This window comes from Hylobates moloch, unplaced genomic scaffold, assembly GCF_009828535.3.
Source record: "Hylobates moloch isolate HMO894 unplaced genomic scaffold, HMol_V3 SCAFFOLD_11, whole genome shotgun sequence".
Lineage (NCBI taxonomy): Eukaryota > Metazoa > Chordata > Mammalia > Primates > Hylobatidae > Hylobates > Hylobates moloch.
This window is the reverse complement of record NW_026652286.1, coordinates 2,999,717-3,142,546: the sequence shown is the minus strand read 5'-3', so window position 1 is coordinate 3,142,546 and position 142,830 is coordinate 2,999,717. Positions and strand designations below refer to the sequence as shown.

Here is a 142,830-nt window from a genome sequence, read left to right as displayed (position 1 = left end):
GATCACACAGCTATCATCTCATTTTTCTAATCTTCTTAAGAAGACCACATTGATAAAGGAAGTCTTTGAGGTTGCCTATTTGTATTACATAATAATTCCCAGAAGGTTTCTTGGGTGATTTAAAAATAGGATTTGGGCTGGTCACAGTGGCTCATGCCTGTAATCCTAGCACTTTGGCAGGCTGAGGTGGGAGGATCGCTGGAGTCCAGGGGTTTGAGACCAGCCTGGACAACATAGTGAGACCCTATATTTACAAAAATGAACAAAATTACCTGGGCGTGGTGATGTGCGCCTGTAGTCCCAGCAACTTGGGAGGCTGAGGCGGGAAGATCACTGGACCCTGGGAGATCGAGGCTGTGGTGAGCTGAGATCGCACCACTGTACTCCTGCCTGGGACACAGAGTGAGACCCTGTCTCAAAAAATAATAATAAATCAATAAGAGTAGGATTTGATTTATAGAGTGTTGGTTTCAGACCTTCTCCCCATCCCAGGAACGTCACAGGTCAGAAGTTGCAGACACATTCAAACAGACCAAGAGCCTCCACTGAAATGATACTGGGTAGGGGAAGTGGAGTAGGGGTGGGGGCAGATAGCTGCTGCCCATCCTGCTCCCAAGCGGCAGCCTCAGATCAGGGGTTGGTGCTAGTGGTAGGGGGGTCCCTGCTTGCAAAGTGAGGCACCCCAGGCCTCTGGAGCCTTCAGTGCCTTCTAGAGCTTTCCCTTCCAGTCCTGTCTCCCCTACCTCATCTGATCCATAAGAGCGACCTGGACTCTCCTCCTCCCAACTGCACCTTCTCCCGATCCCCGATCACTAGCCCAGGCAGGTTGGCTCTTAAAACCCCCATTTTACAGCTCCGAAAACTGAGGCTCAGAGAGGGGAAGTGACTTAGAGCTCATGCAGTTTAGGAAGTAACCAAGCTAACATTCTAACCCTAAATCTAGCACCCCTTCCTCTGCACCCCAGTCCGTCTAGAATCAGAGCAGAATGGGGACACCAGAGAGTGTTGTTGCAGCCTCTGTACCCTGCTTCCCAAACAGAGAGACTGTCCAGCTACTGCAGGGAGTGTGGCTGGAAGGAGCTTGGGGTAGAAAGGGGCGTAGTGGCCAGTGGGCGCCTTCCCCCAGGCTTGTGTCAGAGTTGAGGGCGAGAGTGGGCCCAGCAGGCAGGAGGATCACTTTGACTAGGGCACTGAGCTGGGCTGGTATGGACGTCACTGAGCAAGTAAATATGGAACCGCCCCCACAATGTCAGCTTTCCCGGAGTGGTTTCTCCCACTATCTCTCACTTTCCCCAAGGGAAAGGGGTGAGGGCCAGGAAAGGATCTGGCTGCCCAATGCCAGGGGATGGAGATGGCAGGCTTGGGAGGCTCCAGGACGGCTGAGGGGCATGGGGAGGAGCCCACCAGACCCTCAGCCCCAGAAGGAAGTGAGCGTCTTGTGGGAGCTGCTGACTGGGACCCAGCCAAGGCGGACTCAGCACCGTCGTGGCCCAAGGTACAGAGAGGGCGGGCTCTGGGGGTTGCCGGGAGGTGGTTGGCTGGGGCTTGTCCCTGACCTCACAGCCCTTTACTGTTCCAACCCAAACAGAGTGGCATTTTCCCAGGGGCCAGGGGTGCCCCTCTTTAGGCCGGCTGTGTTCCAAGAGAAAGCAAGACCAGCCAGAGGGGGTTGGCATTTGGAGAGGGGGTGCAGTGGTGCCTCACGGAGGGGTGGAGGGGGAGGAAGGAAAAGCCCCATAGCCTGAGGGAGGCAGAGGGCAGGGAGGTGAAGTCCTCAAAGGAAATCAGCAAGCTTAGCAGCCAGGGAAACCAGCAGTCTCTCTTGACCCCAAAGAGGAGATATTGGGTCTCCAGGGAAGAGCGACCAGAAAAGGAGGATCCAGGGCAGAGTGTCTGGCTGCCAGACCCTGGGCCTTTTATAAACATCAGCGACAGCCGAGCCCGAATGAGTGTGGATGGGCATGTTCCATTCAACCCTCATAGCTGTCCCATGATGCTAGTGTTATTAGGTGCAGTTTACAGAGGTAACATTGAGGCCCAGAGAAGTGAGGTGACTCACTTAAGGTCACACAGCTATGAAAGGCTGAGTCAGGATATGAACCTAGGTCTGTCTGATTCCAGAGTCTGAGCTCTTTATCACAGCATGGGACTGGCTTGCTGGGACTGCAGTGGGAGATAAGGTCAGCCATCCATGCTAGGCAGTGGTTTGGACAGCTAACTTACAGATTCCAAGTTCCTTCCCCTGAGATGATGGGCAGTGTAAAGAAAGTACAGCATATGGGCCACTGTGGCTCGGGCAGGTCACCCTCTCTGTGCCTTTATGTGGCCACTTGAGGAATGGGGAGGCCTAGCATAAGGACCGGCCATGTTACAGCATTTTCAGACCTTCCCATCCATTGTCTGGGTCAGCAGATGTTCATGGAGCGGCCCCTTGTGCTCCGGGGTCCAGACATAGACACCTGACTCTTGATGGGCCCTGCACCAGGTTCCTCTTGGAACACTGGGAGCACAGTGGCTCTGCTAGGCAGTGGAGACCGTGGTCCGCAGACGTCTGCCCATCCTGAGCTGTGCTGGATGGGTCTGTGGTGAGAGACATGCAGACTTTGAGAGAAAGCCTTGAGAAACTTGTTTGGCAACTTGACATTGCCACATCATTTTTAATTTTATTTCACAAAAACATCGGTTGGCATCAGATTGGAAAACTGAAAAAGTCAAGAAGTCACTTCACCTCAAATTTCTTGAGCAGCTCTTGCCTGGGTCTTGGGATTGAAGGTAGGACGGGCCTGGCTTGCTCATGGATATGGGGCAGAGGAGAGGAAGTCATTTCACCCTGGAGGTCGAGAGGGAGGATCTGGTTAGGCCTCCCAGAGGAGGTGACAATGAGCTGGACCTTGAGGGAGGAGCGGGGGTTTGCCAGGCGGAGGGAGAGGGAAGGGCATTTTAGGCACTGGGAACAGTATGTGCAAAGGCAGCAACAGGAGGACCCCATGGCTCAGGAATGGCAAGTGGTCATGGGTGTGTAGAGAAGCAGTGGAGACAGCTGGGGAGAGGCAGGTGAGGGCCAGGCCGGGAGGGCCTTGAATGCCGTGTGAAGGAATTGAGACTTTGCCCTGGAGGCACTGGGGAGCTGTTGGTGGTTTGTAAGCAGGGGAGAGAAGTAGTTAGCTTTGCGCTATAGAAACTCTGTCCAGGTGGCAGTGGACCTGAGGTGATCATGGCTGAGTAGGTGGCTTAGAGCAGTGGTCTCCAACCTTTGGGGCACAAGGGACCATTTCGTGGAAGACAATTTTTCCATGGACGGGGTCGGGGAGGATGGTTTGGGGATGAAACTATTCCACTTCGGATCATCAGCTGTTCCACCTCGGATCATCAGGTATTCGTTCAGTTCTCACAAGGAGCACACTCCTAGAGCCCTCACATGCGCAGTTCACGGTAGGGTTCGCGCCCTGTGATAATCTAATGCTGCCTCTGATCTGACAGGAGGCAGAGCTTAGGCGGTAATGCCCGCTAGCTTGCCTGCCACTCGCCTCCTGCTGTGCAGCCTGGTTCCTAACAGGTTATGGATCCGTACCCGTCCGTGGTCCAGGGGTTGGGGACCTCTGCCTTAGAGGACCAAAGAGGCCATCCAGGTGTGTGCTTCCTTTCCACCGCCAACCTCCCGGAAGGCTGTTCTTTGATTGTGTCTTGCGGAGTAGGTTGCTGATGCACAGGCCTCTCTTTGTCCCCTGAGTTGGTCCTGGCTGACGGGCAGACAGCCCTTCGGTGTGAGCAGCGTGGCCTTTCCAGGCTGGGCTCGTTGGTGGGGTCACACCTGGGGTCACGGGCTGGCCATGGCAGAACTCTCTTGTCCTCACGCCTGTCCTAGAGCTGCAGGAACGTGGACTGGTGGGCTGTCAAATGGGTGCTGGGTGCAGTTTGGGGTACAGTCCAGAGCCGTGTTCAGGGATAGCTGTCAGGAGAAGGGAGGGCTGAAGTTTGAGCTGAGGTTGGGCCATTGCCCGGGCCCTGGGTACCTGGTCTCTGATGGCATATGGGGTCTGTGTAGCAGGTGAGCAGTGAGCAGCAGGCTGAAGTGGCTTCCTGCATGGATCCTCTGATGGGCCAGGGCTGAGACCTGCCTCTGTGGCCTGAGGAGCAAACATCTGGTTGAGGTAGTGAGGGAAAGTTAAAGTCAGTCCCAACCCAGCCCAGCCCAAAGCAGACAGTGCAGTGTCAGGGAATCGCTGGTCTTCAACTCGGTCACAGCCTCCTCTCCCTGGAGTAACTGACCTGCCCTGTCCCGGGGCTGCTGGGAACAGACCAAGGTGTGCCTGGGCCTGCATGTGGCCACAAGCCCGCGGAGAGCGGGGGCCTGCCTGGGAAGGAGCTGTTGGAAGCGCCTCTCCTGCCTGCCCCACCTCCACCCTCCTCTGGGGCCCCAGTTCAGGGTGGCCCAGCCCCTGCCTCCCTCCCTGCAGCTCCCAGACAGGCTGGGCCCCAGCAGCAGGCCGGGCTGTCTGGCTGCTGTTCAACAGGGAGTCCAGCTGCCTGGGGTCCTGCAGAACGGGGCTGGGCAGGCATTCTTCTCTGTCCAGGCTCTGGCTTCAGGGCCAGGAAGGCAGGAGCTGTTGAGGTGCCTTAGTTTTGACAGTGGCCTTGGTCGTGTGTGGAGGCTCGGGATTAGAGTCCTCACCCTGTCTGCTCTACCCGACTTGGTTGGTCCCACACTGAACTCACTACTTGCCACAGAGCGAGGGCCTCCCTGACGGGAGCTGGGGAGCAGGCCCTGGGACAGCTGAGCCTAACTCAGGCTTCGTCTTTTTGCTCCACCCTTCCCCAAAGCTGATCCTTTCACTGTGCAGGCCTGCTGAGACCTCCTTGCTTCTCGGTGCCCCCCCTTCTCTAAGGACAGACACCCTGAGCCTGTTGTGCATGGCTCCTGCTACTTCTCAGCAAGACCTCCCAATCAGACCCTCCAAGGTTGTCCGGGTCCGGGTCCAGGGGCACAGTCTGGCCCCTTTGCTCATCGCAGCCTGTCTTGGCTTCTCCCAGGGACTGCGCTCTGCCCTCCCTCTCCTTGAGCCCCCTTCCTAGTTCCGTGGCCTGCCCTGTCCCAGTTCCCTGGGCTACCAGTGAGGCAAGGACTCGCTGGCCCAGCTCCCAGGGGTCTGCTCCCCGGGCTTCGGTTAGAAACCAGGCTCCTCCCTGGCACCTGCCAGTGGCTCCCCTGCCCTCCCTGAGCACCCTGGCCCCAGGCCCAGGACAGTGGCCAAGAAAGTCTCCTCTGCCCTTTTAGACTCACTCTCGTTTCTTCCTGGACCCTTCCCTCCTGGAGAACCCCTCTGCCTCCTGCCTCCTGGGCCCAGCAGTGGCCTCCTTCCTGGCCACCCTGGGCTCCTGGCCTGGCAGCAGTCTGGCTGCTTCTGGAGCTCACTTGTTGCCACCCCCTTTTCTCAGAGCCCAGTGTCTGAGGCATGGGTGGGCCTCACATGTTGTGGGAGTCCCCGTGGTTCACAAAGAGGCTAAGTGGGCCTGGTCTCATCTGTGCAGCAAGCTTGGGAGTAGCTACTGTTCACCCAGTTTGCGGATGAAGGAGTTGAGGCCCCACAGGGTTCAGCGACTTTGTCAAGGTCTTGTGGGATATCAGGGACTTAGACCCACATGTCCTGACTCTCCTCGTGACCACATAGCTGTCTTGGAGGTAATAGCCTCATTGACCTCTGCTTGCTATATTGTCGGGGTCTGGCCGGGGCTCACAGGCTCAGTCTGTGTTTGGGGTCGGGGCTTATTTGCCTGCCTGGGCTTAGTACTAGTCAGCGTCAGTGGCAGTCAGCTCTGTGAGCATTTATAACCGCTTTCTTCTCCTCCTTCCTTCCTGAGCTGTTGACCCCAGTGTCAGGTCCTCTTAGGGACACAGCCTTTATCCCTGAAGCATCCCTGAAGCCGGTCACAATTGGCCAGGGCTGGGGGCTGCTGAAACAGAATGGGCCGGGAGTCACTGGGGGAAGATGGCTGGGGGAAGGTAGACCTGAAGAGTTGGCCCGTGCGCCTCTGACTGCCCAGCCCATTTCTTCTTGAGTCACATTGAAGATCCACAACTCCAGCCTCTCCCTCCTGCACGGTCTGATGCTCCGTGCTTCCTTATAGCAACTCTTGATGTGAGTAGAGAGAGTAAGGGCTTTTGCTCTGACTTCCCTGCTGGTGCTCCCGAGGTTCAGAATGGGTGTTCACCGCTTTAGATACCTTGTGGTGTTTAAATTTCCTCTAATTCCCTCCACCCCAAGAGAGCTGCTGGCATGCCTCCAGGGACTGGTAGCCCATGGTTCCCAAGGCAACTCACTGGATCTTTTAATTTTTGTTTTACTACATTTTGATTATATAAGGAATATACAAATACATTTTCACTTTAAAAAAAATCAAATATTAACAAATAAACTAAAGTCTTTCTTGATGATCACGACATTCCAGATTTCTCTGGAGCGTTGACCATCATGGTCATGACTCTGGTATATATCCTTCTAGATCTTTTTCTATATGTCAACACACATAATTTATAGGAATACGTACCACTGCAGAGTGTGTGGGTGTGTGTGTATGTGTTTAAACAAATGGTTTCATGTAGTACAGATTATTCTGCAAATTGCTTTTCTCACTTAACATTGTATCTGGGAAATCTAGCCACACAGTAGGTTTTAGAAAGGATCGTCATTTAACCATCCCCCCCAGCCACTGACATTTGGGTAAATTCTGATTTTATTCTAGTGCCTCCTTGCACATATCTAGAGCAGCTACTGCTGGGTCTGGGGAACCTTTTGCATTTTTTAAAGTTTATTGTACAATGTTTAAAATCTGTCTGTTGAGACTGCATAGAACCAAATGTTTCCCTGTGAGTCCTTCACTATTGCTGGTTCTCCGTTTTAGAGCCAGAAGGAAAGTCAGCTCTCCTGGCCCCTGCTAGCCCTCAGAGAGTTGAAAACAGTGGCTGTGGCCCCTGGAGCCTTCTTTCCTTCACATTCAGGGTTTTCTGCCCTCATTCAAAGGCATGGCTTTGGGTGACCCCTCTCTTGGGCACCTGTTGTAGGAAGTGAGCTCTGGAGTCATAATGCCTCAGTTCAAATCCTGGCTCAGCCCCTTACCAACTGGGTACTCTGGGAATGCCACATAACCTCTCTGTGCCTTAGTTCTATCCTCTATCCAATAGAGATAACAGCAGCACCTACATCCTGGCACTGCTGAGGACCGAGTGAGCTAACGCATGTGGAGTGTTTACCATGTGCCATGCAGACACACAGCAAATGCCCAGTAATGTTACTCTCCAGGGTGTCTTCTCTGGATGAGCCCTGGATCCCACCTCCATGGGCAGGGACTTGTGCTCCCAGAGGGCAGCCTGCATGGCTCCAGCCTTGATGACAGCTTCGTCCCGCTGTCCGCTAACGTCCTGGTGGAGGCTGCTGCCTGGGAATGCAGCGGGCGATCGGATTTCATCCCAGCTTGGCCCTGAAGGGTCTGGACCAGAGCCTACGGGGAGGGAAGAAGGTCACCCTGACCCCTTGCTCGGCACAGGTGGCCAGGAGCCTGGTACCGTAACCCCATCCTTCAGGCAGGTTTCCCGGCTGTCAATGAGGTTCGTTGTGGCTGCGGATTTGATCTCCCTTGGCCTGCAGGGTGGGCAGGAGAAGAAAGCAGTCTGGGGCCAGCCCTTCCCCTGAGAGTCCCGGGACGGCTCTGGGCCACACTGGCCGGTCCAGGTCAGGGTTTGCCTCGCAGCCTCGGGGGCAAGTCGGTGCAGCTGATGATGTATTTAGTGCTGGAAAGCATGGTCTGTTTGCTGTTTTCCTCACACCCCCCTTTCAGGCTCCAGACCACACTGATGCTGCAGCCTAAGCAGCTCCTCGCAGCCACGCTGGAAAAACGCAGCCTGGCCAAGGTCATCTCACAGATGCAGACACTGAGGCTCCAGGAGGTTATGCGACTCTCCCAAAGCCACATAGGTCACCACCGGCAGGGCTGGGAATGGTAGCCAGGCCATCTGGTTCCCTGTCCGGTTCTTTTTCATGAGGCGACCTAATGTTAATGTGACAGTCTTGGCAGAAGGTTCCCGGCCACACAGCTTGGCCTCCTGCCCTCTGGGCAGTGGTATACGTGTTCAGTGAGCACAGAGGTTTGGGATTATTTCCTAAGAGGCGAGAAGCACCATGACTTGCCCTGGGCCCTGCCCTTCCCCAGCACCAGCCCTGGACCCTCTGGGTACCTAGAGGGGGCCGGCAGCAGAGGGTGGCTGCTTCAGCTGAGGCCCGTCTACCCATCTGGAGTGAGGACTCGCTCTCTGCACCTGTCCTGTGGTGTGGGCAGGGGTTGCAGCAGCCCTGGGGCCTCCAGTGCTTCTCCCAGGGAGGCAGGTGAGCAGCCATCATTGGACCCATTTTTAGGCTGGAGAAAAAGAGAGGCCCAATGGGCCTCTCTGAGCTAGTGGATGCAGAAGGAAACCTCAAACCCACCTTCTAATTCTAGATGTAGGCCCTCACAGAGCCTGCTGCTGGGTCACACCAAAGAAACTGACCTGGTCTAGTTTTAAGATCATAGTGTCAGAGGGACACAGGCTTTGGGTTCTGGCTCAGCAATAACCACTCATATTTACTGAGCACTTATGTGGCAGGCACTATCTGTGACATTTCACTTAATCTTCAGGGTAGCATCACGAGGTAGATACAGCCGAGGAAACTGAGGCACAGGGAAGCTAAGTGACTTCCCAAGATCATATTGGAGGAAGCTGAGATTTGAATCCTGGCAGTATAGCTTCAGAGGATGTGTGGGAGCCACTATGCTGTACAGCCTCCGATGGCCGGGGGGTCACTAAGGTGGCAGTGCGCCTTTCTCACTCCTGGCACCATGCCTGACACATGGCAGGTGCTTGGTAAATGTGTCGAATAAATAATCTCTGAATGAATGGAAAGCTTTGGGCAAGCAGCTCAGGCTCTGTGCATGCCGGTTTCCTCGCCTTTCCTTCAGCACTGATGGGGAGAGTCCAGTGTGGTGATATTTGGAAGCGCTGAGCTCAGGGCTTGGGCCCTGGCAGTTGCAGTCACTCTGGGGAGATGGTGCCTGAACTGGGATGCTCTGAACTGTGTCCCAAGGAGTGGGTGGTACTGGTCCCAGCTGTCCACACTGGAGCTCAGCTGTGTGCCCCCGGGGGACAGAGGCAAATTCCCTCTCCATGGATAGCTGTGTGTGTCACCTGTGGCTGGTCTTGGTCTTCCTGTGGGCAAAACCAGGGGATCCAGAGGGTCTGAAGCCAGGCACTGGGCCAGCATGCGTGCTGACCCTTCAAGTTCCTATGGATCACTCCCTGCCTACTGGGTGATTTAAATGCACACATTTTTCATTTTGATTTCATTTCTTTTCGATAATGAGCCCATCTTTAACCAAAGTCTTGGCCAAGGTCCCGCAGGCGTGAAGCAGGATTCCAGTGTGCCTCACCTACTGCCTTCTGAGGAGCCCTCCTCTGCTGCTCAGGTGGCCCCTGTGTGTCCCAAAAGTGGGAGCAGGTGCTTGATACCCGCCGGTGGTCCCAGGAAGTAACTCCCACCTCAGCTGCTCCTGATCGTAGGGAATTCCCCCACCTCCACTCAGGTTTGCACTCTTCATCAATAGCTCTGACAGCAGGATCTCTGCAGGAGGACTCAGTTCTAGCCTAGGCTCAACCACATGTTTGCTGTGTGGCTTTGAGTAAGTCCCTTTCCCTCTCTGGGCCTTGGTGCACCAGCTTGTAAAGTGAGACCATGGAGCTTGCTCATACCTGTTATTCTGTCCCTCCCATAAGAAGGAGCTGCAGACCAATACTTCCTCAGCCCCTATTTAAGAGATTGGGATATTGAATACCTTGTCCATTGGGACAACTGGGTTTGGAGTTGAGGGTCAGGTTCAGGTATTGGATGATCCTGAGACTGTGAAAAGCACATGACAGGATGTAGTGGGGCTTGCCAGTATCCACTCCCCTCGCCCCGTGGAGAACCTGAGGTTTGGCAGCCAGCAGCCAGCATGCAGGGAAGGCGCAGCTCACGGAGCTCATGAGATCCAGGTTTGAATCCTGGCTTTGCCACTTACCCTTGGCTACCCACTTAACCCCTCTGAACCTCACTCCGTTTCTGCACCTGAAAGATGGGGGATCTGAAACTCCTCCTGAGATCGAGGTGAGGATAGAACAGGTGGATGTGTGTGACTCCTCAGCACCCCGCGGGTCCCCAGTGGAGTGTATCCAGCATCCTTTAGGTCTGGTGAGTGGGCAGGGTAAGGTCAGGGAAAGCGCCAGAAGCCTTGCCAACAGCCTGGGAAGCTGAGTCCAGAAATAGAAGACCCTGGAGACAGAGGCTCCAGATGGCCAGGCTGCGCTCTGCCAGCCCCTGGGAGGCCAGCCTGAGCCGGCAGTGCGGGCCTCCCCTCCCTCCTGGGGCTGTTGGCTGCATAAATTACTCGGCAGCCTTTGGGCTAATTTTACCTTCTTGATTTTCGTGAATCATTTCCCATCTGGGGGCGTGCGAGAGAAATGGAAACGGCTCTGCCAGCTGGCTGCCAGGGCGCCAGCCACCATGAGGGCTGTGGTGAGCCCCTCTTGCAGGTTCTTGGGAGGGCGCTCCTCAGGACAGCCACCAGGGCTGGCTCCTTCCAGCCATGTCCCTGTGCCTTTGGGTTATCATGATTTGGGGTAAATGAGCCACAGCAGATCCTGAGGCTGGAACTTGGGCTAAATCTAAAGGGATTTCGAATCAGTGGTTTCACCATGATGGTCCTTCGGGTCTGTTTTGACCTCGATGGTGGGAACAGCTTGGCAGAGAGACCCCGAGACCTGCTTGGATGCTTCTTGGGGGCCCAGCTTCTGGAGTTGCATGACCCTGAGTTTCACAGAATGCCAGAGCCAGCAGATCCTAAAAGAAAATCCCAATAGCCTCATTGTGCAGATGCGTAAACTGAGGCTCAGAGAGGGAAAGGGATTTATCCAAGGTCTATGCCTCCATGGACGAGGTTGGAGTGACAGTTATTTACCGGCTGCTTATAACTTCACTCACAACAACCTGATTTCATTCTCATCCCCATTTTATGTGGCGGGGGGCAGGGGTAACTAAAGGCACAGAAGGTGAAATAACTTCTCCAGATGGCATAGTTAGTAAGTCATAGAGCTGGGATTCTCATCCAGGGAGTCCTGCTCCAGAGCCCATGTTCCCAGCTTCTTCACCAAGCTGCCTCTTGCCAGTGGACTGCGGGGCTGCCCTTGTTCCTGCCCTCCTCGCCTCTCCCATGCCCCTTGGGAGTGGATTTACAGGGCTGCTAATGGGGTACTCCTGGAAATCTCCAACTGACACCCTCCCATTGTCTTCATCCATTCACCAAATATGTATTGAGTCCTGCCGGTGCCAGGAATCGTTCTGGGTGCTGGGGATTTGGAAGCAGCCAGAATGGGAGGGGCTGGGAGGCTGGTGAGTCCCCAGCCCAGCACCCTCATCTCCTCTGAGGCTGGGTTCTCAGGGGGTGGCGTCTGCACAGCACTGTGGTCTCTGCCACGCGGGCTGCACACTCAGATGCCCAGCCTAGGTGGGGGGCACATGTGAATGACACAGGCTGAGTGGAGACCTGGAGAGTGAGTGCCTTGCCCTTGCCCATCTGAGCAGGGCCACCACCCAGCTCCAGTGAATCGTTGCCATGTGGGACTGCCCGTGTGGTGTTGCCAGCCCTTTGGATTTCCCAGAAAAGCTGAACATCCACGTTTTTACATGGAATCTTCTGTTTCTTCGAAGTTGGCAAAAATAAAAATGGAAAAAAAGAACAGTCACCAGTTTGCAGCCTGCGCTTCCTTTCTGCCGTTGCCTCTCTGCAGGCCTGTCTAGGAGGCAGCAGGCTTTCCTTCTAGTTAATGGGCCCTTCACTCCCTGCCGTGGAAGACCCCCTCCCATTGCAGCCTGTCTCCCCGCCATGCTACACTGCCACCTGGGAGTAGAGAAAAGAGTGTGGGCTTTGCATTGCATAGACTCCAGACAGCTGCTGTGCAGCCTTGTTCAAGCCACTTAACCTCTCTGAGCCTCCATTCCTATCTAAAAAACAAAGTAAAACTGTGCTTACTAGGTTGTGGACAGGACTAAATACAAACTGACTGAAACTCAAGTCAAACAAGAGTAGTCAAAAAATGGAATTTACGGGCTCAGCAGAAGCTCTAGGAGTATCTTGAGAGCTTCAGGTACAGTTGGATCCAGGGGCTTAAACTGTCATCAGGACTTGTTCTGTCCATCCTGCTCTGCTTTCTTAGGTATGGCTCCATTCACGGGCAGGCTGTTGTATGAGGCGGCACAGTGGTTGGCTGTGCCCCTGCACACAGCAGATTTGCCCTTCTGTCCTTTCAGCAATCCCTGTAATGAAAGGGCCCTTCTCTTTCCAGCAGAGTCCCCTAGAGCCCCAGAATTGTAGCTCACAAATTGGCTAGACCCTGTATCCTCTCTTGCACCAATCACTGTGGCTGGCCTGCAGATACGAGTACTGGTTGATCAGTCCTCAGTGGCACTCTTACCCATGGAGTGGAGCATTGGAGATGGGGGCTCCCCAGGGACACCAGGGGGCCTGGATGCCAGGAGGCAAATGCATAAATATTCTAACTGGGCTGCAAGCCCCATGAGGGTGGCGACCTTGTTCACACATGGTTCCTAGCACCTACGACAGTGCCTGGCACTTGGTAGGATGTGAACACAGAAGACTCGTGAACAGATATGCTTCACAGAGTATGTAAAACACCCGACACAGAGCTGGGCATCAGCCACATCCATGCCCCTTCCACCTCCTTCCTGGAGGACTTCCGCCTTCTGAGCTGCACCTACCTTCCTGGTCGAGTGTCACGGCTCCACAGTGCCTCCTCCTCCACTTGACGGATCAGCCAGAGAAGCCCAAGTATGCCTGTTTGTTTTGGCAAACCTGACATACAGTAATTATAATCAGTAGTGATCACATCACTTTGAATTCACAATTATTCTCTGAAATCATCTCATTCTTTGTTTACTTCTTTATTGCTCAGCCCAGCTCGTTCATATTGTTTGTTACTCTTGTGAGACTGAGCTGCACTCAGCTTCAACTTCATCAAATGTAGGAAGGGGGTATAATTCACCCTGCAGGGTTATGGAGAGGATTAAGTGAGATCATACAAAAATGGAATTCACTTGCACAAAGCCTGGCACAAAGTAGGTGCTCAAGAAAGGTCAGGTTCCCTTTGAATTCTTTTAAGTCAAGGTCTTATTGGAGCTTACATGTATGAGCCTTTCCATGAATACATGAGAAGATTCTTAATTCTCAGTAATGACCACTAATGACACACACGTGCACACATACACACACACACACATACACACTATCACAATCACGGAAGAACTCTAGGTCACATAGTGTAGGTGCTAAAAGTGGCCAAGAGTCAATGGATCAGCAAGACAGTTTATTATCACAGCAAACATCAGGAGCATCGGTAGGGATTCCCCTACTCCCAGTTCCCATGGGTTGGCCCAGATGGTAACTGTTCACACAGTGAGCTGTGTTGCACCAGAAGAACTCAGGGCTGAGGGCTCAGCAGCATTTGTAGCAGCCATAAACAAATAAGTTTCCCTTCTCCAGGGAGTGAGCAGTTGCACAGTGTTCACACCAATGTCTCCTCGACCAACTTAATTACCTATATCACTAGCAGCAGAAATGACTCAGAGTCAGAGGATAGTGAGGGCTTCCAGGTGGATATACTCAGCAAGGATGTTTAGGGATGCTTGGGACCCAAGGAGGACTGGCTCTCTCATTTCACACCACACACACACACAGACACACACACACACACACACACACGCGCCATACTTGTCCATTGGAATGGTGAGCTGGCTGCCTGATAGTGAGTTCCCTGTTGCTGGAGGTACTCATGCATGCTTCGGGATGATGTATACTGTGGTTTCAAGCATCTTCTGATTTAGACTAGTGCATCTCCAACTTCAATGTGCGTACAGATCACCTGGGCAAATCACCTTAGGCCAACTGATTCAGGAGGACTGCGGTGCAGAACTGAGGATTCTGCATTTCAGACAAGTTTCAGGAGATGCCGAGGCTGCCAGTCCACAGACCATACCTTGAGAAGCAAGGATTTAGATGACTGTTGAGGTGTCTTTAATTCTGAGATTCTGGGCAAGATTGGGCAAATACACAGCCGGTGAGAACAGCAGGGCAGGATGGAACAGTGAGGGAAGGAGGAGAAGGGGATGGGGGAGAAGTAAAGGTTGATGGGGGCAGGGGCTGTGGGCCGTGGTCAGGTTCCCTGGACTCCTTATGCCCCTGCAGCCCCTCCATCTACAAGCCTTCTCCTCTGGGTCCTATGGTCCAGAGAGGGGGACCCCTTTCCTTGTAACCAAAACACTGAAAAAGAACCTCATGGTGTTTCCTCAGGTCCTACATCCCCAAATAGAGACCCCCAACTCCACGAATTGGGAGGAGTGTAGGTATGAGGGCCTTGCACAATGTCCAGGAGAAGGGTAGGGGCTGCCTGCGCCGAGTGGCTGGCAGTGGGTTCCTGTCTCCCTCTGCCTCCTCCGGTGGCCTTGAGGTTTCCTCCCCTCTGGGTCTCACTTTCCTTGTCTAGAAAGGTGGGGCTTGGGTCAGGGCATCTCTGGGCATCCTTTCAGCTCTACCCAGGTTGGAATCCCAGCCCTGACCACTAAGAGCCGCAGGTGTGGTGTGCGGGGAGATCACTTACACTCTCTGGCTTCCTCACTACATCATGGGGGTAAGGAGCTGACTAGACGAGGACACACTGGGTCTCCAGCACCTGGCAGGTGGTCAATGCAGGACAGCTCTGATTCTCCTTAGAGGAATCTACACATCCAGGCCTCTTTCAGTCGTGATCTTCCCAGCTGCCACTTTGCCATCTGAAAGTGTGGCTTCAGCCCAGAGACTGCACTCCTGGCAGCCTGACCCTGGCCCTCCACAGGTCACACCCCCTTCTCCCCAATTCTTATTTGGCTGTGGCTGATTGGGTGCTTGGAGCTGTGGAGCCAGGTTGGCCTCAGGGAACTGTTAGGACTTCAGGGCCCTCTTCCATAGGTACAACAGTGGTTGGGAGGAGCCCCCTCTGCCTGCCTCACCCCAAATCACTGACATGCTTGGGGTGAGGGTGGGGAAGAGGCAACGTGGGACTTGTATTTTAATTCTAGTAATACTGATAAGTATTTGTTACTTTTTATTGTGCAAAAAAAAGTAGATAGAAAAGTATAATAAACTTCCACATACCTATCACCGAACCTCAACAATTAATAGCCCTTAGGCATCACTAGTGTATTTTTAAAATCAGAAATGCACGCGTCTGGTATAAAATTCCGTAAGCAGTAAGTACCTCTCCTCCTCTATCCCTCAGTCTAGGAGCATCAAATGTCACAGCCTAGAGCTGTCTGAGAATATATGAGCACATCTAAATGTGTATGTCCTTTAACACTTTATGCAACCGGGGCTTGTTTGTTTTATATAACACACATATAGCTTACTGGCTTTGTGCCAGATACTGTTCCAAGTGTATTACACATGTTAGTTCATTTATTTCTCATAAGAACCTTACCAAGTAGGTGCTATTAACCCATTTATGCCTGATGCAAGTTTTTGAATTTTTGCAATCAGACCTTGGCGATGACCGTGAGCAGTAGGATGTGAATGACTCCCACGTGCTTAGCTTTCCAGTAGTGGAACACTAGGCATAAATGGGTTTTGATATCCCCAGGCCCAGAGAAGTTAAGGAACTCCCCCAGTGTCACACAGATGGTAAATAATGCAGCTGGAAGTTGAATCCAGGCAGCCCAGCACCAGAATCCATGCTCTTAACCACCATTTTCTGCTGCCTCTCCGATGACGTGTTTTCTTCCTAACTTTGGTTTTGTTTTACCAACAAATGAGTCATCCATTCGACAAATGTTTATCGTGTGCCTATCTTGCACCAGGCACTGTTCTAGTTGCAGGGGATACAGCAGTGAACAAAACAGAGAAATATCTCTGCCTTCCTGGAGTTGACATTGTATTTGGGGAGGCAGACAGAAGTGCTGCTTAAGTTTGATGGTCACACGCACTCTGGAGAAAAATAAAGCAAGGGGCCAGGCAGGGTGGCTCATGCCTATAATTCCAGCACTTTGGGAGGCTGAGGTGGGCAAATCACCTGAGATCAGGAGTTTGAGACTAACCTGGCCAACATGGCAAAACTCTGTCTCTACTAAAAATACAAAAATTAGCCAGGCGTGGTGATAGGCACCTGTAATCCCAGCTACTAGGAAGGCTGAGGCAGGAGAATCACTTGAACCCAGGAGGCAGAGGTTGCAGTGAGCTGAGATCACACCACTGCACTCCAGCCTGGGTGACAGAACAAGACGACTGTCTCAAAAAAAAAAAAAAAAAAAAAACATCCAGCAAAGAAGGAGTGGTACTAAGCATCAGGGAGTTGCAGTATCATATAGGGAAGCCAGAGAAAGTAACATTGAGTGAGTGCCTAGAGGGAGTAGGGGAGCAAGCTCCATAGGTATAAGGCAGAAGAGCATCCCAGGCAGAGGGAACAGCCAGCTAAGGCTCATGTTGAAGGCAGAGCGGAGCAGCCCCTGTGGCGGTGATGGGGTGTGGGGAGTGGGAAGGCAGGAAATCTCAGAGGGAGTGGAACAGACTGTGTCAGGCCAGCACACTGCTGAAGAGCTTTGGTGTTTGCATTGCATGAGATGAGGCACCATGGGGGTTTTGAGTGGAGGGCAGGGGGCACTTGACCTGCCTTATGTTATAACAGGTACACCCTGACTGTGGGTGGGGAATGGACAGTAGGGGTAGAGTGGAAGGAGGGACACAAGTCAGGCTGTCTCTGAAGCCATTCCAGGAAGAGGGAGTAGTGGCTTAGAGCAGGGTGGCAGCCATGGAGGAGGGGGTTAGGTTTCTTCCATGGCTTCCTTCTTTGAAACTGCTCACTCTCTGTTGTGTGGCTGTGCTTTGTGGTATTTAACCAACCATCCCATCCCCCTCCATGGGTACATTAGTTGTTTCCAGTCTCTTGCTATCCCAGACAGTGCTGCAAGGAATACTGTTGCACAGATGTCTTGGAGAAATTCCTAGAAGTTGCTGTAGGATTGAAGGTTATGGGCGCTTTTTTTTTTTTTTTTTTGAGATGGAGTCTTGCTCTGTCACCCAGGCTCAAGTGCAATGGTGCAATCTAGGCTCACTGCAACCTCCACCTCCTGGGTTCAAGCAATTCTCATGCCTCAGCCTCCTGAGTAGCTGGAATTACAGGCACCCACCACCACGCCCAGCTAATTGCTGTATTTTTAGTAGAGACAGGGTTTTGCCATGTTAGTCAGACTGGTCTTGAACTCCTGACCTCAGGTGATTAACCCACCTCAGCCTCCCAAAGTGCTGGGATTACAGGCGTGAGCCACCGCGCCCAGCCGGTTGTGTGGATTTTTTAAAGTTCCCCAGTGCCAAATTGCTCTCCCTGGTGCTACTAGTTTACACTCCCACCGTCAACGCTTTGGAGAGAATGCCCAGGATGTCACTTCAGTGCAGATCTTGGGCTTAAGGGAGAGGGGTGGCTGGTGGTGAGATGGTGTGGCCCCACCCTGTTTGCCCCTTTGGAGGCCGAGGCACCATCAAGGCGGATGCTTTGCAGAGGCACAAGCAGAGTGCTGGGCCCAGCTGGAATGGGCCTGGGGATAGATGGGATCTGCCCCTTTGATAGGGCAGTGTCCCATTGAGGATGGCTCATGGCTGCAGGTGACAGAAATCCTGTTGCAGACAGGCTGGGGCAATAAAGCAGTGTAAGAGGAAGTGCAGAGGTAGCGTGGATTTCAGGACCTGTTGGTTCAGCACCTCAACCATGTCAGTTACAGTTTCTGTCTCTGAGATGGTTCCCAATACCAGCCCCTTCTTGGATTCTCCAACCCAACTGGGGGTCCAACAATTCAATTCAATTCAATTCTGCAACTAACTGTCTAGAGCTGGTGCAGACCCCACAAGATAAGAGCTCAGTTACACAAGACTGCCCTCAATTCAGACACTGGTCATAAGTCCCAGGGGACTTGTACCTCTGACCAACGTAAATCCAGGGCTCCTACAAACCCCTTCCTCAGGTGTGATAATTCACTTGAATAACTCACAAAGCTCAGGAAAGTGCTTTACTTACTATTACTGGTTTACATAAAGGCTACAACTCAGGAACGGCCAGATGGAAGAGCTGCGAGGGGCCAGGTGTAGCGGAAGGGACCTGGAGCTTCCATGTTCTCTCGGGACCTGCACCCTTCCAGCACCTTGCTGTGTTCACTAATCCAGAAGTTTTCTAAATCTCCTTCAAGAGTCTTCACAGAGCTTCATCTCCAGCCCCTCTTCTCCTTGCCAGAGGCCAGTGGGTGGGACTGAAAGTTCCAACCTTCCAATCACGTGTTCTTTTTGGTGACTCAGCCTCATCCTGAAGCTATCTGGGGGGGGTCCCACCCATCTCATTAGCATAAACTCAGGTATGATCCGGTGGGGCTCCTTTTGAAGCACGAGAGACACTCCCATAACCCAGGAAATTCCAAGGGTTTTAGGAGCTGTGTTTTATTAGCCAGGAACCAGGGACAAAGATCAAACATAGTCAACCCCTCCTATCCATGGGCATCCATGGATTCAACCAGCCTTGGCTCAACAGATTTTCTCCTTGTCATTATTCCCTAAATGATACAGTATAGCAGTGATTTACGTAGCATTAACATTGTATAAGGCATTATAAGTGATCTAGAGATGATTTAAAGTATATGGGAGGATATCCAAAGGTTATGTGCATATACTATGATATTTTATATCCAGGACTTGAGCATCCTGGGACTTTGGTATCAGAGAGGGTCCTGGAACCAATTCCCCTCAGATACCAGGGTGCAAATGAATGTGTATTTCTTGTCGTACCACCCTGTCCCCCTGCTCTGAGGAGCTCGCTTCATGCTGAAGATGCTTCCTGCTGGGGTCCTCTGCAGGACACGGCTCCCATTTGCAACAATGGCTGTGTGCCTTCTCCTTCAAGTCATGAAATAAAAGCCCTTCCCTTCCCTTTGATTTGGCCAAAATAAGTCAAATGTCTGATGTTGGAGGGAAATGTCATGTGCTGATTAAAGGCCAGGTTCCTGATCCAGTCATTGAGGAGGGAGGTGACATTGCTAAAATTGGCTTAGATGAACCTGAGCCCAGCCCTGGTGCTGGGCAAAGGCTGGGCGTCTCTGAATCTCACTCAGTAGGTCCTGTAAGGGAGGTGTGGCACCTGAACAAAGTCCAACTTCCAGTGGGGAGTAATGAGGTAACGGATACCATAGAAGCCACCAGCAGTATCCACTGTGAGAAGCAAACACATAAAAAAGTTCTGGCTGGGCGCAGTAGCTCACGCCTGTAACTCCAGCACTTCAGGAGGCCAAGGCAGGTGAATCACCTGAGGTCAGGAGTTCAAGACCAACCTGGCCAACATGATGAAACCCTGTCTCTACTAAAAATCCAAAAATTAGCCGGGCGTGGTGGCGCATGGCTGTAATCCCAGCTACTCGGGAGGCTGAAGCAGGAGAATCGCTTGAACCCGGGAGGCGGAGGTTGCAGTGAGCCGAGATCACGCCACTGCACTCCATCCTGGGCAACAAGAGAGAAACACTGCGTCAAAAAAAAAAAAAAAAAAAAGTTCTGCAGGAGGGACCGCCTTGGGGGAATGTGTTCCACCAGCCCTGGCCAGCTATACCTGTGATGCTTAGTGGCAACTGCCCTGCGGGTAAAAGCTCAAAACCTCCTTTTCCATGACCCCAGTAGGAGCCTCCACTGGCTGGACCCCAGTTCCTGCTGCTGCAAAATCAGGGACTGGACAGGGTTAGAGGTCCCCATATGGGAGTTCCTTGCCCTTAGGGGGCTCCAGCAGATGGTTTTCCTTTATGTTTATTAACATATACACATTCAGAAAAGTGCACATATTGTAAAAGCTGGCCAAGTATATTTCCATTTCCACAAACTTATTATACTCATGGGATGAGCACCCAGATGAAGAAATAGAACATGGCCAGCATCTTAGAACTCTCTTTCCTGCCTTTTTCCAGTTATTCCCAAGAATAACCACAAACTTCACTGAACTCTGACACCATAGTTGTGGCTGATTGGTTTTTTTGGTAACTCTGTTTACATTGAATCATACAGCACGAGTCTGTACTCTTTGGGGGTCTCCTTTCTTAGCATTATCACTCATCCAGATTATAGCATGTAGAAGTAGTTTGTCTATTCTCATTTCTGCATAGTATTCCATCCACTGAATTTAGTGAATGTTGTACAGTATCCTATGATCAGGCAGGACAAGTGAACAAACATGTCAAATTTCTTTGCTTTTGCTTAGGATGACGGCCGCTAACCAGTGTGTTAACTCTGCTTATCATGTACCCTGTGCGTATACGAAGAACTAGGAAGATGAATTAATTATTACCTAATGCGTGCAGTCTTTTTAGTAGATATGATCTTCCAAAATGGGAATCCTAAACAAAAATAAAAACAGGTATGCTTCAGGTAGAGATATGGGGGTCCTTACTGAATGATTGATTCATTGAGTCATTGATTCATTCGTTCATCAAATATGCATCAAGCGCCACTTGTGTGCCTGATACTCAGTCTCTAATCTGGATTCCTCCTTTCTCCTAACCAGTTGGCAGGATCTCAGCATCTAATGACAAGTGGGTAAAGGTCATTGGAATTATCTTCTTTAGCAATTTCTAAACTAAATGATTATGAAGAGGTCCTCTAAAGAATATTTAAGTGACTATTTTTCAGAAGCAAAAAGAAGAAAACAGAAATACACAACCCTCCTCCTGAACTAACCACTAGTGATACCTTAAAATATATCCTCCCAGACCCATGTGTACAGATCTGCATCATTATGTATAGACTTTAAGTGGAATTATTTTGTACACCTGTGTAGTGTGGGAAATTAAAAGTGTTTTAATGGAATTATTTTGTATCTATCTTTTCATAGGCTTTCATTAACAAAATCCTTGTTTTTTAGAGCAGTTTTAGGTTCACAGCAAAACTGAGCAGAAACTAGAGTTCCCCATATACCCTGCCCCCACACACATCCAGCTTCCCGGGTTATTAACATCCCACACCAAAGTGGAACATTTGTTACAATTGATCAACCTCCATTGAAACATCGTTATCAGTCGGCGAAGTGGCTCACACCTGTAATCCCAGCACTTGAAACATCGTTATCAACCAAAGTCCATAGTTTACATTAGGGTTCACTCATGGTGTTGTACCTTCTGTGGGTTTTGACAAATGTACAATGACATGTGCCTTCCATTGTAGTATCATACAGAGTAATTTTACTGCCTAAAAATCCTCTATATTCCACCTATTTGTTCCTCTCTCCCCCTAACCCCTGCCAACCTCTGATCTTTTTACAGCCTTCATGATTTTGCCTTTTCCAGAATGTCATATAGTTGGAATCATACAGTATGTAGCCTTTTCAGGTTGGCGTCTTTCACATAATAACTTGCATTATCATTTAGCAACATGTTGAACATGTGTTTTCGTGTCAATAAATGTTCCTCTACAGCACTGTTAATTGCTGTCTAATATTTCACTGTATGCTAATATTTCATTGTGATATAGCATAGCAATTTCCCCCATTTTGGAGGTTTAAATTCTTTCTTATTTTTTGCTTTTAAAAATAATACTGCAGAAGACAGCTTTGTAGGTAAATCTTTGCACGCAATTTAAATGCATCCTTAGGATACATTCCTGGATGTGGGCTTGCTCCCACAAAGGGTTTACTCACTTTGAGGATTTTGATACATGTGCCAAATTACCCTCCAGAAAGGTTACACCAATTTACACTCCAACCAGTGGGATATGAAGTACTAATTTCCCCTACACTCTTGCCAACTCTGAATAACATCAAGATTTTTCATCTTTGCCAATTTATTAGAGGAGAAATGATGTTTATTTGTTTTAATTTATATTTATTTGAGTATTAATGTCTTCATGGTTTTCCTTAAAGCATATTAGCCATCTGTTGGTCTTTGCAGATGGCTTGTTCATGTTTTCTTTTTATCCTTTTTTTTTTCTATTGAGGTAAGCATCTTCAGAGCATATATTTATAAAAAGTGTTTATTAGGGGTATTCACTGCTTGTAAAGGCCCTCTTCTAATGTCAAAAAATTTTTGGCCGAGTGTGGTAGCTCATGCCTGTAATCCCAGCATGGATCCCAGGGCAGATCACCTGAGGTCAGGAGTTCGAGACCAGTCTGGCCAACATGGTGAAACCCTATCTCTACTAAAAGAAATACAAAAAATTAGGCAGGTGTGGTGGCAGGTACCTGTAATCCCAGTTATTCAGGAGGCTGAGACAGGAGAATCGCTTGAACCCAGGAGGCAGAAGTTGCAGTGAGCCGAGATCGCGCCATTGCACTCCAGCCTGATCGACAGAGTGAGACTCAATCTAAAAAAAAAGAAATTTCACCACCATGTGCACATCTGATGTCTGTTATACTTTTAAATATTAATAAAATGAATGATAATATTTATAGGGTACTTATGATAGGACAGGCATTATGCTGTGTTAAACAGCCCTATGAGATAGGTTCTGATACCAGTCCCACAGGACAGATGGGGAAAGCAGGTAGGCGTGGTTCATGCATTTTCTCAAGGTTACATAGTTTGTGAGTGGCTGTGCTGGTGTCAGTTGATTAACAAAATACATGGTGACATAAGGTTTCTATGAATTCAATAACACTTTTAAATACATTTATCTTTTGTGTTCATCACAAAAGTATTTATTTGCAAATCTGTCTTATACATATAAGTTTGAGGCATGTATTTATGTTCTCTATAGGCATGCTTGCTGAGAATATAAACTCAATAACTCCAATAATTCCAAGCCCTTGCCCACCTCCCACATGGTATACTGTTAAGGACTATGAGTTGGACCTTTCATTTTACAGGAAAGAGAAACTGAGGGCAAGGTAGGAACTTTATCAGGGTCACCTAAAAAATTGACAGCACAGCCAGAACTGAGACCCAGGGCTTGGGATTCCCAGCCCAAGTCAAGGTCAGCACGGGGCTTGGGCCAGCACCCTAACCTCATGTCTTTTTGGTATCGATGGGAACAACAGAGATGCTGTGGTAGGTACGAGAGTAAACCTTCTAGATTCTCATGGTGCCAGCCTCTAGGGAAACCAAGTGGGCACAGATCCCCAGTCCCCTGGCTACACTGGCTCCTGGGCATTCCAGGATCCTGGCACCCTGCCAAGGGTGAAAACAGAGCTGCAGGCTCCTGGGCTGCATTCTGCCCCCTTCTTTTGGGTTTGCAGCTCACTGCTGGGTTTGCAACATGCCTAATCTCTGCATGTGCAGACTTAGAGGAGCCAGCTGAGAGGGAGCATTGCCAGCAGCTTGGAATCCTCCATGAAGCCTGCCGACCACCCATCCCCCAAGCCTTTTGCTGGGCAGGTAGGACTAGAGCATTCTTCAGAAAAGGCAATGGGGGCTTTTCCTGGGCCAGGCCTTAGAGTGTCTGCTGAGATGGACTCAGTGAAGGACACCAGCCCATGTTCTCCCTCTCTCTCTCCCCAGTGGAAGTTCATTTGGTCCTGCCACATCCCATCTTCTCCCTCCCTGTCCCTATGGCTTTTATCACAAGCACAGAAAGTCTGTCTATGTCAAAGTAGAGATGTCTGTGGGCCACTTGAGAGTTAGAATGCACATTAGTCCTTTGAGGCTTGATCCTGGTTCTCCGAGCAGCCAGCTCCAATAGTAGAAAGAAATTATTTGTGCATATAGTCAGTAAATAGGTGTCAGATAATAAGGACTCGGTAACTCATTATATTTCCCTTTATGCTTTGGCTGCCAGGAGGCTCAGAATTGAATGAAGAACTCAATCACTAACCCTTTTACAACAGATTCCTGGCATAACCAACACCCCTTTTTCTCCATGAGGCTTCTAACACTGTCTCTGGTTGTTTCTTAACTGTCCTGTCCTGTTTAGTATGTGTTTGTTTTATAAAACATTGCAAATCTTTCATGTGGTGAAGGTGGGATGTGAGAGGTAGGACAAAAAAGCAAATGGCCCATGGCTGTCTCTACTTTGAGATACAAAGTAATGCTTTGCCCACAGGGGGTGGTTTGCTGGGAATGATTTAAGACAGGAAAACGTTTATATGCCTCAGTCCTTCTCTTTCAATCTCCCTTCCCCTCCCCATCTTCTCTTTTCTCTCTCCTCTCCTTCTCTCCCTGTCTTACTCTCTGTCCTTTATTCTCTTACTATTGCCTATCCTCCCTCCAAACCCCTCCCGCATCCCTCTGTGCCCTCCTCATTTATTCCTAATGGGGACCAGCTCCACCTGGCAAGTATCAGTATTTCCATTTTGCAAAAGAAGACACTAAGGCCCTAGAGAACGTAAGTGACGTGCCATGGCCACACAGATTATCCTCCCCAACTGATTGTCAGAATCAGGCTCTGAGTCTCATGAGTCTAATTCCATCCTACCCCCCAGTGCTCCATCCTACCCCCCAGTGCACCTCTGCACCCTTCAGTGCCTACCCTGCCAGCATCTCTCACTACCTGCTCCGCCTGGCGGAGATCACTGGAAGAGAGCTCCATAGGGAATCAAACCCCCACCCTGTTTTTCCTACTGAGATCTCTTTCAGAGTTGAGATTCCCAATGGGACCAGTGGGACACATCAGAGGGGCCAGTGAGATATGAAGAGGGACATTTGGTGAATATTTACTGAGAATATGCTGTGTGCTGGGCAAAGTGGAGAGTCAGCCAAGCAAGGTTCTCAGGGTGCAAAATTGGAAGAGGTTCTCACTCTCAGGTGCCAGTCCTGCAAGCGTATGACCCTCAGAGTGAAAGCCTCCTAGTGCCTGGCTTGTCTTTCCCTAGTCTTGGCCCTGGTGCCACGCACTGTTACAGGTGCTGGCAGTTCAATGCTGGCCTGCACCCTGCCCTCGGGGAGCTCACAGTCTATTAAGGGAAACAGATATTAATCAAGTAATCCTGCTAACAAAAGATGGTTATAGATGTCACACTGCCATGAAGTGTGACATGGGGCTAGGAGAGGGTGTTTTTGGTGGCAGTTGGAGAGGGGCAGTGAGGTCTGAAGTCTGGATAGGAGTTCCCCAGGTGTTCTGCAGGCTAGGACACAGCAAGTTCACAGGCCCCATGGCAGGATGGAGAATGGCATACAGGTGGGGCTTGTGGAGGGCAGAGGGGCCAGAGCAAGGGAGCCTCATGCAAAGCAGTCCTCAGCAGTCTGTTCCAATAAAGCGTCAGAGTTTCCAAATGACTGACTTAAAAAAAATAAATCCAAGCCAATGGAGAGAATTCAAAGCCACCCCTTAATGATGTCACTAGCACTCATCTTCCTGATCAGCATTCTTTAGTGGGATGTGCAGAGACTGGCCCCTCCACACTTGTCTGTGTCCACGGAATACAGCTACGTCTGTGATAGAATCTATTATTAGCCACATTTTCTAGATGAAGAAATGAGAACGCGGAGAAGTTAGATAACCTGCTGTATTAGTCATCTCAGGCTGCCATGACAAAATACCGTAGATGGGGGCGCTTAAACAACAGCCATTTATTTCTCACGGTTTTAGAGCCTCGGAAGTCCAAGATCAGAATGCCAGCCTATTGGTTCCTGGTGGTGGCACTTCGCCTTGTGGATGGCTGCCTTCTGGATGTGTCCTCATGGTGGAGAGGGCCCTGGTGTCTCTTCCTCTCCTTATAAGGGCACCTAACCCTTATGACCTCAATTAATCTTGATCACCTCCTCACAGCCCCATCTGCAAATAGATACTCTGGGGCTGAGGGCTTCAACAGATGAAGGGGAGTGGGGTCCCTAACTCCCAGGATGCCCAGGATCACACCGCCCATCAGTGGGATTTGAACTCAGGAAGTGCCTGTCCAGTGCCCAGGCACCTAACCACTGAGGCTCCACCCCAGGATGTATGGTGGGGGGTACTACCCATCCCAGTGAGAGTTCCTCAGGGCAGCAGGTGTTCAGGGATCCTTCACAAATCCACAGGGCCTTGCTCCCACCTGGCAGCTGGACTTCCGAGCTGGGACCTGAACCCACTTAAGGGTGATCCCAGCGATTGTTCGGTAGAGGACTGGACTGAGGATACTGCATGGTGAAGCCAACTTGAAACACTTGAATCTGGGGGTTCAGCCAGTTTCCAATTTACTGAGCAGCCATCGGGCGTGGTCTGCATGACCTTGGGCAAGTCGCTTGACATGTTCCAGGCCCCAATTCCTGCGCCCTCACAGGTGGCAGGGGGCCATCCCACAGGCTTTGAGGTCGGTCGAGCACCCGGCGGGGAGTCCCTGGCATAACGCAGCCAGGAGGCAGTAGAGTGGCAGGCGCCCCGGGCGGTGCAGGTGCGGCCGCGGCTGAGCGAGCGGGTGTTCGGTGTCCGCACCGGTGGCAGCGCAGGCCCTGTCGTCGCCGCCACACCAAGGCAGCTCGGAGGCTGGGGACACCCGCCTGGCCTCCGCGGCCCTGTCGCCCAGCCCTGGGCGCCCCCCGGGGCCGAGTGCGCGCCGGGCCCCGTGGGAGGCCCTGGAATGCGTCCACCGCCCGACCGGGAGCGACCCCCCGCGGCGCCCTCTCCCGCCGCCCCGCCCGGGCGCCCGCTTCCTCCCGCTCCCTGCGCGCCCCCCTCCCGGCCGCCAGCCAACTGCGTGCCCCCGGGGCCGGCAAGAAGCCACATGCCCCCGCAAGGAATGCCGGGGCCCGGCGGGCGGGGGGCGGGCGCTGGGCAGGGCCGGGCGGGTCGGGCCGGGCAGGGAGCTCCCCGCCGGGAAGGCTGGCGAGAGGGGGAGAGCCCACCCGCGCCCGCCCCGGCCGCAGCGCACACCGGCCTGAATCGGGGCGGCCACGGGGCACGGGGCGGCGCGCCCGGCCGGGGCAGCCCTCCCCTTCCCCACCGCGCGCCCCCGGCCCCTCTGGCTCGGAGGAGGGGGCAGGCCGTCACGTTTCCCCACACCCCTCCCAGTCGCCGCCGCCGGCTTTGGGGCCCCGGTGGGGAGCAGGGGGCTGATTAGCCGAGGAGCAGGGGTGTGGCCAGCGGGGCCCCGGGTAGTGAGTCACATACGCCGCTCGCCCAGTCCCGGGGCCCAGCGCGGTCCCAGCCCCAGCTGCGTGCCACCCTGGCCCCAAAGAGTGTCCCCGGGCTTGGCATGAGGACCCCGGGGTGCCGAGGGAGGGGCTGAAGCCCGGCGCGGTGGTGGAGGGCGGTAAGCGGCGGGCTGGGGAGTGTCCCCTTGAGGGAGTGGGGTGGGGCTGGAGCCCTGGCTGGCCCTCGCCAGCGCCCCCAGGCCCTGCCTGTACCTGCTCCGAGCTGGCAAAGGGGCCTGGCTGCGCTCCCAGCAGTCCCAGGGTGAGGGGATGCCCTGCCAGGCGCTGAGGGCCCATTCGGTCCGCCCACTACCCCTTGGCCCAAGTTGGGCTTGAGTTGGGAACCCTCCTTTCTCCCCTTTGCAGTTTTGCGCCCAGGCTCATGTGGGGTCCTCCTGCCCTTTGCCCTTTGGTCTGGGGGTCCAGGCTGTGCTTCCCAGCGCGGCCTCCTGGCCTGAGCTGCTCTAGGCCCCTGACCCCATGGGGCTGGTGGCTCCAGTCGTCCCCAGGACCAGCCCAGGATAGAAATGGCATTTCCTCTTGGCTGGGCTACAGCTGTTTTTGTTGTCTGTGTTCTCAAGTGCTTCCTCTGGGGATGGCAGGGAGGGTAACCAGACTCCGCGAGACCCCCACTTGCCCTCTCCGCCACTCACTCCTCTTCCCCTGTTTCTTTGATCTTCTTCCTGTGCTGGTCCCACCTCCTGCGTCCCAGGACAGAATGACCGAGAACATGAAGGAGTGCTTGGCCCAGACCAATGCAGCCGTGGGGGATATGGTGACGGTGGTGAAGACGGAGGTCTGCTCACCACTCCGAGACCAGGAGTATGGCCAGCCCTGGTGAGGCCCCTGTGTGGGAACTGGAGAGGGAGAAGTGGGAGTGGGAGGTGCCTGGGCTGGGTTGGTTGGGAACCCTGGGAAACGTTCTCACTCCTTGCCCACCTTCCCTAACCCTGCTCCCGGCAGCTCCTGGGCGCAGGCTCTAGAAAAATCCAAGCAGTGGCCTAGGGAGGTCTGTGCTCATATCTCAATCCTCCAGTTTTTCTACCACCTCCTGCACTAAACAGCAGGCTGGCTGGGACTCCTCTGCCCACCCCACATCTTCTCGGTCTCCTGGCCAGGTCCCCAGCTTTTGTCCCCGCTGGGCTGTCACTCTCTGATGACTTCTTTGCTTTCTTTGCGGGCCTCTGCCCCGGCCAGCTCTAGGAGACCAGACTCCTCGCCCATGGAAGTTGAGCCCAAGAAACTGAAGGGGAAGCGCGACCTCATCATGCCCAAAAGCTTCCAGCAAGTGGACTTCTGGTGTAAGTGGAGCTTGGGGCTCTAGGCTGCTCCTCCCTTCACCCCCATCACCCCATTCCTGGCTAGGGAATTCGCAGCAATGCTACTAAGATAGGTCCTCACCTGCAATATACCAGGCCCAGGTCCAGGCCTTGGTTCGTCATCATCATTAGCCATCCAAGTGGCTACTGTTGGCCCCATTTTCCAGATAGCACACTAAGTCTTGGTGAGGGTTAAGTATCCCGCGCCTCAGGTCCTCTGGCCCAAAGGAGTACAGTTGCACTTGGACTCCAAAGCCATGCACTTTCTTCCAGTTTTTTTAAACTTGAGACAAAGGGAGCTGCTGGCCTTGACGTAGGCAGGCCTGTTCTTGGAGCCCCCAGGGAGAGTATGGGTTATTGCTACTGATGACCCTGGGGCCTGCAGCTGGCTGTCCATGAGTGGGCCTCCTGTCAGCCCCTCTACCTCCCCCATGGGGGTCTTACCTCCCTGCAACAACTGAGGCCCTCCCTTCTCTTTCCATCCCTCCAGTCTGTGAGTCCTGCCAGGAGTACTTCGTGGATGAATGCCCAAACCATGGCGCCCCGGTGTTTGTGTCTGACACACCGGTGCCCGTGGGCATCCCAGACCGGGCGGCACTCACCATCCCACAGGGCATGGAGGTGGTCAAGGACACTAGTGGAGAGAGTGACGTGCGATGTGTAAACGAGGTCATCCCCAAGGGCCACATCTTCGGCCCCTATGAGGGGCAGATCTCCACCCAGGACAAATCAGCTGGCTTCTTCTCCTGGCTGGTGAGTGTGCCCTCGGCTATTCATGGGAGAGGTTGCCAAGGAACATGGAAGGAAACCACCAGGGGGAGCCATACTGGCCCAGCTTGGCCCCAGAGCTTTTCTACCATCGCTTCTGGACCTGTCGATGATGGATCTTGCTATCCCCTGGCTCCGGCTGAGTGGCTGCAACGCTTGGTGTCCAAGGGCAATGCTGAAAGCACCCACCTGGCAGTAGTCAGCAGATCAGGAAATCACCAAGCAGAACTCAGGGCAATTTCCCCATGAATCCTCATGTGTGTGTCTGGTGGACCATTAGGCGGTATTGAGCCAACCGATCTTCCAGAGTGGGTGACTCGGACCTGGCGTTTGGGGATGCAGAGCATGACTTCCCACTTCCAAACCAGTAATATCAGGCTCTGGGCTAGGTGCTGGGGGTAAACCCTTCAACAAGACAGACATGGTTCCTGCCCTCAGGGAGCAGACGATCTGGTAGGAAGACAGGCATTGAACAAGCAAGTACACGTGTGATATCAGTTGCAACACAGGATACTATCGATAGATGGGTTGCAAAGATGAGGAAGAGGGGTTTTCAAGGGTATGAAGAGGAAGGGTTACCAAAGCAACTTTAAGGAATCAAGCTTGAGCTACTAGACAGAGATAGGGGAGTGTGGGGTAATAGAGAAAAGCATTCTAGAGGGCAAGAAGATCCTCATTCACTACAAAAACACTTCTTGAGTATCTCCTTTGTGCCAGGCACTGGGCTGGCCCTGGAAATACAGTGGTGGGCCAGATAAGACAATCAGATAAATGCTGCCTTCATGGAGTTCTCTGTGGGAAAGATAGAATTAATCAAAGACTAAGACAAATCCATGTCAAATAATAACTCTGAGGGTGATGGAGAAACAGTGAGGCTGGGAAAAAGTGAACAACCAGGGGAGGTAATATGGGTGGAGGTCAGAGAAGGCTTCCTGCTAGTTGAGCTGTGATGGGAGGTGAATGCCTACCAGGTGAAGATTGGAGAGGTGCATCCAGATGCCTTGAACAGCAAGAGCAAAGGCCCTGTGGCAGGAGAGCATGGTACATCTGAGCTACTGGATGAAGGTCAGTGTGCCTGGAGTGCAGCACACACAGGGGCCTGGAGATGATGGAGGCTTGATTTTGTAGGGCCCAGTGGACCAAATTAGGACAGCTGTCCTTTTAAGAATGTAGGAGTTGGGAGAGTGACTTGGTCACATTTATGTTTTGAAAAGATGACTTTGGCTACAGCCTGGAGAACTGATTGAGCTCAGGGGTGCTGGTCAAGAATGGGTACCCACACCTCTTTCCCCATGTAGAGCATGTGGGACTTCTATAGTTGGCAATGGTGGAAGACTGGGCTAGGGTTGGGGCAAAGACATGGAGCCAAATGAACTGCTTTGTGAACTGTATCAGAGAGGAGAGCTCTGACTTAGACATAGACTAACTGGCCTAAGGAAGGGAGCAGGAGGTATCAAGGACATCTGCGGTCTCCCAACAGGTCGTTAATGGTGTCTTTCTCTGAGAAATGGAGGAGGCTGGAAGGGGACTGGGTTGAGGGGAAAATCATGATTTGGGTTTGGGACTTGTTGAGTTTGGAGTAACAACAAGATATCCAAGTGGTGATGTCAAGTAGGCAGTTGGATATATGGGTCTGAAGCTTGGAGAGGAGACCTGGAGATGTTGCTTAGTGAGCCAACTGTGCATGGGTGGCCAGTGGGGGAGTGGGGGTGGAGTGCAGAACCTAGGGAGAGTGTGCTGAGTGAAAGGTGGAAAGGCCTGTGACCAAGCTTTGAGGGACTTTAGCAGTTCACGGTCTAGAAGGGGAGCTTGATCCTGCAAAGGAGACAGAGAAGGTTTGCAGCCAGAGAGGTAGGAGGGAAACCAGGAGAGTGGGTGACCTGGAAGTCAGGGAAGAAGAGAGGTTCTCCAGGCCACAATGGCTGTCATTGCCGAGTGCTGCTGAGAAACCAACCAGAAAGACTGAAAAGTGTCCCGTGGATTTACTACCAGGGAAGCCATGGGTGACTTTAGCAAGAGCTATTGTAGAAAGCAGTGGGTCTTGACCTGAGGCAATTTTGCAGCCCTGCCTCCTGTCCCCGGACACTGGGCAATGTCTAGAGACCTTTTGGTTGTCACAGCTCAGCGTAGGGGTAAGCTGCTGGCATCTAGCAATTGGAGACCAGGATTACTGTAAACATTTTACAATGGACAGAATAGTCCCTCATAACAAAGAGTTATCTGCAGAAACCCTGCTGGAGAGTGATGGGGGTGGAACCTGATGAGCATCGAGGTGACCAGGCATAGTCATTTCCTAGAAGTTTGGTTACAGATAAGATCAGAAGTGGAGGAGAAAGATAAGAGTGAGGTGGGAGGGTGTGTGGTCAAGAGAGTTTGTTCATTAGAAAGACTTTAGCATCCTCAAAAAGCCAACGGGAGGGGTTCTGCTGAAGTGCTTGAGTGTAGAGTGGAGATAAGGCATGATTCCTAACCTTTTACATCACCTCACAGGGTTCACATGGAGACACTGGACAAAAAAAGGGGGTGGGTCAGCATCATTTCTGTCCCTACAGGGTTAGCCCAGAGGATTAGAGTAGATAGAGATATTAGGTATAGTGGGCCACATAATGGCGCCACAAAAATGTCCCTGTCCTAATCCCTAGAACTTGTAAATATACTATCTTCATGGCAGAAGGGATTTTTTTGCAGATGGGATTAAGTTAAGTATCTTGAGATGGGAGCGATGATCTTGGATTATCTGGGTGGGCCCAGTGTAATCTCAGGCATCTTAATAAGAGGGAGGTGGGAGGCTCAGAGTCAGAGAGAAAGAGATTGGAGGATGCTGCTCTGCTGGCCTTCAAGATAGAGTAAGGAGCCGGGAGTCAAGGGATGCAGGCAGCTCCTGGAAGCCAGAAAAGGCAAAGAAACACATTAATTCCCAGAGCTTCCCGAAAGAATTTGGCCTTGCCAACACCTTGATTTTAGAACTTCTGACCTCTAGAACTATAAGGTAATACGTGTATGTTGTTTTAAGCCACTGTGGTTTTGGCAGTTTATTGGCAGTTTATTACGGGAGCAACAGGAAACTCATATAGGAGGCTTTTGTGTTTGTGGGGGGACATCTACTAAAATGTGCAGGGAGGTGGAGTGAGGTGGCCTGAAATTGAGGAGATCAGAGAAGGTGAGTTCTGCTGGGGATGCGTAGAGTTCATGGTGCCCATGAGGTGCTCAGGGGAGCTGTCCAGAGCACTCTGGTGTTTGTGGCTCTGCAGTAGAGAGATGCTGGGATGACAGGGAAAACCAAGTATATAAATTAATGCAGCTGAAGCCCGGAGAAGGGAGGGCATTTCCTACAGAAAAGGTGCTTGAGGAGGAGAGAAGAGGCATTTCCTTTGGAATATGAGTTTAAGGAATCCTTGGAGGGAGAGGAGTTGAAGAGGCGTGGAGCGGTAGGAGGAGACAGTAGGAAGTCTCCTTGGCCCCCTTGGCAGGAGCAGTCTCATGGGCGGAAGCCAGATTGCCACGGATTAAGGTGTCAGTGGGAGGTGAGGAGAGGGAACTAGCAAGGGTGCATGGCTTGTTTTAAAAGTCTGGTTGCCCACTGAGCAATTATTATATGCCAGATGCATACTGGACACCTCTGGCATCTCATACTCGTCTTCAAAACAGTCCCTAGGGTGGGGGTTGCTGCCCCTCTTGTTCTGATGAGGAAACACAGGACTCCCATAGCTGGTCCACGGTAGACCTTGGGTTCCTTCAAAGATAGTGTCCCGCCACTATGTGAGGACTTCCCTTATTGGGAGACATTGCTAATGGGGTGGAGCAGTTAATAGCTACACTGAGCCAGTTTTGGTTATGTGTCCAGGTTCAACCCAACCTCACATACACAGAGCAACTCCGGAGCACTAGGTCCTGAGCAGGGAGCTCTAGGGATAACAGGGATGCATGAGGTTTGCTCTCTGTTCTTATGGAGCCTGTGGTTCAGTTATGAGGAGCAGGGGCCATGGTGGATAGGAGGGGAGGAAGCTTATTCCCAACCAAGTAATACAGAGGCAGAGTATTGCTTGGTGACCACAGTGCTGCAGAGGGCTGTAGCAGTAGGGAGAGGGGGATTGGTTTCAACAGGGCAGATTGGAGATGGATCTTGTCTTGAAGGATGGATAGAAGTTCAACAGAGGAAGCCTATGGCTCCACAGCCTATTGGAAAATTGCAGGAGAAAAAATCTAGGGCTGTGTCCAGGGAATGGCTATTAGGATCCCTTTCTGCAGCTGCTAGAGTCTGTACCTTGGGGCAGCCCGGCCATGGAAAGTTGAGAATCTTTAAAGCAGATGAACTTTCCAAGGTTGGCTGCCTGGCACAGGTCTATGGTGAGAGGAAGGGAGGAATAGAAGGCCCTGGTGTTTGCAACCTGGTTCTAGACTAGCTCCATCAGTCATGAGTAGGCGTGGCCCCAGTTTAGGTGGTGGGACTGGTGGCCTGGAGGTTATTCCCTCTGAGGTTTCTTCCTAGGGCCTTAGCTGCAGCCAGCAGCCAGCAGATGGGCACAGGAAGGCAGTGGTTAGAGGCTGCAAGGCCCTATGGGGGCTTTGACCTTTGGGAACCCAAGAGGTGAGAGACATTGAAGGCCTAGAGCCACCAGATGCTTAAAGTGGCTCAAGAAAAGTTCGTGTGTGTGTGTGTGTGTGTGTGTGTGTGTGTGTGTGTGTGTGTGTGGTGTGTGTGTGTGTGTGTGTGTGTGTGTGTGTGTGTGTGTGTGTGTGTTGGACATGGGATTTTGGCCTCCACTGGGGAAAAGCAGGCGTGAGGAACGGCTCTGCCTGCTCAGCTGATGGGTAGGCCGAATGGTGGGAGAGGACGGGGAAGGTGGGGTGAACAGTGGTGCTGATTTTTGGACCAAGATCTGGAAGCCCCATATCCTAAATAAACTGCCCTCATTTGTCAAGTCCTGTCCCAAAGCCATACTGGATATCATCTTCTTTGGACCTTCTGCCTGCCTGCAAAAGTTCTGGCCCCCATTCAGCACAACACGTTTCCTTCCACACTCCCTCAGTATGTGCACTCTACTCTGTAGAAATGATGGTGGTGGTCATGACAAGCATAGCTGTTAATGTTTATTGAGTACTTATTATGTGTCTGGGTCTGTGCTCAGTCCTTTATAGCATAATTTCATCTGATCCTAACAACGCTCCTGTGACATAGGTATTATTCCATCCATTGCACAGCTGAGAAAACTGAGGCCTGGAGAGGATGAGTCATTCTGCACAAAGCTAAACAGCTGGTGAGTCACTGAGCTGGGGTTCAAACTTGTGCAGTCTGACTCCAGAACCTGCCCTCTCATTCCACCTCTTGGCCCTCAAGCCTCCCTTACTTAGCACGCCTCTTCTTACCTCCTTGCCTGGGTAGACTCTATTCTACTCATTCTTCCTGCCCAGCACAAGTTCCCTCTTTGTCTTCGCTTAACCTCTAGGAAAGCTGGTCTGACTTTGGGCAGAGTGGTACAAGGCATGGGCCTGTGTCATGATGGACCAAATGGCCATTTCCACTCCACAGCTCTCCTTCATGGCCTGGCTGACTTGGCAGGAGTTGGACACTCACCTCTGCCTGTCTAGGAAAGACATGCCCCTTCCTCTGCTTTTTCATCCTATTGGAAATTATAAATGCTGTAATTCATTGCCAAGATCACCCAGGCTACCCTCAGACACTGCAGGCCAGGAACCATGCGGCTGGCATGAGGCATTTGGGGGTGCTGTGCAGCCATGTGGTTTGGTAAAGAGGCAGAAGACAGTGGAAGCCAACATAGGATTTTTTGTTTGTTTGTTTGTTTGTTTGAGATGGAGTTTTGCTCTCGTTGCCCAGGCTGGAGTGCAGTGGTACGATCTCATCTCACCGCAACCTCCGCCTCCTGGGTTCAAGCAATTCTTCTGCCTCAGCCTCCCAAGTAGCTGGGATTACAAGCATGCGCCATCACATCAGCTAATTTTGTACTTTTAGTAGAGACGGGGTTTCTCCATGTTGGTCAGGCTGGTCTTGAACTCCCGACCTCCAGTGATCCGCCCGCCTTGGCCTCCCAAAGTGCTGGGATTACAGGCTTGAGCCACCACACCTGGCCGCCAGCACAGGGTTTCTATGTGAGTTTTTCATTCAGACTTTGGCTTGTTCCAGAAGGGATTTAGGGTAGCCTAGCAGTGTACATAAAATATACCACAATAGCATATTAAAACTTGGAGAGAGAAAGAAGAAAGGAAAACAAGGGTGGACACCCTAAGTGGAGCCATGAATAAAGCTAAAAATGCATACTATAATGACCTCTATCTGCACTTTTAGCTATACAGGCTCCAAATCTGGCAGCCCCTGGGAGAGTAGCTGGTACATTCTGTCCATAATGTGAAAAGGACCAGGGAGCTCCTGAGGAGGTCCGCCCTTCTGGGGGCTGATACTAGATAGATATCCCAGGGGCCCTTATAAAAAGGACACTGTGTGATGGAATTGTCCACTCCATGCGAGGCAGCCTCCCCACCTGCCAGACTGCTACCGTTCTGGGGAGAAGCAGATGTGAAATGGTGTTTTAGTGTTTCCCATTTCAGCTTTTGTAGTAAATTGACGATTTCTTTTAAAACTTGAAATTGGACGTGCCAGAGCTCATGGGACATCCTCCAGAATAGCATCTGAGAGACCCTGAGTGCTTGGCTAGATGAAATAAGTAGACAGTTGCAGTGCCATGACGTGGTGGGGACAGGCAGGTGTTAGCAAGTTCGGGGATGCTCAGAGAAGTGAGGAGTAACAGGTTTGTTCAAGAAGAAAGAAAAGGGGCATTTGAGACAGGGTAGGCGTGCAGTGTGTGAGTATGCATGAGCAGGTGCTTTTCATGCTTGCTTGTTAATTTCTACTCTTTATTTCGAAAGTTGCAAACTCGGTTGAAAAGTTGCAAGAATAGTGTAATGAATACCCTCACACCTGCCTCTAGATTCACCTATTGCTAACACTTTATACCCATTGCTTTATCTCTGTCTCTACACTTACACCACCTACACATGTGCGCATGCACACACACACACACTTTTTTTTTTTTTCTTGAGATGGAGTCTCGCTCTATCACCCAGGCTGGAGTGCAGTGGCATGATCTCAGCTCACTGCAACCTCCATCTCACAGGTTCAAGCAATTTTACCACCCCAGCCTCCCAAGTAGCTGGGACTACAAGCGCACACCACCACGCCTGGTTAATTTTTTGTATTTTAGTAGAGATGGGGTTTCACCGTGTTGCCCAGGCTGGTCGCGAACTCCTGAGCTCAGGCAATCTGCCCACCTCGGCTTCCCAAAGTGCTGGGATTACAGGCATGAGCCACCGCGCCCAGCCACACATTGTTTTTTGTGTGTTTTGTTTTTGTTTTTTTTTTTCTGAACTGTTTGAGATATAGTTACAGAGACATCATGACACTTTACCTCTAAACACTTCAGCCAAATTCCTAAGAGCAAGGTGTTCTTCTATACTGGGGTGAGCAAACTTTTTTTTTTAAAGGCTACCTGGTAAATACTTTAGGCTTTATAGACTGTGCAGCCTCTGTCATAACTACTCCACTCTGCCATTGCACTGCAAAAGCAGTCATAGACGATATGTGAATGAATGAGTGTTGCTATGTTTCAATAAAACTTTATATGAACACTGAAATTTGAATTTCATATTATTTCAAATGAAATTTGAAAGTCATAGAAATAAAATTACATAAAAATAATTTTTTAGTCATAAAAAAATGCAACATCATTCTTAGCTTGCAGGCTGTATAAAAACAGATGGTGGGGGCTGGATTTGACCTACAGCCATAGTTGGCTGACCCCGGAGCTATCTCACCACCATATAATGATTACACCCAGGAAATTTAACATGGACACAATACTGTCTCAGCTATAGTTCATATTCAGATTTCCCCAATTGCCATTAGTAACATCCTTTGTGGTTTTTTCCCATCCAGGACCTGTGCAGGTATCACACATTGCATTTAGTTGTCACATCTCATTAGTCTCCTTTATTCTAGAAAAGTCTCCCCTATGTTGTTTTTTCTCTTTATGATATTGATACTTTTGAAAAGTTCAGGCTAGTTCTTTGCATAATATTCCACAGTTTAGATTTGTCTGATTTTTTCTTCATGGTGGATTCCGATTACAGCTTTTTGGCACAAGCAATGTTAGGTCTTTCTCATGGTGTGCCATCAGGAGGCACCTGGTGGCAGTTTGTCTTGTCTTTTACTCAATGGTTTTAACAACTATTGATGATTCTTGTCTGTATCAATTATTATTCATGGTTAAAATGATTTTTCTATTTTTTCTCTTCTACATTTATTATTTGACATTCTTCTGTTTAAAAAAAATAGTGCTCAACCTTCACCCCCACTCAATCCTCATTTAAAGCTATTTTTAGTATGCGTATGAACATGAATTCTTTTTTTATTCAATGTGTTGGAATCCATGTCTGTCATTATTCATTTTGATGTTTAAATTGGCCTATATTTGGCCAGTGGGAACGCTTTCAAACTGGCTCCTTGTTCTTTCCACACATCCCTGTCATTATTTTAGCACTTTTTCCTTACTTTCTGGCATGAAAAGATATTCCCACTGTCTCTCTTAGGAGCTGTGATTCCTTTCAGTGGGAAACGGTGTTTAGGAGCCAAAATCTCTGAATGGTAGGTGTACAATTGCTACTGGGATGTCCTTGCTTCTAAGCCGAACTAGGTTTTATTATTATTATTATTATTTTATTTTACTTTGAGTTCTGGGATACATGTGCAGAACCTGCTGGTTTATTACATAGGTATACATGTGCCATGGTGGTTTGCTGTACCTAACAACCCATCATCTAGGTTTTAAGCCTCCCATGCATTAGGTATTTGTCCTAATGCTCTCCCTCCCCTCACCTCCCACCCCCCAACAGGCCCCCGTGTGTGACGTTCCCCTCCTTGTGTCCATGTGTTCTCATTAGCCAAACTAGGTTTTGAGGGAGGGATGGATGAGTTGATGCAAATGTCCTACCATGTCAGAAGCTGAGGGAACGCAGCATAGCAGTGGTCATGGAATTTACAAAGGCCCTGGGGCACACACGTAACAGTCAGGTGGGGATGGTATTAATATTAGGGTATAACAGAGGTACCAAGTGTGCTTAGAAGGAAAAGTGGAAGATGAGACTAGAGTAAAAGTCACTTTTCTTGTGTTCTCAGATGCAATGGATCATAAAACACTATTGATTCAATATCAGCTTTTCCGGGAGTAAAAATGAATACCTCAATCCAAAGATTCTGAATATCAGAAGCATTAAATGGGCCCAGCTTGTGTAGCTGTTTTATAAGTGCTGGTAGTTTAGTTATTGAATCACAAGCCAAACCAAAGATTTTCCCGGGAAAATGTAATATGCTCGTGAACCAGTACTGGCTGGAGCCAAGTCTGTATATCTATTGTATCAGAGCAAAAGTAGAACATGAAAAATTATTCTGAATCTGTATAATATTTCCAGTACAGACCAGCTCTTAACCTGACCTCCTCTATTTCTTGGCTTTCCAGTCCATTCTACTGTAGCTGTGTTTCTCACACCTGAACAGTGTTAAGTTCAGGTGATTTTTAATGTTCCTGGAGTCTTCATGTTACGTTAATTTTATTTTAATGTTACTTAAAAAGGTATAAACATAAAGGTTGGTAAACACAAAGTGTCTTGTACTTATAACTTTTAAGCAACTGTAAAGCCAAAACAAGTTTACACATATAAAATTAACTACAAAAACCTCAACATAATACACATTAACAAAGTCATTCTAATGGGATAGTTGATGATGTGTCACTGAAACAAAATTGCTATTTATAAGGTGAATATCATAGTGACTACTGAGACACAGCAAGAGTCTTTGGAGTTTGGAATGCCTGTACTTTTGTGTGCAGTGCGATATCTTTACTTCCCTACTGTTTGTCTCTATTTGAAACACTGGGAAATATTTTATTTATGTATGTATTTATTTATTTAGAAATGGGAACTTACTCTATTGCCCAGGCTGAGTGCAATGGCAAGATCATAGCTCACTATAACCTCAAACTCCTGGACTTAAGCCATCCTCCTGCCTCAGCCTCCAGAGTAGCTGCGATCACAGGAGTATGCCATCACACCCATCTATCTTTGTTATTGCAACTGCCATGATGTGTCTTGGCCTTTTCTTTGCCGGAGGGCAACATTTACATATTAAGTTTATATCTGTTCTTTTTTTGTTGGCTCATAGCAAGTAGTCATAATTGGGGTTGTATGGTCAACTGTTGGGGTAAAACAAGCTACCTCAAAATCCAGTGGCATAGAACAAGGGTCAGCAAGTGTTCTCTGTAAAGGGCTAGGTAGTGAATATTTTAGGTTTTGCAGACTATACAGTGTCTGTCTCAATGACTCAATTCTGCCATCATGGTGCAAAAGCAGCCATCGGTGTGCCATGTTCCAATAAAAGTTTATTTCTGTATACTGAAGTTTGAATTCCATATAATTTTCACATCATGAAATATTATTTTTCTCTTGATTTATTTTCAACCATTTAAAAATCATTCTTAGCCTGGTGGGCCATGCAGAAACAGGTGGTGGGCTGGAATTAGCCCGCAGGCCGTAGTTTGCTGAGCCCTGACATAGAACGACAATCATTTACTCTTGCTTACGTATCTGCTGGTCAGCTGCCGTTCCTCACTTCTACTTGTGTATCTTCTGGTTGGCTGCAGTTTGGCTGACATAGTTGGGCTTGCTGGGCTGCCTGGCCTCCAGCTGCTGGGGGATCTTGGCTTCTCTCTCTGGAGCCAGGTCTGCTCCAGACACTTGGAGCATGTCTGTTCTGGGCCCCAGCTGAAGGAGGAAGGGCTCCCTGGGGAAGCTTTTCTACATTTCGAGACTTTGCTTATATCATGTTTGCTAATATCTCATTGGCTACATAAATTTCACAGTTGAATATAAGGTCAAGGAGCAAAGAAGTGCAGGCTGCCTGTTAAACAGTCTAGTTCAGAATCCTGTGGCAAAAGGTGGTACGGATGGCTGAAGAGCTGGGGCCAGGGATTCAATCTGACACGGATGCCACCTCAGCCATAAATGCAGTACTCTTGCGGGTGCAGAAATCTCATGAGGATTCCCGCATATTGATTTTTTAAAATGAAAACATGGAATTAAAAATTCTTAGAGAGAACATTCAGATCCTGAGAATATATCCAAAGACCCTAGTTTGAGAGACACTAATTTTTAGTAAACTTCCTGGCTTTGCCGCGGAGGATTTGGGGTTTCTTGGTGGTTGAAAATTCCCCAAGGAGAGCTCCTGTTGAACTAGGCTGTCTGAACCTGATTCAGCACTCCAAACCCCGGTGGATCCTCCGAAGATGCTAGTTAGGGTTGATGAACAACAAGAACAACAATAATAGTAGCAACAATAATAGCTGCTGTTCACTGCGTACTAAATGATTTGTGTATCTCACAACAGCACTGTGGGACAGTTATTATCTTCTTTTTAAAGATTGGGAAACTGGGGCTTAAAAGGCCATGTTACTTATCTAAGGTTATACAGGTCATTTATGGGGCCAGGACTTTTAACTAGGTCTCCATTTCATCATCTCCAGGCCTCAGATGTGAATATCTAGAATGCCTTCCTGGCATCCCATTGCTGGTCTTCCCACTCGCACGGAAACCTGTTTCTTTAGGGGTCACTGTTCAAGCATAGGATATGTAGGACATAAAATCATTCCCTTCTCCTTGTTTGATTGGTAACAATGAACGTTTGGCAGATTTTATTTTTTAACAGCTTTATTGAGATGTAATTCACATGCTATACAATTCACCCATTTAAAATGTATGATTCAGTGATTTTGACTATATTCACAGATATGTGCAACCATCATCACAGTCAGTTTCATCACATCCTGTATCCTCTGGCTGTCGTTTCCCTCTTCCAATCCCCTTAACCCACATCTTCAACCCCTCACCCCCACCCATCCCTAGGCAACCACTAATCTACTTTCTTACCCTATAGATTTTTCTATTCTGGCCTTTCATATAAATGAGATTATGTAGTATGTGGTCTTTGTGACAAGCTTCTTTCACTTTGCTTCATGTTTTCAAGGTTCATCTGTGTGGCAGCATGTATCATTCCCTTTTTCTTTCTCTCTTTCTTTCTTTCTTTCTTTCTTTCTTTCTTTCTTTCTTTCTTTCTTTCTTTCTTTCTTTCTTTTTTTTTTTCTCTGAGATAGCATCTCTCTCTGTCACCCAGGCTGGAATGCAATAGCTCGATCTTGGCTCACTGTAGCCTCTGTCTCCCGGGTTCAAGTGATCCTCCTGCCTCAGCCTCCCAAGTAGCTGGGATTACAGGTGTGCCCAGCTTTTTTTTTTTTTGTGCTTTAGTAGAGATGAGGTTTTGCATGTTGGCCAGGCTGGTCTTGAACTCCTAGCCTCAAGTGATCCACCCACCTTGGCCTCCCAAAGTGCTGGGGTTACAAGCATGAGACACCACACCTGGCCGTATCATTCCCTTTTATGGCCTAATAATGTTCCATATCTTGATCTCTTCATCCATTGATGGACAGTCTCTGCCTTTTGGCTGTTATGAATAATGCTGCTGTAAACATTTGTGTACAAGTTTCCATGCGGACACGTGTTTTTATTTCTTTCGGGCATAATACCTAGGAGTGGAATGGTAACTCAAGGTTTCATCATTTGGAGATCTGCCAGGCTGTTTTCCAAAGCAGCTGATCAATTTTGCTTTCCCACCAGTTGTATATGAGGGCTCTGATTTCTCCACATTCTTGTCAACTCTTGTTTTTCTCTGACTTTTTTATTCTAGCCATCCTAGTGGATGTGAAGTGATACCTCATTGTGAAGCATGAGGGTTTTGCTCTGCTTTTTTTCTATCTGTTGTTCATTTCAGCGGTTATTTGGGGAGAGCTACCCAGGATGGATGTGCGGATTGTGTACTTAACAGCTCCATGGGGTGCTTTTCATGTCAGCCCTGTTAACTACGTTCTTCTGCCAGGTTAACTTGGAAGACTCTTCCAGTCTGCAGCATGATAATTAAAGTGTATTTCTATCTAATTTCTCTCTGGCTCATTCCAGTTTACATTTTTGCTGCCCGCTAGATAGGCAGCAAACTCCTGATCCAGATACTCCTGGATCTCTCTCTCACCCTTGCCCAAGACCATTCATAAAGAGGCATAACTAAGAGATGGGATTCAGGCCAGTCTGCTTGACAGCTGCTTCTCTAGTTCTTCCCCAAGGGCCCAAACTAGTACTCAGAATGCTATTGCCTTTCACCAGGAGCCTGCCTCCTTACCAAGAAGAGCAAGGCTGTGTGTGGTCAGGGTAGCGGGTGGTTGGTCCTGAGGCTGGTCCATGGTCCTGGCACCTTTTACAGGCAGAAAAGAAGGACTTGTGAAGGGAAGAGCTGTCTGAGTTGCTTATAGGCTCTGTTCCTGGATTCCGATCCTGGCTCTACCACTTGCGAGAAATGTGTCTTTGGGCTGCTCACCTGTTCTCTCGCAGCTCCAGTGGTTTTATCCATAAAATGAGGATGCACAGTCTAATGGAACACACCCCTGTGAGTTGTTGTAAATACTAATGCTTGTTGCATGCCTAGTACTTAGCATGTGATGAGGAGATCACATGCTAAGCTTCCCATGTGGAAAATTCCTTTGTGGCCTCAGGCAAGTTACCAACAGCCCTCAGCCTCAGTTTTCCAATCTGTAAAAGGAGAATAATCATAGTAGCTGTGAGAATTAATAGTGTGTCAAAGCACTTGACATAGTGAAGGTACTCCATGAGTGGTAGCTGTTAATGAGGCTTTATTTTTTATTGTCTTTATTAATTATTACCATGGTCTAAAATAGCATGTGGATCCACCTGGACCATGCTTCGCCCAGGGGGCCAAACTCCATGCTTTTGTGTTGTTTTTATGAGCATCTCTCAATCTTCATTTTAGACAGAACTGTGAGGTCATTTAGGACAGATTTCCACTGAGTGAGGAAGTCCTTTTTTCAGCCTCCCTACTAGCAAATCATCCTCTGGTTGAACACTCCCAGTAACAGGAAGCTCACCACCTCACAAGGTTCTTGTCCTATCTTAGGACTCTTCTGCATGTTAGACCATCACTTTTTGTGCTGAGTTCAGGCCTGCATCCCTCTAGATGCATGTGGGTTCTAACCATCCTGTCCCCACGACATGGTCGTCCTTCCCACATCTGATGATGATGGCTCTGCCTTCTCAGGCCTCTTCTTCTACAGGCTAAGGGAGCCTCTCACCATGCGGGTTCCCCAGGTTATCACCCTGGTTCCGGGTTATCAAAGGCCTTGTATCACAATGCTCACAGCTTCTGGGCTGGTCCAAAGTACTGAGTTCAGAGGGACCAAGGAGTTGACCTTGAGGGATAAAGCAAGGGAAGACACTGGGAGACCAGTCTTCTGGGGGGCTGGTCCTGAGCATCTGGCCCTGCTGTCATTCCTGGACCCATGTCAGTCCCAGAATAGGAAGCCCACAGCCTGCTGTCTACTCAGGATGGCCTGGGCTCATCAGTGGCATGTAACGTGGTCCACAGGCCCTGCGAGATCCTGCCTGCCCTGCACCCACTGCCTAGGGCACCATCTCTCTCTTCTCTAAGATCTCAGCTTAGACTCCATGTCCCCAGAAAAGGTCCTCAATAGATTCCTAGGTCCAGGGCTCCAGCTCTAGACCTGAACCCAGCAGACAGTGGTCTCAGGCGGTTCCTACAGCCCTCACCCAGTCCTCTCTGTCCAGATGAAACTGCCAAGACTGATTACAACTCAGTGTTGACCCACAGGCCTCCCACCACCCCAAATTAGTAATAACTAATATTTGAACTCTTAATAATCCCGATTATGATCACAATGCTAACAGTGACTGTTCACTGAGTGTCTTCTACTCCCATTATGACAGCAGTGCTACAAGGTTGGTTTTTATCCAATTTTATAGATGAGGAAACTGAGGCATGGTCAGCAAAGATCTGCCCAAGGCCACTTAGCTCGTGTGCAGTGAAGCTGAAATTCTAGCCTATTCCTCTGGCTCCATGGCTCTTACTACCCTCCATGTGCTCCTACTACTGGCTGTAGGAACTAGAGATGCTTCTCTTTTCCCCCAGGAGACAGGGGAGCAATCAGAAATGATAATGTAGGGGGAGTAGTGTTATGATAAAATCCAGGGTTCTCTGAGACTCCAGGGGAGGGTCCTTGCAGACTGGAGCATCACTTGGGGAAACTGCCATGGAAGGGGAAGCTTGAGTTGCATGTTTTCTCTTTTTAGTTTTCTGAGATTTTTAAAACACAAAGGCAGTATAGTCTTATAGACAAATTAAGCAAAAGCATCCCTGCTTCCCTCTTTCCTCCCCTCCAGAGTAATGAGCGTTGAGATTTTGATATGTATCTCCTAGACTATGTATGCTCATGTAAACATGCATGGTGGTGTGCTGGTAGATGTTTACAACTGATGGTGATGGTGATGGTGATGGTGATGGTAATGGTGATGGTGAGGCTATGTGCCAATTTCCATGGTGTAAATGCTCCCCCCATGGCTGATTTCAAGCTACTAGCATGAAATCACTGAATGTGCAATTGGGAAGAAATATGCCATCACAACTATTGTGTGGTATTTCTACACTGCAGCTACCGTAGAGGCCAGTACCCTCAAGAGCATAGAAAATCGTCAGTCAAATGTAGTAAAATAATTGGGAGTGTTTAAGTTTTGAGTATTTATTGCCTTTTAAAAATATATCATTTATTGAATTGTAAGTTTATATCATTTAGTTTTTCAATAATGGCTGTGTTTAACAACTGGTTCACAAAATTCCTGAACATTTAACAGTTGGCTCTCAGTCAGTATGAGCTGGTTCCAGCATAGCACTCATTTCATTTTTACTAAAAATCTTAACATTTTATAATTTTTTCTTCTTTCTTCCTTCCCGCCTTCCTTTCTTGTTTCCTTCCTTCCTTCTTTCCTTCTTTCTTTCTTCTTTTCTTTTCGTTTAGAAACAGGATCTTGCTTTGTCACCCAGGCTTGAGTACAGTGGCACAATCATGGGTTACTGCAACCTCAAACTCTTGGGCTTAATAAATCCTCCTGCCTCAGCCTCCTGAGTATCTGGGACCACAGGCGTGCACTACCACACTTGGCTAATTTTTTAAAAAACTCTTTGTAGAGAGGCCGGGCGTGGTGGCTCATGCCTGTAATCCCAGCACTTTGGGAGGCCGAGGCGGGTGGATCATGAGGTCAGGAGATCGAGACCATCCTGGCTAACATGGTGAAACCCCGTCTCTACTAAAAAAACACACAAAAAATTAGCCGGGCGTGGTGGCAGGTGCCTATAGTCCCAGCTACTTGGGAGGCTGAGTCAGGAGAATAGCTTGAACCCAGGAGGTGGAGCTTGCAGTGAGCTGAGATGCGCCACTGCACTCCAGCCTGGGTGATGGAGCGAGACTCTGTCTCAAAAAAAAAATCTTTGTAGAGACAGGGTCTCACTATGTTGCCCAGGCTGGTCTCAAACTCCTGGCCTCAAGCAATTCTCTGGCCTCAGCCTCCCAAAGTGATGGGAGTACAGGTGTGAGCATCACACTTAGCCAATTTTTTTCCCTTTAACTTGCTTTTTACTTCAAAGGCTCTTTATCCCATCATTCTGTCATTCAACCAGTATTCCACCATGTGCCATGCCCTCCCTGTGTTAGGAACCAGGGCCACCATTGTGATCAGGGCAGCCACGTGCTTTGCACTCATTAGCTTACGGTCTAGCCAGGGAGGCAGTCAGTTACCAGATCGACAGATAGATGTCAACAAAATGCTCCCTGCAATTAGGGCTCTAAAGGGAAGTTACAGGATGATGTAACAGAGATAATGCCATGATAGGCCAGGGATGAGGTGTGGCCAGGAAGAACTTCCTTTAGGGTCAAGGCTAGGAAAGGCTTCTTCTGTCAAACTCACATAATCTGAGACCCAAAACTAAGAAGGGACCACATATTCAAAGCTTCGTGGGAAAAAATTGAAAAAGGATATGTTCACTTGGGTGCCATTTCTGTAAACTTTACACACGTGCAAACAGTCCTGTATGTTGCTCTTTGAAAAGTCCTTGTGTCACAAAAATGGGAAGACTTCCCACCATCTCCAGGATGGTGGTTACTCTTGGAGAGAGGAAAGGAAAGAGAAGAAGTTGGAGGCAGAGAGGGTCTTCCACTGCATCTCAGCATTTTCTTGAAGCAAAAGGAGAGAGAGGCCTGAGACAAATATAACTCGTGTTAATTTTTGTTGGCTTTAGCTGATGGGCACAGGGTTGTCAGCTGCATTCTTCTTTATAATTTCTGAATGCTTGAAATATTTCATGATTATTGTTATTTTTAAGGGTAGATAAAAGAGGCTCTAGGCTCACCCTCAGGGCATCAAGCCTGCAGAAAAGTGAAAAGGAAGTGAGAGGCCCAGGGTAAGTTGGGGGGCAGGCCTGTAGGGTATGAAGGCTGTGGCCATAAATATGAGTTTTATTGTAAGTGCAGTGGATGCCATTTTGAGCTGGTGTGGGACATGATCTGATTTACATTGATAAAGGGCTTCTCTGCTGCTTTGAAGAGAACGATGGAGGCTTATGAATGGCACTAGGTTAGGTAGGAGTCTAGGCATGGTGACTATCCATCTGTTTCCCATCTCCCAGCAGTTCTCCCAGGTTCTGCTTCACCAAGTCTTCAGGGAACCAACCCTGATCTAGCTCATGTGTCAAAACTTATCAAGTTGTACCTTAAATGTCAATGATGCCTCAATAAAGCTGTTAGAAAGGAAAAAGAAGGAACATGTCACTGTGAAACAGAAAGAGGCAGGATGTATAAAAGGGTGGACCTGAAAAAAAAACTAATTAAAAATTCTGGGAATGAAAAATATTCATCAAAATGAAGGTACTCATTAAAAAAGAAAACAAAGAAAGTTGGAAAAACCTCAGTAGATGGGAGAAACCCTGGATTAGACACAGCCAAAGAGATAATTAGTGGACTAGAAGAGAGTTCTGAGAAATTTTTCCAGAGAGTGCCCAGAATAATAAAGAGAAAAATATGGAAGAGTAGTTAAAAGACATGAAGGATATATTGAGCTACTCCCATAATTTTTTTTTTTTTTTTTCGAGATGGGGTCTTGCTCTGTCGCCCAGGCTGGAGTGTAGTGGCGCCATCTTGACTCACTGCAAGCTCCGCCTCCCAGGTTCACACCATTCTCCTGCCTCAGCCTCCCAAGTAGCTGGGACTACAGGGGCCCGCCACCACGCCCAGCTAATATTTTTTGCCATACGTGTTTAACAGAAATTTTACTGAAAGACAATGGAGAAAATGACTGAGAAGCTGTACTCAAAAGCCTAATGACTGAGAATTTTCCAGAATTGAAAAAGATATGAGTCTTGGAGTTGAAAGGTGTTCATCAAGTAGTAAGGAGAATTTCAGGAAAGTAAATCTTCACTTCAAAACCACATAGCAAAACTGCAGAAAATCAAGAGTAAAAGGAAAGTCTTAAAATTTACCACAGATTATCCACAAAAGAACAACATTAGACTGACAGCTGTTGCTTTTGCGCCGATGGCAGTCTTTTTAGCAGTCTTCAGAGTGCTGAAAGAAAATACAACTTAGCCTAGAATTTCATACCCAGCTGAACTCTGATTAAAGAGTGATGATGAAATAAAAGAGAAAGCAGCCCAGCTTCAAACCCTGAGGCTCTTGAACATTTAGAGGTTGGGGAGAGGAGGAACCCTCTCAAATCACATATGTTCAGTCATCCAGCAGTGGCCTCTGTCTCCCACAGAAACTGTAAGGAGAGAAGGATTGGTTTAGCCTTTGTAGTTGCAATGCGAGGCCAGTGGAAAAGCCCCCTGTCAGTCATGTTGCTGAGTATTCCATCAAGACAGAGGAGGGAGATGGTCCCATCTGCTTCCCATCTTCCAGGAATTCAAAAACACCTGTGAAGGGCTTTGTGTGTCTAGGAGAATAGGATCTCCAGTGTCTCTTGAAGAATGGGAATGGGTGGAGGGTAGGTAGCAGAGATTCCGAACCCAGCCTGCATTTCAGTTCTGTAGCAGTGGTGACATTTCAGGGGGAGGTGGAGGGAGCAGGTGGGACCAGGCCCTGGGCCCTGGTTGGGAAGGAGCCCAGGGACATGAGAACCCCTCTAGAATGGCCCATCCTAGACTTTTTCTCTTTCTTCCAGATTGTGGACAAGAACAACCGCTATAAGTCCATAGATGGCTCAGACGAGACCAAAGCCAACTGGATGAGGTGAGCCCTGCTCTGCTGATGTCCCAGGGGTCTTGCCTGGCCTCTGGAAAGGAGCTAAGGGAGTGTGTTGGGCCTATGGGAGCTCCAGTGGTGGAGACTTCTGGAGGCTGCCGTTTGCAGGGTTTGGATGCATATAGCTCTGAAGGACCCACCTTTTCCCCTAGGCCTCCATCAGGGAGCTCTAGAGGATGGCATGTGGTCAGGCCATTGGGATGCAGGGACCCCTCGGGCTGCTCATTTGCCAGTATGTCTGGAGGACCTGGGCCCCAGGCTCCTGGCAGCATTCCTAGGGAGGAGGAGGAGAATGTCCCCCACCTAGGACTGTGACACCTCAGAGCAGGCTCCTGCAGGGGTGGTGTGAGAATCATTCCAGTGCGGCCCCAGCAGTTGTTTAAACAGCCTCCATGGAAGAAAGGGCTCTGACAAAGTCTTCAGCTCAGTTTTTGACAGTGTTGCTGCCTAAGTTTGAGTACTTTGAAGCGTCAACTTTACCCTGTTCCGGTGTTTGGGACAGAAGTTTGCACCAGAAGTTTCCTTAAATGCCAGCCAGAGGAGGCAGGAGACTGGCCCCAGGCAGGGTCACCCCGGGATGGCTGAGCTGAGCCCAGAACCATGGGTCCAGCGTGATGCTGATGGTCTGTGCCGTGTGCGAGGGACTCTGCCTGGTGGGGTTTGTGGACAGGGGTGGGAGATCTGACATGCCTTGTTGTCTGCTTGGTGGCCTCTCTCTGGGACCTAGGAGCACTGACTGGGGATTTGGATCTGGGTGGGAGGGGAAGGAAGCCTCAGATGTCTGGAGTCAGGGGCACAGCCACACCATGGGCCTGGGGCCCTCTGCCGGCATTTGCACAGTTTTGTGACCCATGGGGCCTTGAGGCTGGCGGTGGGATTGTACTTGGAGAGAGGGCAACTTCCTAAGAAGAAGTGTGCTGTCTTAAACTCGGAGACTTTCTAAGCAAATGAGGAGAAACAGGTTTGAGGCACAGAGTATGTGATGAAGGCTCCTGTGTCCTTCCCAGTGGCTCCACTGCCCAACTCTACTCCTATCAGAGAGCGGCTGAGCAGCAGTTCACACCTCCCAGAGTACTTTAGCATTCGCCCTCTTATGGGTTGGGGCAGGTATTCTCATTGCCGTTTGATGGGTGCAGAACAGAGGCTCCAGAGACGAGCGGGCCCCCTGCCTTGCAGTGTGGAGAATAGCACCCACTGCCCCCAACCTCCTTGCACACAGCTGATCCAACACTGCCCTGAAAGTGGCCCCAGGGAGGTAGCTTGACACCCCTGACTGCCTTCTCTTCTCACTGCCACGGGGTCCAGGTCAGCTGGGCACTTACAGTTCATCACCTGTGTACTGAGCACCTAGTTTGAGTCAGACTGTGAAATGGGTACCAGGGTGGATCATCACCCAGCCCTGCCCCACCACACCCCATGCCTCACCCCCGCTGGCCCTTCCCGGGCTCACACCTCCTACCACAGAGGTGACTTTCCAGTGTAGTTTTTGCACCGAGGCAGAGTGTGCTGCAGGGGCCCAGATGAAAGAGGAGGGGTTCGTTGACATGGGCCTTCAAAGGGGCCAGGATTGTGTCTGGGGACACTGGGTTGTGGTGTCTAGTCAGGCTGTCGGGCGGCTGCTCAGTTTGGATCCCAAGCCTGTGTTGCTGTGCTGCCTGCCCTGTGGCTGCAGCCGGGCTCCAGGCAAGCAGGCGAGAGCGTGCGTGTGTCCACTTGGGAATCAGGCTTTCTGTGCTATTGCTTTTAAGGCGCCGGGAGCTTTGCCCATAGAACCGAATCTGTTCCACTCTTTCACCCGTCTCTGATCTTTCCCCCTGGGGACAAGGCCTCCCCAAAACCCCAAAGAAGGGGAGTTATCATCCGAACTAACTTATCTATCCTCTGACATCCCACAGATTGTGACTTAATTGGGCTGGGGATGGGCCTTGGGCCTTGGTATTTTTAAAGCTAGTGATTCTGATGTGCCGCTAGCATTGAGAACCACTGCTCTGTACAGATCTTCATGCCACGGTGGTCAAGCTGAGGGCAGGGCAAGGTCTTGCTTAAGAGCATACAGTCAGGGTAGCAGAATCAGGATTTGAACTCCTGGCTCTGTAATCCTAGGTCAGTGTTTCTCCTGTTTGTGCACAAGGGACCAGGTGAAGCATGGCTTCCTGGGCCTGGATGGGCGTTGGTGAGCAAGGGGTTTGGGGGTTTCTGCCACTGCCACCTTGCTAGCATGGTATCTGTCCTGTTCTGCTCCCAGCCTGTCCTGATTCAAGATGGCATCTGGGTAGTCACAGCTGGTGGGCTCTCATCTTATGACCACTCAAAGAGCAGGTTGGGGTTGGGGATGCAGTTTGTTGCCACGGAGACGCCCCTCCTCTTGCTGTTGGAGTGACAGGAAAGCTGTTAGTCCTGGGAATCCTCCTTCCCTTTCATGTCCAGCTTCCGTGGTGTGGCTCTTTCTGACTTGCAGATGCTCTCCTTGGCACTGTCATGGCACCGCTTGGGGATGACTGAATGGACTCAGTTTCTTAACAAAATTAATGGTGGGCCAGGAGGGGAATGGGCACTGTCGTGTTGAGCTTATCTTTATGACAGCCCCATCTAGGTGATCTGTCTGTGATGGTTCTCAACCGGGCACTATTTTGTGCCCCTGGGGGCATTTGGCAAGGCCTGGAGACATGTTTGATGGTTGGATGCTATCAGGTAGAAGCCAAGGATGTTGATAAAGTCCTGCATTACACAGGACACCCCTTCCCCCAACAAAAAATTATCTAGCCCCAACTGCCAATAGTGGCAAGATTGAGACACCTGCATTAAGTCCTCCTGATAGCCCTGGACAGTGACACTAGAATTGTCACCTTAGTTTTATGGAGGAGACTGGGTTCACACGAGTCCCATGGCTTGGCCCAAGGAGACTCAGTCTCTAGCTCCAGGTCTAGTCCCATATTCCTGCCACCATCTTGGACTGGGTAATGAGGCCCCCAGCCTTCTTCCCATCTTCTGGGCCCTGGTGTTTTGGGTGCGTGGGTAGGAAGGTGAGGGCTGAAGTATGTTGGTGCCGCCGGCCTTCCCGTCTTGGTTTCAGAAGGAAACCAAGGAGTGAATGCGCCCTGAGCTTTACTCCATACCCTCATGTCCTCTCTTGGGTGGATTTTTTAACCTTTTATCACTAGTTAAAGGGGTGACAGAGCCACGATGTGGAGAAATCAAGTTCCAAAGCCAGAGCAGGAGCCAAGTGGGATGGAAGGGCCATGCTGTGCCCCTTGCCCAGGGCCTCTGGCTGCTCAGTAGAGAGGGAATCCCAGGTCCCCCTGGTGTCCACCAAAGTGGAACTTGACTCCCTCAGGACAGTCGTGGGCTTCTCAAATTCTACCAAAAAGCCACAGCAGCCCACCCCCGAAGGAAGCACTCCCATGGGAAGGAAACCTGTTTGCCTGCACATATGCAAAGGTGGGGGCTTGGAGAAGTGAGCGGGACAGGGAAGGGAAGGGGAAGAGAGCCACTAGGCAGAATAAGCTTTCTGTGGCCACACCCTAATCATGGCATTGTCGCTGCTACACCCAGTGGTAGCCCAGTGTAAATAGTTCCCCTGGTTACGTATTCTTCCGAGCCATTCATTCAGCTGTAGGGCTGTAGGTAAATATCGCTTTATAGAGGCAATGGTCTAATCCTAATTTCAATAAAATCCTTTATTGCTACCTTTAAGAGATTTTAAGCCCCTTACATCATGATGTTTTTCCCTCCTTAGTAATAACCCCGAAGAGTTGTGGTTATTCTTCTGGACAGGGAGGGTAAGGTGTGAAAGGTTGAACATGAACTGCCCTCGCTCTCACCGCTAGTAAGAGCTAAAGCAGGCCCTGAAACCAAGGCCTTCAACTCTGAGTTCAGTGCTGCCTCCCATGTAACGCCGTCTCTTCTTTCCACCCTCCCTCCGAGGAGTAGTGGAAGGGACCTCTCGGTAGGAGGAGGGTGTGGTGGGGGCCAGGTTGCCCCAGGTGCCTCCTGGCTCCCCAGCTGGGGGCCAGCAATTAGGAAGGAGAACCACCTGCGTTGACGGTCATTTACCCAATTGTGCTTTGTGGGATATTCAACCCAAGGAATGTGGCACACCTGGCCGAGCGTAAGAGGAAGCCCAAGTTCTCCAAGGAGGAGCTGGACATTCTTGTCACAGAGGTGACCCACCACGAAGCAGTGCTCTTTGGGAGGGAGACCATGCGGCTGTCCCATGCTGACAGGGACAAGATTTGGGAAGGCATAGCCCGGAAAATCACCTCCGTCAGCCAGGTGCCCCGCTCCGTCAAGGACATTAAGCACAGATGGGATGACATGAAACGGAGGACCAAGGACAAGCTGGCCTTCATGCAGCAGTCCCTGTCCGGCCCTGGGGCCGGGGGCCGGGCCCCCACCATCGTGCTCACAGCCCACGAGAGGGCCATCGAGTCAGCGCTGCTCACGGCCCGTGCAGGGCACGGCTTCCCCAGGGCAGAACTGGATGGCACCGACAGCCCTTCGACCAGCTGTGAGTATCACCAGTCCCCCACCGCCCAGCCGGCCGCCTGCCCCCCAGCCTACAGTCCACAGTCTCCCACCAACTTTCCTTCTGGTTCTCTCCTGTCCCTCTCTGTCCAGCCCACTCTTTCCATCCTCCCCTCCTTCTCCCACTCTTCTCCTCTCCATCCTTTTTTGTGCATTCATTGTCGAATATTTACTGAGCATCTCTGTGCCAGAGCCGTGCTAGGAGCTGGGAAGACAGCCGTGTGTAAACCCCACACAGGCCCTGCTCTTGGGGAGACCCTGGACTCCTAGGAATAAACCAACTTTAAATAATTGCACGAGTAAACTGGAAACGAAGGGATGGAGGACACAGGAGTCCAGGAGGTCCCAAGAGCAGGGCTGACTTCATGAGCATGCAACCTGAACAGTCACAGGGGCCGCGGGGTTTCAGGCTCTGCTGTCGCCATCTGGACATTCTTCATAGTTTTTGAGGCAGGGGCCCCATGTTTTCATTTTGCATTTGACGCTGCAGGTTATGTAGCAGCTGTCTGAGAGTTAAGGAGTGGGTAAAACTGGCTCCACTGGGGACTGGGGAAGGCTCCCTGAAGAAGTCCAGCAGACTGGGATGTGAAGAGTAAGAGTTAACCAGGCCAGGCAGCAGCGTGGGGCGCGGAGAAGGGGAGGGGAGGCGCGCAGGCAGAGAACAGCATGTACGAGGCCCCGCATCAGGAAGGCGCTTGGCACGTTCCAGGAACAGTGAGAAGCCAGGAAAGCCCAAGTGTAGCAGCACGGGGGAGGGGGCTGGAGACGAGGCGGCCAAGCTGTGAAGGCCCAGGCCGGGCCGTGGAAAGATCAGTTCCTTTCTGTGTCTGGTCCTGACTGCTTTGTTCCTCTATTATTCTCCTTACTCCCCTGCCTGAGCCACACTGCCTGCCCCCCCTTTTCTGTGTGCTGCCTCTCAGCTCCCTCTCCATCCTCCTGGCTGCTCCCCCACCCGCTCCCCACCACTCTTCTCCCTCTGTACTTGTCCCTGCCTTCCCTCTCTACTTCCTGTGTCTCACATGCACTTTGAAGCCAGGGCCCCAGCGGCCGAGGCGGGTGTCCCTTGGGGCTGGAGTTCTAGTTGGGGCTCAGCAGAAGGGGGAGCAGTAGAGGCCTCTGCAGGGGTTGCAACCCTTCCTTTCCACCTCTGCGCATCTCCCCCGTGCCCTGCCAGCGGCAGTCCCCACTAGAGGCCGTCTGCCTGACCGGCTTGTGAATGGTGGGAGCCAGGCAGGAGGGGCTCCGGGGAAGCAGCCGTGGCTCAGCCTGTGGGAAGGTGCTTCGCAAAGACTCACTTGCGCCTTCCCTTCCTGGGCCCCCTGCCATTGTGATCCTCTCGCTTCCTGTTTGGCTGGGGCTCCTGACAGGTGGCCGTTCACAGAGTCAGATGTTTAGGACTGGAAAAGAACATGGAGACCATTTAGTTCAACTTCCTTGCAATGCAGAAAGTAAGCTCTGAAAACCAAGGTGGCCCTGCGCTCGATTCAGAAGCAGGACTTGAACCTGGGTCTGCTGGCTTCCTGTGAATCAGTGTTTTCCTAAGTCTTAAGAGGATTCCACCCTATGATAAGAAAAAATGGGGGGGTCGGCATCCAGTAAAGCCTGTTCCCTGCATCCTGCTCCGCTCACCCCTCCATCTCCCTGAGACTGAATGTAATGAGGCCACCAAAGGTAACCTGGGCTGGCAGGGAGCCGGAGTGTGCCATCGGGCAGAGCCCGCTCGCCCCATGGCAGGCTCACAGCCCTCCCTTTCCTGGCAGTGGCCAGCTGCGGCAGCACTCGGCCGGGGGCTTGGCAGAACCGGGACCTGGGAGGGAGGGAGCAGCATCACCTCGCTGGGCCTCACTCCTTCCAACACTGGCCATGCTAGAAAGGTCTCTGGGATCTCAGGGGATGGCTGCTGTCCCACCAAGCACTGCCAAGAGACACAGGGCTCTTACCAAGCTGGCCCAAGTGAGCCCCCAGGACCCCTGGGAGGCATGAGGTAACTGTAAGATAAACCTGTCTGTCCTCCCCGTCACCTTCCTTGGGGGTGGTTCTGAGTTGAGCCCTCAGATCCAGGCAGGGAGGGCTTGCCTGTCAGGAGGGTCAGCCCATACATTATTTAATCCTGCCACAGGGATCAGCCCATACCCTTGGTCACCAGAAAGCAGGACCCACATGTGCAGAGGCTGGGCCCCCTCCCTGTGTCCGGCTGCAAGGGGCAGTCTGTCCGATGGCCCCTGTGCAGTCAGATGCTCCTGGATGGGAGCACGATGTGACTGAACTGGAAGCCTGCCTTGGGGGACAGGGGGACAGCGGGGCTGGCTGCAGAGGTGGCTCTCCTGCTCGGCACTGTCCTGCGGGTTTCTTCAGCCTGTCAGCATCCGCTGCAGTGATTTAAAGTGGAGATTCCATATTAGTAGTCTTTTATCCCTCGCCCCCTTCCCACTCTTCCCCCCAAGTCCCCAAAGTCCGTTGTATCATTCTTATGCCTTTGCATCATATGGCACAGTGTATACTGCTTGGGTCATGGGTGCACCAAAATCTCACAAGTCACCACTGAAGAACTTCCTCATGTAACCAAACACCACCTGTACCCTAATAACTTATGGGAAAAAAAGGGTGCAGATTCCAGCAAGGCCACAAGATGGCCCCAAGCAATGCAGATGTGGCCTCAGAGAGGCTGGCGCTCAGAGGGCCGAGAGCATCATAGTACCTTTAGGCAGGTGCCGCTCCTTCAGCGTTACAGAGCGCCTTCATGTTTGTCATCTTGTTTATGACTCTTCTTAACACCCCAATTAGGTAGCCAAGCGGTTCGATGTGTAGACAGGGCAGTCGTTATCATTGCAGAAAGTGAGTTGCAGAGAGATGAACTGACTGCTGAGGTCAGGAGCTGCTGGGTTGGCACGCAGCTGCTGGGCTGCGGTCTCCAAGTCCCCTGGCCTGGGCTCTTCCCCACTAGAATGGAGCTGTTCCGTGAGAGGAAGAGGAACTTCCCCCCAGGGATGCTGGTCCCACGCACCTCAGGGATTTGGGGAACAGGGATTTCTGTATGGGCGGGGGCCAAACTAGACTGCAGGGTGGCAGGGCAGGGGGATACTCAGGTACTTTTCAGGGGCAGGGCCAACCCCTGGGCCTCCCTCCTTCTCCCTTTTGTAACCACTTTTCCATCTTTGTTTCTGTCCCTCAAGATGATGAAGATGAGGAGGCGCCGGGGCCCTCAAGGCAGCCTCTTCGGGTGCCTCTGCAGCGGTCTCCGGAGGAAGAGGCCCACCTGGCCAGGCCCGCCCTGCTCCGTTCATCCTCCTCCTCAGACCAGTCTGAGATGGTGGGCCCCAAGCCAGAGGCCCTGCCCCATCCCTCGCCCCAGGCCCAGGCTGCCTGCAGGACCCCTCGGCCGCACCCCAGCCCACCCACCACAGGCCTTGACTGGCAGCTCCTCCACGTCCATGCCCAGCAGACCGAGGTGTTCCGGCAGTTCTGCCAGGAGCTGGTGACCATGCACCGGGACATGACCAGCAGCATGCACGTCATCGGCCAGGCCGTGGCCGAGCTGACCAGCCGCGTCGGTCAGATGTGCCAGACGCTGACAGAGATCCGGGATGGGGTTCAGGCATCTCAGCGGGGGCCAGAAGGGGCAGCCCCTACGGGCTCCACTCCCCAGGCCACCCAGGCCCAAGCCCCCCTGCCAGAGCCCCCACCAGCTTCCCCAGCATCAGCCCCCACACGGACTACCAGGTCTCGGAAGAGAAAGCACAATTTCTAACCCAGCTAGTCTGCACTAGGAGGAAGAGTCATGGAGGAGGGATGTCTGGCCTCACAACAGGGGCCAGTCTCTCGTGTCCAGGAACAGGATCGATGACCCTTGTAGGACATTGGGGGCGCTGTCACCTCCTCACCGAGCGCAGGTCGCTGCCCTGTGGTCTAACAGAGCATGTATTCAGCCCCGCACCCTCATCTTTGGCGGATGCTGAAGATGCAAGAAAAGCCACCTGCTTGATGCTTGCTTGGCCTGGAGATCGTTCTCCTCTTGGTCTGTGTCCCGTGGCGGCAGGCCTTGCAGGGAGGGGGGGGCGCAACAGTGGGGAGCATCCGAATGGAGTCCCGCTTTCCAACCTCGGGGCTGCTGCATCGGCCTCCCACGTGTGACCTCCCAGGCCCTGCTGCTGCTGCTTTTGAAGGGGGTGAGGCCTGATGGGCAGGTCAAGTCAGTCCTTCAGGGTGGGGTCTGCCCTCCCTTGCCGGGGGTGGTGCCCGCCTTGGCCCTCCGCTTGCCCTTGTGCGCGTGCTCAGCTGCTGTGCTTGCCTTTTTTGGAGTGGGGAGAAGAATGGGATGACGTCGGAGGAAGGAAAAGACTGTCTTGCATTCATAGAGAGCACTTGATGCTTTTCCTCGCCCTTGCAGGGGGTGGTCTCAGTGGGGGCTCAGGACAGTCAGCTCGAGGCAGCCAAGTCAGGTATTATTATGATCATTTTTGTCATCATCATCTGTATAAGACAAATGACACAGCCAGTTAGTGAGAGGGCCAGGACTGGAAGCCAGGGTATCGGTTTTCCCAGCTCCCCTGTCAGAGGCCAGATCTGGAGTAGTGGGAAGAGGAGGTGGGGGGGCAGGTCTTGCCCCTTGCCAGGCCTCTGCCCCTTGCCAGGCTTCTGCCCCCTGTGTCTCTGCTTCTGCCTCAGCTGTCCTGGGTGAGGTGGGAGGCACCTAGCATTTAGCAGGTGATTCTCCCACCCTGCCCTGGCTCTATGGCTCATAGCCAGTGGCTTGGAGAGGCAGGGCCAGATCTCAGGAGTGGAGGGCAACCTCTTCCCTGGCTTCTAAAAGAATCCAGAGCCCAGTGGGGCTCATGTCCCATTCCAGGTTCCAGCATGCCTTGCCTCTGCTTGCTCGGGCTGCCTACGCACTAGCTACATACACCTCTAGCTTCATGTTTCATGTTGGAATGTGGGGAGAAAACTGGGTTCTTAGCATTAGGGAGGGAAGTGGCAGCTGGCAGATACAAGCTTAGCTCTGACCTGGGTGCAGCTCAGCTCTGTGTCCTTTTTTTTCCCTGACCTGAAGCTGACCCCAGCAGAAGTCCCCCAGCCAACCCCTCCACCAAACAATCCCCCACCCTCCCATCCTGCCCCCAGCCGTAGTGGGAGCTGGGTGGATTGCAGCACCCATTGCCTTCCAAGTCTGTTCGTGGAGTGCTGCTTGTAAACCCAAGCCAAGCTTTGTCCCACGCAGGGAGAATGGAAGGTGACTGCAATGTCCCTGTGCCTTTGGCTCCATCTCCCCATTCTGTGGTTCTTTGGGGGTTCCTGCTTCCCTCAAACTGAACACTCTCCTGTCCAACAGCCCGATGGCTTAATTATTGCCTGGAATTGCCCGGCCTTCTATGCTGGAATCAAAGATTGCCTTCCGAAGTATTTTTGTTAAGATGGCAATAAAAAGAAATCAATCTCACTCTTTGAACACACCCAGTGTCCAGGATCTTTCTTTGGTGTGTATTCTTTTTCTTCGTTTCCTGTGAAAACCTCAAGGACCCCAAAGCAGGGGTTAGATGTTTAAGGAAAAGCATGTTGGTGAGAAGGGCTCGAGTGCCCCTTGATTTCCCTGATTCTATCAACTGCCAGATTCCCTGTATCCAGCACCATGTCAGGCCCTCAGAGGAAAGGAAGGGCATGCATGCACGAAACCACTCAGTTATATTTCATTTCTCTGCTCAAAAGTGAGGTGTTGCTAAGTCAATTTTACCTTTTGTTCCCTAAAAGTAAGCGAGAAGTTCTGGAAAAACAATCACCGTTTCGGACAGGAGGCTTTAGAAGGGTCAGGGGCTGTCCATGTGCCAGTGCACTTTAGGGGCCACCTGGAGGCGTGATCCTCCCCACCAATCCAGGTGCCTGTGTGTCTGGCACTGGCAAGGCTCTGCCCACCTAGATCTGAGGCTTCTCAAAGTAACCAAAGCTGCCGCCTCTGCCAAGAGGAAGCCTCCTCACCTGTGCATTGCCCTGGCTTAATGCCAGTCTCAGAGAGCTTCTCTCAGACAGGAAGTCCCCTAGTCTTGCCCACAGATCCCCTTTCTAGAAGGTCCTAACTTGCCATCCTCCGCAGTTCTTGGCCAAAAAGCATGGCCATAGAAATGGAGGACTACCCAATTTCCGAGAGATGCAAAGATGCCGTGAAACCATTCCCAGGGCCTTCTCTCCCAAGGTCAATGTATGAAGCAGTGACTGGCTGGCTGCTCTCTCTGTTCCTGGGGAGGGAAGGAGCCAAATTGGAAGCTGTAAAACTGAAACGGAAGTCAGAGCAAAAGAGACAGTGAGGACTTGTCAACTTGGGATGGAAAAGATTTTCAGTTTCTGTTTCTTGGCTTCAGTGGGGATTGTTGGGCTAGCACATTAAAACAGGAAGAGGAAACTTGGGTGAGAGACAGAAATGAATTGGAAGAGGGAGGCCTCTAGCCGTGACCAGGTGACCATCTGGTGGGTAGATGTGTGACCCAAAGCCCCTCCTAGCCCGGAGACCTGTGCATGTGAGAACACAGAGCCCAACCTCTTCTCGGTCGGTCTTTTCCTAGTTCTGCCTCCCTAACTGGGGCAGCTTCCTTTGTATTGAAGATACCCACTAGGCAATAGTGTCTGAGCCTGGCCCAGTCAATTCTCTCCAGCAAAATGGGTGCCCTGTGTTATGTTCTCTTTTGCGTTAGAAACAATAGTCGTATGCTGACCCAGCTAGAAAATATGATGCACTTGATAAGACACAGTGGGTGAGGTCTGAGAATTGTTGTCTTAGTACTTACCTATCCAGTCCCCAAGGTCAGCGGGGAGGTTGGAATAAAAGCAATCCAGGATCACCATGACAGGTTTAGTCCAGAGCTCTCCACTGCCATCAGCATCACCACCACCTTCCCCTTGATTGCTCCAAAGGTCCCAAATTCTGTGGGTTGGAGTTGAAATGCCTCAATAAGCACTAGCATTTGCAGAACAGCTTCAGCCAGGCATTCTCTGTGCCTTCTCTCAAGAGGTAGTGACCTGGTTAACTCTTCAAATCTCCTTGCAAAGAGCTGCTGAGCCACAATGGATAGATTTTGCCCCTCCTGGTAGCCTTCCACTCCTTGGGGAGGGCTTCTGATTTCTGCAGCCATGTAATCAATGGAACAGGCACAGTTCTTCATGAAGGTGTTGTTGTGAATGGGGACAGAAGGGTTCTGGGGACTGATCAAGCCAGCAGGTGTTAAGGCAAAACAGTTAAAAGCAGGAGATCTAATCAGAGGTAACAGGTTTGGGGACCTAGCTGGCCTCATTTAGCTTTACCTCTTAAATGGTATAACATAAACATCTTGTCAGGGGAATGGGTTGTGGTTCACCAAGAGTTGCCATATATATTGTATTTCAAATGCTAAGTTTCAGAACAAAAAATACAACAAAATCTGAATAAGCGTTGATTTGCCTTTGAAAATACTTTGTGATTTATACAACGCCTGGAGGTTAGCTTTCCAAATATTGATTCTTGATGGATAGAAAAAGACCAGAAGATGGAAAGTTAAATTGACTTGAGTCTTTGTAAACCTTTTGACACACCCTAGAAGTTGCTCTTTTGAATAAATAAATCCCTGATAGGAATGTATTTCTCATCTAGCTTTTTCTCTTGATGTTGAGTGTCGGAGAAATAATTCTAGCTTTTAGAGCTTGGTGGTTGTTTAGAAACTGGAAGAAAAAAAGGAGAAGACAGTATTCTCCAATCATAGTGCTATGATTCGAGTGAGTCTTGTGAGAAAAAAGATGAATGAATGGTTTCCCTTTCGTATCTGGGAGCAGGAAAGTTTGGAACAACTTCTATTCTGTGCTAACCGCAAGGTTGATTATTTTTGGATGTCAAATCCTAGACTCTCACTAAATTGGGGACTGGAAATATTTTGCATATTCAGAAGAAATCTCAGCTATGGAGAAAAGTCTGACTCACAGTTGTAGAATTGAGATTGGGAATTATTAATTTGGAGTGACTTCTCTCAGCCAGGAGAGTCTCTTTTCCTTTCTCTTAAGCCCTTTGTTAATAACATCATGAGGCTGGGTGCGTGGCAATCACCGTGTGGTCTTCACTACTCAGGGATAGCGATGCTTATATCCGATGCTGATAAGAACACCGATGTGTTGGGGCTAACAGAGAACACAGACCTAGGACAAGATGCAAATTCTGGGGGAGCTAAGCGCTGTAAATCTTGCAAGTTCTACACCTCCATGGTGGAGCCTGTGGCTTGCTTCTCTCAAAAGGTTGAAGCAGCCAAAGCCAACATTTGCTCTCCCATCTGCCTTGGTCTTACTCCTTCTGAGGTCTTGCAGCATTGTGTTGCCAGAATGGATTGTTCCCTGGACTCCAGTGATCCTCCTTGGAGGGCAACGGCCTCCTCCCAGGCTATGCAGATGAGCAAGGCAGGATATAGATGAGACACAGATGAGGGGCAGCTGGTGCCATCCCTGGGACCTCTAGAATGTAGATTCTCCATGCTGCCAGCTGCCACCACTGTCACCTCATACTGGAATTGGCATTCATATATTTCCTTTCTTTATGTGTGTGTCAGAAGTGAGGTGGGTGACAGTAATAGTTGCTTATTGAGGGAAACTTTGAAAGTATGCAAAATTACAAAGATGATCCACCTATAAGGGGTTGTCACTGTTAAAACATTGGTATATTTCCTTCAAGTCGTTTACTGGGGCTTGTTTTTAAAGCATTATTGGAACCATAGTCTACTTTCAGTCCTATTGTTCTCACACTATCTTATTTCAACATCATTTTTCCATGTCATAAAAGATTCTTTGAAAACATTTTTCTATAGATGAATAGCATTCCATTGTATAAATGTAACATCATTTACAAAATCTTTTCTCTAGTATTAGACATTTAAATGTTTTGCCTTTGTACTACTATACACAATTATACAAGTCAGCATATTGGTATGCCGGGTTTGCATACTTCATCCATAACTTATGTTTCTTGAGCCATATTGTCAAATTGTTAACTAAAGGGTTGCACCTGTTAATTCTGCATCATCAGTACAGGAGACACCTTTCTTACCACCTTTACCAATAGAGATATTATCATCTTTTAGAAATCCGTGCCAATGAGACAATGTACTACGCTGTGTTTCTTTTATTAGTGATGCTGAATACTTTTCACTTGTTTAGTATCCATCTGAATTCTTCTGTGAATTTTTGTTTCCTCTGTACTTTTCCAGATATAATTCATTGGGCTACACCAATCAGACGGACTTTGATTTTTGTTGCTGGTTTTTGAGACAAACCATAACATAAAGAAGTTTATTGTTTACTACAAATTTCCTCGGTGCTTGTGTAGCTCAGAACCCTAAAACGCCAACTAATTTCCTCTTGCCCTCTGATCTGTACACCTTCACTCCTCAGCAGGTGTTCCCTCATCCCACCTTTTGAAGGTGGGTAGGGTGGTGGGCTGGATGTTGCACATGTTGTTTCAGTGAGAATGGGCGAGGGCCATAGATTCTGAGGGTTTGACAGAACTTTAAAGGTTTTCTGGGCATTGCCGAGTTGGTGCTTTACATGCCCACATAGGAGCCATGAGTTACAGTGGGAAACATGCATAGGACTCAAAGCTCCATCTCCCATTTATTAGCTGTGTGACTTTGGGCAAGTCGCTTGGCTTCTCTGAGCCTTAATCTCCTTATCTTAAAATCATTTGGTAAGATTAACCAGTGGTTGTCAACCTTTTGTAGTCTCTTATTTACCTTCCTCCCCTGTCCCCACTAGATCTCCCATTTTTTAAAAGATTTTGATCTTTAGCATTTATTAATTGATCTCTTGGACACCTTGTCACATGGGCTATTTCAGCTAGGCTTTGTGAAATACTGGAAACAGTTGAAGGACCCCAGCCTTACCATCATCAGAGGCCTGTGGGTATCTGGGAACCCCTGTGGTTAAAAGTTAGTGAAGAGTAGAAGAGATGACCTTTAGTTTTTCAATCACTTATAGTATCTAGTTGATATATTTTCCATATGCTGTGAGGCAGGTAGGGCAGGTGTCATATCCAGTCTCAGAAAACAGAGATTCTTAGAGGTTTGGAGATCTGCTTGAGGTTCCACAACACGGTGACGTTGGGACAGGGATGGGTTCTGGCTGGTGCTGCTTCTCCGGACAGGGCAGCTGCTCTGCTGATGTTCACACAGGCCCACGTGCCTGTGGACTTCTAACCATCCACACTTGCCCAGCACTGTGCGGGCACCAGCGGGCACTCAACAAACGGTGGCCCGTGCGTTCTCACCTGTCTCCCCTCCCCGCCAGGTACGTGGTCATCTCCCGGGAGGAGAGGGAGCAGAACCTGCTGGCGTTCCAGCACAGTGAGCGCATCTACTTCCGGGCGTGCAGGGACATCCGGCCTGGGGAGTGGCTGCGGGTCTGGTACAGCGAGGACTACATGAAGCGCCTGCACAGCATGTCCCAGGAAACCATCCACCGCAACCTGGCCAGAGGTGAGTGCCACGCTCCACATGAGCTGCGCCCACCACTGAGCCCCAGGGGAGGCCTGGATAGCTTGTTTTGGAGCTTCCTGAGAAATACAGTTCCCAGCAATGGGAAACCCAGAGTGATTCGGGGGAACAGATGGTTGAGGTCTGAGCAGCAGCTCTGGGCCAGGCAGGGGCCACCCCAGCATGTTATCTTCCCCTAGAAATGGTCTCAGAAATCCTTACCACATACATTTCAGAGTATTCATGACAGAGATAAGCCCCCAAAGCCAGGCAAATATGTTTAATCAAAATGTACCCTGTTTCCCCAACTCCAATTGATGAAAAGATGTTACAAACTGCCACTGCCTCAATAATGATCGCAATAATAGGTAACATTTACTATATACTCAATATGTGAAATACTGACAACAGTCCAAGGACCCCACTCTACCACCGTCAGAGGCCTGTTGGGTATCTGGGAACCCCTGTGGTTAAAAGTTAGTGAAGAGTAGAAGAGATGACCTTTCATTTTTTCAGTCACCTACAATATCTGGTGTTGATGTATTTTCCATAGCCTGTGAGCAGATTTTCTGCATGTTCCCATGTAATCATCATAGCAGCCATCCCTACCCTGTCAGAGTACCCTGAGAATTAGATGGAGTCATGGACATGTGGCATTTAGGACAATGCCCACCTCCATCATCATACGCCCTCAGCTATAAACTTTTAATACTCATGATCCCACGTGGATTCTTTTACCTATCTTACAGATGTGCAAACCGAATATCAAATGAATACAGTGATTCATCCAGGGTCACCTGGCTAGGAAGGACAGAACTGGGTTTCTAATCCATATCAGTCTGACTTCAAGGTCTAAGTTCTGACCTGCAATGTTACCTGATGTCCCAGACAAAACCAGTCCCCTCCTTGTTTCCTCCTGGTGTCTCTACCGCAGTCCTAATGAGATGAAGTGAAAGAACAATCTCTATCAAAAGAAGAAGGTTGGCAGGAGGTGGGATGGTGACTTAGGTGTGGGAAGCCGGGTGGGTTGGATGTCCATCCAGAAGCAGTTTTAACTACTCTCAGCCCCTAGTCCTTTACCCTTTTATTCCATCCTCATCCTGCCCAGTGTAGACTGGTGAGTCCAGGCCCTTCTTTCAAGGGTTTTTTTTTTTTTCCCGACTAAAACCACACATCCAAACACCTAGAGTCTATCTGGTGCCAGGAACCAAGGCTGTTCCCAAGCCTCACCATATCGTGTTCCTGACCAACTTACTAACTGGAGATAAATCTTCACTTGGAATATGAGGGGAGAAGATGAAAAGGGGGTGGGAGTGATTTATTCAAGTTAAGCTATCTTTAAAAGCAAAACAGAACAAAGCAAGTTGTGGACATTGAGTGCACAGCTGCTGCCTGACTTGGTAAAAGGTATCTGGAGATGATGGGCAGTAAAAGGAGACCCCATAAACATTCTCATTTCTTGTCTTCTTTGGATCTCAGGGTTGGGCACATGTTGGTTTCACTTGGCAAGGCGTGCTTCCATGATGAGGCTGCAGTGGTTTCCATGTGACCTCTGGAGATGCCTCATGTAAAAGTGCCTGATACATGGTAGGGACTCAATAAGTCTTTGTTGAATGGATAAAAGAAGAAATGAATGAAGACAGCCAAGAAGGTTTCCAAAGAATCGTACCACTAGAAGAAAAGAAAACCCAGAGAAATCCTATCTGAGAACACAGATTTCATCCCTTGGTCATAACCTTCTTGCCTTCTTCTGGATTTGTGATGTCCTTTTCTTCCCCCAGTGGTCTTCTCCAGAGCACCCGAAGCTACATCATCCTCCATGAGCCCCAAGACCACAGGGGACTGCTCAGAGAAGGGTGTGAGCTTTCTGGAGTGGTTCAAAGGAGGCGTGTCAGACAGACTTGAACGGAGATAAACCGAGACATATGAAGATACGGGAGGGAAGAGGGTCTATTCCTGGTCAGGCTGAACAGTAGAAAATAGGAAGGAAATTGAAAGCCACAGTGGGGCAGTTCTACCACTGTGGGTGGTCCTGAAGCCCTTGGGAATGGTCATGGAGCTCAGTGGCTTTTAAATGTGTGCCTCTATAGCCTGTAGCTTCAGCGGACTCCGGTTAGTGGTGTCCCAGATGGGTGTGCCATTGCTGCTCTGAAAGGGAGATCCCCTATGCCCAGTCACTCTTGGTCTTAAATAGAAGGAGGTTTCTTTGTAATTGGATGTTGGCACCCTGATGGAGGCCAGAGCATGAATTATTAGTTCTTATTAAGTAGGGATATTGGTTGTTGCCAGAAGTCTTCCTGAAGAGAGTGTAAACTATTCCTTTGTGGTTACCTTTTAAGAATAGATTGCATCTAAAGCTTGCATTCAAACAATTTATGTTATTTGACCTACTTTGATTCATTAATTTACTTTGAGGTTTTCTTTGTTTTTGTTTTCCATGTTGTATGGAGGCTTTGGAACCAATTTCATGATGCTTAAAGGTCTCTTTCGGCCCGTAGATTTTTCTGAAAGCCTTAAGTCCACAAAGACCATGCTAAGAAATTTGAACAACGTTGTTTTCAAACAATGATGAGGAATCTCTGGTGATTTCTAGGCTTGACTTCCCGACGTCCTCAGTTGTTTGCTGCCTGATTGTCCCATGAGGAAAGGAAAATGTGGCTCTTGATTTTTAGAGATTTTCAATGGGCAAGTGCTGCATCTGATCTGTAAGACATACAGGTTGCATTTTCAAGTTGTCTCCATCTCTCCCCTTTCTGCAGCTCAGCTGATATAGAAGTGCAGGCTGTGGGGAGCTGCCTGAGTTCCAGAAGCCTTGGAGATAAAGTTGTTCCTTAAGTATTCATGTGAGGACAGAAAAGGTGCATCCTGAATAGATAACTTCCTTTTGTGCTGTAACCTAAAGGAAACCTGAAGTCAAACATGGGGCAGGGCACAGCACCCGTGCCAGCTATGGGAAACCAGGCGTGGAACATCTGGACTGCTTATGACAAACCCTTCAATCAGAAGCCTTTTGCAAATGGAGCCATCAGAAGCCTAAGTACAGTTTAGTTCAAGTCATTGTTCAGCGGCACATCACCTAGGGCCCCTGCACCTGGTCTAGGAAACCTTTGAGATTTCTGAGTTCCATAGGCTACTTTCAGGACCCTCTAAGGGCTGAAGAGATTCCTCTGCCTTTTTAGCATCTCTCACCAGGAAGCATCAGCACTTCTGTAGCAGTTTATGAAACTATGTTGGTAATTTTTAAAGAATCAGGCTAGCTGGGTGCCATGGCTCATGCCTGTAATCCCAGCATTTTGGGATGCCAAGGTGGGCAGATGGCTTGAGCCTAGGAGTTTGAGACCAGCCTGGGCAACATGGCGAAACCCTATCTCCACAAAAAGTACAAAAATTAGGGTATGATGGCGTGTGTCTGTAGTCCCAGCTACTTGGGAGGCTGAAGTGGGAGGATCACTTGAGCCTGGAAGGTGGAAGCTGCATGAGCACCACTGCACTTCAGCCTGGACAACAGAGTGGGTCTCTGTCTCAAAAAATAAAAATTAAAAACAAGAAATCAGTCTAAAATAATTTATGGTTGAGGAGCTCACCAAAATCTTTGAAACAATTGAAAGTAACTCAAAGTGAATTGAAGTAATTCACATGATAGAAATAGGCAAGGAAACATCCTTTGAATTGCCAAGTAAGGAGACATGGCTATATTTCCAGACTGCTTTGGGTCATTGTGGCTACCTTGTCCTTTATCTTGTTGGAGGCTGCCATGCTGGAGCCCTTGGCGCCATAGGTCTCCTTGTCTTCCCCTTTCTTCTGCCCTTAGTCGTCAGTGAGAACCACAGAAGTTCAGATCATGCTTTCTCACATGTTCCTAGTCTGCTGATTGCTGGGAGAATTAGAAAGGACGTTGCCATAGGATGGACTTTGCCTTAAGTGGGCTGTCTCCAGAGCAACAAAGGAGGAGGAAGGAGTGAGGCCTATGGTGTTTCACGTGTACCTTTTACCAAGTCAAAGCAGCCATCTTGTCATTGCTAGGGCTGAGGGGAAGCTGCAAAGGCTGGGGGAGTTGATACTCACTTGGCTCTGAGGTATGTTCCCACCACCCAGTGTGATTAAGTGGGATGTTGTTTTCTAGGGTCATAGAAAAGAATGTTCAATTACTCTCCTTTATAGATTTCTCTTAACTTATAACCATAGAGCTTGTAGACATGAGGCTTCTTGGAAACTGTCTCTTTATAAAAGGTCTTTCCACCGTTCAGGTCCTACGAGTCTAGCTCTGATGGACCACTGAGTGATTCATATCTCCCCTTTGCAACACTTGCCCCAAAAGCCCAGATCTAGAGGGATGTGTTAGGTGACCTAACAGGCGGCCTCCTTTGTTTTCTGTTGGTTTCTCCAATTTGGGGGTTTTCCCCATTTCCTTACACCCTGGTTTTCCTTCCTAGGAGAGAAGAGGTTGCAGAGGGAGAAGTCTGAGCAGGTTCTGGATAACCCAGAAGACCTGAGGGGTCCCATTCATCTCCCTGTGCTGAGACAGGGCAAAAGTCCCTACAAGCGTGGCTTTGATGAGGGGGACGTACACCCCCAAGCCAAGAAGAAGAAAATTGACCTGATTTTCAAGGATGTTCTGGAGGCCTCACTGGAATCTGCAAAGGTGGAAGCCCACCAGTTGGCCCTGAGCACCTCACTGGTCATCAGGAAAGTCCCCAAATACCAGGATGACGCCTACAGTCGGTGTGCAACAACCATGACCCATGGTGTGCAGAATATAGGCCGGACCCAGGGGGAGGGGGACTGGAAGGTCCCCCAGGGGGTCTCCAAGGAGCCAGGCCAATTGGAGGATGAAGAAGAGGAGCCTTCATCATTCAAGGCCGACAGTCCTGCTGAGGCCTCTCTTGCATCTGACCCTCATGAACTTCCCACCACCTCTTTTTGCCCTAACTGTATTCGCCTAAAGAAGAAGGTTCGGGAGCTCCAGGCAGAATTAGACATGCTTAAGTCTGGGAAACTTCCTGAGCCCCCCGTATTGCCACCACAGGTACTGGAGCTCCCAGAGTTCTCGGACCCTGCAGGTAAGTTGGTTTGGATGAGATTATTGTCGGAGGGCAGAGCACACAGTGGGCTTTGTGGAGGGTAGCCTAAAGCTCTCTGTGGAAACCACATTCCGGGAGACCTGAGGAGTGTAACGTGGAGGTGGCTGCCTCCGTGAGTGGGAGCCCAGGTCCTCAGTGTCTCTGGCAGGCCCGTCGGCAGCTCTGCCAGGTGCTCCGTGTGTTGCCCTTGTATCCTCCATGTCAATAAAGGAAGTTCCGCTGCAGAAGGGTTGTGTGCTGTGTTCTTGACCCGTTGCCTTTCTCTGGTACTGGTGTCTTACCCCAAAGCCCAATTTCAAAGCCCAGTCTTTCTCTCTCCCCAGTCTCAAGCAGGGTGTCCCACTGGAGAGATCTCATGGCTTCCCTAACTTAGTCCAGGAACACAGCCTTGTTCTTCTCTTCCTGAATCTCTGTCCTGACACACATGGTCCCAGTTCCCTACCCTGGAGTTCTAGAAGGATGGACAGTGAGGGGATCCAGGCCATTCACCTGCATGGCTTTGCCCTATTCTGTTGGCTACCTGGGTCTCTAGAGTTGGTCGAGAACTAGGGAGGTTTTCTAGTTCATATCTGCAGCTGAGGGAGACTGTTTACATAGCACTTACTCTTTTAACCACGTCCCTTAGCTCAGAATGAGGTGTTTCTTGTATTCAAAGCATGCCTCTGAGCTAAACTGCATTTTGATCCTGAAATCACTTGGGCCATATCCAAGATGCCTTTGTTCACATTAATGAAGGGCAAATGAATCCCAAGTCCTTGCTATATAACTTTGGAATGTGTGATGTGCTTTTTCTCCTCCATTAGATCTACTCTCCTAGCTTGTGCTGTCCAGTTGATAGGGGGCATTTAAATCCCTCAAACACCCACACATGGAGGGCGAGGGCAGGCAGCCTGGAACCTGGTGGGCGTGACAAGGCAACTGTGGACAATCAATCACGGGAGAGTAAAAGTCACATGGGCAAGAAGGAGTGCTCATAAACTAATTCTGGGCTGGGATTCAATCCGTCCTAGGCTTCTACGGACTTCTGTTTCCCACGTTGTGGCACCTACCTTCCAGGAGTGTTTCCTGTGGATTTGGGAAAAGCTTGTTTTTTCCACCAGGAATAAATGTTTCTTTCCCATTTGTTTTTCAGCCTCAGAGAGCATGGTCTCCGGCCCTGCCATCATGGAGGACGATGACCAGGAAGTCGATTCAGCAGATGAATCTGTCTCCAATGATATGATGACTGCGACGGATGAGCCCTCCAAGATGTCATCGGCCACCGGGCGCCGAATCCGGCGCTTTAAGCAGGAATGGCTGAAGAAGTTCTGGTTCCTGCGGTACTCCCCGACCCTCAATGAGATGTGGTGCCACGTCTGCCGCCAGTACACGGTGCAGTCCTCACGCACCTCGGCCTTCATCATCGGCTCCAAGCAGTTTAAGATTCACACCATCAAATTGCACAGCCAGAGCAACCTGCACAAGAAGTGCCTGCAGCTGTACAAGCTCCGCATGCACCCGGAGAAGACAGAGGAGATGTGTCGCAACATGACCCTGCTCTTCAACACCGCCTACCACCTGGCCTTGGAGGGCAGGCCCTACCTGGACTTCCGGCCCCTGGCGGAGCTGCTGAGGAAGTGTGAGCTCAAGGTGGTGGACCAGTACATGAACGAGGGAGACTGCCAGATCCTCATCCATCACATCGCCCGGGCCCTGCGGGAAGACCTGGTGGAGCGCATCCGCCAGTCACCTTGCCTCAGCATCATCCTGGATGGGCAGAGCGACGACCTGCTGGCCGACACGGTGGCTGTCTATGTTCAGTACACCAGCAGTGATGGGCCCCCGGCCACAGAGTTCCTGTCCCTGCAGGAGCTGGGATTCTCTAGCACAGAAAGCTATCTCCAGGCGCTTGACCGGGCCTTCTCAGCCTTGGGCATCCGGTTGCAGGATGAAAAGCCAACTGTTGGCTTGGGTGTAGACGGAGCCAACATCACAGCCAGCCTCCGTGCCAGCATGTTCATGACCATCCGCAAGACGCTGCCCTGGCTGCTGTGCCTGCCCTTCATGGTGCACCGGCCCCACCTGGAGATCCTGGATGCCATCAGCGGGAAGGAGCTCCCATGCCTGGAGGAGCTGGAGAACAACCTGAAGCAGCTGCTGAGCTTCTACCGCTACTCGCCGCGCCTCATGTGCGAGCTGCGGTCCACGGCGGCCACCCTCTGTGAGGAGACGGAGTTCCTGGGGGATATCCGGGCAGTGCGGTGGATCATCGGCGAGCAGAACGTCCTCAACGCTCTCATCAAGGACTACCTGGAGGTGGTGACCCATCTCAAGGAGGTCAGTAGCCAGACCCAGCGAGCGGACGCCTCGGCCATCGCACTGGCCCTGCTGCAGTTCCTCATGGACTACCAGTCCATCAAGCTCATCTACTTCCTGCTGGACGTGATCGCTGTGCTCTCGCGCCTGGCCTACATCTTCCAGGGCGAGTACCTGCTGGTATCCCAGGTGGATGACAAGATCGAGGAGGCCATCCAGGAGATCAGCCGGCTGGCTGACTCCCCGGGAGAATACCTGCAGGAGTTCGAGGAGAATTTCCGAGAGAGCTTCAACGGGATCGCCATGAAGAACCTCAGGGTGGCTGAAGCCAAGTTCCAGTCCATCAGGGAGAAGATCTGCCAGAAGACCCAGGTCATCCTGGCTCAGAGGTTCGACTCCCGCAGCCGGATCTTTGTGAAGGCCTGCCAGGTGTTTGACCTGGCTGCCTGGCCCAGGAGCAGTGAGGAGCTGATGAGCTATGGCAAGGAGGATATGGTGCAAATATTTGATCACCTGGAGGCCATCCCGACCTTTTCCCGGGATGTCTGTAGGGAAGGGCTGGACCCCCGGGGTAGCCTGTTGATGGAGTGGCGAGAACTCAAGGCAGATTACTACACCAAAAATGGCTTCAAAGACCTGATCAGCCACATTTGCAAGTACAAACAGAGGTTTCCACTCTTGAACAAGATCATCCAGGTTCTGAAAGTCCTCCCCACTTCCACCGCTTGCTGCGAGAAAGGCCGCAATGCCCTCCAGCGAGTTCGCAAAAACCACCGCTCCCGCCTGACCCTGGAGCAGCTTAGCGACCTGTTGACAATCGCTGTAAACGGACCGCCGATCGCCAATTTTGATGCCAAGCGAGCCCTGGACAGCTGGTTTGAGGAGAAGTCTGGGAACAGTTACACGCTGTCCGCAGAAGTCCTCAGTAGGATGTCTGCGCTGGAGCAGAAGCCAGCGCTACAGACCATGGACCACGGGACGGAGTTTTACCCCGACATTTAGGGAGCTGGCGCTGCAGAGTTCACGAAGCTGTTGAATATTTTTTTAATCTATACTCATAAGCTTTGATATATTATATAAATATATATTATATTATATTATATATATATATATATATATAAACTCACACTGAAAATTTTTAAAAACCAAGGTGACGCGTCCACCAGAAGCCACTGGGAGCTTTCAGAAAGGAAAAATGTTGGAAACTGACTCTTGTCTACAAAATTTGGCAGCTGCAACATACATGGCAACTCATTTTCACTCACAGAAGCACGTGCTGGGGCCTCCTGTGTTCCCACCTTACTGTCCACCAACAGCATAAGCTAGAATGACAGGTCTCTGTCATCACCTTTAGGTAGCTCATTTTGTTTATGTTTTCATTTGCGGGTGGCGGTGCTCTGGGTTTGGGTTTATGTTCTTGCCTTTTCTTTTTTCATTTGGTTTTATGATGGGAGGGAGCTCCTCGGCCTCCTCGCTGACATTCTGGTCCAGCTGAATCAGATCTCTGACTTAAGTCAGGGTGGGTTGTCTGTCTGCATTTGGGAGGCGGTGGGGGCGGGGAGGGGGTTGACTTTTCTCCCTCCCCACCTGACTTCAGCTTGAGATCTTTTTTTATTCATTTCCTGATGAGGGTTCCTTCACTGTCCTACAAACAGAAGTGTCGGTCAAACTGTGACACTGCCACACCTCACCTCTGTTGCCTCATCCATCCCTGGGTCGTGGATCCCTTCCTTCCAGCCCCCCTGGAAACTCACACTATTACCCATTATACAGAAGGCAACATCGCCTCGCCGCCGAGCTTGAAATCCTGTGGAAGGGAGAAGGGGTAAGCTTTTAGCATTCCTGTTTTTACGAGGTGGAGGATAAAACAATATAATTCCATTCCAATCCAGGGCTTTTGGGGAGATGAAGAGCCAAGAAGTCCAGATCCCAACAGGGAAGTGATTTTTGGCTAAAAAACAAGTAAAATGAAAAGTACATATTCGAGTTACATGGATTATTTATACTTTTTCTTTATAATCATATCGTGTTGAGGGTATTTTTTTTTCCTTTAATAATCAAGAAATGCCTGCTATAGTTCAGTGGCAGGAGGTGTCAATGCAAATTGTGCCCTAAGTTATGCATAACTCAAATGAGAGTCTGTAGAGATGTGGTCCTCCTTTTGCAACAAGTCTGATAACATGCTACGTGGTCATAGGAAACTGGGGAATGTGTCTCTGCCTGCAAACTCTTCCTTTTTTGAACAGGGTAGAGATGTCCTAAAGAAATGGAGAAAAGAGAGGACTCTCAAGGCATCAGCCTACACACACACACACACACACACACACACAATCACAATATACAATATAAGCTTTAGAAATAGCCACTTGCCTACTCCCTGGGGCAAGTAGTGGTTTAAACTAGAGGAGTCTGATCAATGCTCTTTCATTCATTTAACTACCGGTATACCTCGCAAGGGAGTTTTAAAAAATGTGCGTGAGCTGTTAAAAACTTCTGTTCATGTTCCTACATCTGATTTATGCATATTTTATATGCAGAGATCCTATCACGTGGATGCAGGTCATTTTGGGGGAGGGAGGAAGATCTGAATTATATACCTGTGGTCAGTTCTCCTGAGAGCTTCATCTCTTGGTTGGCAGAGGGTAGTGTTATCTGGCCACAGGCAAGGCCCCAATGTCTTCAACCTGCTTGGTTCAGACATTATAATACTGTGGTGGCTTCCTTCCTTCTTGGTTTATGTTGTCTCTGAGGCCTCATGCCACCGTTGAGAACCACAGTGGAGATGTCATCAACACTGAACATGTTATAGCCCTTTCTTGGTCCCACCAGTCCCTTCATCCCCCACCAGTCCCTTCATCCCCCACCAGTCCCTTCCCCTTCACCTCCGTGGTCTTGGTGCTAAGATAACTTTAGAATCATTGCTGCTAGTCAATAGCTTTTCATTATATAAATATATTATATATATTATATATTATTTTTGAAACATTTTTGTTTGTTTTCAACAGTGATGTAGCATGTTAAAAAACAAAAAACAAAAACACAAAAAAACTGGGTTCCTCCAACTGTCCCACTGCCAGGCCTCATATGCTGCCTTCTTCAACAAATCAATGCACCCCTGCCTGGTGACATCCACCCCACCTCCCACCCCAGTTGCACACATGCTTCCCCACCCTCCTCTGAGCAAGAAGACAGCAGGAACTAGCAAGGAAAGGCTGAAAGCCCCCTTCTGAGGCTTTGAGATTCCCAGCCCCATTCCACTTCCCCACTTTAAACTGATGTCTCCCTCCATCTGCTCCTCCCATCAGGGTCAAAACCTGACTGTGGTCAAGTGGGATGCTATTGCAAAGCACCAGGTCCCACCTGGCCCAGCCCCAGCCTCGGGACTTCCTCTCCCCTCACACACGCAAACTGCTGTGTCTGGGGAGTTTCACTGAACATTGCAGAGATTAAGAAGGGTTGAGGGCAGAGATGGCTGGCAAGACAGGGCTTGGTGAGGGCAGAAACAGTAGGTTGGGATCCTTTCTTCTAGCCAACAGTTGCCTTACACCTTACATTGGGTAATGGGTAGGGAGGAGCAGGCTAAGGTTCCCACTCATTTGAAAACCAGGAAGAGAGAACCAGTGTCTTCCTGAGCACCTGGTCAGTTGGAGCTACTCTTTTTCCTCTCAAGAGATCGTGGCCAAAACGAGCTAAAATCTTCAGCTAGAAGGGGAAAAGCTTATGGGCCAGTGCCAGTGCCTACCCTGTAGTTCCTGAAAAAGCTGACAGCAGGTGACCTGCTTCTGGCCTAGCAGAATGAGCTGCTATGCACAGCACGCAGCTGCAGGGGTCACCTCCTGAGCTGGCCACCAGACCTTGCAAAAGCTAACCTCTCATGTGGTCTTGAAGTTAGGTTAGGGCACCCCTAAAACTCTGGGTGCTTGTGGCTTCTGCTGAATTTAGCCATGCCAGGGCTGTGGCAGACACTCTGTAGGCCACATTGCCATGGGACAGGGAATAATTTGGGTGATACACCACTGCAATTTACACAGGGTCTCTTCTCAGCTTGGATGCTCCCTGGGAGGCCCAGTGCTTCTGTCCTGTGAATTCTGCGTGTGATTACCCATGATTTCTGTCATCGGCATTTCCCACTCTTCTGCTTGCTTGAGAAGCACTTGGACTGATGGGACACTCAGGGTCTAGCCCAGGGAGCATATGCTTGGCTAACCTAATCTCCCCTTGATGTGTATACAGAACTGTGGAAAAGCAGTTGGTGCATCCCAAATGTTGTTACTTCGGACAAGACAGAGCCCTTTAACTCAGCCTCTGGCTTAGGAGTGACGACTACAGGCTTAGAATGAAGTGTGTCTCTGGGGCTGAGACTTGGCCTAACCGGGCTGGCTGATTAGTGACTTTCTTTGGCTCATAGGGATGGTGGGAAGTGAGATCAACCTTGAGGCCTAGGTTTGTGGCCAACTGTGCCAAGGAGATACCTGGCAGAGCCTGGGAGCCAGGGCCCTTATGATTAACATGATCTGCTTTTCCTTCATGGAGGACAAAACAAAAGATCCACTGCCGTCTAGTATCTGTGAAACACGGGGACAGCCCAGTCATGTCTGTAACTCTTGCCATGTCAGAACCCCCAAGTTTTGCCTGCCTGTTTGAATATGAGAGTCCAGGCATCAGAAACAGCAGCCTTATTTAATTTAATTGTTTTAATGACTGGCCCTGTGATACTAGGCACATCCTCATTTCCCATCCTCACTTGGGACTGAGAGCAGGCTCAAGCTCCAGGGTCCCTGGATGGCAAGGTTCAGTGCTGGGCCCCGGAATCTATGGCACTTGGGGGTCTCTGACCTCAGCCTCTGCCACATGTTTCCAAGTTGAGTTGTTTTGCTGAGGGGGTCCTCCCCTTGAGTTGCTTATGCCAACCCTTTAATTTAGGAAAAGGACCTTGTAATTACTTAAGGTAATGTTTAAATGTTTTCCATTCATTTGGAGGTGGTGCCAAAAGCGGGGGAAGCAGGCAGAAGGCTGGAAACGATAGCTGAGACCCTGCCGTGGGCCCACAGCCCTGGCCCAGCCGGCGCTGAGGGGCTGGTGCCATGTTACTTGATCACCTGGAGCCTGATGGGACCCAGGAGGTGGCCTGAGGGGTTGAAGTATAACTTCCCTCTTCTGGATCCCCCCTTTCACTTTTCCTTCTACCCCCTCTAGGAATGGGAGTTCTAGACCTAGGTCTGCTTTTGGCTTTCAGTCTGGGTTGATTTCCGTAGAATTCATGCTTTTTCTTGGCCCATAGGTCCAATTTTGGCAGAAGGCATTGGACTTGTGCCCCCTCCCTGCTTCAAGAGGCAGATCTAGCCAGGCCAGGCTGGAACAGCTGAAACAGGCAAGCCAGTCCTCCTCAGACAAGAAAGGGGTTTTCAGAGGGCAGTGGTGTGCCCATTCCAGACACTAGTCTTCTGGGGAGGTGGTGCCGTGTCATGGGTTCTAGTCTGGCCTCTTCCTCAGTCCTCAGGAGGACCCAAGAGACTGGCATGGTCCTTCTCCTGCTTGGAGGGAAACCCATCTCCCACTTGGTGGGGGCCCTTCTCTTGCCGTCTGTTGGTTAGGGTGCTTGAGCTGAGTGGATGGTGCTATGATATTTTTAAGGAGCCTTTGAGGCAATCTTTGCATGTTAGCCAGAGGGAGAAAAGGTGCCCTTTTGGGAGGAAAATGGTACGCCCCTCTGCTTCCATCTGGCACTCCCTTCCCCCGCACCCCTTCAAGTGGTATCGCCCTGGAAGTACCTATGCAATCCAGTCTCCCTAGGAGAGAGTGCATGGAAGCAGGGGTATGTGCAGTGTAGAATACAGATGCTACAGCATATATGTTGTATATATGGACATATACAGTACGTATACACGCGGAGTAAGAGAGTAAATCACGTCTATATAGCTATAAATAATATCCTATATATTTATACATTTCTATGTTTTAAATAGATATAAAAATAGAGTCTATAGAGCTGGGAGAGCAGTGGGAAGCCTGGCGCTGTGTTGTGCAAAGGGGAAGGGAGCACGGCCTTCGGAGAGGGAGCCGGGGAAGGCCAGCAGGCAGGGTTGGCTGGCAAGGGGGCCTCCTACCCGGAGTGTTGGAGAGGAGAGTGGCTGGGTCCCGGCTTGCTCCATGCACTTTCTCTCCTTTTCCACAGGCTTGGTCTGAGGTTGGAAGGAGATACCCCCTGAGCTCCAGCTGAGGTGCCCCCTACCTCTCCCCACCCCCACAGCCTACGCTTAGGCGGTCACTGCTGCTTGGCAGTAAGACGTGGTCTCTGACTCCTGGTGGAGGGACCACTGCACAAACCCCTTCAAAATCCTCCCCCACCAGGACTGAGCAGCGTCAGTGGCAATAGGAAAGGTGCAAACTGGATCAAGAGCTGGTCCAGGAAAGATACCGCCCCTTCCCTCTTAGATGCTTCTGCTGCCCCTAGAGGCCAAGCCCCTAAAGTGCAGCCGTCCTGGCCTCCTCCACTTGCTCAAGCACTGTCAGGAGGAGAGGACGGGGGCAGCGTGAGCATCGCCAGACAGCGCTGCCCACCATCCACAGGCTTTCTGGCCAGGGCAGGGGGCATCAGCTAGCAGGAAACAGTGGGAGAGACATATCTGCACAGTCATAAATTCAATGGCTACTCCAGTCCAGAAGCAGGGCTTTGGCCCAGCCCGCTCCGCGCAGCAGCTGCTGCTGGCTGTACTCAGGACAACGCTGTTTCCCCTCCAGGTTTAGTTCACATACACTGTTCTCATTCTGTGACTTGAGGCAGAGGCTGAGCTGGGATACCCCAAGCTCATCCACTTTCGTTGGGAAGGGCGCCTCCCTGGGTTTATCACGAGCTCCTAGCCCGAGCCGGGCGGGGATGTCTGGGGGCCACGCGGGGGCACAGGTGCAAGCTGGCAGCATGACGGAGGGCTTATGCAGCCCTGACGGGACCCAGAAGCCCATTTGCTCCTAGTCTCCTCTCTGTTTTTTTTCCTCCTGGAGGTAGGAGAGAGGGCCTGGCCAGGCGCCGGATGATGGAACAAGGGCAGCTGCATGCTCCCTCTCTCCAGACCAGCCTTCCACCTTCGGGGTCCGAAGGGGCATTTGCTCCCATCCTGAGCCTCCTCTGCCCCTGTCTTGCTCTTCCCCACCATCCTACAAGTACCTCAGTCTCCAGCAGGCCCACCCCTCCACCCGCAGCCCAGGGCGGGTCTGTTCTGCCAATGCCCACCTCCTTGAGCCACAGTTAGCTGCCAACTGGGTCTTGGGACACCCTCCAGTACCTGGCTCAAGAGAGACCAGGCCGGGCCGAGCCTTCTTCCCACTGCAGTGGACCAGACCCACAGCCAGGGGATGGGCATCCCCAGGTAGCAACCCCACAATGCACTGTACCTCAGAGAGAGAGCACGCCAGGGGCACCAAGGGACCGAGCCCTCTGTCCAGAGGGGGACAGCGGTCACAATACTGCTCACCAAAAGACAAAGGCCAGGCTGCCCTCGGGCACCTCTCAGTCTTCACTTTTGTCTCTCCGGAAGAACCAGCAGTCTGATTCCGTCTATTTCAGCCCCCGTCTCTCTCCTCTCCACCCCCACGCTGCTGAACCGTTTTCATGTCAATCACAAAGGAAAAATAAGTGGGGGTGGGGGGAAATACCTAGGAGTCTATTATCACATACATATTAATATGTTAATACTTTCTTTCTTTAAAAAAAACCTCTTGATGTTATTATTTTGCAGACTACGCTTTATAGTACCTGTGTGACGGGACCTAGAACACTGGATACAAATAGAGCTATGTTGGTTTATCATAATATGTACGCAGAAACTTTCTTTTTGTCATATTATCCTTGTAATGTAAGAAGATTGTTAATAAAAGCATTTAAATTTACTCACCACTGTTGAATTGCTGCCTCCTTGCCTCTATCCCCAGCCTGTGCTCTGGTTGACTCAGAACGGGCCCCACCGCAAGGGCTTAGGTGTCAGGATAGGAGCCTGCCTGCTGCCAGGTTGGAAGGAACTACAAGAGGCCACTAGCCCCTTCTTGCTGCTCTCATTGTTCCGTCATTAGAGTCTCCTTCCAGCAAGTAACCTACGTGCCTCGCCCACCAAGCAGGCCAAAAGAGGTGTGACCGAAACCGTTTAAAATAAATCTCTCTGCCCCCATATGCATTCATCCCACAAGAATCTCCTGGAGGCAGCACACAAGGGCTGTTGCAGATAAACTGTTGTTCTCATTCTCCCTCAAGCTGCCTGGCATGGTTCTCTACTTGTAGACCTGTCCCTGGAGAAGGGTCTTTCCTCAATGGTTTGTCATTGGCACTGGTATAGGGGTGATGAGTGATGCTTTCCCCACATTGTTTTACAAAAATTAGCATAAATCCAGTGAAGACACATAATACGTTTTAATTTTTTCCTCCTGAGCTGCTCGGTCCTCCTACTCCCAGTTTCCCTGCCCTGCCCATTTGTCTTCCTTTTAGGAGCCTTCCTTGTTCCTTTTTCTTAACCTCTGTCTTCCGCCATTTTCCTCCCAGCCCTTGAAGGCTTCCTTCCCGTGGTTGATCACTCAGAGGCCTCCTGTTGTGAAAGCCACTCTACAGACCCCATGGAACAGTCTAGTTTTCTTCTTCCCAGAGGAGGTGTAGGGAAAGAAGGAGCAAAGAGACATAGCTGTCCACACCCAATCAGCCCAAGGGAACCAGGCTCAGGCCTGCCCCCATGCTGGGCTACACAGAGTTGGCCCACCTTTGCAGCAGTATCTGGAACATGTTAATGATTTCATCACCAGCAAGCAAGGGAAGGAAAGATTCCCCATTTGCACTTCACCATGAAGTTGGTCTCCCCAAAGTGGGGCTTGTAGGAAGTGATAAGGGGGTGAGGTCTATTCCATTCCCTTCCTCCCTCTTCTCCCCAGCTTCTCCTGTCCCTCCTTCCCCAAGATTCAAGGGCAAGTTGAGTTCAACCCAGAGAGGACTTAGGAGAATGACAAGCTGCCTGAAGACCTGAAAGGCTACCATGCCACAATTTCTAGAATGATTTTTTAAAACTTAGATTCAGTCATGGCATCTGCTCTGCCTAACACCTTCCATTGGTTTCCCATTGCCCTTATAATTCAATCCAAACTCCTAATTATGACCCATCAGCCCTGCACGGTGCAGCCCTGCCTACCTCCCAGCCTCATCTTGTCCTCCCCTGCATTGGGCTCCAGCCACACTGCCTTCAACTCACTAAGCTCTTTTCTACCTCGGGATCCTCTGATGCCATGAGGCCCCCGCCTGGGATAGCTTTCCCAGATGGTTACATGACTGAACTCTTCTCCTCTTTTAGGTCTCATCTAAAATGCAGCCTCAAAGGGGTCTTTCCTGGCCGGCCTATCTAAACTGTGTAATTACTCTCTGTGTGTGTGTGTGTGTGTGTGTGTGTGTGTGTGTGTGTGTGTGTGTGTGAGAGAGAGAGAGAGAGAGAAAGACAGAGATTGTTTTATGTCCATCTTCCCCTTCCATGTGGTAACACCCACAAGGGAAAAGCTACATAGTGGGCATTTAATCAGTGGGTATTGAAGGAATGAATGAACTTAAGCCACTCCTGATAGAAGTGCAATTCCTGCAATGCTGTCTTGGTCACAACTGAGGTCCTAGGTTCTTCCATGTTGCCTGTCTCTATTTTGGTTTCCTTCCTTGATCAGAAAGACCCTGCGCCTGACCTCTGGTTGGATCTAACCTTGATCCGGCCCCTACTCCACAAAGCTGGAGGTTGTTCCCATGGTACTCACTTGAGTTCCCCTCCATTCCAACTTGCTCTTGCCCCTTGGACAATGTTCTGCCCAATCCAGCCAGGTGTCTCCTAGTTCCTATAGGAAAGAGAACTTTTCCAGCTCCTTCCAGCTTGGTGATTCTCAGAGTTCATGCTTCCAGGTAGCATTTTTAAGCTACTGCCTATGCATGTAAGTGATCTTCCAATAAAGACCCTGGGCTACTGGCTGTACCCCAGAGCCTGGACCTTTTAGGATTAGACCGTCCCAGATTCAAATCCTCTTGTGCCTCTTTCAACCTATGGGACCTTGGATGAGTCACTTATCCTATTCTATCTCTTCAGCGCTTAGCCCAGAGCCATGGTTTACTAGGTGCTGATTGTCATTATCATCCCCATTGCGACCTCTAAGATCAGGGTGAATGAGGTGCTAGGAAGCATCAAGGTTTCCTGCTGCCATCCTCTTTCACCCAGAATCCCTGGGGCTGCCCGGGGTGACTTTTAATACAGAGCCACTTACACCTTCAACTGGCATGGATGCCTCTACCTAAATGGGAATCACCATTCCCCTCTCAGAGAGATCCTCAGGGCACCTTGTTCTGCTTCCTGCAGCTCATCTCACCTGGCTCTCAAGGAGAAAGGGACTGCAGAGAGGTTCTGTTTGTTCTGGTTAGAAAAGCAGGTTCCTCTTTGCTTCTGCCTGGTTGGAATCCCTAGGTTTCTGAAACAGGATTTCTGCCATTGCTCACTTGCCAACAGGCTGTCCTGAAACACCAAGAAAGGGCACTGGGAAACTGAGCTGGGGAACTATATGCCCTAGCATGGGTAGGCTGCACTGACAGGAGACCAAACCCGGCTGGGGATGAGCGAGCACAGGGGCCAAATCACACAATGGCCACAAGTAGCTCAGTTTCCATGGCAACGTCTGGCTTCTAGAGACGGAGGAGCCTGTCTGGGAGAAAGTCTGGCTTCCTCCCATCCTCCTCCAAGGTAGGGGTCTTCTTCTCTGGCTTGGGGAAGCTGCTGAGGTCCCTGCCAGGGGCCATCTGTGCTGGCTCACCTGCAGGAGATGAGGAAGGGGAGCAAGGGGACAGTTCTCCAACACTTGGACTAAGAAAATGCCCAGCTCCCTAAATCCATCCACAGCCACATCCTGTGGCTTTATTCTTGCCAGGCGTCTGCCTCAGGAGGGAGACAGAACAGATGCTAGAGTTCAGAGCTCCTGAAATGGTGATGCTTCCAACTGGCTCTAAAAAAAAAAAAAAAAAAAGAAACTCTTGGATGGAAAATTACCACCAGCCCCATTAGCAATTAAGCAAATGAGAAGAGGCTGACTTGAAGCCTCAGGTGCCATTGCACGTTGTCTAGAGGAGTGGGTAGCTGTCAGGACGGACTGTCAGGAGATACCAGGGGGATATTGCCAGGCAGACATGGGGCAGGGAGGGCAAGTACATGTATGTGGGTTTAATTTGTTTTATGCACAAGATAGGAGGCTAAAGGTATGTGTAAAAAGTAAGTTGTTGGCTGGGTGCGGTGACTCACACCTGTAATTCCAGTACTTTGGGAGGCCAAAGTGAGCAGATTGCCTGAGTCCAGGAGTTTGAGATCAGCCTGGGCAAAATGTAGCAAAATCCCATCTCTACAAAAAGTACAGAAAATTAGCCGGGTGTGGTGGCATATGCCTGTGGTCCCAGCTACTAAGGAGGCTAAGGTGGGAGGATTGCTTGAGCTTGGGAGGTCAAGGATGCAGTGAGCCTAGATTGTGCCACTGTACTCTGACCTGGGTGACAGAGCCAGACCTTGTCTGAAAAAAAAAAAAAAAAAAAAAAAAGCTGTTGACAGTCTAGGTCATAGAATCACAAAATGTTAAAGCTGGAAGGAGCCTTAGTGATCATTTGCTCCAAATTCATTTTACAGTTGTGGAAACTGAGGCCCAGAGGTAAGTGACTTACCCAGGGCCATGAAGGTGGTCAGTCACAAAGCCAAGCCGGGTTGCAGATTCCCAGCTCCTGATGCAATGCTCTAGACATGAGTCAATTATACGCAGGAACAGTGCTTGTTATTCGAAGCATTTCAATGGAAAGTCCTTGTATAAAGTGACTCATGAACTCTGCTTCCCTCTTCCATTTCTCTTTTATATCAATCCAGACTCTTAAGTATGAGTTTTGGGCTCAGGTGGGTCATATTCATAGTTACCTGTGAAACATAGTCTGCATAACATTTGGCTATGTGGGATAAAACCAACTGATCCTATTTTATTATGAAAATTTAAATGCTAGTTGCCATTACAATAGAATGTATGTGTATACATAATATAAAATAGGGAATTATATGCAGACTTGGAAAGCAAAGACATCTCATGGCTTTCTTTATGGATTGTTTATCCTATTTAAGAACCTTCTATTTTAATTCTGTGTGACCTGGCTAATTTTCTACTAGCTTTAAAATTCAGGCCCTGCCCCTTGCTTAATCCCTTTTTCTCCAGAGGCCATGGCTGTAGTGGCCACCAGGAAGGCTTAGGATGAGAGGACTCCAGGAGTCCCCTTGTCCCTGCTGGCCACCAGGCGTTCATGAGTACCAATGGCTGCTGCTAGACCCTTCCATTGATGGAGTATTTCTTTGGGGAATGTTAAAGAAAGAGAAGTTACTAGTTTCCACCTAATTTCCTCCCCCAGCAATGAAGCCAAATCCCTGAAAAGCCTCACCCAACCTTGGCATTCCTAACTGTATGTAGCCTCTTTGATTCAGTACTCAAGCAAGGCCACCAAGGTACACACACATGCACATGCACAGAGTACTCTATGACTCACTCCTGGGTATATATCTTAGAGAAACTCAAACAAGCGCACAAGGAGACATGCAGAGAAATGTCATAGCAGCATTTCTTGTAACAGCAAAGAAAAAGAAAAAGAAACATGTAGATATACATCAACCACATAGGACTGTGGCATATCCATACAATGGAATATCATACATCAGTGAAAAAGAAATAAACTGGAGCTGCATGTGTCTGCACAGATGAAACTGAAATATTTAATGTTGAGCAAAAATAGTGTGATACAATTTAAATGAAGTTTAAAAACACTTTATGGAACTCAGGGTTTACAAAGACATGTAGTAAAAGTATGAGGGAATGCCTGGGATGATAAACCTCAAATCCAAGGTCATGGTCTTCTGAGTAAAGGGCACTGAGGGTACTTCAATTGTAGTTGTCAAGTTTTATTAAACATGGCAGTGGCTCATAAGTGCTTATCAGATGATTTCTTCTGCATTTTATATGCCAAAATATTAGGAAAAATGGAAAAAAAGAAAACACCAGGCAGCTGACCCTGTTGGAAATTTTTTATTTACCACTGCAAGGTTTTTGCTCCAAAGTTTCACACCAGACATATGACTACAATGTCTCATGCATCTTTTTGTGCTTTAGTTCATGACTGCAAAACACACACTTAGCATTTGACAACAGGAAACACAGAGGGCAGAAACAAATCACAGGGACTAGTTGGTTCAGGCTACAGCCACATTTTACCCAGGACTCCTTTACATCCAAGAGAAATGGACCCTGAATAACTGGTCTCCTAGCTGACTCTCTGCGCCCAGCTTTGTTTGGAGTGACTTGTCATTAAACCCACACAAAAAGTTATATCTCAAATCAAAATGGACAGACATATGCAAGGTCTTAATAAGGGCTCAACAAATAGATATTGACTTGATGCAAGAGGTGGAGTCACAGATTAATGAGGGCGGACTCCTAATTTTCTATCCCCACAGAAATCTCTGAAGAAAGAACCAGATCACCTTTCTGAGCAACAGTGCATTCTGAAATGGTCTCTCACCTTATTTTTACCTCTGCCTCACACCCTTTTTAGAAATGCTCACTGGCATCACACAAGGTGTTCCTTTCAAAAATGATGAGATACTTCACACAGGCTCAATTACTATAATTTGGTAATAAATTGGAAATGTTTCTTGTACAAGGTAAGCTGATGCAAAGACTACTGAAATATTTTGATTTGGCAGTTTGACATCTCTGGGTAATTTAAAATTCACTAAGATGAAGTTTTAGTGGAAAAGCAGAGCAATTATATTCTCTTCATCTGTTGATTACATTTACATGGAGAGCAATGAATTGTCATTAGGCAAATAGTAATACTCAATGTCATGAATTTCTAGCTTGACTGCTAAGACATCTGGTGACTTTACCATTGAGAACTCAGCTAGGACTCTAATTTTTATGCCATTTGCAGTGTCTTTTTCTGCCTACTCCGCCAGCCACTCTTAATTCATTAATTCACTCAACAAATATATATGGAGCACCCATGAGACAGCTTTATCCCAGGCACTTAGAATACAGTGAACATAGCAGACAACTCTCCTTCAAAATGTATCTCATTTCTGTAATCCCTACTAAGTGAGGTCAAGGCTGACATCTAAGATGTTCTGTGGTGGAAACTGGCTCCCATCAGGGGCAACTTTTAATTTGGATTCTGGAAGACTAAACCTTTGAGATCCCTCCCAAAAAAAAAAAGAAGAAGAAGAAGAAGAATGAAAGGATGCTTCATGACCAAATGACGATGGGTGGAGTTGGTAACTCTGGGATCAGGGGCCCCGCCCAGCCCACCTGAAATTCTTTTGATGGTACTATAAGGCAGCTGCATAGATTTATAAGGAGCCATGTTTCCTGATTTTTAGTCTAGAATCCAAATCTTCTAGATTGGAGTAGTAGATGCTACCAAGAAGAAAATGCTGGTCAGCTTTCAGCTCATAGGAAATGTTTTGTTTTCTTTTACCCACACCAACCAAAGAGAAGAAACCAGTACGGTGAAGAGATCTCTAAAACATTTTATAGGAAGCCACTAACAAGTGCTTTGCCTACACGACACTTGGCAGGGGCTGGCCAACCTCAAGGATGAAGGTTTCCACTTATCCAAAAGACTTCCCGTGAAAGAGGGATTCGATTTTTTTTCTGTTTTTTCTAATGCTTTTCTATTTCTGTACAGAAAGAAAAAATAAAGACCACAGGTCATAAGGCTCCTGCTCAGATTCTCAGGGAGAGGCCAAGTATGACTTGACTTGTTGAAGGAATGAAGCCCTTACCCATCTTGTCCAGGAATTCTGTCTTAGGGCAGTGGATTAGGGTGACATCTGAAGGCCCAGAGTTTTAATATTAATAGAGAGGGGTCCAAAGGCAGCATCCATGGTTCTGGAAATGCCACGATGCTTCTGGCACTTTCTGGGCATTCTCAGCTGCCAAATTAAAGTGAAAAATAGGCTGGGTGTTGTGGCTCACGCCTGTAATCCCAGTACTTTGAGAGGCTGAGGCGGGTAGATCACCTGAGGTCCAGAGTTGAAGACCAGCCTGGCCAACATGGTGAAACTCCATCTCCACTAAAAGTACAAAAATTAGCCAGGCATGTTGGTGGGCGCCTGTAATCCCAGCTACCCAGGAGGCTGAGACAGGAGAATCGCTTGAACTTGGGAGGCGGAGGTTGCAGTGAGCTGAGATCGTGCCACTGCACTCCAGCCTGGGCAACAAAGAGCAAAACTCCGTCTAAAAAAAAAAAAGGTGAAAAATAGTAACTTAGCTTAAAGATGATCTACTGGTGGCCTCAGAGTTTGTTTTTAGCCAGAGAGTGCCTACAGGTTTTGAACACTATTTCATCTAGTACATCATTCACTGGGGTAGGCTTCCTAGTCATTAGTCCTATCTTATACAGCTGGCCAAACAGGTTCTGAAAGGCAACGTCAACAACAGAATCCAGGAATCCTGGTTCAGGGGTAAGTACTCTATCCACTCAGCAAGGCTCATAATTTAGATTTAATTAACAACGTGGACATCTGTTTAGAATAACAAGGTAGGAATTCCAAACCTAGCTGCTGGTTATTTACCCATTCAAGTGAAAACGGACAGAGGGAGGCACAGTTGCAAAAGACCTGATTTCCTTTTTAAAATTGTCTTTCTTCTCTACCTACGTGTAGCCAGACGTCATAGACTAAGTCAATAACCAAATTCCTCCTGAAGTGACTGGAACGCTGAGAAGGGACCGGTCTATCTCAGAGTCACTTTGGTGATGCTGGTGGGTGTGACATCTAGCAATCAGAACCCAGTCAATGATTCACAGGAGATCCCACCTGTACTTTGTTAGGGATGGTCTCTCCAGGGATAATAGAAACTGATTTTAAGATAAAAACAATACAATTCTTCAATAAAAAGCACAAAATTCGGTCCAAGAGCAGGGGGCTTATGAAATGCACAAATTAAAGTATTAAGAATTAAAATAATTAAATTAAAAAGCTGAGGCCCCAGATTTCACACTGATGGTTGAGGTGTCCAGCATTGGAACTGGCTGCACCATGGTTTTGGGACTCCATCGAGGACTGTGGCCGAAAACCTGTGTGGAATATTGTAGAAGGAATTTCTCCAAGTACAGTGCTCCTCCCTCTACATCAGCTCGTTAAAAAGGAAGGCTCCTGGGCTTCGACCAGGAATACCGACTAGGAATGTCTCCAGGTGAGCCCAGGAATCTGCTGGTGACTCTTCACATGCTAAAGTTTGAGAACTGCCGGGTGACTGCCCTGCATGGTGAGCTTGATTGAACGCTGGCTAAGGTTTCTTTCCACCTGGGCAACCTCTAACGCTAGGAGTTGATCCAGGATACTTTCACTTCCTTCATCATTTTTGAAATGCTTGTTTTTCTAAAAGCCAAATTCTTCTTTGCATCCATGATTCCCACATTTAGCTTTCTCTGCATCTGGCCTAACCCCACCTATAAAACAGGCATAGGAACTGTATTTGATAAGCATCTCCTTCAATAACACAGATGAGCAAAATGCATTCCTCAGTGTGACCCACATATTCCATTTCCTGCTGTGTCTTGCTTATTTCTAAGAAACAAGAGTATGATGAGAGAGCCATCCCAGCCTTGCAAACACATCTGTCACTGTCTTCTGGGTGTCACAACGAGGAAGGGGCACAGAGAGGAGGTTGCAGAGGACGGGTCAGGGCTGTCCAAGAAGGGAGGCGGCCGGGCAGCTGGTTACAGGTGCAGCTGGTGCCACATGGCAATCTGCCGGCGAGGGTTTTTGAGCATCTCCTCCCAGTGGCTGCGCTCGGAGCCCGAGGTATGCAGGCCCAGGCTGCAGTGGCCAAGCGCGCAGCTCTGCCCTGACTCGTCCTGGCCCAGCACTTCCAGCTCCACGCTGGAGGCCTGCAGCAGGTCGTCGGGCAGTTCAAACATGATCATCTCGTTCCACACGGGGTTGATCTTGTGCTTAGCTCGTTTAGTCTGCTTCTTCTTCAGCTTCCGAGCCTGGTGCTTCAAGGTCACCTTGACCGAGACATCTGGGGAGGGTCAGAGGGGAACAAGAGACAGAGAGAAGGGACAAGAGTGAGTTTCTGAGATCTGGCAGGGCCCAGGACAAAGCTCCCTCCTGGTGCTGGAAAGATGATGTCTCTAGCTCAAGACTTCGGACATCTGTGCCCCATATACCCAAACATCTTAGAGGCCTCAGTTTTTCCTTCTGGATACCCCAGCACAGGTCCCAAGTCTATGTGACCATAGAAGGCTCTGCTATACGAACAGGAAAGCATCCCACCCAGACAATCTATAACTCTAGGAGTCGATCCAGGATACTTTCACTTCCTTGCATTGGGGATTATTCTCCACTCCCCTACTGGGCCATGCATTCATTCAACAAATAGTAAGTGCCTACCCTATGGCAGGCACTGGTCTAGACGTGGGGATGCAGCAGAAGTTCTTGCCTCCATAGAACTGACACTAAAGTGTAGGAAATAGCCAATACCATGATATGGAAGGCTGGCCACTGGGTGGCCTGTGATTGCGGCATGTTAGAGTACCAAGAGGGAACCACCTTTGCTACATGACTTCATATCCTCACATCAAACCAGGTCCATGACAATAGCTCAGGGGTCCTGAAGCTGGATTTTAAACTCAGACTAGAAAAATGAATCCAGCTCCCAAGTCTTCATCCCCTTGCTTCTTGGTGTAAGTATTTTTGTCTGTTATTAAAATAGGACATCCCCTGCTGGTTGGTTGAGTTCTTCTCATCCGTACTTTTTAAAGTTTTATTTGAAGACCCTCAACTTCATGTGGAAGAGGGATGAAGGCAGACTTCCTGCTCCTGCAAGCTCCCCCAAACCCAGGGCACTGCACCAAGAGAGCTGGCCCCAAGGAAATCCACAAACAGGTCACCAGGCGAGTTTTCATGTCACATCACAAGGCTGGACTGGATTACTTAGTCAAGGTTTCCAAAGCTAATGTGAGAATAATTGTTACTTTGTATTCATTGCTGTAATTATCACCCCTAGGAGGTGAGTTTGTTATTTCTGCAGAGAGAGTTGAGAGACGAAGTGTTGTACTGTAATTGTCCTGACAGGAGCTATAAAAGAGAGCAAGAATCAAATAATTATCTAAAGGGAATGACATAAAGGCTTTGAACTTTGGCCTTTGACTCAGGAAACTGCCAGCAAGACCAACTCTTCTGATTTCATTAGCCCCAAGTCTTTTGCTCAAAATTCAGAATGCAGTGGCAATTCTTTATTTGTACCCTGCTATAAATAGAGACTTGTTTATATCTTGCTAGGAGCATGTGGCTTCCAGCCCAGGTATTATCTGGCTAGCTGAGGATGATTTCCTGCTCATGTAGGAGAGCTTGCTTTGGTCTCCGAGATGCTGGACCTGGGCTGGGGTATCCAGAAGGAAAAACTGAGGCTTCCAGGGTGTTACAGGAAAGCTTATTTGGGTATATGGGGCACAGATGCCTGAAGCCTCAGGCCTCAGCCCATGTACCCACACACCTTCTGCCATCACCCACACTCAGCTGGTATGAGGGTGGCAGTTGGCAAAGGCTGAGAAGAGAGAAGAAACTGGGGTGGGTGGGAGGAGTGCAGTGGTGATGAGTTCAGACAGGAGGGGAAGAACCTGGCCTTCCTGACATCTGCCTGAAATATGGGTCCAGCCAGGTGTGGGTGACAAGGGCTGGGCCAAGTTTTCCCGACAGCCCAGGCCCTTCACTCCATGGCTATAGTCTGACCCTTGGCTTTTTGTGCTCTGTGGTTAGGGCTGATGGTTCTCATAGTGGATCTCCAAGGTAGGGAGTCTCAGGTAGCTCACACTTGGGTCCTAATGGATGGGATTGGTCTAAGAGTAAATGGATGTGAACTCAAAGAAGTGAGTGTGTCCTCAAAAATCAATCTGTGAACTTAGGGTGAAGAACAGCTGAGCATGGCTCCATAGATGTGCTCATGTTCCACCTCCCTGCTTACCTGTGACCATTTCCTCCCAGACACCACCTCCCTCGGCACACACTCCCGATAGCTGGAGGGGCCTTGGCCATCCTCTCACATCTCACTCACCCTTCCCCAGGAGCTCCTTGGACTGGTTAGAGTGGAGGTTCTTGGCTTTAATCAGCACCACCAGGAGGCGGTTGGCAGCCGGGAGGTAGCTGATGGATAGTAGGACCTCTCCAGCTCCTGCAGATGACTCCTGAAACAGAAAAGGAGACACAGGAGGGGAGTCTCACCTGGGGACGCCTTCCAACCCATCAACAAATGCTGAAGCTGGGACCATGCTGGACTTGCATCCAACAGGCATCCTTGAAACCATTTACCCATCAATGCTGGGTCTCCATCCTTGCAGAAGAGAGCAAGGCACAGAGGAATTCCATGTGGCATGCGCTTCAATAGCAGTTTCTTTGTTTGCCTCAAAATGTGATTGTTCATATACCATATACTCAAATCCAACATACAAAACAGAGCAAAGAAAGGCTACTCAGAATGCAGCAGAGGGGAGGAGGCCAGAATTCCCCATTACCCTTCACCTTCTGCCACCCCCAAGCTCCTGGGACACCTCTGTCCTCTAGGGCCTCAGAGAACAGTTTCAAAATCCCTGCATGGACCCATCAGGTTCCTGGGGCAGCAGGAGAGTTGTAATTCATTACTATGTTTGAAAAGATAGTTCTTTCCAGCTCCAGGAGGTTGCTTCATCAACAGAACGACCAGTAATGTCAATGAAGTGCTGGGGCATATGATGGTAGATCATGCCCAGAGGCAACTGGCAATAACCACACCTTGAAGGAGGTGCTGATGCCCCAGTGAGGCATCCAAACAAACACATCTATCCCTGCATGCAGCTTTAGAGTAACTCTCCTGAAATTCGTACAGGAGTTTATTTGGGATTTCAACAAATCCATCAAGGGACAAGAACGACCAAAAGACCCCTCCTAGGAGGTGGGTGTTTGGTTGCAATCCAAGCTCTGGGGAGACCTGAAAGAGAAGGGAGTGTGTGGGCAGGGATCAGCAGAAGGTCAGAAGTCTCCTCTGTTGAGCAGGAAGAAGATGCCCTTCCCTCAAAACCCCAAGGAAGAGGCAGATGTGTGGCCTGCTGTGAGAAGATGGAGTGGGGGGTGGGAGTGGGGGAAGGGCCCATGGAAGCTTGTCCCTCCAGATGTCACAGCTTTCAGTCCTGTGCCCCTTCCCTCTACCTTTGTCCCTCTTTCCCAGCTGTGCAATGAGGGTAATTCAATGAGGTCTGGTACCAGGCTGGAGCCCTGGCTAACAGCCACCATGGCTCCCTAAGCTTCCTCCCCTCCTGTCACACCCAGGATGTCTGTTCATCCATCCTGGACCAGGCACTCAGAAGGGCTGAAATCAGTTTTTCTTTGCTCACTGTGGCCTCCCGTGGATTCATTCATCCAGCAAGCATACGTAATGCACCCACTGTAATCCAGATGCCATAATTAAAGCCATGAACTAAACAGAATTGGTCTCAAGGAAGCTTGCAGTCGCATGGGGAAGACAGACAGGAAGTGATTAAATATGTAACATCGGGCAGCATTAAATGCTATGAAGAAATATAGATATCAGAGGATGAACTAAGAAAATGCATATAGCAAGTTCTTAGTAAAGGTCATAAATTACAATTCTAATGACGACAGTCAAAACAACAATTATTAATAACCCAGAATAAGAGTAATGCTGAGAGCATAGACTCTAAAGCAGATTAACTGTGTCCGAGTTCCAGTCCTACCATTTACTGCCTCTATGACCTTGGGTAAGTTACTTAACTTCTCTAAGCCTCCATTTCTGCATGACCCCAACGATTCCACAAGTCTTGAGGGACTGGTCATATGAAGAAATGATTTGGGAGCCTCAAAGGATCTCGGCAATGAAATGAATGATAGCAGCTCACATTTATTAAACACTGTGTGTGAGATGCAATTACACTGTCCATCCCAATAGAAAGTAAGCTCCACTGTGGCCTCTGTTCACACTATGCAACTCCAGCACCTGGGACACAGTGGGCACACAATAAACATTTGTGAAAAAAGGGTAACACATTCCATTTATCATCTTGATGACAACCCCAAGAGGGCTGCTGATTTTGTTCCCATTTTAAGCATAAGAACCTCAGATTCAGAAAGGGAACATTATTGCCAGAGGTCATGTAGGCAGGAAGTGGCAAAACCAAGCCTTGGAAAGAAGGTCCAGTCTGATAGCAAAACCTAAGTCCTGAATCTGTGGCTCTCCAGCTTTCTCAGTTGACAGCCCTCCCCAACCGTCTCATTTCACAATGAAGGAACCGAGGCCCAGGGACTTGTACCAGGCACCCAGAGAGGTGTCCACAGAGTTGGGAGGGGCACCAGCCTCCTGGCTCATGGTCGATTATTAGAGGGCCACAGATAGCCCGGGCTATAGTCACAGGGTGACCAGACTTGAGTCCTCTGCTCCCTGCAGACCAGGTGAGAGGAGTCAGCACCTGTCAGCCTCTGCAGGGCTCTTCACTTTTGCATAGGGTGAGGTCTAACTAGCCTAGCCGGCTGCACCATGGCCAGACAATTTCAACAGCACCTGCTTCCTGGGCACTGCTGCTGAAAGTACCTGCAGACTAAAGTAATCCTTTCTTTCTTCTTCCTTTCCCTGGTTTTCCCTGCCCCTCTCTTTCTCTCAGGTCTCAGTGAACCATGCAAGACTGCCCTTGGAGGCTAATATCCAGAATCTACAAAGAACTTAAACAAATTTACAAGAAAAAAAACAAACAGCCCCCATCAAAAAGTGGGCAAAGCATATGAACAGACACTTCTCAAAAGAAGACATTTATGCAGCCAACAGACATATGAAAAAATGCTCATCATCACTGCTTATCAGAGAAATGCAAATCAAAACCACAATGAGATACCATCTCACACCAGTTAGAATAGCGATCATTAAAGTCAGGAAACAACAGAAGCTGAAGAGGATGTGGAGAAATAGGAATGCTTTTACACTGTTGGTGGGACTGTAAACTAGTTCAACCATTGTGGAAGACAGTGTGGCAATTCCTCAAGGATCTAGAACTAGAAATACCATTTGACCGAGTCATCCCATTACTGGGTATATACCCAAAGGATTATAAATCATGCTACTATAAAGACACATACACACATATGTTTATTGCAGCACTATTCACAATAGCAGACTTGGAACCAACCCAAATGTCCATCAATGATATACTGGGTAAAGAAAATGTGGCACATATACACCGTGGAATACTATGCAGCCATAAAAAGGATGAGTTCATGTCCTTCGCAGGGACATGGATGAAGCTGGAAACCATCATTGTCAGCAAACTATCGCAAGGACAGAAAACCAAACACCGCATGTTCTCACTCTTAGGTGGGAATTGAACAATGAGATCACTTGGACACAGGGAGGGGAACATCACACACCAGGGCTTGTCGGGGGGTGGGGGCCTGGGGGAGGGATAGCATTAGGAGAAATACCTAATGTAGATGACTAGTTGATGAGTGCAGCAAACCAACATGGCACATGTATACATATGTAACAAACCTACACGTTCTGCACGTGTATCCTAGAACTTAAAGTATCATAATAATAATAATAAAAGACTGCCCTTGGAGTGGGTTGCCCTGTGAGTCACTCTTGATGCACATGGCACTTTTGGCTGAGTATCTTCCTGCTAGAACTGGGCACCATGGGCACGTCTGTTAACCCATCTGGCCTAGAGAAGAAAAACATCTGGGCTGCAATGACTGAGGGCTCCACTCACCTTGTTCAAATCAGCCCACACCCTCTGGCTGGGGCGAGGGGCTGCCTGGCCTGGACTTTCAGCTTTCTCCTGCCCTATACACCCAGAAAGTCACCTCCTACTTCTGACTCCACGCCACCCCTTGAGATTGTTCACATCTGTAGTAAACAGGTCAGTGACCAAAGTGGTTGTGAGTACATATTTGCAGAACAGAAACAGCTACAGAAAGTATGATAATTATTAGGATGGATGAGCTGCAAGGCCAGGGCTTCATCTTAATTACTGTTGCTATGTCCCCAGCTCTTGGCACAGTACCTGGCACATGGTAGAAACTGGGCAAGGTATTTGCAGAATGAGTGAATGAGTGAATGATGGCTGCTCTTCTAGGGGGCGGTGAGAGAAGCTGCTAGGTGCCGGAGACTTCTGCCTAGATTGGCTGGATTTCTGCCCTTTGGGGCTGTACCATGTCTCAGAGCCCAGCAGGGGAGTCTCTGCATCTCGAGAGAAAGCTAGTTTACTAGTTTAATAATCCTAAGTATTGATTCCTTCTCCCAGGATCCCCATCTGTGATTCCACAGAAGTCCCAAATCACACACTAATTAGAGAGTGGGCTTTGGAACCGCTGAGTTCCATCTGAGAGTGGCTGTGATTTTTCTAACAATTTTCCGAGGCTGGGAAAGAGGAAAAAATGGAGCAAGGAGGAAATCATAGCAAAAAGAGAAGCAGGCAGCGGGTGAAATGTACTCTTCCCTCCTGCAGTCTGGGTGACTATTAGGAAAGGTACCTGATTGTCACACCTCATACTTGTCAGGTGGCTTTCGTGGCAGGTAATGAGATAGCACAGGATTTCGAGTCATACCAACCCGGCCTCAAGGTCTGCCATTTCCTGGCTGTGGGACCCTGTGTGGATTCCTGAACTACTATGACCCTCGGTTTCCTCATCCGTAAGGGGGATAGTCATGGTGTCTCTCTCATCTGGTTGATTTGGAGAGTGGCAGCACTCAGGTAGAGTCCTAAGCATAGTAACTGATGGTGAGCATTAAAAAATAGTGCCCTTGGCTGGTTGCGGTGGCTCACACCTGTAATCCCAGGAGTTTGGGAGGCTGAGGCGGGGTAGATCACAAGGTCAGGAGATCAAGACCATCCTGGCCAACATGGTGAAACCCTGTCTCTACTAAAAATAAAAAAATTAGCTGGGCGTGGTGGTGTGTGGCTGTAATCCCAGCTACTTGGGAGGCTGAGGCACGAGAATTGCTTGAACCCAGGAGGCAGAGGTTGCAGTGAGCCGAGATCACGCCACTGCACTCCAGCCTGGCAACAGAGCGAGACTCTGTCTAAAAAAAAAAAAAAAGAAAGTGCCCTAATCAGTATTATTCTTTCTTTTTGCTTCAGCATGAGGGTTGGCAAACATTTTCTGGAAAGGGATTAATAACACCTATTTGGGGCTATGCAGGTTATACAGTCTTTAGATCAGTATAGCACTGCCCATCTGGTTGAGAGACTAGTCGCCCAGAAGGTTTCCTCAAGGAACCACAGTGCAGGCCCTTAGATGAGCTTTGACCCAGGGGCCTAAGTAACTACATACCGTCTTGTAGCCCTGACATTCCCACACCCCCTTGCTGTCCTGGCCCATGGGGAACAATGATTTGCTCCCCAAGGGTCCCCTCTCTTGAGGGCTGTGGCATCTCAGAAGACCCTTCTTTCCCACTTGTGGCCCCCCAACAGCAGATATGGGGAAATCACCCTGAGTCTGGGGATTGCGTGGACCACCAGGCTCTGGGCCTGCCCCCAGCCCTGATTGCTCCTTCAGAGCCTAGCACACGGGGCCTTCTAGAATTCTTTATCAGAGCACATTGGTTAGGTCACTCTTACATGGCTCAGGGTGGAACACATCAAATATCATCATTTGCCTGTGCCAAGTTGTCCCCTAGTCTGTACACTCCTGAGTGGTGGGGCTCCACCCTTCGTGCTCACCTACACAAACGGAGGAAGGTAGAGTGCCCTGCAGTGTCTGCCACATCGTAGGAGCACACAGAGTATAACTGGATTGAAATGGGGACAGTACTTCATAGCAGTAAAGGTAATACACACAGCATGGCATTTTCCATGACGGCAGAGAGAGTCTTTGCATGGCAAGTTAGAGCCAAGACTAGGAGCAGACACTAGGAATCCCACATCCTGGGCCATGGGTCTCCTCTAGCCCAGGATCTAGCCCTCTGCCCCATTCAAGACTCCACCCTCCCTTCCAGCCCCAAGCCAGGGAGGTCTCTGAGGCTTGTTCCCTAAGACTGAGTTGCTGGGAGGACACCGGGTCCTGCCATCCCATGCTGCATGGGCAGGTTTTACCTTTCTAACCCAGGGGTAACCCTACCTTCGCTGAAGTCTTCAGCTCACCCCACTGGGCAGCCCCTAGGGGCACAGATGTCCCGTCCAGGCCCAGGCGGAGCTCTCCGGCCACGCTGTGGCGGGAGAAGCGGTCGCAGGTCCTCAAGGTCAGCGTCAGGGTGGCTGTGGGGAGTTCCTCCTCCGCCAGGGGGAGCACCAGGCCTTCCTCCCAGGTGGTGTGCAGCTGCCGCTTCTTTAGGGCTGTCTGGGCCTCCACAGAGCCGGTCCTGTTGGCCACACTCCCTTGGACATAGCAGTCACAGCCTCCATCGTGGTTGCTGGTCACAGCTGCAGGCAAGGAGAAAAACACAGGCATGGGACTTTCCGAGGACAAGTGGAGGGGACAGAAGCACGCCTTGCTTAGGGCTGTGGAATCCAGCTTAACAACATGACCTTGGGTGTCTGAAAGGCTGACCACTCCGGTCACCAGGGAATCGCCTTTCAGTGAGACATTTAGAAATAGATCATTTGAGGGGGCTGGCCTCAGCACATGCTGATTCTTTGTCTTGGAGAACAGGGACAAGACTTGGCATTTCCTGGAGCCCCCTGAACTCCAGATTCTGAACTTTTGCCAAGGTGCCAGGGCTTGCTGCTGGGGGCCTTTATTAGTGGTGCTGTTGACACGTAACCGTTTGTTCTGAACTTTAAATAGTCACCACGTAACCGTTTTCCACGCGAATCACTTGGCTCTTGCCTCATGAGTGAGTGTGGCTTTATGTTCTGAACCTTGGTGTTTTCAATGCTTCACAATGTGTGGATCTGCCTAGAAATTTACACCTTTGGTTATTTTCTGACTGTCTTCAGTGATCATTTGGAAAGTGGTAGCTGACATTTCACAAGAAGAGAAGATGAAGAACTGAGGCCATGTATCTTTTTTTTTTTTTTTTGAGATGGAGTCTCGCTCTGTCACCCAGGCTGGAGTGCAGTGGCACAATCTCGGCTCACTGCAAGCTCCGCCTCCCGGGTTCACGCCATTCTCCTGCCTCAGACTCCCGAGTAGCTGGGACTACAGGTGCCCGCCACCGCGCCCAGCTAATTTTTTTTTTTTTTTTTTGTATTTTTAGTAGAGCCGGGGTTTCACTGTGGTCTCGATCTCCTGACCTCGTGATCCGCCCGCCTCGGCCTCCCAAAGTGCTGGGATTACAAGCGTGAGCCACCGCGCCCAGCCGAGGCTATGTATCTTAACAGCAAGAGCTTTCCACTGAACTTCAAGGGACTGCTTTGTCCTGGCTCTGTCACCAGTTAGATGCAGTGATCTCTGACAAGTCACGTGACTTGCCAGACCTCAGTTTCCTAATCTGTAAAATGCGCCAGTGTGAAGACCAAACATAATAAAGTATAGGAGGAAGGTGCTTTAAAATCTTAAAAGATAATACAAGGAAAAAGCCTCAGAAAATAGAATTATATACAAAATTCCAATTTATCTGACCCCATTGCTAGCCCTGATTCCTTTGAAAAGTCTTAGCTTTATTTGCTGACCTTAAAGTGAATTGTCAGGGCAGAGAAGCCAAGGACATCCTGCCACCCTCCGGCCGCTTGGCTCTTAGATTGTAGAAACTTTTCTGACCATTTGGAACATGCTGTGTGTCCAGCACAAAGCCCTGTCCAATTTCAAATTCATCTATGGCAGAGACGGCTAGCTCTTCACCCCAAACTCATTGCCTTTCCTTCCTGGGCACCCGTCAGCCCACACTTCCCAGCCCGCTTTGCAGTTGGGTGTGCTCATGTGACTGAGTTACAGCCAATGGGATGCAAGCGGAAGTGACGTCCACCAAGTCCAGGTAAAGGCTGTTAAGGAATGATTATGCCCTCTCCTTCTCTTTCTCCTTCCCTCTGCCAGATACAGATGGCAAGGATACAGATGACAAGGAGGGGGTTATGGAGCCACAGCTGGAAAGAGCCTGGTCCTTGAATCACCATTTGGAGAAAAAATGTTTGTCAACCAGGAATCCCCACTTTGGACTGCTGGGGTTGGGAGTGTGGGAAATCTTTGTGTCTAAGCTCCGTGTGTTCCAGGGTCTGATTGTTAGAGTCCTAATCCAGTGCTCTCTCCAGCTGCGGATGATCCCATCCTGCCTGCACAGCTCCTCCAGCGGAGATAGACACGCAGAAGCCCACAAGAGTCAAATAAGAGCCGTACCTTCCAGGCGAGTCACAAACAATTCAGCCTTCTGACGGTCATAGTCCAGGCAGTAGTGGAGTTTGGGGGCCTGGTTCCAACTGGCAGCCTTCTCTGGGTTCCAGGTCTCCATGACACAGACATCCTCCACCACACCTGTTAAGAAAGTCAAAATCATCACTGCCACCCACACTGGGGTTCTGCTTTCCTGATTACACCTTTCCCATCTCTATCACCTATGCCAGGAACCCAAACCCAAGTCTTCCCAGCTGTATGCAGAATCACAGTGGCCACACCAAAACAACAGGTGGGGTCAATGTCACAGCCTATTAGGCTGCATCTGTGTCCACTGGCTCCCTCCAACCACACAAAACAAAACAGAGACTACACAACAATCTACTCTCCCTGCTTTATGTTTTGTCTTTCTAAAAGGCCTACATATTCTTTGGGTCAGGGACGACCATGTCTCTTCTTCCCGTATCTTCCCCAGTGCCCAGCAGCAGCATGGTACACCTAAAGGTGCTGCACTCTTGATGCAGATGCTGATGAAAAGGAGAGTAGAAATAATAATAATATGTTTTGACTGGGCACGATGGCTCATGCCTGTAACCCCAGCACTTCGAGAGGCCAAGGCAAGAAGACCACTTGAGCCCAGGAATTTGAGACCAGCCTGGGCCACATAGTGAGATCTCATGTCTACAAAAAATAAGCAAAAATTATCCGGGCATGGTGGCATGCACCTGTAGTCCTAGCTACTCAGGAGGCCGAGGTGAGAGGATCACTGAAGCCTGGGAGATTGAGGCTGCAGTGGCCCATGATCATGCCACTGAACTCCAGCCTGGGAGACAGAGCAAGACCCCATCTCAAAAAAAAGTGCCTTGGACCTTATCTCAAAAAAACAACAAAAACCCCAATATGTTTTTTGTTACCTCCTTTGTGCCAGGCTCTGAATTAGGCATTTTATGTGCGTTCTTTTATCTACACTTTACAACTCCCCTACCAGACAGATAATAGTCTAGTCTCATTTTATAGATGAGGAAACTGAGGTTCACGGAGTTGCAGCGTGACCCATGCCATACAGTAAGTGTATGAAAGGGCAGCAAATTAAACCCATGACTCCGAAGCCCATGGTTTTCACCATGGCTCTTTGTCCTCTCTCATAGTTGCACACATATGACTTGAAAGGGACTCCATTTCCCAGCGGAAAGTTGGCGGCCTGGGGGAGAAGCGCTATGGCAACGTGTTGTCAGGAAGAAAGGACCATAATTCTGAGGCCCAGTGCCCACCTGCTTGGCCAGTGTCAAATGCCGGGGCACTCGGCCTCCCCATCGGGCCACACACAGCATCTACAGAGACACTGACAAGCCCCACCGGAGTGCTGCCCACGGAAGTGCAGGGGGCAGGAGACCCCTACCATTCTGAGGGAGGATGAACAGCTCCTCTGTGACCTGCCTCTTCAGGCGACTGTCATTCGGGGGTTGGGGGCTGGCAGGTGCAGTGGGCTCCTCCGTAGACCTCAGTGAGTAGTCTGCATAGTTGATGACCTCTGGAGCCGTCACAGCTGGCCTGGGTCCATAGATGTCTGGGAACTTGAGGAGGGTGCGGGGCTGAACAGGTTCCGTGGATTTTTTAACGTTGAACTGCAAACACAAATTACTCTGATTAGTCCACAAAGGAGCCCTCCTGTCTGTTTCCCCTCGTGGAAGGGAGAAGCGGTGAACTGACCTGTTGTAGGCTGCAGAGGGAGAGGTGTGGTTCCATTCTGCTCCGAAGAGCACAACCTATGAAGGTCTAACATCATCTCCAAACCCACTCAAATCCACAATCCCCTGAAATGTGGGCCCTGTTCATCCATCCCTCCTCCATCCATCGGCCCATCCATCCTATGGCTGCGCCCATGGGTATTGCCTGGACCTGCTGCAGGTGGTCCCCCCTCTGCTGCTCTCGTCTGCTCCCCTTGCCTCTTCCTTCTCCCTTCTCCCTTCCTCCCTCCTCTTCTCCACCTAATGGCTCAGAAATGCCAGTGGCTCCCACCACACTTGGAACAAACTGCAGACTCCTTGCAGCTTGCCTAGCTTGATCCTGCTCATCTCTCTGATATCGCCCCCGATCCTTCCTTTGCTCACCTCCAGTCACTGAGCTCCCTGCTTCTCAAACAGCTTGGGCTCTTTCCTTGGTCCAGCTTCCAGGCCCTAACTTTTCCTCCCAAACCGCCCACCCCTACCTCCACCTGTTTTTTGCATGGCCGGCTCCATCTCACACCTGAAGTCTGACCAAGGAGTCCATCTCTAACCCTACAATCTAAATTAAATCCCTCCCCCAAGCCTGTCCCTCCCTATCACCACATCCCACTGTTTGCTTCACAGCATTGATCTCACCCTGTATTGTTTTGGTCATAGGCTGGCCTGTTTGTATTAAGACCCTCCCACTAGCATGTGAGATCTATGAGCACAGGAATTATGTCTTGTCTTGCTCCTGCCTGGATCAGCCTGGTCCAAAGCCCACTGCCCCTATGGCTCTCAATGTTTATCCTGCCTTCAAATCTTTCCCCAGCAGAGCAGTCCCCATCAGAAATATTTATCATCTTGTTAACACAGCAACTAGTCACCCTGGGAGAGACATGTATGACTTGCAAAATCAGTTTCCCTTTGCACCTCCACCCCCACTAAGAGTGTCACTGGGCATCAAGTTGCTGTGTCCCTTGTGCCTAGCATGGTGTCAGCTCACAGGGAGCATGCAATCAATACCTGTGACTAGGGCTGCCATGTTGTATGGTTTGTGCACTGCACAAAAGTCTCTGGATGAGGACAGAGTGGAAGCCAAACTGCAGACTGTGTACCACTTGCCCAGTTGTGTGCTCTAGGTTAGGCCCTTTTCTCTTGGAATCTTTCTTTTCAAAAAGACCCACCTGCTTGTCAACCCTTAAGTACATGGGGCTCCTCACACAGCATCTACAGAGACATCGACAGGGATCTTCTGTCTTTCTCTCCTATTTGAGAGACTCAAAGTTATATGACAGGTAGCAATAGGAGCCTTCCTGGTCCTCAGGATTGAAGACCAGGTCTAGAGCTTAAACTGCTGGCACACTGGGTGGGCAGCCCATAAAAAGGCCCTCAGGTTAAGACAGGCAGATCCGAAGACTGAGATCTACGACTGAGTCTCCCAAGAAGCCTCCTGCCCTCCATGCTGGCCCTCCTGGCCCTCCAATCTCCATGGCTGAAGCGAGTAGTGGGTACAGATGGCTGGCAGCAGGACTCAGGCTGCCCTACCCAGTGGCAGGAGTGACCCTGCCCCGTGTAGGGGTGGGGGTGGACGTGGTCTGGCAGGAGAGGCAGTTAACAGTTTACACTATTTCAAAAAGTTGTGTTTCTAATTTTTGCACCCTCTTTATTTAATTATCCCAGGATGAATCCTGGACATTCTGCCCTGGTTGAGACTCTCTCCCCAACCATTCCCGAAGGAGACTGGACCTAGGTGGCAGGGGCATTCCTTAATTAATTTCATCCATTGGACAAACAGAGGGGATGTGCATAAGAAGCTGCAGCAGGGCCCAAAGGGGCAAGAAGCAGGGGCCGGACTCTCGGGGACCTCTTGGACAACCACTTCCTGCCAGGCCCCCCATCCCACCGCTGCCCCTGCATTTCCAAGCGTTTTCTTTTGAACTTCCCTAAAAGGTAGAGATTATCCCTCTTGTACAGATAAGGAAACTGAGGCTCGGAGGAGATAAGAAACCCTCAGTTCTTCTCTCAGAAACACTGCACAGTAGATTATAATGTAACCCAAGCGAGGGCGTGATTCTAGCCTGATCACCACTGAATGTGCCTGGCACGCATAGGCTCTAAAAGCATTTCTGACTTCGGGGGAGTGAAGTCACTTGGAATCATGCAGCTGGTGAGGGCAGCAGCAGAGTAAGCCTAGATCAGCCTGGCCAAATCCCACTGCCCCCATGGCTCTCAACATTTTTCCTGCCTCCAAATCTTTCCCCAGCGCAGCAGTCCCCATCAAAAACATTTATCATTATCTTACTACACACAGCAACCAGTCACCCTGGGAGGGACATGTATGATTTGCAAAATCAGGTCCCCTTTGCACCTCCACCCCCACTGAGAGTGTCAGTGGCATCAAGGAGGCTGGCTTCCGGTACCAACCCTGCCGCTGGAGCTGGGTCACTTTGGGCAGCTCATTTCACCTCTCTGGGCCGTCACCTTAAGTGACAGGTGATTTGCAGGCTATCCCACTCCACATTCTGAGTTGCTTTTTTAGGCTGCAAAGAGGTGAGAGACACCATTGCTTTATTTTCAGGTATAGGTGAGTTAGGGATGATCACAAACAGGTGAAATAAATAAGTATATTTGGCCACTCAGGACCATAATACAGAAGCGGACGGGAGGCAGTATGTGTAAGTAACACATGATGGCCAGTGCACAGTACATGCAGGGCACAGTCAGAGGTGCCTGGGAGGCCGAGCTGGCCTTCAGGGAGGAGCCAGGGCGTGACTGAGACCTTGAAAGAGAGGGGGATTTGGAAGGCAGAGGCTAAGACCGGGGTTGGGGAGTAAAAGTCTGTGCTCCTGACACCAGATGCTCAGGGCCCTTGGAAGAGACACACAGAGCGATGACTAATGTCCCCATCTTTCTATCCTACACAAAGTCACCTCCACCTTCAATATCTCATATAACTCTGTATTACCTTCATCCTAGTGTTTCACAATGAGGAAACTGAGGCTCAGGGAAGCTCGCGATCATACAACTGACAAGTGGTATGTATCATCGAGCCTCCAGATGTTTCCACTTCAAATTTCATGTCATTTCCATTGCCCTGCAGCTGCTTCTCAACACCACCCCCTCGCCCCCTGCAAAATCCCTGTCGGTCTTGCCACTGGATTCTAAATGGCAACCACAGCATCTCAGGGGCCCACCCACTGCCACTCCCTTCCATTCCTCACAAAAGCATTCCCAGAGGCTCCTGGGCCTCAGCACACACCTGACTTAAAGTCACCCTCTACTGTCACTTGGTTGGGACCAGAACTAAGACTGTTTGGGTGGCCTGGGAAACATTTTTGTGTTTATATTTGGTTTCATCCCAATTCAATCGTCTGAGAAAAGGGCTGGGCTTCATTCCCAGTTTGATGCAGTTTGGATGATTTTGCATTTTCAAGGGGGAAATAAGCACTGGGCTCAGCTCTGAGTGAAGTTCACTCTGTGTTGCCTCAAGTCTTGACAGTCTGGCTCTGCCTTCCTCCCTCCTCAGTGGATCTCAACTTGTGTGTCCCTGATAACCTCAGGAGCTTGTTACCGGAGCTTAAAATGCACCCCAGAGCAAAAGATTGGGCATTTCTTGGTTGTCTACCAATATCCGTTCCCTCTCCCCTCTACCCGCCCTACACATCACCAGGTTGTCTAGGTGCCATCCCATCCCCAGCTCCCAGGAAGAGGTCAGATCCTTCCATTTCTTGGCATTATCTTGGTGACTGATTCCCGGGGGTTGGCACCAGTCCTGGGGAAGCCAACCCAGATGGAAGCGAGGGACTTGGATTCCACAGTAGTAGAAGTCCCCTCCTCCCTGGACAGGAAGCGGGTGGCCCTGCCTTGTGACTGCAAGGTGAGTCAGCCTTGGGGCAGTGGAGTGGAGAGACAGAAAGAAACTGTGTCCTTGATGGCAATGTCATTAAGCTGCTCAGCCAACCAATCCAGCAATCTGTCCTGCCTCTGCATTTCAAGTTACATGAGTAGTACTGTTCTTATTGTGTAAGCCAGTTTGAATTGGGATTTTTGTGCCTTGCAGCCAAGAGCATCCCAAACTGATGCATTGCCTTTTTCACAAGCATCACAGGAGATCATGACCCTGGTGTAAAGAAACTGGGCCTAGGGTAGAAAGAAACCCTCTTGAATCTCTGCATCCAGCCCAAGGCATCCTCATTTGCTGTTTATTCTTATCCCACTTCATCCTGTGTGGCAAATGGCTGGCTTTAGTTGGGAATGACTTACAGCCTTTTCCCAGGCCAAGAGCAGAGTCTGATGACAGCTACATGAGTCTCTTCAAGGAGTAAAAGCAGCAGCTGATTACCCATCTCTTTCTCTTGTACAATCTTATTAATTGCATTTCAAACCTGGTTCTATCACATCTTTCAAATGCATCTATATTTGCACTTAAATAGCTGAAACTTCAGTGCCAGAGAAACAGAAAATAGGTTCAGGGGTTGAGAGAGGGAGCCTGGGAGAGGGTTCTAGGTGAAGAACAAGAATGTCTGGGGAAAGGAGGTGCTCAGGGTAGCAGGGCCCTAGAGAGAGACCTTGCTCCAGCCTTCCACCATGTGTGCAGGAGGGGCAGGACTTAGAATCGGATATTCTCTGTCTACGTGTCCCTTGAAGCCCAGGAATAGAGCCTGGGAAGTATATCTGCAGGATGAATGAGGGAAGATTTCCAGTGGAGACAGGCATTCAACAATTAGGGGATGGGTGCACAGCTGTTCTTGGCATTGCATGCACATCTGGATAGAAGAATCACACCCTCAGAAGTGCATCAGACCCCTCAAATGCCTCCTTAGATTCTCCCCCTCACCTGTCCCTGGGACCTTTGGCTGCTTGCTTCCCGCACTGTGTCCAACCAGCTGTCCATGGGCACAGCCACACAGATTCTCACACTGGGCTCAAGCCATGCCCCTCTTGCCTTCTGCCCTGGGACTTCTCCATGCCTGCTGAGTTGTGAGACACCAGGAACACTCTGTCCACTCAGAAGCAACCCAGATGTGCAGAGAGTTAAAGCTCCATAGGGGAACTCAGCAACAAAAACCCAAACAACCTGATTCAAAATGAGCAAAGGATTTAAATAGACACTTCTCCAAAGAAGACATGCAAATGGCCAATAAGCACATGAAAAGATGCTCATCATCACTAATCACCAGAGAAATGCCATTAAAACTACAGTGAGATACCACCTCACACCCATTAGGATGGCTACTATCAACAAAACAGAAAATAACAAACATTGGTGAGGATGTGAAGAAATCAGAACTCTGTGCACTGCTGGTGGGAATGTAAAATGCATAGCTGCTGTGGAAAACAGTATAGTAGTTTCTTAAAAAATGAAAAATAGCCTGTAATCCCAGCACTTTGGGAGGCTGAGGTGGGTAGATCACGAGATCAGGTGATCAAGACCATCCTGGCTAACATGGTGAAACCCCGTCTCTACTAAAAGGACAAAAAAAAAAAAAAAATTAGCCAGGCGTGGTGGCAGGCGCCTGTAATCCCAGCTACTTGGGAGGCTGAAGCAGAAGAATGGCATGAACCCAGAAGGCAGAGCTTGCAGTGAGCCGAGATCGCGCCACTGCACTCCAGCCTGGGTGATAGAGCAAGACTCCGTCTAAAAAAGAAAAATAGCCAGGCACAGTGACTCACGCCTATAATCCCAGCACTTTGGGAGGCCGAATCAGGTGAATGAATCACTTGAGGTCAGGAGTTCCAGACCAGCCTGGCCAACATGGCAAAACCCCATCTCTACCAAAAATACAAAAATCAGCCCGGGCCTGGTGGTGCACACCTGTATCACAGCTACTTGGGAGGCTGAGGCAGGAGAATCTCTTGAACCCGGGAGGCAGAAGTTGCAGTGAGCCAAGATCATGCCACTGCACTCCAGCCTGGGTGACAGAGTAAGACCTTGTCGCAAAAAAAAAGAAGAATAAAATTGCTGTATGATCCAGCAATTCCACTTCTGGGTATACACTCAAAATACTCGAAAGCAGGGTCTTTGAAGAGATATTTACACCCATGTTCATTGCAGCATATTCACAATCACTAAAAGGTGAAGCAATCCAAATATCTATGAACAGATGAATAAATAAACAAAATGTGGTATATCTACACAACAGAGTATTATTCTGCCTTAGAAAGGAGGAATATTCTGACATATGTTACAACATGGATGATCCTTGAGGACATGATACCAAGTGAAATCAACCCGTCACAAAAAGACACATATTGTATGATTCCACTCAAATGAAATATTAGAGTCCTCAAAATCATAGAGACAGAAAGTAGAATGGTGGATGCCAGAGGCTGGGGGAGGGGAAAATGGGAAGTTATTATTCAATGGGTACAGATTTTTAGTTTTACAGCACAAAAAGTGTTATGGAGATGGATGGTGGTGATGTTTGTACAACATCCTGAATGAATTAATACCACTGAACTGAGGCTGGGCACGGTGGCTCATGCCTGTACTCTCAGCACTTTGGGAGGCCGAGGCAGGAGGATGGCTTGAGCCCAGGAGATAGAGACCAGCACAGACAACATAGTGAGACCCCATTTCTACAAAAAATACAAAAATTAGTTGGGTATGGTGGTACACGCCTGTAGTCCCAGCTACTCAGGGGGCTGAGGTGGGAGGATCACTTGAACCCGGGAGGTGAAGGCTGTAGTGAGCCGAGATTGCACTGTTGCCCTCCAGCCTGGGCAACAGAGGGAGATCCTATCTCACACACACACACACACACACACACACACACACACACACGCACAAATTGAACTGTACATTTAAAAATGGTTAAGATGGCAAATTTTATATTATGTTATTTTACCATAATTAAAAAAAAGAGAGAAAAAACCCCAAACACCTCCATGGGAGGAACTCAAGCCCTGTGAGCAGGAAGACAGGCAATGAATTCTCCTTCCTCCTCCTCACTATTCCCAAAAGTGCCTTCAGTCGCCTTTTGGAATATGACCCCTGGAAATCCAGCAGTCACCCTGGATGCCAAGTGGCAGTGGCTCAGTAATGCCCCTGTGCTTGTCCTCCCTCCTCCCGGGCCCCACCCACGGTTCCCTGGCTCCTGCTTCCTCATGAAGGGCAGCACAGACACCTCCGGCTCTGCCTCCAGTAATAATCCAGGCAGAGACAGATGGCACAGGGGGTGGAACCTGAACCTTCATTTAATGAACAAATATTTGTTGAGCGCCACCACAGGCCAGGTCCTGTGCTAAGTGTTGGGAATATGGGAGCTAACAGGACAGATGCTGTCCTTCCCTTATGGGGCTTATGTTGGAAAACCAAAAATTAATTATGGAGCTAATGATCTGTAAGCAAACGTTTAACCTTACCAAAGATGCTAGGTGACCCCTTTTGTGACATGATTAATTTTTCACCTTAGGGCTGTTTATTAATTTGGGGTTTCACGCTGGGACATCCCTCTTACAGTAGCACTGCACCACCCAGGAGGTTGCAGGTGGGGGAAGCAGATCCAGCTAAAAAAGAGATCATCTTTGCTCCTTAAAGTTGAACTTTAAAAAAGGGGAGGGCAGAGAAGAAGCATCCAGTTGAGCATCCAGTATTCAGATGATGCCAACCATGGGCCACTGCTGCTGCTGGGGTCTATAGTACAGCTAAGCCCCCGCCAAGGGGGTAGTGAGTCCAGGGCAAAGGGACCTGCAAGAGTCTGTGGCTCTGGGCTCTAATACTGGCGATTATGCACACTAACGTGTATATAATGAAATATATCCTGCTGGTCAGGTATTCAGGCTCTAAAACAAGACGGCTTAGTTGGAGTCTGGGCTCTGTCGATTACTTGCTGTGTGACCTTGGGTCTGATTAATTAACTTCTCTGTGCCCAGTTTCTTCATCTGTAAAATGGGGATGCTAACAATAGCATCTATCTCCTGGGGTTGGATTGAGGCTTAGATAAGATAACTCACGCAGAGCTCTTAGGACAGAGGCTAGCCCAGCCAACCCTCGACAAATGTCGGCAATATTTATGTGACCCTAGGGTCTAGTCAGGTGCTACAGAAAGTGGGGTTTGTGTGTAGGGACCAGTTGATGAACTGTTTTTGTTGTGTTACTTTTTTACTCATTTGTGATAAATATAGACATTAAGTGTGAGCATTAAAACAAACCTAAACTAAGCTAAACTGGATCCTCTCTCACAGATAGTTGGAGAAGCTCTGGTCTAGACCAAGCATTCTTACACCAGAGCCTCCATGGTTGGTGCATCTATGATGAGATCTCTCAGGGTCCTGTCCCTTGGTGTCCACACCCTTATGTAATCCCCTGTCCTTGAGTATGGGCTGGACCTAGTGACTTGCTTCGAATGAACGAATATGCAAATGTGAGAAGACAATGCTTCTAAGATTAGATTACCCAAAAAATGACATTCCATTTTCCTTGCTGTCTCTCACCCACGCCCTCTGATAAAACACCCTGCAATGTTGAAAGCTTTCCTATAGAAAGCCCCATGTGCAAAGACCCGAGGGCACCGCAGGAAGAACTGAATCCTGCCAACAACCACAAGAGCAAGCTTGGAGGTAGAGGTTGCCCCAGTCAAACCCTGAGATGAGCACAGCCCCAGAGGACACCTTGACCACAGCCTGGCAGAGATTCTGAGCCAAAGGACCCAGGTAAGCCATGACTGGATTGCTGACCCCACAGAAACTGAGATAATAAGCATTGTTGTTTTAAGCCATTGTGTTTTGGGGCACTTTGTTGCACAGCAATAGATAACTAATACAGCTGTTTGTGAGAATTACCCAAGAAGATGCTAAAAAAAAGTAGACACCACTACACACCCACTAAAATGGCTAAAATCAAAAAGACTGACAACACCAGTGTGGACAAGGATGTGAGACATTTGGGATGCTCACTAGTGCCGGTGGAAGGGAAAATGGCAAGCCACGTTGGAAAACTGGAAGTTTCTTAAAAGTTAAACATAAATCTACCTTATGACTCAACAGTTTTTATCCACTCCCACGTATTTATCCAAGAGAAAGGAAAACATGAATCCACAAGAAGACTTAGACATGGCTACTGAGAGCAACATGACTCCTCCTAGCCAAACACTGAAAGCAGCCCAGCCTTCCACCAACAGGACAACGGAGAAGTCCGTTGGGGCATATTCTTACAATGGAATATTCCTCAACCAACAAAAGGAATGAGTTTCAGGTACACTCAGCAATAGAGAAGAATTACCAAAACATGCTGAGGGAAAGAAGACAGCTGTCTACGAATACATACTGCATGATTCCATTGACAGTGCCGGATCTCAGCCAGGGACAATTTGGCCCCTCAGGGGACATTTGAAGTGTCTGGAGACATTTTTGGTTGCCACAACTGGAGGCGACGGAGCTGCTACTGACTACTGTCACCATAGGGGTTGGGAGCAGTTACTGGAGGCCGGGAATGCTGCTAAGCATGCCACAATGTCAACCCCTATCTCGGTTTGGACAGCCAGAACAACTTACCACCAACTGGGTAGCTTCGACAACAAATGTTTATTTCTCACAGTTCTAGAGGCTGGAAGTCCAAGATCAATGAGCTGGTGAATCTGGTATCTGGGAAAGCCCACTTCCCGGTTTGCAGAGAGCCGTTTTGTTGCATCATCACACGGTGGAGAGCAGACAACATCTCTCTCACATGTCTTCTTCAAGGGCACTAATCCCATTCCCGAGGGCCTTACCCTCATGACCTGATCACCCCTCAAAGGGCCCACTTCCTAATATCATAGCCTTAGGGGTGAGAATTCCAACATATGAATTCGAGGGCACACATTCATTCCCTAATTCCCCCACAACAAAGAATTATCAACCCAAAATGTCATTAGGGCTGAAGTTGGGAAACCCTGATTTAGATGAAGTTCTATGACAGGTGGAACTCATCAGTGGTAATAGACATCAGAACAGTGACTGCTTTTGGGGAGAATGGACTGGGAAGAGGCACGTGAGGGGTATGAGTTACAGCCTGAGGGATACATATTTGTCAAAATTGATCAAGCTGTAAACTTAGGATGTGTATATTTCACTGTATGCAAATTATATCACAATAAAAATAGAGATAGAGACAGATACACGTACACACATGCACCTCTGAGTAACATGCTGAATTGGGCTTTCTGGGGTGGTTGAAGAATCTGTATGCTCAGCAAGTTTGCTGAGTGATTCCTACACACAACCAGCCCAGAACTTGGTTGTGGACCTACATTTAGGATCCACTGGTCTCTAGACCAGTATTTCTCAAACTTTCTTTCCAAATAGCCTCAGAGGCAGAAGGTGACATGTACTCTAGGGAAGAGGAAGCAGTCGGGAGCAATTGGGGATCTTTCTCCAAATCTCCAATTCTATCTTACAAATTCATATGAGTCTTTGTATTTGATTCCATATGATTGTTTTAGTATTAAAATGTTTTAAATTACTACCAGCAAGGAAAAGTTTCTTTTGTTTATTTTATGACTTCTAGGTCTGGTACCATACTCCTTCCACTCCCTCTCAAATACACACACACACACACACACACACACACACACACACACACTTCCTAATGTCTGTACAACAGGCATTAAGTCCATTACATCAAGCTATAAGAAACTGAGAGAGATCCTCATTTTGCTCATTTTGCCTCCAGAGAAGGACCAACTCCTAGAGGCTGAGTGGGAACAGCCTCGCTATCCTTTGAAGATAGCTTAGAAGCTTATCAAAATTTCCCTTCCAACTGCAGAGAAAAGTTTCCTGGAGAAAACGTGGGGCACAGCTCTTAACCAATCCGAAGGTTTGATCTCCTCTGCCCATTCCTTCTGTAGAGGAAGGCACACCCAACCGATTGTGTCCTAGCAGATACTGACAACTAACTGAACCTTCATGGCTAGCCAGTCACTTAACAGACTTGTATTCATCAAGGAAGGCCAACTGCTAAACCTCAAGGCTGAACCAATAAAAGCTGATTTCTCACAGTCTGAAAAGGGCCGTTTATTTTCAAACTCAGGGTCCCAGCCTCTTCCACCTTGTGGCCTTGTTTACCTGTGCCCTGCACTGTTCAAATATAAGCTTCTTAAATCCTCATAGAAACCTTATAGGAAGCACAAATATTGTCAAGCCCGTTTTACAGACGAGGACACTGAGTCCGTAGAGCTCAGTTCTGTGCCAAAAGTCTTGGCCCGCTAGGGGGCGGTAGAGGCTGCATTCAGACCCAGGCTGACTCGCCCCGGAATCCCCTGCGGAACCACCAGGCCCTGCTGCCTTCCTGCCACTTCAGCCACCGCCTCCTATTTCTAGTGAGCCTTGACCACTCCTCCACGTTTCTGTGCCCCTAAGGCGGATGCCCAGGACGCTGCCTGGTCCCACCACCCACTACGCTGCCCCTGCATGCCCATCAGTCAGGGAAACGGGACTGTCAGCACCAATTTCCATACTTTGACGTGCATCAGCTTCATTTGGGGAGTGCACAGTTCAGATTCCCAGGCCCCCCAGAGGTTTGACTTGGTGGGTTCTGGGTGGAGCCTAGGGATGCCTCGCATGGGAACGCCCTGATTTGGGGGAGCCCCAAACATCCAGGTAGGGTAGAGGTAGACACCCCCTCTCTCATGTTAAGCTGCTCACAGGCATGGCCTCCTGTCTCAGGGTCCGCTCAGCTCCCCCCGCGACACTGATTTGCCTGCTAGGCCTTCGTCTCCTAGGAAGCTGCCAGCACCAGGGTCCTCTACTTCTTGCCTGCTTCAAGAATTGTGAAGCCATGTGCCCTTGGGCAAATCCACAGTTATTTCTGGGAGTGGGAGAGAGGTGACACAGTTCACGCTGCAAAGGGGAAATCCACCTTCAAGAGGAGGCTTTGGCTTCCAGTCCAGGCGGCGCAGTGCTTCCATGGCGACATTACCCTTCCAACACCTCCTCTCCTGTTTGTTCCGAGTCTGTGCCCCCAATCCTTTCTCAAATCTGCCTCCCTCGTAGCTCACCTCCTCCTATTCTCCTTTTTCCTTGTGGTTATTTTGAAATCTAAAAAAGCCTGTTTATGGTTGGCCCAGGGCACTCACTGCCTGCAGCCGGTACTTGATGTGACCAACTTGGAGATTTGTTGGTGGGTGAGCCCTGCTGGCAGCTGCCCCTCCCAACCCAGCCAGGATGAGACACAATAGGAATACCAGCCAGCCCTAACGCAAACGTTTTATCTGCTGTTTGTCATTCAATAATGATTAAACCTCCCAACAATGGCCAACTGCCCTAACAACACTGTCTGATCACTGACCTTATGGAGTGGACATTTCCAATGGGGTAGAGAGCAAGAAGCCAGGAGACCCAAAAAGCTATTTCCCTTAGGAATAAGTGCTGTCGAGACCGGGACAGATGGTAATGAGGTCGGTTGAGCGGTGGGTTGGGGGGGGCGGTGCAGGAGTTGTTTCTACTAAGAATTTGAGGGTCAGGGAAAAATCCCTGAGCTAAAATTTGAAGAAAAAGAAAACCCATCATATGTAGCTTTACCATGTGTCAGATACAAGTCTGAGCATTTTACCCATTCCGTTTCCTTTAAACTTCACAGCCTCATGAGGAGGTGTTATTGTCATCCCCACTTAGAGGAAGAAACTGAGGCACAGAAGGGTTAAGTCTGAAGTCACATGGTTAATAAGATGCAGAGCTGGGAATTGAACCCAGGCACATGACTGTGGAGCCTGCAGGCTTTCCAGCTTGGCCCTATCCTTCCCTTCCTGGGAAGACACAATGGTCTATTGTCATTCCCAGGTCTTGAGTAGATATAAGGAGAAGCCAGCGGGACTGGAGGAAGGATGTCCCATCTCTACCCTCCTAGCCTAGCCATTCACTCATTCACTCCATCAATCATCATTCACCATTATTAGAGTAATAACTATGATGGAGAATAGTAAAACACCAGGCAGAGTCTGTAGAAGCAAACCAAGCTTTGCCTGGAGAAGGGGAGGGTGGTAGGAGCAGGAAGGGAAGAAGGGAGAGCTGCAGGAGGTTTCATAGAGACGCTGACGTTGGGTTGAGCGCCCCTGAAGTCTGACAGGTAGAGAAATTGGAGAGGGGCATTCCGCCAAGATGGCAGAAGGAAAGTTTGCACTGTGTCCAGAGTACAGTCAGTCTGCGGGTGCAATACAGCTAAAACCCAGTGAGAGGAGGAGGATGAATGTTGCTGCAATCCCAACATTTCTGGTGGAAACTAAATTTAAAAACAGAATTATTAAAAAAAAAAACAAAACAAACAAAAAAACACAAAACTCCGTGGGACTGGAAACCGCAAGATAGCAAGATCCTACCTAGATATTTCCTTCTTGTAGGTGGCCCCTGCATTATTTCATCAGTCACATCACAAAGCCCTTTGGCCACCATCTCTGTAAACTTCCTATGTAACAGATGCTCTGCAATGCACAACACAAACTTTATTGTATTTAATCTTCACGCAACTATAGATAAGTGCCTAATATTGTCTCTATTCTATATACCCTAATATTAACAAATAAAAAATAACCTAATTATTTTTACTACAGAGGAGGAAACTGAGGCTCAGGGAGATTGAAACATATCCAAGGTCACATAGCTAATATATGAAAACATTGGGCTTCGAACCTATGTCCACCCCAAAGCCAGTGCTACTAACCTGTATACTATACTGTGTGTGGTTTCTTGGGGCTGTGTGTCTCTGGATAACAACCACACAGTTGAACATGGAAAAGTTTGACTCATTGCTTTTGCTTTTCTGGCGGGTGCCAAATCATTAAGCTGGTGGCCCCATCCACTCCCTCTTTCCCCCGCCAGTAGTCTGGTTGTTTTCATGAACTGCCTGGATGTTTGAGCATCAGCTTTCGTATTGTTCTCAGTTCTGAATCTGGATTTGACATTCTTTGTGCGGGAAATGTGTTTCATTTGTGCCCTGAACAAAGGCAATGTCAAGACCATGTTGTAATCTCATCAACACTCATAAACTGCTGTATTTTAAAAGGTCAGTAATCTGGACTTGAACACAGCCTTTTCACTCCAGCCACCCTACCCTTATTTTCCCATCTCCAGTGGCCACAACAAGGCTGTCAGCAATGTGTTTCACCTCAGAGCACGGTCTCTGTGACTCCCAAAATTTGACTTTGCTTTCCAAAATTTCCACTTCTGCCCCCTCTCCTGTCCCACTGTACTGGTTTACTAGGGGCTCACATTTTTCCTGTTAAACTGAGTCTGTGTATGGAAGGATCTCAGCTCTGCATAATTGAAAACTTCCGTCAGATAGGAACACAATTGTTTAATATTGGTTCGTTTGAATCCTTTAGACTTTTTTTTCTTAGTTTCTAATTTGTGTTTCTAATTTAATGTTCTTTTCCCAAGACAGTCACTTTTGTATTAAAGGCTGAAAAGTTTGTTTATATGTCAGTTTCCTTGGCATTAAAATTAGGGTGTTCTTTCAGAGAAGCTATAGGATTACATGATTCTATGGTGCTCAGACAATTGATGAAACCATTAACTAGGGCAACTGCTATAACCATTATTGTGCCAATATATTATAAATAATAAAGTACAAAAATTTGAGTTTGTACCCATTTAAAAATTGATTAACATATTCAAGGTTATCCTTATAATAAGACCTCTTTCATATTTTTGCATTTTGATAAGCTTTTCTTCATGGAAGAGAAAGGAGGTAAATCTACAAAACCATCAAACCCATGTGAATATCACCCATTAGAGGTGATGCAGTGTAGAAAAAAAGTGCAGGGAACCACTAATCTAAGATATCCATCCGCTTATATGCAGACACTCGAAAAGCACATCAATCTCTAACCTGAAAGTTGAAAAAACAGCCGAGTTATAAAGTGCAATTTCAAAACCAAGACAGAGGCTGTTTTAACTAGATTCTCCTTATATTTTGGTTTTAAGTCGAACTGCTCCATATTATATTGCTGTCAAACAGAGATCAGAACATACTTGTTGCCTGCCAATCATCTGTTCACCCACCCTACATGCCATGGGAGATACATGAGTAAGTCCCCGTCCTCAGAGAGTTTACCATCCCATGGTAGAGAAGAGATATTCCATAAAGGGGAAATACGAGGTGCTTATGCTACAATTCTCCTACCTTATGCTCAAGACAGATTCGGCTAATTGATCGAAGCATTCTTTCCTGCTGAGCTCAGACACAGGGTGTTTGTTCAGCTTAGGGCTCCAGGAAGCTACTATCCATTAATAGGAATTGATATGGAAGATGAAAGACATTTGCTATTCCTGATTCAAACTTATGAAAATATAGATAAAAATAGAAGACAGTCTTAAAAAGCCAAATACCTGGACTGTAGGCTACATAAGACCTAAGGAGGAACTCTTCATTGTTGATGTGATCAGAGAAGGCATCCTGGACGAGGGGCTTCAACGCAGCACTCAAGGATGATTAACAATGACAGAGAGAGAGCTTCTCAAATGGGGAGGACAGCAGCAGTGTGCATCCAGAGGGGAGCATGCTTAGGACATGGTGAGTCAGCTGGAGAGGAAGGCTGGGGTTGGAGAAATGGAGTTGGAAAGGATTGGTGAGGCCAGGTCATAAAGGGCCTTGAATGCCAAGCAAAAAAATCTTGAATTCTATCTTATAAGTAATGGAGAAACGTTGACGGTTTGTGAGTAGACATGAGCAAAACAGTGTTTTCAGTAAATCAAACCAGCAGGTACATACAGGAGGGGTGGACGGACGTGGAGGAAACTAGGTGAGAAAACCAGCCTGGAGACACAGAGACACAGTGAGGGTAACCCAGGTTGGGGGAAGCATGTGCTGGGGAAAGGGAGGAATCCAAGAGTGAGAGCTGCCTCAAGAAAAATACACTTCAACTATAACTTCTCAGGCTTCCCTTTCCAAAAAAGACACATGCACATGTATGTTTATTACAGCACTGTTCACAATAGCAAAGACTTGGAATCAACCCAAATGCCCATGAATGATAGACTGAATAAAGAATATGTGGCACATATACACCATGGAATACTAGGCAGCCATAGAAAAGGAATGAGATCATGTCCTTTGCAGGGACATGGATGAAGCTGGGAACCATCATTCTCAGCAAACTAACACAAGAACAGAAAACCAAACACTGCATGTTCTCACCCATAAGTGGAAGTTGAACAATGAGAACACATGGACACAGGGAGGGGAACATCACACACTGGGGCCTGTCGGGGGTGAGGTGGTTGGGGAGGGATAGCATTAGGACAAATATCTAATATAGGTGATGAGTTGATGGGTGCAGCAAACCACTGTGGCATGTGTATACCTATGTAACAAACCTGCATGTCCTGCACATGTATCCCAGAACTTAAAATATAACAAAAAAGAAAGAAAGAAAGAAAAAAGCAGAACCCCTGTGTGTCACTGGATATCTGCAGTCTCTGCCATGTTAGGGCGACAAATTGATTCTTCTGTGTGAATTTCATGACTAGTCAGGAAGCGGATTTGAAGGGATGGCCATTAAGGTGCTGCTTCTAACATTCTTCCACCAGCTGACATTTTGGCAGATTCAAAGCCAGTCAGTATCATCCACAGATCTAGCTGTTCCTTCTTTTAAATGAGATGCAAACCTAATAGATTTCCTTCTGTGTTACATGGGCTGACAATCAAACAGTCTACAAAATGTCCCAAAATATGATTTGATCATGGAAGGTCAGTGATATCAGAGTCCCTGGCTCCAAATTACTATAAATGAGAACTATTTTTCCTCAGCTCACTCCAAGCTTTTTGAAATGAGAATAACAGCCCCAAAGCTTCCTACCTGCAGGTGTGTCTGTTTGGCAAGCAGATATTAAAGGCTTCAGGACGCACAAAGCATCAGGCTAGATGGTGAACCAAATGGGAAAATGAAAGTGGCTTCTAAACAATAGAACCTTGTGCAAATAGAGGGTGTTATCGCTGTTGGTCCTGAGTTTTGCCAATTTCATTGGCACACTTCCTCTGACTCACAGATTCTTCCTTTATTATTATTAATCATTATGGTTGGTAATAATAGCTAACATGGTTTGAATATGCTATCAATAAGGGTTTTTGCAGGAAGAGATGGCACGTTATAACTGGGTAATTGAGGAGAGTTTCATAAAGCAGATATTTACAAATGTATGGAGGGTTAAGGAAAGCAACAAGGAATGGCGAGTATGCAGGGGCTGGGAGAGCTGGGCACCGTTACCATCCCTAGGCCTGAAGGGGCAAGAAGCAGGAGAGGTCACTGGAAACAGGACAGGGTGCTGAAGGGAGACAGTGGCCTGGCAGGATCTGAGCCCTTCAGCTGAGGATGTAGCCAGCCCCCAGGCACCTAGCAGGGAGGGAGCAGGGGTGATGAAGTCCCCTCACACTCCTCTTGTCCTCAGATCTCCTTTGGGCCAACTCCACCTGATGCCAAAAGGCAGAGGAGTTGGTCAATGCAGCTGATAGGTGGAGGCCTTCTGGGGCCAGGGTATGGAGGGGGAGAAAATGGGGATAGCCTTGGAGCAGGGGGTGGGGAATAAGTAGGTTTGGGGTTGAGAGGGGAGCATTCAGCGGGTTCTGGAGGCACAAGGAGATGACTTCTAGCACTTAACTACGTTCTGTGTATAACTGTGTGATGAACATCTCTCCCTCTAGAATATTAACTGCATGAGGTCAGGGATGGGTTCTGCCTTGTCACTGCACTGTCCCGAGGACTAACTCAGTGCCTTGCACATAGCAGGTATGCAAGACATGTTTATTGAATGAATAATCATCCTAGAAGTGGAAAGTCCATGTTCCCCTTTTCATTCTAACAGACACATTTCATTTATCACATCTGGAATATTCTTAATGATTTTTTTCTTTCCCGCATGGTGAATAGACAAGTCATTGCTTTGGTAAAGGATCAATAAGAAAATAATTCACAGATTCTTAAAAATATCCTTTGAGCAATGGCAGGTGCTGAATCCGTTGGGTGCTTTCATACGTGTCATATTCATTCTTCCATATGACCTTAGAGAACCTTGTAGAATCCCCGTTTCATGAATGAGGAAAGTGGGATTCAGAATGGCCATGGTGATTTGGCTAGGAAATGGTGGAGTCTGAATTCAAATTCAGGTTTTTGAGTCTCATTTGATTCCCATTTTAGCTCAGCATCTTGATTATAAAAATGAACATTTTCATTCTGAGTTAATTTTTTCTTTCGAGTGGTCTCAAAGATTGTTACCTAAAATTAATTCCAGTGGGTACCCAAAATCAAATGCAAGGCTACAACGTGGTGGGATTAGGCTAGGCACCTAATCTCGCGTTCATTCCTTTCTGTTCTTTGTCTCTACGTGTTTTGTATGGAGCTATGTGCAAAGGGTGATAGTCATGTTGCCACTTAAAGAATCTGCTCCATTTGTTAGTAAGAGACGAGATCATTAGATGACGCACTTGCAAAGAATGTGCAAAGAATCCCTCCAAATCATGCGAATATTTTCCCTTCATGTCACAGCACTGCCTTCACTGTATTCCTCTCTGATAGCTTCCCCTTTCCTCTATGTGAAGTGACTGTGCTGGAAACGAAAGTGTATTTTAAGATGCTTGGCGATATGCTCTGAGAAGCAGAGTGCAGGGGGCATTCAGAAATGCAGAATAAGCTTAAAGCTAACAGAAGATATTCTACAGTTGCAGCTGTTTCAATCAACTCTTCTAGTTGCCCTACCAAACTGCTTTTACCCAACCTTATCTGCATCTTCAAACACCATCTTTTCCAAAACATCCTTCTTAATTCTATTTGAAAAGCAAGGTCTTTGCAATCCTGCCTCAATAAACCTACAGCCTTTACATCATGCTGTTCTTACCAGCGAGTTCAACCTGTGTGGTTTATAATGCTCTTCCAGATAAAACATCTCCCTGGGTATTACCTCATTGGCCTTGCAGCTGAAGATTTAAAAACCTCTCTCTAACGTTAGCCAAATGAACAGAGACCTGAAAGGAGAGAAACCTGTAAAAAGTGAAGTTGCCACATGCTTCCTGCTGGTCTTGATTTCTTGATATATCACTAAAGGCAAGCACAGAGATCCTTCGGTGAACTCAGCACCCTCCCCTGCTTCTCTGTGCCTGTGGTTTTTATTTTGGCTACAAGAGGAGGTGGCAGCCCTGCCACCTCATTTTTCTACCCATCCATTCATCAATGTTTTCAGTCATTCAACATGTCTCCTCGCTTCTCTTTGCTATGTGCTAAGTCCTGCTTAACTTTCTATGAGAGAAAAAGCATGTCTTGGACTTAATGAGTGGAGGTGGGGGTAGGGAGAGGAATCAATGAAATATGTCGAAATACTCTAGGGTCTATGCCAGATGGACTGACTCAATTTCACAGAATCCTCACAGGACCTCTCTCCCCTTTATGCTTGTTTTCATTCATATTCATATATGCAACTCCCCCCCAGTTTTTGACTCTGATCTGTTCCCAAAAACATGCTGATTAGCAGATTTCAGAAAGCAGGCACTGGTACTCCATTATTTTAATGGGAAAAATTATAACGCATTCCAGGTCCACCCCAAAACCACAATCAACTTCCCCAAATATCACTGTAACATTATAAGCAGTGTGTAAAAATCTCCCAGGACTTTTCTATAACATAAGGCAATTAAAGCACCCTTTATCTAATGAATTGGGACTTACTGAACTCCTCCTGAAGGTTCGTTGTGTGGGCAGCAAGTAACCTTGGAGAGGGACAAGGCTCCTCCAGGCATCGCACTGGCCTGACAGTGTTGATCCATAAGGAAATATTGAAAGACCCTAAATACTGCCTAATTAGATGAGGTTTGCAGGGCCCAGGTATTGGGAGGAGTTTGAGTGGGACCCATGAGGGGCTAAAGCTTGGGGGAACACAATGGGAAAGATGACAATAATAACATATTTCACGGACAGAGCAGCAGGTGCAAACTTGCTGGAAGAACAGGGCAGCCAGGACTACTGCACACACACTCCATCCCTCTCACGAGACTCATGAACAATGAAATGTTTTTACAGGTTGCCCATGTGGACTCATTTTAATGGTTGCTCAATACAGACAGCAAATATTTGTTAAAAACTCGCCAGCTACTGTGGTTTTTGGATATATACCCAAAGGAGTGTAAATCATTCTTCTATAAAGACACATGCTCATGTATGTTTATTGCAGCACTGTTCACAATAGCAAAGACTTGGAACCAACCCAGATGCCCAGCAATGGTAGACTGAATAAAGAATATGTGGCATATATACACCATGGAATACTATGCAGCCATAAAAAAGGATGAGTTCACGTCCTTTGTAGGGACATGGATGAAGCTGGAAACCATCATTCTCAGCAAACTAACACAGGAACAGAAAACCAAACACCACATGTTCTCACTCATAAGTGGGAGTTGAACAATGAGAACCCATGGACACAGGGAGGGGAACATTACACACCGGGGCCTGTTGGTGGGCGGGGGGCAAGGAGAGAGATAGCATTAGGAGAAATACCCAATGTAGATGACGGGTTGATGAGTGCAGCAACCATCATGGCACATGTATATCTATGTAACAAACCTGCACATTCTGCACATATATCCCAGAACTTATAATAAAATTTTTTTTTAAAAAACTTGGCTACTGATGAATATTTTAAAAGTGAGAATTTGGGTTTTTTTTTTTTTTTTTAGATATTAAAAGCTCAGAAAATACCACGAAGAGATACTACTTTGCACCCACTAGGATGACTTTTTTAAAAAAATAAAATAAAATAAATAAAAATGAAAATACCAACTGCTAGCAAGGAGGTGGAGAAATGGGAACTGTCATACATTGCTGGTGGAGATTAAAATGGTGCAGTTGCTGTGGAAAGCAGTTTAGCGGTTCCTCAAAATGTTAAACATAGAATTACCATATGACCCAGCAATCTCACTCCTAGATATATACTTGAAAGAATTGAAAACAGGTACTCAAATATTTCTACAGGAATGTACTTAGCAGTGCTATTCACAATGGCCAAAAGGTAGAACCAATCCAAATGTCCATCAATGGGTGAATGGATAAACAAAATGACATTTACCCATACAATGGAATATTTTTCAGCCATAAAAAAATAAAGTACTGATACATGCTATGATGTGGATGAACCTTGAAAACATGATGCTAAGTGAAAGAAGCCAGTCACAAAAGACCACATATCATATGATTTTATTTATATGCAGTGTCCAGAATAGGCAAATCCATAAAGACAGGAAACAGATTGGAGGAGGGAGGAATAGTGAGTATTTAATAGATGAGGGGTTTTCTGAGGTGAGGCAAATGTTTTAGAACTAGGTGAAGGTAGTGGCTGCACAACAATGTGAATGTACTAAATGGCATTGATCCTACACTTCAAAGTGATTAATGTCGTGTGAATTTCACCTGAATAAAAAAAGCTTTGAAAATAATGGTAATCTTCACCTTATCAGTACGTGGCTCAATACCCCTCCTGGAGACATTAATAAATGTTCGATTTATGCATGCATGAATGAATGCATGAATAAATAAATCTGTCCGTGGTCTACAATGCCCTGCTCATCCAGGCCCCTGCCTATTTCCCCAGCCTCATTGATCACCAGGATCTCCCTTGCTCTCTACTCTTCAGCCACACTGGCTTTTCCCCAGGCCCTCATAAATGTTAGGCTTCCTCCTGCCACAGGACCTTTGCACAGGCTCATTTCTCTGTGTGGAGCCCCCAACATCCTTCCCTTTTGCCCTGGTTAAGATCTTCTCCAACTCTAGCTCTCAGTTTGGCCATCACTCTTTAGGAAAGCTTTCATCTTGTAAGGTGCTCTTGTAAAAGCTCTTCCTCTTACACTTACAAAGCACCAGAACCTTCTGTTCAGGTTACCTACCACCAGCACACATTTTCATTTATTTGCCCTCTTCTTCTATAAACTCTGGTTTGCCCCATTATACCGTAAGTTTTGTGAGGGCTGAAGATGGGTCACTGTGTCATTGGGAAGAGTGTAGTTATCACTGTATCCTCACTTCCTAGCACAGTACCTGGCACACAGTTGTTCAATAAGCACAACCAAGGGAGAAAAAGAGGGAGGAACACAACTTTTTCACCTATTTTCCTATATAACTCTATTAGTTCCATTATTTCTTATCAAATTAGTTATAGGGGGCCATTTGTGTGCACGTGTGTTTATTCTGATACATACGTATAGAATCTCTTAGTTCTTAAAACTTGCTTCTATGAAGCTATTCTCCTCCATCCTCAAAGCAGACTTTCCCATTGTTTCTTAGCAAGAAATAAGCCCTGGGAGTACTGAATACAGTAAGAAGAAGGTGGAAGCGGGAGGTGAACTGCTGCTGGTTATTGGGAGATTGTAGGTCAGTGTGGACAACAAAGGGACTGTCTCCACATATTCGGATTGCTCTCGTAGGTCTTTGATCCTGGAATGGTTGTGTTGTATTTTTTCTCCTCTTTGTCTTCTGGGTCTGATGCTTCCCTCTCCTGCTGGTCTCTTCTCTTCCTTCTGCCTTTACTTGGGCCCCCTCTGGTTTGTCTTTCAGGTGTTTCCTTCATCATGATCCAATGGCCTCTCTATGCCTCCTCCTGTGCCCCAGGTACCTCCTCACAACTTGGCTAGTATCTGAAAATCTGGAAAGGATGCAGCACTGTTTTCTGCTGGAATTAACAAAAGGTGCTAGTGAATTGTCAATTCCATGAAGAGAAGAGCCATGTATCTGAATTATCTACAAACTGTACCCAAAGAAGGAACTAGGAGAGGAAGGGAAATGTGACAGGTCAGATCTGTCACTGGAAAAAAGACTGAGGGACACAGGCTTAGGGGTCCACAAGTGAGCGCTTGTATTTCCAGCCGGTTATGTGCTCATCTCCCTGAAAGAATCTATGCTAATTTCTTGATGAAAAATTCATACTGTCTTCCACGTTGCTAAGCAACCAGACCAAACATGTTTACTGTGTAAAATCTCTGTGGAGGGACCCGGGCTGCACCCAATGCCTGAAGTGTGATGGCGGCAGCAAAGCAATCAAAAGCATTGGGAAAGGTTTCTGAAGTTGGCCTGCAAAGATGTGTATTTATAGACACTTTTATGCCGTATCTGGGGAAACACAATGGCTCAAATAAAATTTTGACTACTTTTTTTCTGCTAATCTCCAACCTCGTTGTCAAAAGTGTGGGCTCTGAAGCCAAATTTTGTAAATTTGATTCCCAGCTCTCCCACTGAATATGTTACTTAAGCTTTCTGTGTTTTACTTTTCTTCTGTAAAATGAAAAATAATAATTATGCATATTTCATAGGGTTATTGTGATAATTAAAATTAATATGGTTATGGCCAGGTGCAGTGGATCACACCTGTAATTCTAGCACTTTAGGAGGCCAAGTCTGGAGGATGGCCTGAGCCCAAGAGTGCAAGACCAGCCTGGGCAACATAGTGAGACCCTCTCTCTATAAAAAATAAATTTAAAAGAAATTAGCCAGGTACGGTGGCACATGACTGTATTCCCAGCTACTTGGGAGGCTGAGGTGGGAGGATCACTTGAGTCCAGAAGATCGAGGCAGCAGTGAGCCATGACCATGCCACTGCACTCCAGCCTGGGTGGCAAAGTGAGACTCTGTCTCAGAAAACATTTTAATATGGTTAAAATGCTTAGAACAGTGACTGGCACATATAAAGGACTTAATAAGTGTTAGCTATTCTATCACTGTTGTTTATTACTCTATGGAAATACTTTGTTGGGGTGCTGGTGGTTTATATGAATGGGTGAGTTCACCAGGCAAGAGATCAGCTAATAGTAAGCTAGAAAATGAGTCCTGTAAAAGTCTGAGAATCCATGGACGTCAGACCTTACAGCCTTCCAGAGTTGAATCAGTTCCAGGAGTGGGGTTAGCAATTCTTGGGGTGTCCTATCATCATTAAGGTACAGGGGAGACTTCAGGACAAAAAACAACCTGCACTGGAGAAAATTCTACTTTAGGCTGAAGGCGGAAGTAATACCCCCAACCCTGGGTTTCCCATGGCACCCTGTGCTTCCCTCATCATGGCAATTGCTTGTTTTATTGTCTGTCTCCCCATTTATCAAGAAAAGCATATGTCTGTCTTTCCATTGCCATATCCCAAGGCCTAGCATGTGCTCATTAATCTTTGATGAATGAACTATTTAACTAATGAAATGCAGCATCTGTCCATCCTCACTCTTACATGTGTGAATTAAAACAACCAATCAGAGAAGGCGTTGCTCTAGAGGACTAAGGAAGAGGAGAAGAGGTAAGAGGCCTTATAGGACCACACTGATGGTCTTAAGGTCCCAGTCCCCAGGGGGAATCCTTTATGCAGCACACAAGAGGTGGCCATGGGAGAAACAGCAGAAAGCAAACAGGGCCGAAGAAGCAGTTTATTAAAAAATCCATAAAAAGGAGGCTCATGTCTCTTGAATATGGCCCCAAAGTCCTCCTGGCAATAAAAATACTGGCCTGGTACTCAATTAATGTTCACAAACATGTCACAATGTGACACTTTTTAATAAAAACCTTACTGATGTATAACTGCAGACAGAAAAGTACATAAATCATAAATGTAGAGCTGGGTGCATCTTCACAAAGTAAACACACCTCTGTAACCAGCACCCACGTCAAGAGGCAGAGCAAGAACAAAGCCCAGAAGCTCTCCTACCCGCTGCAGTCATTTCCTGTCCCCCAGGGTAACACCATAAATAAACTGTGCTGGCTTCAAATCCTGTGTCAATGGAGCTCTAACAGTATGCACTCCTTTGTGTCTTCCATCTCTTATTCAGTGTTAGGTTACAAGATAATGATTTAATTCAAAATACTGCCATGTGCTCAGCATCATACCAGACATTGTCAAGAATACAAGGAAAATGGAGGAAAAAATTCTCTGATCTTAAGGAGAAGACTCCACTACACATATATTGTTTGATAGAAATTCAGGCCGGGAGGGCTGGCTCACGCCTGTAATCCTAGCATTTTGAGAGGCCGATATGGGCGGATTACCTGAGGTCAGGAGTTTGAGACCAGCCTGGCCAACATGGTGAAACCCCATCTCTACTAAAAATACAAAAGATTAGCCGGGCATGGTGGTACGTGCCTGTAATCCCAGCTACTTGGGAGGCTGAGGCAAGGGAATTGCTTGAGTCCAGGAGGCAGAGGTTGCAGTGAGCCGAGATTGCACCATTGCACTCCATTCTGGACAACAGAGCAAGACTCTGTCTCAAAAAAAAGAAAGAAAGAAAGAAAGAAAGAAAGAAAGAAAGAAAGAAATTCAGTACTTATGTATATTATTTTGTAAAACCTTAGAACTAATCTACTAGGGTTCCACTGAAAGCCACTTCAGTGATCCTGACTCTGCTGGAAAGAGGATGGGATTGTAGAGTTTGGTCACATGTGACAGTGGGTGGCTGGGGATATAGACAGAAGGGGCCTGGGGGCCAGACGCAGTGGCTCACACCTGTAACCCCAGCACTTTGGGAGGCCGAGGTGGGCAGATTACATGAGCTCAGGAATTTGAGACCAGCCTAGCCAACATGGCAAAGCCTTGCCTCTGCCAAAAATACAAAAAAGTTGCTAGGCGTTGTGGTGCACACCTATAATCTCAGCTACTCAGGAGGCTGAGGCAGGAGAATCACTTGAGCCCAGGAGGTGGAGGTTGCAGTGAGCTGAGATCATGCCACTGTACTCCAGCCTGGGCAACAGAGTGAGACTCTGTCTCAAAAAAAAAAAAAAAAAAAAAAATGTGTGGGAACTCCTGCTGAGGGCCAAGCAATTTCAATAAAGCCTTTGGCCATGTGTTAGCTTCAAAGGGACAGTACTGCGGTCACCCAGGGAACCTCTCTGGCATTTGAAAAGATTCACTTAAGTGCACAGCAAGGTAGACACCGTGTTGGGAGAAAACTAGGCCATGAAAAGGAAGGCTTTCTGAAAACAGGACGCGGGTGCCTGCCAAGTGGTAGGGGTACAGCACTGAGCCGTGGGGCAACGGGAAAAGAGCAGTTCTCCTTTCTTATTCCCAATTCTTTAGGTTGGGGGAAAGGAGGACTTTCTATGAAAGGACCCAGAAGTGGGCTGAGTGGCAGCCTGTGCGGACAAGGGTGATGAGGAAATTCAGAGGCAGGAACCCATGGGTCTGGCCGCCGCTCACTAATAGATTCAGAAGTAATGGTGAAGGAGAAACCATCATTCTCGCCTTGCCTCCCTGGCTCTTTCTCCTTGCTCAAGTTGCCAGGTCACTGCCTAATGATCAAGCTTCTAGAGGTAGGCTGATGACAGAGAGGTCCCAGGTGACCTGCCAGGCCAGGAGTGGGCAGCATAGTAAAACTGAATTCCTTGCATGCCTGGAAGGGCTGCACATGAGTGAGAGTGAGGCACTGCCTAAGAAGGCAGGATAAAGGGTCCAGAGTGTATATTTCAGAAAAGCAAAGAACTGTGACTTGAAAACAGCTGGAAGCATGAGAGGTAATGAATGGCCAAGGGCCGCCTAGGGACACTTCCTCTGAATTGTTGGAAAAAGCAGAAAATAAAAGACACAGGGCTGCAAAGAACTGTCTAATAAAACCAAATTGTGAAGTAGCTATATGTTTACTTCTTTATTAATTCATTAAATAACAGAGTCTAGCAGGAGATTTAATAAGTACCATAATTTAGAATGAGAGATGAGCGTAAATCTAATGTGAACAATCTGCAACAGCTGTAATGTGCTACCAAGCTATCTGTGATTTCCCTTGGGGACAAAGTCACAGGTATGGATGATACACTATGGTTTTTTTTTTTTGCTATTCCTACTTACAGAAAATACTGCTTCAGTCAGAGGTAAGTGAAAATAATGATGTCATTTTTTTTCCTATCCAAGACCACGAACCTTTTAATGCTATCTACAGACTCTTTGGTGGGAGGTTTGTGGACCCAGATTAAGAACCCCTGGGGGCCAAGCACAGTGTTCATGCCTGTAATCCTAAGAGTTTGAGAGGCTGAGGCAGGCAAATTGCTTGAACCCGGGAGTTTGAGACAAACCTAGGCAACATGGTGAGCCTTGTCTCTACAAAACATACAAAAAAATTAGCCAGGCGTGGTGGCACGTGCCTGTATTCCCAGCTACATGGGAGGCTGAGGTGGGAGGATCACCTGAGCCCAGGAAGTCGAGACTTCAGTGAGCCGTGATCACACCACTGCACTCCAGCCTGGGCGATGGAATCAGACCCTGTGTAAAAAATCAACAAAACCCCTGGGAAAACTCCAAATTTCTTTTCAAAATCACTACAAACTTCAACTTCATCCAGCCATTCAGGGTCAGAAATCAGATTTCTAAGAATAGCCTCCAAACCCAAAGGATTTTTTCAGCAGCCACAACTAGTGAGTTACAGAGACACTGGCTATTAGGCCTTGGACACCTCTGTTGGGATTACAGTCATCTAGACCCCTATTTTCCAGCCCCCATACCTTCTTTCCTCAAGGAACATCCTCAGAGAGCTTCCCTGGCTCTTGCCCTGCTTGTCAATAGGTGCCATGTACATCACCCTCCTGTCTTCTGCCACCGCTAATGGTTGCCACCTTCTTCACTTGCTTTGAAATGTCAGTTGGTTGCCTTTTCTCTATTTACTTCATCTGGGCCAGTGGCTGAATGAATCTGAGAATAACGGCAACCAAGTCATTGTGAGATCTCAGCTTCAACACATTCACACCCATAGATTCAGCCCCAAGTTGCCCACATCTTTGTCACTGAGGGAACCAGGTAAGGGAATGTGGATGGGCAGGTATCATGTGTCAACAAATATTTATTGTGCCCCTATTGAGCTTGCTCTCGGTTACAAAGACATGGTGCATGCACCCATATTTGAAGATGATAATCCCCATTGGATGGCCCCTGAGATGACTTTATTCATCCACAATTTGTTATTGGACACCTACTACTTTCCAGGCACTGAGTGGGTGCTGGGAATAAATATTATACCAGTAAGTGAATATGAAAGATTGCATCCTCACATAAAGAGTGCCATAAAAGGATTTGTTAGAAACAAGATGGGAGAGAGTAACAGGAAGAGGGTGTTTTGTTTGATGTGTCAGTAGGCAAAATCCTCCCTGAGACTTTAAATGGAAAAAGACCTGAAGGATGACAAGGAGCCATTTGTATGAAAGGCCAGAGAAAAATGAAGGGGCAGAAAAGGGCTTGGTGTTTTAAAAGAATGATCGTAAATCCAGGGAGGCCAAGACTGCTGATGAAGAAAGAAACTGGCATGAGCTTGGCTGGAGAGGCATGCATCTTCCATTGTTAAAGCAGGTGAGTGGGTGGAGATGAGTGGCTAATAGCACGGCCTCCAGAATCAGACAAGCTCAGCTAGAGTCTGGCTCTAAAACTTCTCTAGCTGTGCAGCTCTAGGCAAGTCAGTTACCTTCTCTAAGCCTCAGTTTCCTCATCTTTAAGTTGGGATCATTCTATGGCTCCCTCACTGGGTCGAGAAACACATTAATTAGTGCACTCTGAACAGTGCGCCTGGCACACAGTGTATGCTATGTCATGGTTTGCTATGACCTCTTCCAAGCTCAGTGAGAAGTTGTGGAGGATTTGAAGCAGGGGAGAGACACAACCTGGTTTTTCTTTAACAGATGATCAGCCGTTCTGTGGGCTACTGGTCATCAATAAGACAAAGGGTTGGCAGAGACCCTAGAGGTCATTTACAACAACTACTATCCCAGTGGTTCTCTCTAGAAAGGGGAGGGGGCGGTGCCTGGAGAGACATCACTGAAAGGCAGAAGAGTGGCTGTTCCTCAAGTGTGTTGGGCAGGAAAGAAGGTTGAGACGCGGCCGACCACGACTTGTGGAGAAGGACTCCCAACCCCTGGCCAGTGGAAAGCCCACTATTCCCCTTTTCCAGATCGTCCCAAGTCCCACATTCTGCTGTGCAGCCGGCTCCTATTTAGCCACTGTCAATGTCACTGTTCTTGGATTATAAGTGCCTCAAGGACAACAGCCATTTCCTTTCCACTCTCACTGTACAGTGACTGACACAGTCCCCACACAACTGGGTCCTCTGAGCTTTTGAATTATTGATTGGAAAAAGGAAGATGGAGTCACAGCATTTTAGTGCCACTCCCGGAACCATACAGTCTATAAGGGATCTAGAAGGCCTTTACGAGGTCCTTTAAGTCATGCCCCTGCCCCAGGGCCATCCTTCCTTAAATCACTCTAGCAAGACTCTTTGCCTCCTGGTTCTCCAGAGAACATTCTGCACTCTGTACTTTGGAAGTGCATCCTGGAGATCACAGCCTATGCAGAGAAATCCTTCCAAACTGCTTCGCCAGACCCCTTCTGCCGCTCTTCACAATGGGAGCACGGGCTATTTCCTGCACGAAAGGGCTCCAGCCATGAGCAAATGCATGGGATAAAAGCCCTCCTGTCTCCAGGGACATCTGCAGAGACGTCTTGGGGGAGGCCATACCAACCCCCTCTGACTGGCTTGGAGCTCAGAGCTGCTAGGGGGTGGGGAAGAGTCCTTCAGGCTCCTCCGGGATTCAGATCTCTAGACCCCGCTAGCTTCCCAGCTCCTGCGGGACCGCGGCCACCTCCCCGCTGGCTTTCCAGGCATTACCTCTTCTCAGCTCTGGCAGGACTTGCCCTACCCTGGCTCCACCTCCCTCTCACAGACCCCAGTCCTTTTCCCAATTCTGCAAACTCCTCATTCTCCGCTTCCTCTCAGGGACTTCCCTAACACTGGCGATTCCCCTCCCAGCCTCCCTCTCCTCTTACCCTTCCCAGCCCTAATTCTTATCCAGGTCCCCTTTCCTGTCCCCTCCCTTTAGGTCTCGCTGCTGGCCCCCATTCTTCTCTTAGTCCCCACAAGCTCGCCGCTCCCTAATTCTCCTTCACGTCTCCCCCATCCCCCAGGCTCCCCCATCCCCCTACCTTTTTGACTCCTTGACCTGTCCTCCAGCGCTTCTGCTGTCCCCTCTCCCCGCCAAGCTTTGTCGCGCAAAGATCCGCGACAGCCTCCCACCCCATTTCCCCCTCTGCAGCTGCCCGGCGACCCCGCCTTGCCCGGGGAGGGCCCGCGCGCCGCCCCCGCTCACCTGTTGTGCAGACCCGAGCAAGCTGGGCTTCGCCTTCTCCGGGTCGGGGTCCTGGTCCCGCGGCAGCAGCCCCTTCTTGGGGTGCATGTGCCGACATAGGCAGGTGACCCCGCACAACGCGAGGATGCTGGTGGCCGTGCCCAGCGTGGCGCCCAGCGCGATCACAGGCACCGACAGCACCATGGTGCCCGCTCCCCGCGCGGGGCTGGGTCCCGCAGCTGCTCACCTTCCCCGGTCCGGGCCCGCCTCCAGGCAGCTCCCGGGATCCAGGCTAGCCAGCAGCTCTCCCGCCGCCAGAGGGGCGGGGACGGAGGGAGGGAGGACGGCTGCGAGGACGTCAGAGGCTGGACCCGCAGCCACGTCAACCGGCACCCCGCTCCCCGCCAACACGTGACTGGACCCCCACCCCAACAGGAGCCGGAGCCTCCCAGGTGGAAGGAGCCTTGGGGTTGTTTCAGGCCATTCTTAATGCTTTGTATACCACAGGGGGCAACTGGGCCCAAGAAGTGCTGGAGCTTGCGGAGGTCACACTGTGTTAGAGGACAAACCTGGGCTCCAACCAGAGCTGCGACTCTAGGAGTCACTTTCCCAGACTACTAGCTCCTTGCTCACCCTTCTTCTACCCCAGCAGCTGGCCAAGCTGGCTGTAAAATTGGGTCTTCCGGGAGCTTTTACAAACACAAAGCTGGAGATTTCCCAGCTCCCCAACCTGGGAGATGGTTCTTACAGGGAAGAGGAACAGGCCACAGGTAGAGGGAACAGATGGGATGTTTGGGTTGAGGCTGTACCTGTGTCCTGCTGAAGATGGACAATACAGCTGCATCCCCTTAGGGTTGCCCAAGAATTCACCTTTATTACCTATCAGCAGGTATTCTCACCTTTATATATAGATGAGGAAGCCGAGGCTCAGAAGAGAGGTGCACAGGTAGAAAAATCATCACCCTGAACCCAAGCTTATGTTTGCAGATTCCAAGTCCACACTCAGACGGACTTGTCTTAGGAGGGTAAAGAAGATAAAATGCAGCAGCTAGGAGTACACACTTGATTCAGAGAGGGTGAGCGTAAAACTATGCTTAGAACAAGGGGAAATTAGAATTCCAGGCATGAGAACTGTCTTAGCTCAAGAAAACAGTGGCTTTTTAGTGTTCTTCATTATATGTAGTGTTGAATTTAATTCAGCAGATATTTGCTGTGGGTTGGCTGTGCTCTAGGTGTGCTGGGCATGTGTGAAAAGGGGTATAGGTGATTTCATCCACAACAGAGCTTTCACATGTCTATGAGCCAATGTCTCCTAAATCCATAGCCTCTCCAGCCAGAGAGGCTTTTCTTCTGAGCTGCAGCTGTGACCACCAGCTGGGAACCCACCCGTCCTCCAGTTTTTCAGCTATCTACACTTGCATAAAAACCCACCCATGACTTACTGGCTTAGACCAGTTGTTTTGTTACTTGTCATGATTTCATGGGTTGGCTGGGCTCAGTTGGGTGGTTTTCCTGCTCAACATGTCTTCTGGGACTGCAGTCATCTAAGGGTTCAGCTGGACTGGAACATCAGCTCTCCAGACACCATTGCAGATGGTGCAATGGTGAACTCACATGGTGAGCAGTGGGTGCTGGCTGCCACTGGGATCACAATGGGGCTGTCAACTGGTGCATTTTGGTTCTCCTCTGTGCCACCTCTCCATGGTGCTGGAGCTGCTCACAGCATCCTGGCTGGGTTCTAAGAAGAATGAAGCAGAAGCTGCCAGTTGTCTTAAGGCCTGGGTTCAGAAATTCTAGAACACTAACTAATTGATCAAAACAATAGTCTCCCTCTAGTTCTTTCCTTCAGTGACATCAAAAGGGAGGTGTCCGAAATACAAAGCTGATCATGTCACTCACATGAGTAGCAGCTCTCAAAGGTTCTCCAAGAATAAACCCAAGAGACTCAACCTTTATCCAAATCCCTCTGTGATGTGGTCCCTGCTAAGCCTTCCAGACTCCTCTCTACACACTTCCCAATGTTCCCCTGAGCCTCAGCCACCCCATGGACTTGGGATTCCTTCAACAAGCTAACATCTTTAGAGTCTCCATGTTATCACCCATGGGTGCATATAGCAGGCACTAACTGTGGAATAATTCATATGATCATCCTACGCAAAATTTCCAGTGTTTTGAAGGAATCCTGTTTGTGATATGAGCTCCATTTTAGTAAATTGACTTTTCCACAAGTATTTATTGTGTGCCTGCTGTATGCTAGGCACATTTTCTACTGATCCCCATTTGCTGCAAACTGTAGAGCTGAAGCACTGCAGTCTGTGGTGACAGTCTTAGCAATCTCTCACATAAGAGCTGCCCTGGGAGGTTTTCTTGGCTCCGGGGCCTGGCAATGCAAGATGTTTTGTGGAAATAGAGGTTTAATTAATGCTGTCAGCTCCAGGTCTCCCATGCTCAAACAGCTGCCCTGGGAGACCATCAATGCCACTACTTATAACAGGAGCTGGGGTGGGGTTAAAGGGGAAGGATGAAGAACACTTAATATCAGAAAATGTCTGATGGGGATCAGACACCTGTCACGTGATCCATTGTTACTATGGTTACTGGGATGACAGCAGCTGCAGTGGCCTTCATTTATAACAGGAAGAGGGACCCCAGCCCAAGAAGAAGAACTTGCCTTGTGCCTCTTTCACACACAATGAACCTATGGCAGAGCTAGGAATAGACCCCAGGGGATTTGAAGTCCAGTTGAGTGATCAGGACTCTGGGCTACCTTTGCTACCCAACCAGTCACCCTCACACATCTCATCAAAGATACGATGTTTGCTTCTTGGCTACTGATATACAGACAGTGGCCTTTAATGACAACCCACAGAAAAAAGGCATTGCTAGGTTCCTTTGAAAAATGAGAGTATGCCTATTGGGAAAGGCAGTTAACTGAGTCAGCCGAGTGGATCAGTTAGGACAGTCTGAGGCTGGGACCTGCAAATAATTGGAAGTGCTGAGGCCACATTTCTAAGAGCAGACAGAGCAAGATGCTTAGGAGGCATCTACGAGGCTGAGGGACGGATCTTTGAAGGTTCCTCAGCCTCTTGATGAAATGTTCCCATTGTTATTTTGATCAATATTGTACATGTTAGATGTTTAAATATTCTGAATAATCACTCTGAATTTCTAAGGTACTAAAATGCTTTTATCTGGAGAAAAGGATTTCAAATATAGGAGGTTCTCTTATTTAGCAAACATTTGTGGTGTCTACATATGGTGCTATGCAGGAGGGAGGAAAATATACCAGCAGAAGAACTGAATTTTAACATTGCAAGGATTTCAGATATCATCTGTGGAATCCTTTTATTTTACCAACAAGGAAACAGAGACTCAGAGACATCGCGACTTGCCCGAAGGGTAGGAGTTAATGAGAACTGCAATGGTGTTTTAGGTCAGGGTAAACTAGATTCTGCCGCAGTAACAAATAACTCAGAATCTCAGAGATGAACTCAATAAAAGTATACATCTCCCTCCTTTCTCAATCGAAGGAGGATCAGATGACGCATTTGGTCAACTCTTCTCCAATTGGTGACTCAGGAATCCGGGCTGCTTCTGTCTTGTGACTCCTTCACTTCCAGTCATGCAGAGAAGAGAAAGAGCCTTGAGGACTACTTGTGGCATTCTAGAGGACATGGCTGGAAATGGAGGACACAGAGCACCCCATTCCACTGGCCAGAATTTGGTAACAGGACAAATGTAACAGCAAGAGAGGCTGGGAAATGCAGAGGAGAATGTGGAGATGTGTGAGCAAAAGTACTCCTGCCACACAAGCCAGAGCCTTGTCTAGTGTATATTTCTCTAATTTATTCACTCATTCAGCAGATGTGAGTTTCTATGACCAGGTACTGTGCCGGGTGATACAGCAAAGAGAGTGAGTAAAACCAGGCATGGTCTCTCTTGCCATGGAAAGTTTATATTCCCATGGGGAAGACGGATGCTCATCATTCATCACACGTGTCAAATTACAAATGTGATACAGGCTAAGAAGAAAAGGTGAAGGTTAGAGACTTGATTTGTTCAGAAATATCACAGAAGGCTTCCTGGAAGAAATAAGAATTGAGCTGAGGTGTCGAAGAATAGAGTTAACTCAGCAAAGAAAGAGGAGAGAGCGTGCCAGGCAGAACAACAGCATGTTCGGCGGTCCTGTGATGGAACAGCACAGTGGGGATGGAGCAGCGGTGGACTGACCAATCAGCTCTCCAGAAAAAAAAAAAAAATAGGATTTTTAGCATTTGTTGATTTTTCTGGTATAAAGTAACCCCACCATGGTCGATTTCCAGCTACCAACAAATTCCTGAATATTTCCCATTGGCTCTTGTGAGCTTGGAGGAGCTAGTTTCAGCACACAACTAGGAGAGTGGGACTGAGCCTGAAGGAAGAAACAGGGGCCAGACAACAGGGCTCAGAGGCCATAGTGGAAAGCCTTTGCGTGTTTTTAGGCAGAGGAGTGTGATATAATCAGATTTGTGTTTTTAAAAGATTCCTGGCCAGGTGCAGTGGCTCACGTCTATAATCCCAGTACTTTGGGAGGCTGAGGTGGGCAGATTGCTTGAGTCCAGGAGTTCAATATCACCCTGGGTAACATGGGGAAACCCTGTCTCAAAAAAAAAAAAAAAAAAGATTCCTCTGGCTAAACTGTTGGAAGGACTGGGGAGGAACAAAGTGACAAAGTGGGTGCTGGTGGACTAAAGAGGAAGGCATAGCAGGCACCCAGGGAGAGAGGCCATGCTTCCCTTCAGGAATGAGGAGTTCATGGCAGGCTGAAATTGTTGACGGCACAAGGAGAGGGCAGGTACAGTGTGGGCAAGTCACTTTTCCTCTCTGGCCCCCAGTTTTCATCTCTGTGCTGCTAGCTCTCTCATTTGATGACTTTGCAGGTTCTCCAAGCTGGACCATGACTGACTGGGTGTTCCCCAAGCCCAAGTCCCTTGCCAAAGGTGAGATGTGCAGGAGGAAGTTGCCTGGGATAAGGGGTGGAAATTCTGAGCCCCACAGCAGGTCTTGCAGAGCCCAGGAGAACAGAGATACTGACAGTGAGGAGAGTAAGTAGCGCAGCTCAGTCCAGACCCAGGTGTGAGGTCCACTCCCAGGACTCCCGTTGCTGATTCTGAGCAATTCTGGGCTGTATCTTAAGGCACAAAGGAGAAAGGGGAGAAAGGGATTGGGGGGGCCTGATCCAGAAATCCAAGTCTTTGAATAGTAGGAAACTCTTCTGGTGTTGAAGCAAATTACAGTGTTACTGTATTAACCACTAGGTAATCAGCTGCACTGGCATGGCCTTTTCAACAATGCAGGATTCTTTCAAATCCTAATTCCATCTCAGCACAAGATAAAGCCACACATTCTAGTGCTCATGGGCATGGCTCCTTGACTCCCTTCCATTTATTCTGAAGCTAATCTAAAGGCTCCAATTGGTTCTAGGCTTCTGGAGTGTACAACAATTATAAGACATTGTCTGAAGGATTCTGCCTGCCATATCAGAAGGAAGGTTAGCATTTTTTTTCAGAAATGAGGTGCTTAACCTGGTGGGGCTCATGTGAATATAATAAAAGCAATTTTCTTTTCCAGAAGAATGTCTGAATGTTATATATATATATAAAATTTCGTATGTAACTCTAAATTGTTCAAGGATCATATGATGCCTTGAACCACAGATTAGTAGTCTCTAGAGTGGCTGAAAGAAGAGTGGACTTGAAATAAGGAGAAATGGGTTCAAATCCTTTGTCTTTGCGTGCACTAAGCAGTGTGATTCATTGGCAAGTAATCTTGATATTTTGGAGCCTTAGTTTTCTTATTGGTAAAATAGGGGCAATCATCTCTACTTTATAGGGATGTTATGAGGATGGCCTAAACCATAGTACTGTACAAATAACAGAGGATTCTCAATTAATGTTAATTTTAAAATTCAAATGATCTCATTTGTTCGTGACCCTCTAGTTTCTTAATAAAGCAGCTTGGCTTAGTGAAAATAGTGCGTATTGAAGTCCCACAGGTATGTGTTATTCTAGCTCTATTGCTTATTAGCTGGGAGTCCCTGGATGGACGAATTAGCTTAAACTGATTAAACTTTCATTTATTTGCAGAAAGTGGGTGAAAAATGATTTAGAAATGTGGTTGCAATTATTCCCTTTCCTGCGTCCATACCCTTTTGCAATGTGACTTTGCAAAGAGGTTGAGTCTATTGATCCACTTCTTAATCTGGGCTGGCCTTGTGATTTGTTTTGGCTAATTGACCGTGGTGGAAGTCACATTGTGCCAAATTCTAAGCCTAGGTCTTGAGAGATTCTGGAAGATTCCATTCTCCGTCATAGAATCCTGCCCAGCCACCATGTGAAGAAGCCAAATCTATCTTGTAGGAAGATGAGAGATTAAGTGAGCTTGTTATTCCCATGACCCCAACGCAAGCCAATTTCCAGAATCAGAGCTCATGACTGAATCCAGATAAAACTAGAAAAGCCACCCCACTGAGCCCAGCCAAAGAGCCAACCCACAGAAAAATGAGCTAAATTAAAATTATAAGTCATTTTAAGCCACTAAATTTTAGAGTGTTATGTGTCAAGAGCTGATACAAATGGGGAGATGATAGTCTCCTTGACAAGATTGCTGTGAAAATACTTAACGCTAATTTCTGTAAGCATAGGGCCTGGCACATGGAAGCTGCACAACAAATGGCTTGGATTATCATTCCTGGTTCCCAAAGGCAGTGTTACCAGCACTTCCAGCAATGCCTGATAGATACACCAGCTCATTAACAATTGTACAAGAATCAATCTTATAGACTCCAACACTTGAGAAGGGTACAATATTAGTTCTCTGAACCAATCTCCACTCAACCAACTTTCCAGATTGGCCCAAGCTATCCACTCCTTCTGGAGAACTTGCTGCGTGATGCCCACAGCCTCTTCTCTCATTGCTCTTTTTCACCCTCCGATGGAGTCATCTACTCCCTCAGAGTTAGTTGTGTTTGTCTTGGAATCTTTTTATGCCAGTTGATCTCATTATTGATTTATAAACTTTAATTAACTTATATGTAAACTAATGACATAGAAGTATAAAGGAAAGTTAGTTCTGTGAACTAAGTGCTTTGCAAAGACCCATTAGGGTAAGTTGCTTTTAGAACTGCTGTTAAAATAGACATGAGCAAGTTATCTGTAAAAGATTGGGACAACTCACAAAATTCTAGAAGGACTCTGCCATCAGATTGCCAGGAAAGTGTCTCCAAGTTCTTCCTCTACTGCAGAGAATGCAGGACTGGAAATCATAAACGAGGCATTACGGGTATGCACACAAGGTAACAGTGCTAACAGTTATTAAGTGCTTCCTACACATCAGGCTTGGCTCTGAGCATTTTGTCTGTACTAATGTATTTAGAAATTTAAAACGCTTTGACACAGAGTCTAATTATCAAAATTTGGGGAAACTAATGCAAACTATGATTTAGATTAAAGTACAATGTTTAAAGTGTGTGTCATTTTGAAGTTACAGAAGTATAACCTACAGATGAAAAGTGCATGGGTCATAAGCATAGCATGGTGGATTTTCAAAATGTGAACTCATCTGTTTATCCAGCGCCTAGATCAAAAAATATAATAATAGTCACATCCCCCAAATTCTCCATGTTTTGTTTCTAGGATTCCCCCATTTTAAACGGCGTTTTTAGATAGACTGAGCAAGAATACTCTATGGCGGGGAAAAGGAACCACCAGCACTGCCACACGAATTGGAAGATGCTGCCACCTGGAGGATGTGGAGGGAAATGAATCCTCCCCTAGGTCTTGACTCCCAGTTTTTTTTTTTTTTTTTTTTTTTTTTGAGACGGAGTCTGGCTTTATTGCCCAGGCTGGAGTGAGTGCAGTGGCACGATCTTGGCTCACTGCAGTCTCCACCTCCCGGGTTCAAGCAAACCCCCTGCCTCAGCCTCCCAAGTAACTGGGATTACAGGCGCCCGCCACCACCCCCAGCTAATTTTGTATTTTTAGTAGAGACAGGGTTTCACCACATTGACCACGTTGACCTTGAATTCTTGACCTCAGGTGATCCACCCACCTTGGCCTCCCAAACAGCTGGGATTATAGGCGTAAGCCCCCATGAACGGCCAATTCCCAGACCTTTACCTCTCCCTATGAGGCCTTCTTTGCCCTTTATGTAAAATTACCAGCTCTCCACCCATTGTCCTATCGCTCCCTGTTCCCCACCGCCTTACTTTTTCAAACCCTTAGCATTTGTTATTATTTAATATTCCTTCTAATTCTCCTTACCTGTCTAATTTATCTTGCTGATGGTCTGAGTTCCTCTTCTGGAATAGAGGCCCTAGGAAGGCAGGCGTAGGGCCTGAGTTGTCTAGCAGTGTATCTCCAGCCCTAGAGCAGTGCCTGGCACATCACAGCACTTCAATACATACGTCAAGTGGACAGACAGGAGCCCTGTCCCTGACCCACAGCCCTGCCCTGTGGGCCCTAACCCAAACCCTGAGGCTTCACTGCACCTTCACATACAGCCTCTTTGCAAGCTCACACCACTGCTCTCCTTCTCCCCATACCTTGTGGTGGTGGTGGGTGGGGGTGGGCAAAGGGAGAGTCCAGAAACCCCTGGCACTGTGTAACCTGCTCCAGGGCTGAAATGGGAGGAGCCGTGGCCAGAGCCCCTGGCCACTCTATCCTGTGTCATAGCCTGCGCTAGTGGAGGCAAGCTGGAAAGTCTCACTGTGTCGTGGTTAAGCCAGATCAGTCTACCCTCCAGTGAATTCGAGTACCACAAAGGAACGAGCTGGGTGGCCTCTGACAATGCACTTTATCTTGGTGAGGCTCAGTTTTGCCATCCATTAAATGGAGAGAATGAAGTGATACAATGGGCACGATGTGGTTCAGACAATGCCTGGTATGTGGTTGGCACTGGACTATTGGAAACGATTACCACCATTTTGAAGGGTTAGGGATGAAAGGAAACCTTAAGGTCCTATAGTCCAGGAGAGGCACTTTTCATTGTTATTTGAAACCTCTAGGTCCTATGGTCCAGGAGAAGCACTTTTCATTGTTATTTGAAAATTCCGCTATAGTTTTATGTGGGAATTCAGAATAAAAGACAGGGTGCTGTGGTGGAAAGAAGGTGGGGGAAGGAATTCCCTGAGATCACTGCATCCCCGAGCCCTCCTCCCCACTGTGCACACCATCCACCTCTAGGGACAGTCAGAGCCACCCCCAAAGCAGTGTGAGACCACCGATGGTCATCTACAGCCTCGTTTTACGGATGAGAACACCAAGGTCAAGAGAGGAGATTGCTGAGCTGGCTCCCAGGCCTCCTGACCCTGTCTAGGGTTCACTTCAGCCTCTCTGCTACTTCCCAAGCCATTCATGGGTTTATTTCTTAGCTGGTTAGTGAAGGGCCCAAGGGGAAAGTGAGCTCTTTTTACCTTACTCAAATCAGGGTGGGCTTCCAGATGGAGCAGGAGGAATTTGGGAGACTTTTGACAAAGACTTAATAGCATGTTGGAGAAGGAATCTCAGAGCCAAAATCAAACTGGTGAATTTGCAGAACTTTATAGGCAAAGCCAGGGCCAATGTGGTGTCGTGGAGCAGATACCAGAGGCAGTTGGGGAATTATTGTGAAAACAGAATCAAATAATTAGTGAAAAGTACTTTGAAGATTGCTTAAGTGCTGGATAAATGACAAGATGTGTATTGTAATCCATATCATCATTACGCTTTATGTTAATCAACGGGCCTGGAACTAATTCGAATTAGGAGGAGATTCAACACCATGAATAAACTCTACCTGGAGTGGTCTGCAAAATGCTGATTTCTGGGCCCCAACTTAAGAGAGACTGATTCAGGGATCACCCATTGGCCTAGTGTTGAAGATTAATAAAATCTGAACTTTCATCCTTTGCTCCAGTTCTGTCATAAAAACTGAGTTATTTATTTATTGCTCATAACACTAACTACATTTCAAGTCTTGGCCTGAAACTTTCGAGTCTTCATAATTAACATAAGCGTCTCAGGAATGAACAAAGGCAACATTCCCTCTCTTTGACAGCTACAGTGAGAGTAAGATCTTTTCATTTTTTATTTTTGCAAACAATCTGATTAGATGCAGTATAAAACTGACATCATTTGTGAGAACATCCATCTTAGTTTCTGTGCAAGATAGAGACATGTGGAATGTGGCTGATTGTCTTCAGGGATGACTGTGAATTCCTTCACTCCCTTTACATGGAGAGGCGGTGTCCAGTTGCCCTCACTTTCGGTGTGAACTGGCCTTGGTGATTTTCTTGGCCAACAGAGTATGGTAGAAGTGACGTTCTGAAACTTTCTAAACTAGTTCATAGGAAGCCTCTCAGCTTCTGCCTGCCTGACCCCACTGGCACCCTCACTCTGGGTGTTCATTTTCAGAATTCAGCTTCTTTTAAAAATTTTTATTTTTATTTTTTGTGGGTAAATATTAGGTGTATATATTTATGGAGTAAATAAGATGTTTTGATATGATACAAGCATGCAATATGAAATAAGAACATCATGGAGAATGGGGTATTCATCCCGTCAAGCATTTATCCTTTGAGTTACAAACAATCCAATTATGTTCCGTAAGTTATTTTAAAATGTGCTATTAAGTTATTATTCACTATACTCACCCTGTTGTGCTATCAGATAGTAGGTCTTATTCATTTTTTCTACTTTTTATGTACCCATTATCCATCCCCATCTCCTCCTTAATCCCCCACTACCCTTCCCAGCCTCTGGTAACAATCCTTTTACTCTATCTCCATGAGTTCCATTGTTTTGATTTTTGGATACCACAAATAAATGGAAATATGCCATGTTTGTCTTTCCGTGCCTTAACCATAATGATCTCCAGTTCCATCCATGTTGCTGTAAATGACAGGATCTCATTCTTTTTTATGGCTGAAGAGTACTGCATTGTGTATATGTACCACATTTTCTTTATCCATTCATCTGTTGATGGATCCTTAGGTTGCTTCCAAATCTTAGTGCTGTGAACAGTGCTGCAACAAACATAGGAGTGCAGATATCTCTTCCATATATTCTTTTCCTTTCTTTTGGATATATACCCAGCAGTGGGATTGCTGGATCATATGATAGCTCAATTTTTAGTTTTTTTAAGACACCTCCAAACTGTTCTCCACAGTGGTTATACTAATTTACATCCCCATCAACAGTGTAGAAGGGTTCCCTTTCTCCACATCCTCGCCAGCATTTGTTATTGCCTAGTCTTTAGGATATAAGCCACTGTAACTGGGGTGAGATGTGATCTCCTTGTGGTTTTGATCTGCATTTCTCTGATGATCAGTGATGTTGAGTGCCTTTTCATATGCTTGTATGCCATTTGTATGCCTTCTTTTGAAAAATGTCTAAAATGTCTATTCAAATTTTTGCCCATTATTTGATCAGATTATTAGGCTTTTGGTGTTTTATTTGTTTTTTTGTTTTTGTGTTTTGTTTTTTGGTTTTTTTTTTTCCTACAGAGTTGTTTGAGCTCCTTATATATTCTGGTTATTAACCCCTTGTCAGATGGGTAGTTTGCAAATATCTTCTCCCATTCTGTGGGTTGTCTCTTCATTTTGTTGATTGCAGGAACTCAGCTTCTATGTTCTCAGAAGGCCAAGTACATGGTGAGGTCATGTATAGAAGCTTCAGTTGACAGCCTCAGCTGAACTTCTAGCCAACAGCCCCCACTAACTGCCTTATGAATGAGCCATCTAGTACATACAGCCCACTCTAGCCTTCAGATGACACCAACCCCTGCCACTATTTGAATACAACTGTCTGAGAGACTCCAAAGGAAAACTGCCTGGATGAGCCCAGTCAATCCTCAAAATCATGAGGTAATTATACATTATAGTTGTAAACCACCAAGTTTTGAGACAATCAATACATCAATTACCAAAACGTGTCAATGTTTATGTCCCTGTTGCCAGTTTATTCTGTCTTCTGTTTATATAAATCTATCTGCAGGAAAATAATCTGAATGAAAGGGTCTTGTAAAATTCCTAAGACTTTAGAGATTATTGTTATGTCCTGTGAAAATAACCCTCAAAGAAAACACTGCAATTCTGACCAGCCATTTCCCTAGCAATAATGCTATAAAGGACATCTCGGTATTCTTAATAAGTATAAATATTGGATGGGCTTCATGGCTCACGTCTGTAACCCCAACACTTTGGGAGGCTGAGGTGGGTGGGTCACCTGAGGTCAGGAGTTCAAGACCAGTCTGGCCAATGTGGTGAAACCCCATCTCTACTAAAAATACAAAAATTAGTTGGGCATGGTGGCGGGCACCTGTACTCCCAGCTACTCAGGAGGCTGAGGCAGGAGAATCACTTGAACCCAGGAGGCGGGAGGTTGCAGTGAGCCAAGATCGTGCCATTGCACTCCAGCCCAGACTACAAAAGCAAAACTCCGTCTCATAATATATATATATATATAGTTAGATGCTCTGTCAAATCAGGACAGGACTATTGGACTCTCTTCTTTCACATACATGATCAGGGAGAGAAGCCTTTGGCTCTGTTAGACTTCTTATTTTAATAAATAAATGAGGAGGGTTTTTTTTGGTTTTTGTTTTGTCTTTAAATTAAGATGGGAAATCGACGTTTTTCAACAAACTCCCCACATGCTGCTGGTGTGGGTGGGCCATGGAGCACAGTCTGAGAAGCATCAATAATTTGGCTGTGCCTCAAGAGGAGGGCAGGGCCTTGAGTTCTTTTTTTGCTTCCCTGAACCAACTTTCTAGCGACACCTACCTGCCCTGCAGAAACTCCCCCCACTGAACTGCGAGGCTATGTGGTGTGCAGGTGAGCCTGCACCAGCCCTGGCTCTGCAGACAGGCCTCCCATGGGACCTCGGTAACGTTACTTCCCCTCTAGGGGCCCCAGTTGCCTT

At 48.5% G+C, this 142,830-nt stretch overlaps 3 protein-coding genes across 6 annotated transcripts; 2 read left to right on the top strand and 1 right to left on the bottom strand.

Moving 5' to 3' along the window:
* Window positions 1–27,861: 27,861 nt before the first annotated feature.
* PRDM11 (PR/SET domain 11) lies at window positions 27,862–78,746 on the top strand. Of its 4 annotated transcripts, XR_009215562.1 has the most exons (8): window positions 27,868–27,986; window positions 28,347–28,450; window positions 28,959–29,221; window positions 48,422–48,489; window positions 63,304–63,491; window positions 67,922–68,548; window positions 69,702–72,218; window positions 72,495–78,746. XR_009215562.1 is itself a non-coding variant. In XM_032166179.2 (7 exons), exons 1-7 carry the CDS (start codon window positions 27,868–27,870, stop codon window positions 71,864–71,866), a joined length of 3,534 nt encoding a protein of 1,177 aa, XP_032022070.1. In that variant the 3' UTR covers window positions 71,867–78,746. The 4 variants fall into 4 exon arrangements, 3 of the variants coding, with proteins under 3 accessions (XP_058302484.1, XP_032022070.1, XP_032022071.1); XM_032166179.2 differs by having other exon boundaries at window positions 69,702–78,746; XM_058446501.1 differs by lacking the exons at window positions 63,304–63,491; window positions 67,922–68,548; window positions 69,702–72,218; window positions 72,495–78,746 and adding exons at window positions 52,587–53,008; window positions 56,199–58,472 and having other exon boundaries at window positions 27,862–27,986.
* Window positions 56,815–57,525, top strand: LOC116476320 (uncharacterized). The gene is given in 4 exon segments (XM_032166183.2): window positions 56,815–57,075; window positions 57,078–57,249; window positions 57,252–57,410; window positions 57,413–57,525. Coding segments are annotated over 4 exon segments (705 nt in total).
* Window positions 78,747–83,937: 5,191 nt separating the features above from the next.
* Window positions 83,938–130,230, bottom strand: SYT13 (synaptotagmin 13). Its single transcript, XM_032166178.1, has 6 exons — window positions 129,914–130,230; window positions 99,575–99,800; window positions 98,182–98,316; window positions 96,028–96,329; window positions 89,987–90,116; window positions 83,938–87,952 (listed from the first exon to the last, which is right to left on the bottom strand). The coding sequence occupies exons 1-6, from the start codon at window positions 130,094–130,096 to the stop codon at window positions 87,648–87,650; spliced, it is 1,281 nt and encodes a 426-aa protein (XP_032022069.1). The 5' UTR covers window positions 130,097–130,230; the 3' UTR covers window positions 83,938–87,647.
* Window positions 130,231–142,830: the final 12,600 nt, after the last annotated feature.

Excerpts from the sequence above, each read along its gene's own strand:
- SYT13 (XM_032166178.1), bottom strand. The coding sequence starts at position 130,096 with ATGGTGCTGTCGGTGCCTGTGATCGCGCTGGGCGCCACGCTGGGCACG. Across the intron at positions 98,317-99,574 it reads GTTCATCCTCCCTCAGAATG|GTGTGGTGGAGGATGTCTGT; the intron begins GTAGGGGTCTCC and ends CTTTCTTAACAG. Across the intron at positions 90,117-96,027 it reads AGCTGAAGACTTCAGCGAAG|GAGTCATCTGCAGGAGCTGG; the intron begins GTAGGGTTACCC and ends TTTCTGTTTCAG.
- PRDM11 (XM_032166179.2), top strand. The coding sequence starts at position 27,868 with ATGACCGAGAACATGAAGGAGTGCTTGGCCCAGACCAATGCAGCCGTG. Across the intron at positions 27,987-28,346 it reads CAGGAGTATGGCCAGCCCTG|CTCTAGGAGACCAGACTCCT; the intron begins GTGAGGCCCCTG and ends TGCCCCGGCCAG. Across the intron at positions 68,549-69,701 it reads AGAGTTCTCGGACCCTGCAG|CCTCAGAGAGCATGGTCTCC; the intron begins GTAAGTTGGTTT and ends TTTGTTTTTCAG.